The sequence below is a fragment of the Zosterops lateralis genome, assembly GCF_965231275.1.
Source record: "Zosterops lateralis genome assembly, chromosome: 12".
Taxonomy (NCBI): domain Eukaryota; kingdom Metazoa; phylum Chordata; class Aves; order Passeriformes; family Zosteropidae; genus Zosterops; species Zosterops lateralis.
In genome coordinates this window covers 14,349,869-14,473,480 of record NC_139772.1, presented here as the reverse complement: position 1 = coordinate 14,473,480, position 123,612 = coordinate 14,349,869, and the positions used below count along the sequence as shown (strand labels likewise).

At 52.4% G+C, this 123,612-nt stretch overlaps 7 protein-coding genes across 14 annotated transcripts; 3 read left to right on the top strand and 4 right to left on the bottom strand.

Moving 5' to 3' along the window:
* Window positions 1-5,198: 5,198 nt before the first annotated feature.
* CNGB1 (cyclic nucleotide gated channel subunit beta 1) lies at window positions 5,199-32,260 on the top strand (the record flags this gene model as incomplete). Its single annotated transcript, XM_083869952.1, has 32 exons — window positions 5,199-5,288; window positions 5,557-5,614; window positions 5,742-5,799; window positions 5,911-6,037; window positions 6,273-6,315; window positions 6,467-6,533; window positions 6,617-6,698; window positions 6,924-7,110; window positions 7,474-7,621; window positions 7,727-7,802; window positions 8,345-8,381; window positions 11,744-11,909; window positions 12,657-12,776; window positions 14,775-14,904; window positions 15,297-15,507; window positions 18,181-18,304; window positions 20,815-20,910; window positions 21,302-21,459; window positions 21,618-21,797; window positions 22,441-22,649; window positions 23,509-23,559; window positions 23,673-23,759; window positions 24,116-24,180; window positions 24,616-24,738; window positions 25,778-25,919; window positions 26,136-26,295; window positions 26,904-27,001; window positions 27,090-27,173; window positions 27,787-27,905; window positions 28,497-28,643; window positions 29,589-29,784; window positions 31,063-32,260. The coding sequence occupies 32 exons, from the start codon at window positions 5,199-5,201 to the stop codon at window positions 31,273-31,275; spliced, it is 3,852 nt and encodes a 1,283-aa protein (XP_083726078.1). The 3' UTR covers window positions 31,276-32,260.
* A 4,620-nt stretch (window positions 32,261-36,880) lies between these two features.
* Window positions 36,881-61,060, top strand: KIFC3 (kinesin family member C3). Of its 4 annotated transcripts, XM_083870160.1 has the most exons (21): window positions 36,881-37,651; window positions 45,188-45,302; window positions 46,941-47,086; window positions 48,245-48,392; window positions 50,498-50,694; window positions 53,712-53,777; window positions 54,216-54,359; window positions 54,445-54,684; window positions 54,895-55,068; window positions 55,184-55,331; window positions 55,418-55,548; window positions 55,640-55,751; window positions 55,886-56,067; window positions 56,144-56,248; window positions 56,468-56,598; window positions 57,180-57,303; window positions 57,760-57,889; window positions 57,999-58,228; window positions 58,882-59,016; window positions 59,365-59,473; window positions 59,942-61,060. In XM_083870160.1, the coding sequence occupies exons 1-21, from the start codon at window positions 37,415-37,417 to the stop codon at window positions 59,965-59,967; spliced, it is 3,030 nt and encodes a 1,009-aa protein (XP_083726286.1). In that variant the 5' UTR covers window positions 36,881-37,414; the 3' UTR covers window positions 59,968-61,060. The 4 variants fall into 4 exon arrangements, with proteins under 4 accessions (XP_083726286.1, XP_083726283.1, XP_083726284.1 ...); XM_083870157.1 differs by lacking the exon at window positions 36,881-37,651 and having other exon boundaries at window positions 44,801-45,302; XM_083870158.1 differs by lacking the exons at window positions 36,881-37,651; window positions 45,188-45,302 and adding an exon at window positions 45,428-45,679.
* Window positions 61,061-62,173: 1,113 nt separating this feature from the next.
* KATNB1 (katanin regulatory subunit B1) lies at window positions 62,174-79,976 on the bottom strand. Of its 2 annotated transcripts, none has more exons than XM_083870464.1 (19): window positions 79,646-79,976; window positions 76,338-76,468; window positions 74,170-74,287; window positions 72,396-72,496; window positions 71,850-71,891; window positions 71,136-71,219; window positions 70,071-70,186; window positions 69,480-69,551; window positions 69,067-69,217; window positions 68,491-68,678; window positions 68,240-68,373; window positions 67,370-67,417; window positions 67,122-67,198; window positions 66,337-66,456; window positions 65,408-65,557; window positions 65,017-65,093; window positions 64,549-64,623; window positions 63,759-63,875; window positions 62,174-63,171 (listed from the first exon to the last, which is right to left on the bottom strand). In XM_083870464.1, the coding sequence occupies exons 1-19, from the start codon at window positions 79,683-79,685 to the stop codon at window positions 63,039-63,041; spliced, it is 1,974 nt and encodes a 657-aa protein (XP_083726590.1). In that variant the 5' UTR covers window positions 79,686-79,976; the 3' UTR covers window positions 62,174-63,038. The 2 variants fall into 2 exon arrangements, with proteins under 2 accessions (XP_083726590.1, XP_083726591.1); XM_083870465.1 differs by having other exon boundaries at window positions 68,240-68,370.
* A 291-nt stretch (window positions 79,977-80,267) lies between these two features.
* On the bottom strand, window positions 80,268-93,786 carry DRC7 (dynein regulatory complex subunit 7). 2 transcript variants are annotated; one of them, XM_083870131.1, is made up of 16 exons: window positions 93,756-93,786; window positions 92,987-93,122; window positions 92,409-92,583; window positions 91,419-91,544; window positions 90,730-90,924; window positions 90,243-90,395; window positions 89,702-89,920; window positions 88,876-88,986; window positions 88,001-88,076; window positions 87,378-87,506; window positions 86,394-86,522; window positions 85,719-85,945; window positions 84,762-84,977; window positions 83,632-83,742; window positions 82,443-82,544; window positions 80,268-81,739 (listed from the first exon to the last, which is right to left on the bottom strand). In XM_083870131.1, the coding sequence occupies exons 2-16, from the start codon at window positions 93,109-93,111 to the stop codon at window positions 81,626-81,628; spliced, it is 2,208 nt and encodes a 735-aa protein (XP_083726257.1). In that variant the 5' UTR covers window positions 93,112-93,122; window positions 93,756-93,786; the 3' UTR covers window positions 80,268-81,625. The 2 variants fall into 2 exon arrangements, with proteins under 2 accessions (XP_083726257.1, XP_083726258.1); XM_083870132.1 differs by having other exon boundaries at window positions 88,001-88,073.
* A 1,796-nt stretch (window positions 93,787-95,582) lies between these two features.
* On the top strand, window positions 95,583-100,302 carry LOC310914054 (uromodulin-like; the record flags this gene model as incomplete). The annotated part of the gene is made up of 9 exons (XM_083869951.1): window positions 95,583-95,615; window positions 96,453-96,519; window positions 97,033-97,200; window positions 97,794-97,999; window positions 98,521-98,681; window positions 98,876-99,121; window positions 99,302-99,461; window positions 99,723-99,867; window positions 100,202-100,302. The coding sequence occupies 9 exons, from the start codon at window positions 95,583-95,585 to the stop codon at window positions 100,300-100,302; spliced, it is 1,287 nt and encodes a 428-aa protein (XP_083726077.1).
* Window positions 100,303-100,832: 530 nt separating this feature from the next.
* ADGRG3 (adhesion G protein-coupled receptor G3) lies at window positions 100,833-107,032 on the bottom strand (the record flags this gene model as incomplete). Its single annotated transcript, XM_083869950.1, has 14 exons — window positions 100,833-101,628; window positions 102,062-102,348; window positions 102,742-102,835; window positions 103,105-103,388; window positions 103,538-103,650; window positions 104,138-104,238; window positions 104,321-104,360; window positions 104,448-104,570; window positions 104,659-104,799; window positions 105,334-105,442; window positions 105,523-105,682; window positions 105,772-105,801; window positions 106,286-106,384; window positions 107,002-107,032. The coding sequence occupies 14 exons, from the start codon at window positions 107,030-107,032 to the stop codon at window positions 101,513-101,515; spliced, it is 1,728 nt and encodes a 575-aa protein (XP_083726076.1). The 3' UTR covers window positions 100,833-101,512.
* Window positions 107,033-107,162: 130 nt separating this feature from the next.
* On the bottom strand, window positions 107,163-119,351 carry LOC310914259 (adhesion G-protein coupled receptor G1-like). 3 transcript variants are annotated; one of them, XM_083870296.1, is made up of 14 exons: window positions 119,256-119,351; window positions 113,951-114,038; window positions 113,039-113,458; window positions 112,434-112,557; window positions 112,205-112,352; window positions 111,993-112,121; window positions 111,656-111,772; window positions 111,054-111,099; window positions 110,597-110,697; window positions 110,398-110,513; window positions 109,170-109,444; window positions 108,439-108,550; window positions 107,968-108,236; window positions 107,163-107,812 (listed from the first exon to the last, which is right to left on the bottom strand). In XM_083870296.1, exons 2-14 carry the CDS (start codon window positions 113,988-113,990, stop codon window positions 107,706-107,708), a joined length of 2,004 nt encoding a protein of 667 aa, XP_083726422.1. In that variant the 5' UTR covers window positions 113,991-114,038; window positions 119,256-119,351; the 3' UTR covers window positions 107,163-107,705. The 3 variants fall into 3 exon arrangements, with proteins under 3 accessions (XP_083726422.1, XP_083726421.1, XP_083726423.1); XM_083870295.1 differs by lacking the exon at window positions 119,256-119,351 and adding an exon at window positions 115,129-115,280; XM_083870297.1 differs by lacking the exon at window positions 119,256-119,351 and adding an exon at window positions 115,129-115,280 and having other exon boundaries at window positions 111,993-112,118.
* Between the last annotated feature and the right edge of the window lie 4,261 nt (window positions 119,352-123,612).

Here is a 123,612-nt window from a genome sequence, read left to right as displayed (position 1 = left end):
TTGGGCCATGGTTCCTCTGTTCTTGCCCAGCACAGCTGCCAGGGGTTCAGTGGTCACCCTGAGCACTTGGGCACAGCACTGGCAGCCAGGATCAGTGCCCAGGGCTCAGAGCCTGCAGAGAGGCTCATCTTTGCTAGGAGGAGGGTGTGAGACAGAGTCAGCTGCACCTCCATGGGCTTTTGTGGCTCTGTTGTTTCTTTTTGGGGCAGCTGCTGGCTAGAGGAGGGTTTGGAAGAGTCATCAGCTGGCTGTGCCCTGTTCTCTTCCCAGGAGCCCAGAGGAGCTGCCTGGATGACTTCCCGATGCTTGGAGCAGAGGAGGAGGGTGGTGAGCCTCCACACAGCTCCACACTATGAGGGGCCATGGAGCTGCCAGATCCCGTCCCCTTGGTACAGCTGGATATAGGGACTGCTGGGGGTGTTTCTCTTCTGCTGAGCAGCTGGGAAAGCCCTGTATATCTCAATGAGGAGCTATAGCTCTGCCCAGGATGTGGCAATAGCCAAGCAGTGCCCTGGGCAGAAAGACTCATCAGGGCTATGTGCATGGGACTCCATGCCAGGGAGAGAGGGGATGCAGTGGGGAGCTTGGCAGGGTTGAGCCCAGGTCCAGGCCATCAGCTGGTGAATAGGTGCCTCCAGGTTCAAAAACATCGTGATGCAGGATTAGGACATGGTTATTAGGACTTGTTATGAGTCCATGGTGACTCAGTCTCTTGTGTCATTTGCTGCCCTGCAACAGCCCAAATCCAGTAGAAGCCCATGGAGAACATGCAGCTGGAGCTTGGGGGTAAAGGACCTGTGTAGGATGAGCACTGAGTGACCACAGAGAGCTTTGGGCATATTTTTATAGGAGCATTTTCTAGTTGGAAGCAGCAGTGTTGCCTGCAGGGGTAGGGGAAGCAGGTCCATCTCCGTTGCTGTGCCTTTAGGTCATGTTTTGTCCAGTGAGGTGGGACGTGGTGGAAGCAGCAGAGGCACAGGAGTGTCAGGAGTGCTGTGCTGCATGAGGAGGCAGGGGCTGGCCTGAGAGCTGATATTCCTGGGGCATCTCACTGCAGGGCTCTTCCGACTGCTGGTGTTTCCCTTTCAAACCAAAGAGCAGTTGGGGCCAAAGCCCTTTGGGGAGTAAGCCAGGTCTCTACTCTGTACCTGTTGCACTTCACTTCTGGTGTTTATTTCAAGCAACTTTCAGGCTCCTGCCTCTGCTTGGCCTCTTGCATTCCTCACTGCCCTGCAGCACCTAAAAGAGTTGCTGTACTGGAGCTGGTGTGCCATCAGCCCCGTGGCAAGTGCTTGAGCCAGTCCAAGACCTGGTTGCCAGACCAGCTGAGGATGCTGTGTGGGGCTGGGTGGTCCCTCCCAAAGGGTGGTTCTCCTTGGCAGGCAATCTGAGCATAGGATGCTGCTGAGTAGGCAGACAGGAGGGTTTGGTCGGGCAGAGGTTGTGTAGGTGTTGTCCAGGACATAAGTCCTGCCCTTTAGGGCTGCTGTTCCTCTGGTTTCCTGGGTCCAGGTAAAGATAGTTTGTGGCCTGGGGTTTTACTGACCTTCACTTCTCCTGACCCTACCTACAGGATGCCTTTAGCTGTCTCAGCCCCTTCCCTTCCACAGCTTATACTTTTAAAAGACATTCTCAGCTTCTTTTCTCTTTGTTGAGTTCTTTATTTGTAAGCAGAGGTTTGTTTTTTATTCCTTCCTCCATACTGATTGTGAAGTCTCTTCCTTCATTCCCACCTCCCTCTGCTCCCCCCAGCCCCAAATTCCTTTCCCAGGCTGAGGCTGGATCCAGGTGATACCAAACCACTGGTGGTGAGATCAAGTGTTTAAGACCTAAATCTTGCTGGAATGCAGTGGATGTTTCTGGTCCTCCTCCACAGCAGGCCATCCATTTCAGTGGGCAAGGGCAATGCCTGTGACCTGGCAGCTTGGCTTGGCCAGATGCTGCCCATGCTCCAACAAGTGAATCCAAGCCAGGACCAAGAGGCAGAACAGAGCTAGAGGAAATGGGGACTGGGGTGGGAGCAGCCATTTCCATCTCCAAGGCTGGGGATTAAGTCAGTGGAGGACTGTCAGACATTCCTGAGGAGGCGTCATGGCACTGGGGTGGGCTCAGACAGCACAGTCAGATCCCATGGGAGGGCTGTGGAGCAGCTGTGAGCATCAAGCAGGCAGCTGAGCTGAGTTAGCTGTGGCATGGACACCCCTGGGACCATAGGGATGCTCAGGTGGCCATGCCAGCTCTCTGGTGAGCAGATGCTATCTCTGCAATCTGCGTGGGAAGAGGTGCATGCTCTGGTCTTGGGGCCCATGTGCTGGACTGGGAGACATAAGGGAAAGCATCCTCTGGCAGAGTTTTGGGACCATCTCTGGGCACTCAAGCCTGCCCTTGCAGGGAGAAGAGGAGGGAGGAGAACGCTTTCAACATTTCCCTTGGGTATTTACCATCAATTCCAGGCTGCAGCTAAAGCCTGACCATTAAAAAATAGGCAAAACCCTCATGTTATATGTCAGAGTTTGACTCTTTCTCCATTGGGTGGTGAGTTTACCTGTGGGAAGGTTCCTGTGCATGCAGGTGAAATGCTGAGATTCAACAAGGGCAGGCCAGTGAGTTTTGGGGCTGGCAGCTGCCCCCAGGCCTGGTGAGCACCCAGCTTCTCCCCAGCTTCCTCTGCAGCATCTCCTGGCAGCTGCCTCTGACACTTTCTGGATGTGAAGATGCTGCTCTTGCAGCGTGTCTGGGATGCTCAGTGGGGAGAGCAGGACCACAGGTGAGAGCTGGACCATGGGCTTGTTTCTGAGTGCCTCCACGCTGTGGATCTGAAGGACTTCATGGTCAGTGAGATTTTTGGGTGCCTCTTAACCTGTGGTCATGACTCTGGTAGAGTTCCCAGGGCTGTCAGAAGTCGCAGCCAAGGTTGCTGAGGTTTGTGTGGCTTGCAGTGCCTTTAACACTGCTCTCCATGTGTTTCTAAGATGATACTCCATGTATGTGTGTATATATATTGTAATAACACATCCCGCTCTTCTGTGTGAGTGTCAAATGGTTTTGCTTTACTAATAAATTTATAGTTATTTATACCTTCCTGTGGGTGTGTAAGATTTCTGGAGTGGAGGCCATGTGCCAAGCACTGCCTTCTCATCTGTCTTTGTGCTCTGTCTGGCTGTGCTTGGGGTTTTTTTCATGTTTTCTTTCTTGCCCCTGAACTTTTTTGAAGTGGAATTGATGGTTCATCTTCCTGGTGACCAGAAGATGCAGGGTACAAGCAGGCTCCCAGGGGCCAAAAGCAAACACAAGCAGAGTATGCTGAGTGGTTTTGCCCCTTGCTAGAATTGGAATGATCTCTCCCCAGGGCAAAATTCCTCCCTGGGAGCTTCAGGGCAGGAGCAGGCAGGAGTCTCTTCCTGCCAGAAAGGAGCAGCTGTTTAGGGGGCAGAAGCTGCTGCACATTGTGCTCTGAGGATCCCAGCCCCACATACAACTCTTCAGGCTTTTCCTGAGGGTTTGTTTTGCATCCCCCATCCTGTGATAGCAAGAGAGGAGCCTGCTACAGAGGTGCTGTGGCCAGGCAGGATGGGTACGTTTTGCCTACCAGGATGGCGATACCTATGGAGCCAGGAAAGGAGGAATCGGGTCAGAGAGGTCCAGTGCTGCTCCAGGGAGCTCTAGACATACAGAAACAGGCTGGACATGGAGCAGAGAAGCTGTGCAGGTACCTGGATTCCACGGTGTCAGTGTGGCCAGGATTAGGGGCAGTGGGAAAGGCTGGCAGTCGTGCAGAGCTGGAGGTAAACGGATCAAGCAGCAATTGGCAGGCTCAGCAAGGGGAGGCTTAGCTCAGCCCAGCAGAGATTTGCTCTCATTGCTCTGGAGAGGGGCAGAGCTGTGGGTGGAGCACCCTCGGCACATCACCTTGTGTCACCCTACGGGGTTTCAGCAGCTCCTGCACTGCTGCTGCTCTGCACATCTCTGCCCCCGTCTGTGCATGGGTGAGACAACTGCCTTCTCCACAGCGCTGCCGGTGAGTGCCTGGGGTTCCTTTGGTGCTCCAGGGATTTTGAGGATGCTCAAACCTACTTGATTTTGGGTTTTGTTGGGGTTTTTTGCAGCACCCTGCTCCAAAGCCAGACTGGCTGCTGGAAGCCTGGGCACTCAGGACAGCTGAGTACCAGTAATCCCATTTGCAGGCAGCACAGGGCTAATCCTCGCAGAGCCCTGAGCGGATTGAGGTGGGTTTGGGGGAGTCAGTGGCGAGCTGCAGTGGCCAGGGGAGCTCATGCATGCCAGGGGTGGCTTCCCAGGGAGGCAGTGGGGAGCCTGCAGGGGTAAGTGGCCGCAATGGAGGCAAGGGATGCAGCTGGGATTTTTGCAGGGCCACCTCTGCACACCCCAGGGGGGTTTGGTGATCTTAAAGAGTCAGAGGATGAGCTGTGCCCATCCATGGGGAGTGATGCTTTGAGGGCTGGGTAATGTGGAGATTTGATCAGCTGCTGGGGGAGAAGGAATGGCCATGGTGCTCCCTGCTCCAAATGAGGCTGTGGGTCTGTGCTCTTCTTGCTCTTAGAAATGAGACTAAGGCTCTTTGCTGGCTGGCAAAAGGAGCTGCCACAACAGGTGGTGGCACTGCTGGGTGCCTGCAATGCATCAGGATGTATAAGACTGCCAAATCTTTCATGTCCTTGAAGAGCAGAGTTGTTTTGTAGGGGCAGAAAAAGGGGAAATGTGTGTTGGGACATGAACTTTCTCATTTAAAAAAATTCTGTTCAAATTACTGTTCAAATTCCCTCAAGTGAAAAATGATGGGGAGAGCAGAGGATCCTGAGCAGAGCATTATAACTTCTGTGATCTATCTAAAGTGGCTTCCTAGTCACTTCCTAGTTCACCAGGACAGGTTGTGAAAATAAAACATCTGAATGAAGAGCTACCTGTAGGAAAAGCAAGTTTCACTGAGATGGTGAGAATAAAATAGAGCTCACAATAGTGGCGAAGGATGAGGAGTTGAGCCAGGTTTGCTCTGGCTGTGCTGCAGTGCCCTGTTTCCTAAGCAGGACGTGGAAACGGAAGGACACCAAGGACCTTTTGGGGCACCTCAGGAGACAGCGTGAACAGCTGGTACAGCTGGTACTCCCTGGGCACTGTGTACCCCTGCTCCTGGGCTTTTGCCAGCTGGAGAGCCCTCGGCACTGCCCGCAGCCCGCGGGATGATGGGCTGGATTGACCGGGTGGTCCCCCAGCCCCCGGTGCCCCATGTGACAGAGGAGACCCCTGTGCAGGAGCTGGAGCCAGCTAAGGTCAGCAGGGCGCCAGCCTGGGGGGTGATGGGGACACCATGGGCATGATGAGAGGTGCCTGGTGCCTCTGCATCCACCCCCAGCACTGTGGCACCCGGGGATGCTCCACGGCATCCCCAGGAGGAATGGGGGCCAGGATGCATTCCTACTCTGAGCTGCTGGGAAGCAGCAGGAGGGTGGGGAGTCCCTGGGGTTTGCAGCCACCTTTGAACAGGGACAGTGTCCCCTGTGCCTCATTCTTTGACACCTTCTGCCTTTTGCCCTGAAGGCATCAACAGGAAAGGCTGGTGGCCTCAAAGATGCTGCTGACCAGGCACGCACTGAGGGTAAGGCCCACACTGGCTCTGGCTGCACATCACTGTTCCTATACCCACCTGTCTCACTCCTGCCTGGCCTCCTGGGGGCTGCCAGAGTGGTGATAGCTTGCCTTATTTTTCCCTGCTGCCACTGAAGAAAAGGAAAAGAAAGTGACCTTTGTGGTCTCTGAGGACTCAAGTTCTGTATTTGACAGGTATGGTTCCTACACCTTTGTGCAACATGATTTGCCTGGGATTTTGCCTTTTGTTGGGGGCTGGATGCCTTGGATGGCATTCCCAGCTTGACTCACACCCTTCCCTGGCAGTGTGGGGAGTAGTGTGCTCTCCTGGCTCTCCTATGGGCTGGAGAAGGTGATTCCCCAGCCAGCCCCAGCCCCAGGGCTGCAGGCACTCGGGAGGAGCTTCGAGACAAGCGTCGACATTGCTGATGAGGTAGGAGACAGGTCTGGGAAATGGTTTGGTGTATTTGAGCTTCTACCTCTTTTTACCTTTTCTGCTCTTTTCCATCTTACCGCTCTCCCAGTGCTAACTGGGAGCACTAAACCCGCCCTGCATGGGTTTCTACCTTCATCCATCCCTGGGGAAAGGGCAGGTTTCCCTACCCACTCAGAGGGATGATCCCTCCCTTGGGCTCTCTGGTTTTCAGAAAATCTGTTTGGCTTTTCAGACAGAGGTCCAGGTCCTTGGCGATGAGGATGACGATGGTCTGGGTAAGGAGAGCTGGGAGTTTGTAGTTTGCAGCATCCTGGGACTCCCACATCCCACCTCCCCGACTGCTGATGCCGTCCCCTGGCTGATGGGGGGACCTGAAGCTCCCCGCAGTGCCGATTCCCCATGCCCACAGCAGTGCTCTCCTTGCAGAGATAACTCCCTTCGATCCCGAGGAGGACGCCTCCGATGGGGAAGCGGAGCCCTCCCCGCAGCAGTGGTGGGTGCCCAGCGGGGCTGGGGAGGTGCAGGAGGGCAGGAGGGCACAGGATGAGCTCCCCGAGCACGGCACTCTCCCCGCAGGGCAGGAAACGGGGTGCTCAGCTGGCTGTCACAGGGCTTCGAGAGGATTTTGCCGCAGCCAGAGGGGATGAAAAAGCCGGAGGTGAGCGCTGCCCAGCTCGGGAAGACTGGGGGTTAACGGGTAGAGATGAGAGTGGGGTGAGCTCCCTGTATTCCTGCACACCGCAGCTGGGACCTTGGGGAGGAAAACCCCAGGGGAATTCAGCAGAGCAAAAAGAGACCCCTGGGTCCTGTCCCCACGTTCCTCAACCCTAATGCAGGAAGGACCCTTCATTTGGGACTGACCTGCTGGTGTCTGGGTTAAAAGGGTGTCACGGCAGTGGGGCTGAAAGCACAGCGGGTGGTGTGCGGGGCTGAGCATGTGGGTCCTCTTGCGGTGGGGGCATGTCCACCTGGGGTGGCCTGGGGCCGCAGGCAGTGCTTTGCCACGTCCATCCGTCCCTGTGTCCCTCTGCAGACGGAGCCGAAGGAGAAGAGCGAAGGCGCGGTGGAAGGTGAGCGATCCGACCCCCGTCCCGCTGGGAGCCCGGCGGGGGCACCGCTGGCACTGCCCTCCACTCCCTGCCCACCATTCCCACTGCGCCGCGAGGGGTGGGGACACGGTCACAGCGGTGGGGACACGGTCACAGCGGTGGGGACACGGTCACAGGGGTGGGGACAAGATCCCAGGGGTCACGGCACAGCCCGTACCCAGCTCCTGTCCCCAAGCTGCCCATGTCCCCGTCCCAGCCGGCTGCCAGGGAAGCCCCCGGGGCCTGTCCCTCTGCGGGAGCTGACCCTTCCTGGCTTGCTCCACTTGCCAACAAATGATGACTGCTCCATTGTCTATCCTTCTTCTTCCGAATAAACCTGAGCAGGCACTAAAGGGACTAAAACCCAGACGAAGTCGAAATCCAGCCCTTCAGAGAGCACCCCGGCGGCAGAGAAGGCAGCAGCAGCAGCCAAGGGGCAGCCGGAGCCGGTGACCGCCCTCAGCCCTCAGTCCGTGGCTGTGGATGGTGGCAGGTAACCCCAGCGGCACCTTCTGCCGGGCTCTGGCGGCCAGAGGGGCGGCTGATGAGGGAGCAAAGGCTCCGGCTGCCAGTTCTGACTGTGGTCGCTTGTCTCCAGGATATTCAGCTGGTTTGTGCAGGGGCTGGAGAAGGTGATGCCACAGCCGGTGAGCAGGGAGAAGCAGGACACACAGGTATGCTGTCTGATGGATGGGGAAAGAGCATGGGAACTCCATACCCCTGATGAGCAGGGTGTCCCAGACGCCACTAGAACAGTGCTGGGACCTGCCTGGTTTGGGCTGTCACCAAGTTCTGTCAAGAGAACAAGTCCCCATGACCTGCTTAGCTGATGAAAGACAGTGTTTGGCTTTTAAGCAGCAAGAGATCCCATAGCCTGTGCTTTCTTTACTGTTTCCTTGCCTTTCTGTGCAGTGCTGGCTGGTGCCCAGGCTCTGGCAACTCATGCAGGTGTGGTCCCAGCTCTAAGGAGAAGCAGCAGCAGCTTTACACAGCTCTCCTTTCCTTCCCTGGCCCCCAGCCAACCCACTTATGTGCTCCTGCCCTGTACTGTTGGGTGTGGGGATGCTTGTGCCCATGGCCAAGCCATCCAACCTGCCACAAAAATGAGGTTTTTAGGGTAAAAGGGCCACCTTTACTGAAAATGGAGTGTTGAGGGTAAAAATTAAGGGTTACTGAAAATGAGCAATATCTCATGGTTCACTTCTCCTCTTGCCAGGGTGTGGCCACAGCAACCTCGAATCCTGTGGAACAAAGTAAGTGATGGCTCCATTTCTTCATGATGGTTTGACTGCCAAGGTCTTTATTGGCTTGGGTTACTGGGAAGAGGGGTCACTGGCACCTTTTATTCCCTGGTCTGCCCTGAGTGCCAGCTTGGAAGTCCCTGGAATCCCCCAGGGCAGCCATGGGAGGTTGTTAACACTTGAGAAGAGGGAGCTGTTGTGGAGCTGTGGCATGGGCTTGGTAAAACTCCAGCTGAGGGAGTCTCCAAGTGCAGCATCCCACATCCTCTGGCCCTGGGTTTTGAGGTTAGTGCTGATATCAAGGTCTGTCCTGAGCTGTGCTGGAGCTGCAGGGATTTGATTGAAGAATTACAAGATAATTCAAACCTGCTGCTTTCTTTCCCTCCTTTGGTGTTTGCCAAGCCTGGTGTGAGGTGTCTAGGAAGGTACCCCAGGAAAACAAAATGCTGGGATCAGATGTCTTAGAATGGAATCTGCATGGCTGTGGGAAAACCTGCAGGGTTCACACTGCTGGGTGCCTGTGGAAGGGATCAAGCACCAGCTCTGCAGGCAGGGGGCTTGGCTCCCCACTGCAGCCACTTTGGAGGATGCTGGACAAAATGCAGAGCCACAGATGCCTCTGTGGATGGTCTGGGCAGGGTTACACACCCCTGTGCAAGTGCTGTCCCTTGAGTGGCTGGTTGGGCTGTGGGAGCTCCTGATGGGAGCAGGGATCTGTTGAGGCACATGGAAAATGCACACCCCCAGGGATATGCTGGGAAGTTTTTCCCACAGGCCAACAGCCCCTTGGCAGACCCTCAGAGAGGGAAATCCTGGGGGAAGGCATTTCTCCATGTGTTTGTACAAACTGGAGGCCTGTGTGCTGCCATGGACCTCAGAAAGAGGCAAAGCCAGGGATGCTGCTGCATGTGCTGGATGAGCACAGCCTTGGGGCCCAGCTGGCTTTGGTGCCTTGAGGCATCTCCAGGTCACTTCACCTGCCCAAGGAAGGGAATGATTGGATCAAGCAAGAGACCTGCCCTGGCACCAAGCTGCCAGCACACTCATTAATGTTTTCCTTCTCCTTTTGTTTCAGGGGGCAAAGGGGCTTAGCGCCTCTGAAACAAACGGAAAACGAAGACCGTGACAAACCCACCCTTCCCACACCCAAATGAGGCCAGCCTGAGGAGAAAGCACAGCTGGGGAGGAAAAGCAAAGGGGAATCTGCAAATGGTCCTCTAGGTCCTTCCCAGCTGGGGCAGTGGGGACCCAAGGCTGGCACAGGGCCCCAGTCCCAGGGCTGTCCCACTTGGCTTCCTCTTTGCTCTGGGAATTAGAGCTACTGGTTTTGCAGGATGAGGTCTATGAGATGGGAGCTGTAATTTACAAAATGGTAGAAGAGCATCACTGAGGACACCTCGGTGGCAGAAAGCCTCTTGCTGCAGTCTCCCAGCACTCCTGGCCCTCTCAATGCCCCCACAACATCTGACTATTCGCCCCAGCTGAAATCTCCAGGCTTCTTTGAGTCAACTTCTGCCTCTGAGGTGTAATGTTATAAACCTCTTGAAGCTCTTGTCAGCTCCTTGTTGCTTTTCTTCCATGACTGAGTGTTTCCTCCCGGCAAGTGGAAAGGGCTCTGACTTGCAGAAACAAATCAGGTTAATCTCTAGGTGAATAGGTAAGAGTTAATGGTTAAACATATTTGCCCAGGCTCTTCTTCTAAGAGAATTTACCCTAAACTCTCCTTACCTGAAGCTCACAGCTCCATGGATGCAGCACTAACTGCAGCAGCAGGAATGTCCCAGCAGGGAGGGGATTCCAGGGGCTGTCTCCAGCCCAGAGGTTGCAGGCAGGCATGGCCAGTGCAGGCACACTGGGCTCAGGAGGCTGGGAGCCCCTACACCCCACGTTTTAGGTACAGACCTGGGAACGGCAGACTGGTTTGGGTTGTGAGGGACCTTTGAAAATGATCTGGTCCAACTTCCCTGTCCTGGGCAGGGACACCATCCATTAGAGGAGGTATCTCCAGGCCTTGTCCAACCTGGCCTTGAACACTTCTAGGGATGGGGCAACCACAGTACACTATTCCTTCCTAATGTCCAATATGAATGTCCTCTCTTTCAGTTTAAAACTGTTGCCTCTTTTCCTTACAGACCTTGGTAAAAAGCCTTTTTCCATATTTTGGATAAGCCCCCTGATGTACTGACAGGCCAGGTTAAGATCTCCCACTGTTGCATCTCCTTAGGACCATCCAGGCAACTGTAACAATGAGTTGTGAGCCAAGAGACTGTCCTGAGATCCATCCCCTGTGTTTATAATGAATCTTGTTTGTACCAGGACACAGTTTTAGCATTTACCTCATGTTCATATAATGTATCCAAAAGTCATGATATGTTTTAAAAGCCATTTCCCTGATTGCTGTCCCATGTTTAAATTAATGGAGATCCAGAGGGAATGGGCTAAAGGCATTGTGGACACCATGGGGTGGGTAAATGAGCCACAGATATGACTCTGCATGGGTTTCCTGCCTTTCTGTAGTTCAGTTTGCACATTTCCTATTGGCTTTGCTGTGGACATGTAAGTTTTGCTGTCAGGCAGACCTCAAAATAAACTGGTTTTACAGTAAGCGGATGTGCTTCCTCCTCCTGTTTCTCTGGTGTGAGCCTGACGTGGTAGGATGAGAACCCCTGGGACATGGAGAGGGCTCAGCATGGGTCAGACTCCTCACTCTGCAGCTGGCCTACAGCCCCTGGTAACCTGCCCTGGGCTTTGCCCCAGTGATGCTGGGCAGTGACAAGGGCTGTGGGGTGTTCCTTGCCTGGGAGAGTGCTCGGAGTGAAGACAGTGCTCGAGTGTTGGGATGTGGGCTCTGGGTTGGGTCTTGCAGACCCAGGGCCCTTGGGCTGTGCTAGGACAGCAATTCACTGGGGGTTCACAAGGGGAAAGGCTTTGGGTTCTTCCAGATTGCAAGGAGAAAACATGGCCTGGAGGTGGGCCAGGTCACTACATGTGCTGGGAAGCCAGCACTCATCTGTGTGGAGAGGATTATAACCTTCACAGAATCACAGAATGGTTTGGGTTGGAAGGGCCCTTAAAGCAAAACCAGTTCCAAGCCCCCTGCTGTGGGTAGGGACATTTTCCACTAGACCAGGTTGCTCAAGGCCTTCATGGGGTTTTGGCTTGGAGCAAAATGGTGAATTTTCTTCTTTCTTCTGGTAAAGAAGCCCAAGGCATCTGCTCAGCACAGCTCAGGAGCAGCCCTGTGCAGGCTGAGAGCTGCTTCAGCACTGCCCCATCAATCAGAGGAAACCTGGGATCTGCCCTGGCCCTGCCCCTGGCCTCTTTCAATGTGCTTCTGCCACTTCATCACCTCTCTTTCCCCATTCCTGTTTCAGTTTGTGTAGCCCCCGGGGAACAGGAGGAAACACATCTCATCCTGAAAGAGATCGATGATGACCAGATAAATGAAGAGATGACAGTCTGCACTCACAAGGCTGAGCTGGAGGCAGATGCTCACCCCCTTCCCACCATACAGGAGGAACCTCAGGAAGAAGAAAACAGGTAGGGGAAGGGAGATGCTGTTGATGGGCACGTCTGTGTGTTCTTCAGTCCCCAGTGGGGTGGCCATGGGAGGGGACAAGCCTGTCCCTGGGCATCCATCCTAGTGAGTGCTGGCAGCCAAGGTGCCTGTTTCCAAAATAGGGGCATCCCCCAGTAGGGCCCAAAAGGTGCTTGATCAAATGTCTTCTTCTTCTGGTGTCTGGATCTTGGTTAGGGCAGGCAGTGGCAGAGCCATGGGAGCAGTGCTTACAGTGCCCTGCACAGGACAGTGAGGGAGGCTCTGCTTAGGCTCCTGTAAGTAGATTTTGGCCCCAAGGCAAGAGGCCTTGGACCTTGTTCCCAGCAGTGGTGGATGCAGTTGGAATGACATTCAGAAATGGAAGTTGTCTCTGTATAATTCAACCTTAGTTCTGCCAAAAGAAGCCCCTGCTGAGGTTTTCTTCAAGGCTGGGCAGTGTGTTCAGTGCTCAGGAGTGAGCAGAGGGATGAGAGGGGTCCATGCATGCTCACAGGGGGTTGCTGAGCCCCCCAAAATGCTCCCTGAGCCCAGCACAGCTGGATGAGCACAGCAGCTCCCCCCTCCCACACAGGCAGTGCTCAGCTTCGCTCAGACAAGGGATGCCCTGAGCCTCACTGGCCCAGCAGAGCTCTCCCCTGCTCGGCCAGAAAACACAGGACACGCAGAGCTCCTGGTGTGAGGCTCACACGAACTCAGTGGATTTTAGCTAATGAGTTTCTCCTTTCCAGACTATGTTTGTGCTCCCCAAACACTGCCAAGGGGGAAGAGGAAAAAGAGGAGGAGAATGAGGAGGAAGAGAGGAAGGAAGAGGAGATGAAGCAAGAGGAGGACAGGAAAAAGGAGGAAAAGGAGGGGAAGCAAGAGGAGGAGGACAGTAAAAAAGAGGAAGAGGGCAGGAAAAAAGAGGAGGAAGAGGAGAGGAAGCAAGAGGAGGAGGAGGAGGAGGAAAGGAAAAAGGAGGAAGAGGAGAGGAAGCAAGAGGAGGAGGAGGAGGAGGAAAGGAAAAAGGAGGAAGAGGAGAGGAAGCAAGAGGAGGAGGAGGACAGGAAAAAAGAGGAGGAAGAGGAGAGAAAGCAAGAGGAGGAGGAGGAGGAAAGGAAAAAGGAGGAAGAGGAGGAGGAAAGGAAAAAAGAGGAAGAGGAGAGGAAAAAAGAGGAGGAAGAGGAGAAGAAGCAAGAGGAGGAGGAAAGGAAAAAAGAGGAAGAGGAGAGGAAGATAGAGGAGGACAGGAAGAAGGACAAAGAGGAGAGGGAGGAGGACAGGAAGAAAGAGGAAGAGGCGAGGAAGAAGGAGAAGAGGAAGAAGGAAGAGAAGAGGAAGAAAGAGAAGGAGAGGAAAAAAGAGAAGGAGAAGAAAAAAGAAGAAAAGAGGAAAGAGGACAAAGAGAAAAAGGAGGAGCGGGAGGAGAGTGCAGAGTGAGTGGCTCCCGTCGCCTTTATGGCTTTGTTAGAAATGAGAGTGATCGCAGCTTTTGTTTCCATCGCGTTCTCCAGCTGGAGAGGCTGAAACACCCAGGGCAGAGCAGAGCTCCCAGCCTGGCGGGCGGCTGGGGAAGGATGGCTGTGCTGGGGAGGGGTGGGATGAGGGAGGGATGCTGGGGCAAAGCGGCTCAGCCCAGGGCTCGCTGCTGACGCGGCTCCTGGTGACAGGCGAGTGTCTCCTGGTGACACGGGCTCCATCCCCGCCGCCCGTAGCAACCGCAGCTCCTCTTGTGCCTTCACGGGAGACTGGAGAGCCAGCCTCGGGAGATGGGCTGGGATATTTAAACCGTGTCCATTAATTCAGGGCACTCGGGATTGTTTTGAGTGTTACAGAGCTGAATGTAGAGACAGGATTATGTGTTATGTCTGCAAATGCTGCTTCATACAAGTAGGTACAATTTTACATTTTTTTCCTGTTGTAGAAAATAGCTGAATTCTTGTCAGCTGTGGAAGGTAGTGACTTTGGTCTAGATGATAGTGGGAAACATCTTTCTGCTCAGATTAGTAGTTTGCTCTGATTTCACATGAGATAAACATTTAGGGATTTATTACCTACTACCACAATATTGTTCTGTGTTAATTCCTCTAAACTAGCTAGATTTTCAGGAAGAAGCTGAAAACACATGATTACTCAGTGTCAAACCCATATGTTTGTATTTCATCAAAATCTGTTCCTGGAGCTTCACTATAGAAACTCGAGCTTCAGTTGTGGGGCAAATGAGGTGCTACTCCATCCTTCAATGTGTTTGTTTCCTGGGAAAAGAGAGAGAGACCAACAGGTTTTCTAGCTTAGGATGGAAATATTTGTGATCACATTTGAAGAGAGCGTAATTTTAAATATTAAGAGGGGAAATTATTAAAAATAACAAAACAAATATTTTAATGCATTTAGCTGTCTTAAAATTCTTCTCATTATCCCAAATCCCTGTTTTGTGGTTTTTTTGCCAGGAAAGAGCAAATCAAGAGATAAATGCACAGAGCAAACATTTGAGGTGTTTTTATTTCAGTTATGAAGTTATATTAAAGCAATAAAATCAATCTTGAGAGCCACTTTGTCAGAATGGGGGAGCTGAGGTCTGTGCTTGCTGCTGAAGGAAAATGAGAATTATGTGTCCTGGTGGCGTCTTCCACAGGCAAATGTGGGATTTGAATAGTGCTTGTGGGAAAGCCTTGCCTGGAAATTAGGTTTCAGCTTTTTATTTGGCCCATTTTAATTATATGAGGAATGATTATGCACAGGAGGAGAAGCACTCTGCCTGGTTCTTTCTCCCTCTGCAGTTTTTGCTTATGCACACGCAATGCCCTGTTTTATTTATGTGCCTCTCACCTGGTGTCCCAGGCAGTGTTTTTTCCTCTCCCTTCCAGACCCTTGCTGCAGCCACCTTGTGTCCCTGCTGATGAGGGTGTGGATGAAGCTTGCCTTGCTGAGGAGGCCCTCAGGGTTGAGCAGCTGGAAGAAGTTGAGATAAGAGATCTGGAAGGTGCCCCTGTGCAGGTACGGCATCACTCTTGTCCTGGGCTCCGGTCTGCAGTGAGCTCCTGCTGCCCTGCAAGTGTTGGGGGCTCAGAGCTTCTCCAAGGGGATGGATGCAGTGCCCTGGGAGGAGCAGACTGGGCTGGGCACTGGACATGTTCCTCACCAAGACGTCCCCATCCCTGAAGCTGGGGCAGCAGAAGTAGCTGTGGATGGAGGGAGGGCTCCTTTCACCCTACAAAGTGGGCACTGAACAACAAGCTGAGAGTCTGGTGGGTAGGAGGGATATGGGGCATGCAGTCAAGCGTCAAAGTCTGATCTTTTACTGACAGGAGAACAAGCTTTTTTCTTCTTAAAATGTTGGGTTTGTTTTGTTGTTTTGTTTTGTTTTGTTTTGTTTTTTCATTTTGAAGGTAGAAGAGGAGACAGCTGAAGCTGCTGAAACCGATGGTGAAGGTACAACCTGTAGCAGTATGATGCCAAACTGGGATGAAGTGAAGCAGGGGATGCAGTGCCTGGTGGGGGGACAATCAAGCTTCTCCTTTCCTGCTCTCAGGGAACAGGCAGCTGATTTCTCTGCAGCCTGCAGGGGCAGTCAGGGCAGTCAGGGCTTTTCACTGGGGTAAAACATCCTGTGGGCACAGCACAATGGCAATATTGGCATTGTCTGGAGCTGGATCTGAATGTACAATGCTTAGTCCTGTTGATTAAGCAATTCCGATGTGAAATAAGAGTTTCTCCTTCAGCTGGAGAATGCACAGGGATAAAAAGTATTTTCTCTACCACTTTTCTCCATTTGGGAAATAACCAGTGGCATAAAACACATTTTAATATAACGTTTTAGGAAGCAATGGCTGGTAATGAAAATTAGGTGGTGAGTTTCCATTGCAGCCTGACTGAGCAAAGGCACATCCTGGCAGAACTCCACGGACATCAGGAAGCTGCACAGGGAATGGCTTGCCCTCACCCCTGAGATTCTCTGCATGCAGCCCTTGCAGAGGGGCAATGATGCTAGAAAATGGTGATTTGTCAGGAACTGTAGTGATAGGACAAGGAATAATGGGTACAAATTGAAAGAGGGGGAATTTACGTTAGATTATTAGGAAGAAATTCTTCACAGTGAGGGTGGGGAGGTACTGGAACATATTGCCCAGGGACGTTGTGGATGCCCCAACCCAGGCAGTGCTTAAAGCCAGGTTGGATAAGGCCTTGAGCAACCTGGAGTAGTGGGAGATGTCCCTGCCCGTGGGACATGATCTTTAAGATCCCTTCCAACCCTTAACCATCTGTGATTCCATGGAAACCCCGTGGTAGGATGCCCACCACTGCAGCTGTGTGCTGCCATTGTAGGACACGAAAGAAAGATGAGAGACTCCAAATATTTCAGAAGGCAAAGAGCATAGAAAAAAGGCTTTATTGTCTAATTCTTACTACCTTTTATAAGGTGTTTCAATATAGACTTAACATGGTTGGTGAGTAGGAACGACACCTCTCTGATCCCATTGGTTTAACTAGAGAAACAGCAAAACACCCCCTGGAGAAAGATTGTTTTGAGAAAGGATAGCTGTTTGCCAAGATTGTTTGGAGAAGAAGCTTTCTTGAGAAATTTTTCCTTGGGAAAAAGTCAGCAGCTGCCAGCAGGCTGAAATCTCTCAGACCCAGAAATACCAGGCCCACAATGTGCCACCAACACCCGCCAGCAGCCCCAGCCTCCGGCGCATTTCTGCCACGTCTCGTCTCAAACCACTCTGTGTTTTGTTGCAGCTGCAGATGCCTTGTCCTTTGCTTGAAGCACCTAGCAGGCTCCTAGCAGCATGGCCAGGCGGGCCCGGGACGTCGAGCTAGACCGGCTGGTGCACCACAAGGCGCCGGCTGCCTCCCCTCCCGGGGCTCTAGAGCAGCTGCCCAATGTCCCCAGCTACCGAGCCGCCGCCCGCTCCCCCGTCCTTGTCGCGCCAAAGGCTGGAGTTGTCAACCCCAATTTTTGCACTGAGGAGCAATCCCCACTAGGTATTAGAGATGTTGGCTTTGACCACGGCCTTGTGTAGATAGAGCGGCGCAGGGCTGGGGGGGAGGCCTGGAGTAGTTGCTTTTTTTGTTGCTTTCTTGTGGTGGGGGGAGAGTATTAAAAAAAAATAAAAGCACGCTTCATGTTGCAGCACAGAGGCTGGGGAACAAAGTCCACGTGTTTGTCTGCTTCTGCCTCATCACTATGTGCCTTTTTAGCTGAGCCTAGAGAGCGTTTGCAAATGCTGTGTTTAGAGCTGCTCAGAAAAGCTCTCCTGAAAGATCTGCAGGCAGAGGGTGCCATATCACCGCACAGTTTTCTCTCCAGCATTTGCACAGCCTGCTCATAATAAAAGGAGAGGAAGGTGGAGGTTTGCTGTTCATGGCTTTCTGCCTTTTCTGCAGCTTTGCTTTGCTTTGTTTTGAACCAGCAAGCCGAATTCTGCTGCTTTTCCTTACAATGCAACAGGATTTTAACTTTGCAACCCAAACAGGCCTTTTCTCAGACATTTAGACAAGTCACTGCCTTCACATCAGTGTGCAGCAGGAGGAGGTGCATGGGGTCTTTCAGCTGTGTGAAAACCTCCCACAGAAGAAATCCTGCAGGAATTCATTGTATTTTGTTAAATAGCTAAGAAAAGACATCACACTTCACAGCCAGGTTTCTGTGGGATCTGGCCAAGGTAGCCCTCAGTGCCATTTCTCCTTTGCACAACTGGCATCTTTCTTTACCCACTATGAGCATTCAACCTTCCTGCTTCTCACCTTGCCTGTGGCAGGGAGCAGTTATTACCTCTGCAGAAGAAAGAAGCCATAAATGCTCATTTAAACAGTGCCTTATTCTGCATGAAAAGCAAACACTGTGTGGTTCAGAGCTGTCACAATCCATATGTTTGCATTCAGAAGAACCAGGAGAACCTCTACACCCTGGAAATCCTGGGTTCCTGCATAGCACCTGCATCTGGGAATCCAAATCTCCATTGTTTCCCAAACCACAGGAACCCAACACTCAGATGGAGTAGCTGCAGTCACTGCAAGCTGGGCAAGCAGAAGGGGAGCAGATGGCAGTACTTAGAGTGTCAAAAACTAGGAAAAAAAGATATATATGAAGTGCTCCAAATGCTTAGGAGAAAGGAGAGCCAGGCAAGAAGGGAACGGAGGGAGAAGGAGAGTCCTTCCCACACACTGCAGGGCCTGGGGCAGCTCTGCGGCAGCCGCGGGGTCCGGGGAGCTGCAGGCGGGGCCCCGCGCCCCCCTCACCCGCGATTATTGTCCTTCCCCACGGAGCAGGTAACTGCCCCACCGTGGAGATCAAGGCCGTGGACAGCCCGGGCCGTGCTGTGGAGATCCACGGTTCCCACGGAGCGCTGCCCGCTCCCAACCTGCTGGCGGTGCCCGGCGCAGCATCCCCCAGGTATGGATGGCCCTGCCCGGGCGCGGTCCCTGCCTCCCCCGAGCCCGCCAGGGCGGGAACGTGTGTGCAGCCCTGTGGAGACACTCCTTCCCTGCAGATCTGCGATGGGTGTGCAGCCGCTGTCACCCCGGTGCACAGAGAGGAGATGGCCAAAGCCCTGCCTCTTGTCTGCGTTTTTTAACTAAATTTTTACATTTTGTTTAAAGCTTTTGTGGCCAGGGGCAGCCCTGTCTGTGTGTCCTCCTGGAGATGGGCTGGATCCCCAAGCCATGGTCAAATCCAGCTTGTCTGTTGTCCACCTGTCTCTGTTCCCAAATTTAGAGCACAGAGGGTCTATGTGCTGGATAGAGCCTTCATCTTAAAAATAAACAATTTTTTTAATTATATTTTTTGCTACAAGGGTTTGCAGCATGTCCCCCCTGACTTGCTGCTTTCCGAGCAGAGCTGGAAGCCCCATCCCTCAAAGTGTTCAAGGCCAGGCTGGATGGGGCTTGGAGCTGCCTGGTCTATTGGAAGGTGTCCCTGGCCATGGCAGGGAGATGGACTAAATGGTCTTTCAAAGGTCCCTTCCAACAGATCATTCAGTGATTCTTTGCTTAGAGAGAGGGAGGACTAAAACGGAGCTTTAAAATTTAGGCTGGAGGCAGCTGATGGATTTTTTTTTCTGTTGTGGCACTAGGGTTTTTTTTGAGGCTCACTCTTGCAAAGGATTCAAAATGAAAGCTAAAGTGGGAATTTTTTCTGTGCTGAAAACCAGGTGCTGCAGTCATTCTCACTTAATAGTTTGGATCTTTTAATAAACAAGCTCCTGGAGGAGCAAATAAAATGGCAAAAATGCCCACAATCCAGTCTGTTGAACAGCTATTTAAACTGGGACAGCAGCCTTCATGTAAAATACCTGCAGTGAAAAAACGGACAGCATTAGACATATTTGCAGTTACACGTGTGAGCACATAAACCCTTCTGTTGGGTCTCCAGGGAGTGTCTCAAAACAACACTAGGTATTTTTAAAAGCAAGGAACTTCTGTTCTCCTACATAAAGAAATAAAAATTAATTATTGTGGACCAGAAAGAAAATGCTCATGTCCTGCTGGTGTTTCCAGAGGAAGAAGACAAAACTCTGCATTGAGTTATCTCTAAATCCCTTCTACTGGCCACAGTCTTGAGTTATTTCCTACATGGCTCTGTGAAGGGTTTGAGTGAACATGGTTTAGACGGAGTCATAAAAGGCTCATTGCAAATGAGCCACACACCTAACTGGAGCCTGGACAGAAGCTCCTGCAGACAATGCCAGGACACTCTGGCTGATGCCATATGGGAGGGACCCTGTGCACCCCACATGTTCCAGTGCCTCTGGCCTCTGGCTGCAGCATTCCAAGGGCACTGGAGTCACAGCAAGGTCATGGCTGTGGCAGGGCCTTCCATCCCAGCTGGCTGTTCACTGGAGCCTGTGTGTGCATCTGACAGCCTGAGGTGATCTGGCCTTGCTCAGGGGTGAGGAGGGGCTGAGGACAGGCCAGTGGGGCAGCCTGGTGCCCTGAGGAGACAGAGGCAGGGGAAGGGCAGCTGGAGACCAGTGAGGGCCAATGGATGTTGTCCTAACATCAATACAGACCTTAGCACAGACTATTTCTCCAAACCAATGTTTTGGGAACCCCTCCATCCACATTTGAGTGTACATTAAAAGGGGTTTGTGGTTTTCCTCCACCTCTGCACTGGGCACTTGGGAAATGAAGGTTCATCAGTCTTGTTCACCTGCTCCACCTCCCAGCAGGTCACACCTGAGAGCCAGTGGGACTGAGGGTGGTGGGTTCACACCATTTGGCTTTCTTTAGGAGGTTTGTGATGTCAGGATGACCTCCCTCAGCATCCTGCTTTCCCCTGCTCCACACACAGTACTGAGACATTTTGTGCCATGGCCAGTGAGATCAGCAGTTGTGGTGCCAGGAGACAATTTCTTCATCTCAGCTAAAGTTCTGGACTTGGCTGCAGGTTTGCAAACCAGTCTAGATTTTTGCTGGGACAGCTATCTCCATATTCAGCTTCCCTTCTGACACCTTTCTTGCCCACATGTAAGGAAGTCATCTGAGAAACCCACCTGTGCCAAAGGGAGCCCCCAGCTATGTTAGGATACCACGTGTAGGTATTGTTGGCATTGCACTTTCCTTGTGTGCCTCTCAAAGTGCAGTGATGTGAACCTGTTTCATTGGGGGCAAGCACAGGATGATGCCTGCCCCCGTGCATCTTGCAGGTACCCAAACTGAATTGCAAAATGGGCCAGGTGGCTGCATGTCCATGGAGCCAAGGGCTTGTTGGTGCTCAGGGAGAAACAGGGCTTTAGTAGGAAAGGAGCAGGGGGGTTCATTCCCATCTACTCCAGGAAATGTCAAAAATTAGGGGAAAGTGACCCTAGTAGGAGAAGGAGGAAAGGAAAACAGGTCACATCTGGGGGAAGGAGGAGGAGGGAGAGGAGCCAAGCTGATCCTTGGTTGCTGTGTTTGTGTCTGCAGGAGGAAGCAACTGCTCCCACAGGATGGTCTGGACAAGGGGCTGGTGAGCCAATCCCCCAGCCGAGTGCTGGGCTGGGACGAGGAGCAGAGGGAAAGGTGAGTAATGGGCCCAGGGCTCCAGATCAGCCAGGGGTTCACATCCTGGGGCTTGGGTGGAAACAGCAAAGATCTCAGAAGTGGTGGGATACCAAAGAGAGAGGGAGCCACGCCCCTTTGTGTTCTTCTCACCACACAATACCCAAACAAATCCAAGTAAATCCTAGTTCAGATGCTGTAGGTTAAAGAATGGGTCATGACTGGGTCATGATTCAAGGCCAGGTTGGATGGGGCTTGGAGCAACCTGGTCTGGTGGAAGGTGTCCCTGCCAATGGCAGAGAGGTTGGAACGAGAGAAGCTTTAAGGTCCCTTCTAACCCAAACCATGTATGGTGCTGTGAACCTGCCCTGGGCTCTCCCACCTCCATGGAGTGCCCATGGTCTCCCCACAGGCTGCCTGAGCGCATCGGCTCAGCCTCGAGCCTGAGCAGTGCTGTCATCAACACCCGGCTCCAGGAGCTGGTCAGGCTCTTCAAAGAGAGGACTGAGAAGGTGAAGGAGAAGCTGATTGACCCCGATGTCACCTCAGATGATGAGAGCCCTGTGGCATGTGAGTTCAAGTGGGGCTGGGAGTGTTTCCCTGCTGGGTCCCCATACACAGTGTGTTTTCTGGGAGGCAGTTGTTTTATTAACAGTTTAAAGACCTTTTAAAAAACTGCAGTAAGACAATTTTTCTGCCCTTTGAAATAACTGTGTGGCCTCTCCCAGCTCCCAGCAAGCCAGCACCTGCAGCAGCACCAGTGCCTGCCCCAGGAGGGGAGCTGGAGGGGGACAAACCTTTGGGGGATGACCACTACTGTGAGATGCTGTGCTGCACATTCAAGCACCGGCCCTGGCTGGCCCGCCTGAAAAGCTACCAGTTCCCCAGCAGCATCGACCCCCTCACCAGTGAGTGATGGAGCACAGCCTGGGCTGGGGGCAAGCTGGTGGGACTGGGGAGAGAGGATGAGGAGGGGAGGAGAACCAAGCAAGAAGGGACTTAGTTTTCACTAACGCACAGATTTTTAAATTCCTCTGCGAGGCACAGGCTTTCCTAAATACTTCCAGCAGTAACTGGGAATTCTGCTTTCCCTGTGGTGTAGACACCCCCCCAAAAAAAAATTAAAATCACAAAAGAAGATTCCACTGCCTTGTGGCCACCCCACAGAAGCCCAGCTCTTTCCTTAGTCTTTCATATTCCTGAGTCCTTTGGCAGCCTCTGGGCTCAGGCAGCCAGCCACCAGTTCAGCATGGCTGGAGGGGAAAAAGAAAAACAGGAAAGGTGGAATTGTGGGAGCAGAGCAAAAGCAAACATATCTGAATGAGCAAAGTTAGAAGAAGCTTTCTGATAAAGCATGGTGTGTTCTGTGACCGGGGGTGTTCACTCTGTGCTAGAGCCCAGCTGCAATTAAACACTGTCTCCAAGAGACTTCCCGCAGGTTTTCCTGTTGTGCTGAGGGCAGGTCAGGGGATAGAAACTCCTCTGTGTAGTGGATTCACACAGAGGGGGGATGTCTGCCCAGCTGACAGTGGTGCTGTTCCCTGTGTGCAGATCTTATGTATGTGCTGTGGCTGTTCTTCGTTGTCATGGCCTGGAACTGGAATTGCTGGCTGATCCCTGTCCGCTGGGCTTTCCCCTACCAGACTCCAGCAAACATCCACTACTGGCTGCTGGTGGACTACCTCTGTGACCTCATTTATCTTCTGGACATCCTCATCTTTCAGACCCGGCTGCAGTTTGTGCAGGGGGGAGACATCATTGTGAGTAGCAGGGCACTGCATCCCACCTCTGGGGACCAGCTATGGGGACCCTCCATCCCCATCACCCTCAGTGACATGGGGGCTGCTGCTCTCTGAGTTGAACTCTCCAAGCTCTCTCACTATGGCCACAGCCATCAGGGCTCTGTCCACTCTCAGAGACCATGAGCATCTCTCCTGACACAGAGTGGATAAGCCAGCAGTCTTTTTGTCTGCCAAACACACCAATTTTTCCTATAAAATCAATTCCATTCTATCCAGAAACTGTGTAGTCTGTGGTTCCTGTTCCTGGGTAGAGAAGCCTGCAGGGTGCTGCTCCATGGGGTTGTTCTGCCTGTGGTGAGGTGCTCACTGACTTGCCCTGGCACATCTGTGTGGTGCCAACCTTGGGCATGGGCGTAACAAATTCTGGGGTTAATTTTCAGGAACGTGCCAGGCAGGATGCATTAGCAATTGCAATCTGAACACAGATCACAAACCTGAGATAAGAGAAGCCCTTGATTTCATTTCCATATTCAATTAAAGGAACTGTGAAAAATCACACCTTGAGGGTACAGCCTTCTCATGGCCATGCAGATGCTCAGACAGGCAGTTTCCCCTGCAAATGCTGATTTTTGTGGTGCTGACACTGTGGTGTGCTTTTCCTGGGATGCAAAATCAACACATGATGTTGGATGTCCCAAGGTAGGACATGGGAAGATGGCATTCTCTGGTTGCTCTTCTCCCCTTTCCAGGCACAAAGGGATCTTTGTGCATCTTCCCCCTTGTGGTGCAGAAGAGGAAGGCCAGGCATTACCATGTTGGTCCTTTCTCTAAGCAACAATCAGTATTCCTCTCTCTCTCTCCTTCCTGTTCCCATCAGACTGACAAAAAGGCCATGAAAGAGAACTACCTGCGATCACAACGCTTCAAGGTTTGTCAAAATTTTCTTTATTCATCTGAATCTATAATCTGCCCTGTGGGTTGCAGCCCTACCCCAGTGCTCCTGCAGGTCCCCACAAAGGTTTCTCCCTGTGTGGATTTCAGATGGATGTGCTGTGCCTCCTGCCCCTGGATTTCTTCTACTTCAAAGTGGGTGTCAACCCCCTCCTGCGCTTCCCTCGCTGTCTGAAGGTGAGTCAGAGCTCACAAAATCAATCAGAACAGCAGCTGCAGTGGACCTGGAGGAGGCCTGTGCTGGCTGGGGTGAGCTATGGCTTGTCAGACTCATCAATGATGACAGGAGGATTATAAAATGGAGAGAAGTTTTGTCCCAAAGGCTTTGCAGAGCTGTTGGTCAAACACTCCATTTCCATCCTAAACTACTTACATTTTTGACTAGAAGGGCACTTATGGATGGAGACAAATCTGTCTGTGGCAATCCATGCTGCAGAGGGGCTGCAGGAGGGAAATGAGGGCAGAGGGGTTTTATGGGGAGGTGACTCTCCCAACAGGGAGCCTGGAACATGCAGCTCTCCTTCTCCTCCCAGTACATGGCCTTCTTCGAGTTCAACAACCGCCTGGAGGCCATCCTGACCAAGGCATACATCTACAGGTGAGGGGCATGGGGGGAAGGAGGGAGCATGGAATTGATGTTTGTCACTGGGGAGGAAGGTTCACTTCATTCTGCACTTGTTCTGGGTCCCTGATTTATTTCCCTGCTGTGCCTGGGCTGGCTGACATGGACTTTGGCTGATGTGGTGGGACATCAGGGTCCCAAAGCCTGCATGAGTAGGGTCACCTCTCTCCAATGCATGGGGACAGGGGTGCTGGCAGTGAAGGAGAGCCATGAGCAGATAAGCTGCTTTTTCTGGCACTTCTGGAGCTGCAGGAGGCAGCAGCAGAGTTGGGGTGCTCTGTGATTCCTGCATTGGCAGGATCTGCACGGTCACCACTTCAAGGCTCCTGCTGATACCAGGGGGGGACCTGACATCTTTCTCCAGCAGATATCATCATCTCCCTTCCTGCTCTCTCCTGGGTTTTTCTGCAGAGTGATTCGGACCACTGCCTACCTACTGTACAGCCTGCACGTGAACTCTTGCCTCTACTACTGGGCCTCAGCCTACGAAGGACTGGGCTCCACCACCTGGGTCTATGATGGGGAAGGAAACAGGTACAAGCCAGGGCTGGGAGTCTCACGTAGCACAGCCTGCTGTGATGAGCTGGAGCAATAAGAGGTGTTGGGATGCAGCTGAATTCATAAAAACCCCTGAAGCAAAGGGTTGGGAGTGCTAGGAGAAGATGTGGAGCCAGGGAGAGTGACAAGGATGGGAGGGATGGGATGTGCAGTAACACACAGTGCTGCAAGATGAGGCTGCTGCTGGGCAGAGGTGGAAAGCAGTGGCAAGGTCGAAGTGGCTGAAAAAGTGGGATCCTGGTACTGGGAAGCAAAGGAATGCTCCCTGGCCAAACAGAACCGAAGTATGAATCCTGTTTCTGCCTGTGTTGATTGTTGCCAGGTTGGGATGGAGGAGTGACAATGTGTGTCCCTGTGCCCTGTGTCAGGCCCCTCAGACCAGCCTTGGTGTGAGATGGGGACAGCAACCAGCCCTTCCCCTCACCATGGCAACACCTGTGTTAAATGTTCCCTGTGCTGTCAGTGGTTGATGCTACAGGCAGTCCTTGACTCACAAGCTCAATGCCCACACCTGTGTTAATGTTGCTGCTAGAGAGTTATTTTTTATGATACACAAATCTGTGTTCATCTTCAGGTGGAAACAAAACACCCAAGGGAATGCCCAAGACCGGGGAATCAGGAATTCACTTGGCTTCTCCTAAATCCCAACAATTTGCTCACAAACACCTTTTTTCCCCCTGATGATTTCTAGAAGTGTAAATGTTGCTGAAATATGTTGCTGGTTTAAAGCAGAGCTGTGAGGAGCAGAAAACAGGAGTAACCAGAGAAGCTGAGCCTCCCAAGTGGAGGTTCTTGGGGGAACCATTGGTTCCCCTGCTCCTGTAGCAACTCCAGAAGCACCTGCAGGTGTGGTGGGGAGTGTGAAGCCCTTCAATCTTTCCCTTTGTCATCCATAATTACTCTCAGCAGGCTCTGGCTTGCCATGGCCAGAGGCTGTGAGCTCGGTGTTGAGGGATGAAACAGAAATGCCTTCAGAGCTGTCTCCTTTTCTCTTCCTCTCCTCCTCTCCTCCCAGCTACATCCGCTGTTACTACTGGGCAGTGAAAACCCTCATCACCATCGGGGGCCTGCCAGACCCCAAGACACTGTTTGAGATTGTCTTCCAGCTGCTGAACTACTTCACAGGCGTCTTTGCTTTCTCTGTCATGATAGGGCAGGTGAGTTGGAGTCAGGGGGGATTTACAGCCTGGTGCTTTTGCTGGGTTTGATCCACAGGTTTGCTTCTCTGGGTTTGTTTTCTCCATGGGAAGACCTGCTCAGCATTGGTGCAAGACAAACAGGATTTGGCAGATGCTGTTAGGGCTTGGCTTACATGCTTAACCTGCTGATGGATAAATGACAGCAACTTAAAGTTCTCCACCTCTTCCATTTAGATGAGAGACGTGGTTGGTGCTGCTACTGCAGGGCAGACCTACTATCGGAGCTGCATGGACAGCACCATCAAATATATGAACTTCTACAAGATCCCCAGAACTGTTCAGAACCGAGTGAAGACGTGGTATGAGTACACGTGGCACTCCCAAGGCATGCTAGGTGAGACCCAGCCACTCTGAGGGTGAATGCTTGAATCTCGTGTTTTACTGTGATTGCTCTGCAGAGCTGAAATGTTACTGTCAAATAGCACCACAGTTTGGGGCTTATTTTACTCTTCAGTATAGGGGCTTGTTTGCCCACCTACAGAGTTTACAGACTGCCACTGGGTCACAGCACTTTGGTGACTTGGCATCACTCACAGCACACTGAGTCCAGTGTCCCACGTGCCCTGGAGAGAGGACAGTGACTGTCCACCACTGGCCAGAGTGTGTCCAGCAGCAAAGGCACCAGCTCACCCTACCAGTATGGCACCAGGCAGGACCAAAACCTCTGTGCCCACCCTCCTGGACAAGAACAATGCTGACTTGGGCTCTGTGGTGTGTTTCTGAGAGCCATCAGGGCAGGGATAATGTAAAGGGTGATTTTCCATCACACTTCAGATTTAGACCTGCAGGTTGCTGGGTGGGCAGAGGTTGGAGGAGACCCTTCTGTGCAAGCTGTCTCCTCCCCTCTGCCACCAGAACGTGGGCTGCTCTCCCACTGCCACCTGAAGGACACACTCTCAGATCAAGTGTTGGAAGCAGCCACTTTTCTGCTCTGTCTCACAGATGAGTCTGAGCTGCTGGTGCAGCTGCCAGACAAGATGAGGCTGGACATCGCCATCGACGTGAACTACAACATCGTGAGCAAAGTGGCCCTTTTCCAGGTACCTCCTGCAGCACAGCCCCTGGCTGGCACAGCTGCCATGCCAGCACAGACTGATGATGGCATGTGTTGGCTTTCTTTGGGCTCAGGGTTGTGACAGACAGATGATCTTTGACATGCTGAAGCGGCTCAGATCAGTGGTCTACCTGCCCAACGACTACGTGTGCAAGAAGGTAATGAGGTGCTTGGGAGTCATGGCCAGGCTGTGCAGGGCACTGGGGAAAGCCAGGACACCTCACAGGGAGGGAATCTGGAGCAAAACCACCCTTGTTTGCAGCTGGTCTTGTACAAAGACTGACCTCTTCTGCTGCAGCTCTGAACAGCAGGAGAGCAGGAGAAAGCTTGCTGGAGTCTTTGGGATGCTGAGATGAGAATGCTCGGGAGTGAGCACCACCAAGACATTTTGGGAGCAGTATGGTCATGGGCATTTCCAGCAAGATGCTGCTTAGGGCATCCATGAGGTGTCCCTGTTTCTGGGCATCCCAGCCAGCTCCCCTTTGTCGCCCTGATTTTTCAGCCTTCTGATGTTTTCATTCTTGGACTAGAGTTTCTCACTCACTGTAACATAAACAAAGTAAATTTTTTTTGCATTCCTCTCTGTAACAGACTTCTGGCTTGACCAGTGGGATCAGAAAGGTGTTAACCTCATTCCCCAATCGCTGGTCAAAGTCTATACCCTATTTAAACCCTAAACCCAAATAAACTGCTTCTTCTTTTCTCACTTCTCAACCCAATGGGTGAGTGTGGTTTTTTGTGTCTGTCTAGTAACACCCCTTTTCCCTGCAGGGAGAAATAGGCCGTGAGATGTACATCATCCAGGCTGGGCAAGTGCAGGTGCTGGGGGGACCTGATGGCAAATCCGTGCTGGTGACTCTGAAAGCTGGATCTGTCTTTGGGGAAATCAGGTGAGTGAAGCATTTTCAGGGAGCTGGGGAAATACAACTTGTGGGCTTTGGGTGAGGAGGGTGGGACCTGGAAGGATCAGCAGCATCCCAATAAATCTTTGTGCCTGAGAGCCATGAACACTGGGCAGAGGCTGAGACACAAATTGCAGCTTTCCTGCTGTTCTTGTCATCATGCTGTCTTCTGCCTGGGGAGCTGGTGACAGTAAACAGAGGAATATTGATGGAGGAATGGGAAAATTGATCAGAAAAGGTGTTTCGCAAATACAATCTCCCAGTCATTAATCCACCCCTTTTATGGGAATGAAAAGCCCTGTACCAGTTGGTAACAGCAATACTGCTGCCTCCCCACAGCCCAGCAGACTGGTGTAAAACATAGTATTTGACCCTTCAAACCCACAAATAATTTTTTTATTTACTACTCCATGCAAGGTTTCCTTTTATCATTCTTTAAAAATTGTGCATGATAAATGCCATCAGGAGTGAAAATTAAACTCTGAGTCCCCTGAAAGAGAGAGGTGGAGGTGTGTAAAGGCGATTTGACGTTCCGAGCCTGTGAACAGAGGTGTTGATGGCCTGTATTGTCTCTCCCAGCTTGCTGGCGGCAGGAGGGGGAAATCGCCGCACAGCAAACGTCGTGGCCCACGGCTTCGCCAACCTTTTTATTCTGGAGAAGAAGGACTTGAACGAGATTTTGGTGCATTACCCGGAGTCTCAGAAGCTGCTGCGTAAGAAAGCCAAGTGCGTGCTGCTTTCCAACCTGTGAGGGTTTAAATACAGCAGAGCCTGGGCTTCGCAATCTCAGGGGAGTTTTCTCTCTGTGTGAAGCGGCGGGAAAGCTCCGGCTGCAGGCGCTGTGTTCCCACTCCCGGCAGTGGCTCCGGCCCGGACTGGCGCCGCTGTCCCTGGGCAGAGGGCACCCGGCCGGGCTGGAGCCCCTGTCCCTGGGCAGAGGGCACCCGGCCCGGCTGGAGCCCCTGTCCCTGGGCAGAGGGCACCCGGCCGGGCTGGAGCCCCTGTCCCTGGGCAGAGGGCACCCGGCCCGGGCTGGAGCCCCTGTCCCTGGGCAGAGGGCACCCGGCCCGGCTGGAGCCCCTGTCCCTGGGCAGAGGGCACCCGGCCCGGGCTGGAGCCCCTGTCCCTGGGCAGAGGGCACCCGGCCCGGGCTGGAGCCCCTGTCCCTGGGCAGAGGGCACCCGGCCCGGGCTGGAGCCGCTGTCCCTGGGCAGAGGGCACCCGGCCCGGCTGGAGCCCCTGTCCCTGGGCAGAGGGCACCCGGCCCGGCTGGAGCCCCTGTCCCTGGGCAGAGGGCACCCGGCCCGGCTGGAGCCGCTGTCCCTGGGCAGAGGGCACCCGGCCCGGCTGGAGCTGCTGTCCCTGGGCAGAGGGCACCCGGCTGGAGCCGCTGTCCCTGGGCAGAGGGCACCCGGCCCCCGCGCCTCCGGGGAGCCTCCGCCTGCCAAAATTCGCCTCTCAAAGTGGGCGGAGCATGGCCGAAGTGCCTTCGTTTAGAAATCTGTGAAAATATCCGGTTTAATTTTTAGCATTGCTCAGATTTGTTGTTCTGTCCCCCCCAAGGCACATAAAGATCCCCGTCCTTTTAACGCTTGGTTTCTCTGCATTACAAACCCCAGGTAATAGAACACGTACCCGGGCTGACATCACCTCTCCCTTTCCGTGCTGCAGGAAAATGCTGAAAAGCAACAACAAACCCAAAGATGAGAAGGGAGGCCCCGCAGACCCTCTGATCATCCCCCCGAGAGCCGACACCCCGAAGCTGTTCAAGGCTGCCCTGGCTGCCACAGGGAGGATGGGGGGCAAGGGGGCCCTGGGGCGGCTCCGCTGGAGGCTCAAGGAGCTGAAGGCGATGCAGGAGGAACAGGTCAGCACGGGGGAGCCTGGAAATTTGGCTTTGCTGCCTTAGATGCCAAGTGTGCTCTCCCCACCAGCTGTGGAGGGGTTCAGGACTGAGCTCAGGGTGCTGGGGTCTGTCCAAGTGTGGGCAGACAGCAAGGGGTGAGCCAACATCTTGCACAGGCCTGTGGGGGAATGCCAGTGTCCCACAGGAGTTTGTTTTGCTATACAAAAGGAAAATCACATTAGATTTTTGCCTACCTGTGCTAAGCCTGAGTCTAATTTCTAGCTAAGCTATAGCCACAGACAAATGAATGTCTCCTCTATCCTGCAGAGACAGAGCCCCTCATAATTAATCAATGTACTGGCAGGGGCACTCAGCACCCACAGCTTAGATGATGTTTCAAAGCTTTCCCCAGCTGGTTGGGGCAGAGGTCCCCACAGCAGGCAATGCCATCCTGCTACCTCTGCATGAACCCCCTTTGCTTTTGTCATGAGCAGCTGAAAAGGAAAATGGCCCTGTCCTTTTTATTTTTTTCCCCTTTTTTTCTTCTGTCTCGACTAAACTTGTAAGGAAGATTTTGTCTCCATGCAGACCTTGTTAGTAATCTCAGCATGGAACCAGGCACACTTATCACATCTGGATGTGGGGAGGGAGGGGAAAGAGGAGCTGATAGGGAATGCTGTGGCCTTGAGGCTGGGTAAACATCAGGCTGATGCCAAGCATAGCTGCATTTCTGCAGTCCCACAGAGGCACGAGAGGCTCCAAACAATGTGGTGTTTAACCTTAATCCATAACCAGTTAACAGCAGCAGTGAACAGGGGCACTGAGGGCTCTGAATGAGTGAAAACAAGCCCAGTTGCTGAAGGGTGCATGTATGGGGAACTAACCCCACTAATGGGAGAGCAGGACCCTGCTAACATCCCTCTCCACGGCACATCCATGGGGCAGGCTACTAAGGCTCCTCTCTATAGGAGACAGGGCAGCCTGGGACTGCTCCCTCACAACAGCATTAGTGCCATGTTTGGCTGAGATCAGCCCCTCCAGAAGCTTCAGGAGCAAATCCAGAGTTAGTGCAGATGTGAGACAGCTCTGTTGTGCTCCTCTCTCTGTGTTTCTCAGGACATGCAGGATAAGATCCAGTGCCCCCTCTTGCAGGGAGCATCTCTGGCATCAAGCTGACATCCCAATGCAGAGATCCTGAGATGGAACCACAGAACACCTGTCCAGCTTTGCCACGTTAAGGGTGGTGGGCAAGAATCTGCTAAGGTTGCTTTTGCCTCTTTTTTTTACTTTTTATTGCAGGGTTCCAGTGTCAGCCCAACCCCACCAAAATCACCAGTGCACCAGAGATCGCCTGTCACGTCCCACAAAGCACAAACCAGCCTGGGAGAAGAGATATGCTCAGAATCTTCTGATCATTCAGTCATCATTCGTGTGATTCCCACAGCAAAAGAAGATGAGGAAATCCTTGCTGCTGAGATTTCAGAGAAAGATGAAAAAAAAGGAGAGGAATGAAACAGCAGCAGGTCCCGGGGCAGACATAGGAGTCAGGCAAATGCCTGGGCTAGCAGATTTCTGTTGTTAATGATTTCCATGCAGTGGCTGTAGATTTTGCTATGTGCTGTGGGTAGCATCTGTCTCTCTCTTCTGCCCAGACCCTCAATCACTGCTGATAAAACCCTCTGCCATTTAACCCAGAACCATATAAGGTTTCTCTGCTCTGCAGATCTATTGAGCACCTTTATGAATTTCCCACTAAATCTCGGGTCAGCCCTTTTGCTTTGAAATCCAGCCTTGTGGAGGGAGAGCTATGGAAAAATTGCTTTTTATGGCTCTGGATGGTTAATGAGTGTTCAGACAAAACATGAAGAGTTATTCACCTCTGACAGCTGAGTCACCACTTGGCTAGAAACAAGCAAGGGAAAAAAAAACAACAAGGTTTCTCTGTTGGGCTCAAGGTTGACAGCAGCAGTGGGGAGTGATTCATCCGAAAAGGATGTGGACTATGCTAACAGGCCAAGCATGGAGCACATCAAGCTGTCTCGAGAATGCCAAGCTCTGTCCCCAAGTGCACGGACTGCAAGATGCTGGAGGGTCCCTGCCTGGTGCCAAGACCACCTTGGCTTTGCCACTAGGAAGAATTCCTGCCAGCTGTCCACCCTGGGAAGGTGGGGGACTCTCCATTACTGGGGGCTCTTATGGAGAGATCTGATGAGCATCTTTCAAGGATGGAGAAGCCCAATCCTGGATGAGATGTTCCTAGAGTTCTTTTCCAGTCTTGGGATTTTTCTGTGCTGCCACTGCTGGGAGGGATAAACAGAGAGCAGGAAGGGAGAAGCTGAGTTGGGTCCCAGCTGGGAGGGGAAAGAGAAGTGCAGTAAGTGCTCTCCTCTCTCAGATAGTGTTTCAGAGTTAGCTCAGAGCCTGTAATGTGCCAAGTGTGCACCAGCATGCAGGTGCTCTCCTGCACTCGCTGCTGGACCTCAGTGACATTCATATTTCCAGCAGGCAATTTCCAGCCCTTCAGAATGGCCACATTTCCCATGAGGAGAGAAGCCTCTCTGGTACTGCTCACCACTGAAGTCATGAAGTCACTCTCCTAGCCGTGCTGGGACCAGGCACTGGAGGGGAAGGCAAACTTTTGGTCAGCACCCAGCTGGTGGCTCAAGGTGTCTCATCTTCTTCCAACACCACCAGGTCCTTCCTCATCTCCCTCAAAGCTACCACCAAGCAGAGAAAGCTGCTGGTGAGCTGAGAGTGGTGAGAAGCAGTGTGTGAAGCTGTGCTGAATGAGGTTTCGCAGATCCTCCACAAGTTTTTGGCTGTCCATGTTCCCACAGCACCACTGGCTCCAGTGAGAGGAGTCACTTTCCATCCTCTGGAGGAAAAAGCTGGGGCAGGTTTTGCTGCAGGGAGCAGCCCTGTCACTGTGGCCAAAGGACTTGCCAGGTGTTCAGCAAATGCTGTGAGCAGTGCTGCAGGTTCCACAGGTCTGGCTGTGACACAGCCGAGCTCTGTGTGAAGGGTGGCAGCGCTGGCGTCACCCCCTGGGTGATCCCTCTTCCCACCAGCAGCCCGGGGCTCACCCTCACCTCCACTGGCATCTTCTTTTGTTGCTTTTTTTCCCCCTCTCTTGCAAAATGTATGGGTTTCTGTGGAAAAAAAAAATTAAAATTAAAAATAAAAAAATAATTAAAAAATTAAAATAGATGTTAGCATTAGTTAACAACGTCTTGCTTTCTTTTAAACAAATTTCATGAGCTCCACTATACTGCAGGAGGGTCTGAAGGCAACACATTGCAGGGGAGAGCCTGCACTCCCCCAAACCTCCCTGAATATTTCTCATCCTCAGTCATTTGCAAGTGGTTTCCTGCCAGGTAGAAGATTTTGGTGGGGAGTGCAAAGCTGGGGGGTTGTTTGCACTCTTTAAATATTTATATAATCAAACCAGGAAACATGCAAAAATCAAACTGGGGCTCTGATTTGCTGCTATGATTTAATATTCTTTAGAAAAAGTATTTAAATAAATAGTGAGCTGTAATTGCTCTCATAATTCACTGTATCTACAATAAACACCATGTAGATTACCATTCACTTGCTGTGGATTTATTTCAACATTCCAGCTGTTTTTCAACATCTTGCACTGACAGAGCCAGAAAATCCTCATGTGCAGTTCAGATTTCCCAATAAATACTTGAGAGGCTCAGAGGTCACATATAACTGGTAGTAGAACTGCAATTTGCCTTTAATCACAAATAGGAGGGGAAAAAAAGCTTTTTTAAATAGCAAAGATTGCTTGAAGATCTTAGTTTTCAACACATAGCATGAGGTGGTGATGGATACACAACTGGTAATTCTGGAACCATGGGGAGATCTGAAATTATCCTTCTCTGTGATCTGTTTATGGCTTTAATTCTTTGGAGAGATTATTCTCCAGGTAATAATTAAGGTCAAGGTAGGGCTAGACTTGCAGGTTGTGCTGGGGAGTTGAGCTCAGGTCTGTTTGCTCTGCAGGACTATTTAGAGGTGACAGAGGACAGAGATTTTAGTGCCTCTTGTTTTGGGGGTTGCCATGGATTGGCTTTCTTCTGTTGAACTTTTAAATTCCATTCATGTACCAATATTGTTGTATTTGCAATGGGCTTCCTTTGCATTGGTTCCAATAAATATCTTGCAGAGGACACTCTTCACTTGGTGATCCTTCCACTGCCCTTGGAACATTCCTGATGGATTTGGTAACACTCCATGTACCTTTACTGCATTTCTAATTAGCTTTTGCTCATTCCTCTGATGTCCTTAAGTCTTGGGTCGATCTGATATGAGATCCTCTCATGATATTAATGCAGTACTTGGGGAATCTTGACAGGCAGCTGCTTATTGCCATAGAAACCAGGTCTCCTTGCAGTGATATTTTAGCTGTTGCTGCTTTTTAGTTAAATAAGTGGAAGAGTGAAGTGCTGGAGGAAGAGGCAGAGCTTGTCTTTGGAGCTGTAGGAATGTGGTAGGTTTTGCCTCACTGTCACCAGCAGCATCTTTACTGGAGGCTTTATATATACTGTTTATATTTTTATATATGGGTTGGGGTTGTTTTTTTTTTAATATACTGGGGGTGTATTCATATTCCTTGTGGCCTGTGTCTTTCAGAGAACTCATAACGATTCAATGTTCTGTAGGAAGTTAGAGAAGACAAATGTCTCCCATGAGAAAAATCAGCTGACAGAAGGAATAGTATAACCCACCACAGACATCTGAGAGTGGAGGAATTTATTTTCCTCTGGACAAAAACAGGGCAGGTAGCTTCTCTGTATTTATAGGCAGAGAAATCTTTTAAAAAGATTAAGTGCAATTGCAGGTTAATCACTGATAAGGTTGTAACGAAAGTAAAAGCAAATAAGCAGGTTTGGGGATTAGACTCAGGTCCAGAAAGAAATTGCAGGATAAATGAAAGCCCAGTTAAATGGTGTTTAATTAGAAAGCTTGAAATAAATTTAAGCAGTTCAACCTTGAAACCTGCAGACCTTAAACAGCAGGACACACTCCTAGTTCTGGGAACAGTCTGTAACCCACTTTTTCTGTCTATGTTTTTTTTTTTCCTTTTTGTAGCTCTGCTTTGAGTTACACTTGCATATAAATCTGTCTGAATCCCTTTTACCTTTCCCTGAAATGGAGCTAATATAAGTCTGGTCTTCTCTGCTTTGAGCATACAGCTCCTTTTAAGTGCAGTAATGATCCCAGTGGAGCTAACACCCTGAAAAACGCCAGACCACCTTTTGGGAAGGGACCACAGAGAGGTTCACAAACCTATGGATGCCCATGACAGCACTTGTTAGCAGCAGCTTAGGCTGAGCTCAGGCTCAATGACCTTTTCCTTTCTCATTCTTTCCTCTTTACCTGTTCTGGCTTTGGGATGAAACTTGCCCACTGTGGTTCATGCTCCAGGGTGAATGTCTAAGGGAGATCGGTACAGTGTCAGTGAGATGGGTTTGATCATCTGCAGAACTGAAGCTTAGAAACCTGTGCTCTTTCATGCAGTATTCTCTGCTTTTAGAAGCTTGAGATGCATGAGAAGAGCTGGAAGTCAAACAGTTGAAGTCTCAAAATTTTTTTCTTGGATAAACTGGAAGAAATTTGAGAAGAAATGTAAACAACTGGAGAAGTGAGATAAATCAAGTGGGGATGCCAGGAACACCCCTGCCAGCTCTGGGCTATGACATCCTGGGGACAACCAGCGTGGCCCAAATTGCTGCACACGGTTTTACAGACGCTCCTCTTGCAGACCTGAGCTCAGCGGGACGATCACTGCTCCCTCCCCAGCTTTATCTGCCAGCAGCGGAGGGGAGGGTGGCTCTGCCTCCCACGGCGGGGCTGCTGCTGCGGGGCTGGCTGAGCATCCAGGGCATCCTGCAGCCTCCCCGCGGGTGACCTGCACCTGTCCCGGCCTGAGAATCACGTGGACGGTCCCAATTTGCCCCATGGTGAGGTCACATGAGCTGCCCCATGACGCTCTGCCTCGGCAATAACCGGAGGAATGAAGAGCAGCCAGACCAGTTACTCATTGTAGATAAGAGGCTCTTTTGTGCTGCAGCAATGCCGATATCCCGTGCGAACCCCTCGGCTGCCATGGTTACTGCGGCTCTGGCATGGAGAGGGTTCTGCTCTTCCCTGCGCAGGGCAGAGCCCGGAAAACCTGCACCCTGCCCCAAAAGGAGGGGAGGGGCTGCAGGGAGCCCTATCTCACCCGGCATCGCGATGATCAGAGCTTCTTGCCGACGGAGGCTCTGCCCTGCCACTGGGCATTACGCTCTGGGCTTTCTAAATTCCTCACTAGTCGCCTGAGATATTATTTAAAAAAAAAAAAAAAAATAGTGCTGCGGCTTGGGTGGGCAGAGACCAGCTATGCCCCATTTCCTGTTTTTCTGGCATTAGGAGCAGCTTGACCTCTTGGCACTCTTGATTTTTGCACTAATGCTCTTCTCATTAAAGTGCTTTCCTGAGCACTAATTAGGGCGGTTTTCCTTTTGTAAATTAGCCTGATACGATCTGTGTGTCTTGGCAGACACCCTCGGAGCAGGAACCCAGGGCTTTGCGTTTGATCGCTGTTTATTTTGCAAATCTCCCGAGTTTCAATGTTCTTAACTGCCTTCTAGAAAGTGCTGGCAGGTGGAAATTAATGGGAGGGAAATGGGGCTTTCCAGCTGGCCTGCCTTAAGAAACAGGAGACTTTTTGGTGCTACAGGGGCCTTCCAGTTGCTGTGGGTTAATGGGGTGCTGTGGGCACACAGAAGCTCCTTCCCGTCCCATCTTGGCATCCTTGCACAGTGTGCAATGGAGGAGCAGGGCTGCAAGGAGAGGCACTGCCTCAAGCAACCTTTCAACAGGCAATAGGAAAAAGAAAATCAAATTAACACATTCATTTTCTGCAGTTCAAGCACTTCTTGTGACCACAGGAAATGCTCAGACCCAAGCAAACCCATGTAAAACTGGATGTCTGCGGACAGAGGGAAGTCCACCTGTCTGCCACTGCCCCTAAATCGGTGGTGTCAGCAATTTGCTGGGGACCAATGGTGCTCAGGAGGGGATGGACTTTAATCAGCTCTCATTTTCTTAATGCACTGGCAGATGGGAGCAGAGGGGACGGTGCTCTCTCCATCTCTGGCCACGGGTGGGATAGAACCACAAGAGGTGGGCTGAGGAATTCAGTGGTAAAGGCAACACTGGGTGCAGGAAGCCATCCTCTGCCTTGGATTGCTGGGGAGGCTGGTGTGAGTGGAGCATTCCTGGGGAGCCTCACCACCCTGTCTCTGCAGCAGCACTGGGACCCTTCTGGGACCAGGCACTGTTAGGGACCATCTTTATCATAGCATTTATTGGTCCATAATAAGGGAAGGGGTGAACTGCAGGGAAGCTCCACTCAGGGACCCCTGAGGCTGGGACAGAATCCACAAAGCCCCTGATGAAAAGACAACGATTTTCAATGCTGGTGTGCCAGCCCTGGGGCACCACGTGTGGAAGAGCACGGTGAAGGATCCCACCCCAGAGAGCTGCTGCCAGCATCAGCCAGCCTGGCTCGCTCCTGGTGTCTGAGAGGGGCTTGAGGAGGGGTTCCCACGGACAATATCCAGATCTCAGCACCCCTTCCCGGCTGTGTTGAGCCATGCACACTCTGTGGGTGCTGGCAGGACTGTCGGTGCAGGGCTGGAGCTGGGGGAGCAGCGGGAGGAGCAGGATGCAGCCTGTGGAGAGCATCCCTGCCCACGGCAAGGAGTGTGAGCACCACAGCCTCGAGGGCTTTTTCTGCAGACCCATGGGCACCATGAGGAGACTCACCTGTGGAGGAGGATGCTTCCAGAAAAAGTGCCCACGGCCAGGGTTGGCCTGGATGGCTCCGCAGGTGAGAGCAGTGGTGGGGGCTGGGGGAAAGCAGGGCACAGTCTGTGTCAAAATCAAAGGCTGAGGATGAAAACCAGCACAATGCCTTTGGATTGGAGCTGTTTTCATGAAACATCCCTGGATGTTTGCACACAGGCTCTGTGTTTATTTTGCTATTGCTTCCTAGGGGGTTAATTCAGCTGCACATTTTGTCTGGTGGGCTGAAGGTGAGGAAAGCTGAATAGAGATGTCTGAGCCCCAGAGAGCCCTGGTCCCACCTCAGCTGAGATACTGAGTACCTTGGCCACATCTTGCTCCCACCTTGTGTACCATTTCCTTCTCCATCTCATCCTTATTGTTTCACCTGACACCTCTCTTGGATCTGCAAATGGATGTGAAAGCCCAGGAAGGTTTACATGAGGCTCCCAGCAAGCTGGCAGTTATTCCATGTCAGTCTGCATAAACCCTGCCCGCGCTGCCAGCTTTCCCTTAATGTCTCCTTGTTTTTCCAGTTGTGAGCGATTGCTGAAGGGATCTCCTGGCAGAGAAGACTCAGGTTCACCCTTCACATCCCGTTCACCTCTAAGGCATGAAAATCTGGGTGTGGGTCTGCTCCTCTCCATAAAGAGAAATTAAATCTGCTCACGCGGCGCCGGGCGCAGGCAGCAGAGCTGGAGCGTGTGGCTGTTTAATATTCATTGGGCGTAGATGTAAAACTTTCCTGTACTAAAATAGTCTTGCACAGCGCTGTGCTGCTCCTTTTTCCCTAAGCCTTAGCAGGAGGCTGGAATTCAATGTTTCCTTTGCTTGTCTTCCCCAATTTCCCCTGGCTCAGCCAGAAGCAGAAGACCCTTACTGGGTGTAAAGCCTGCTTTGAGGACAGATCCTGGCACTGCGTCTGCAGTTTTTAATTCTGTAGTCTGCTGAGAAAGAATTTTTGAAGCACCAACACAAGAACGAGAAATTTTGCTTTTGTTTGAGTTTCTGCAGTAGTTGCGCATCTATTTTTGTGTTAACAGGAAAACACAGTTTTTCCTGTAAAATTTTGGCAGGTAGATTCATTAATCCCTTTGGTGACTCACCCTTAACTGAGTGCAGTTTTCTTCACCATCTCATTTGCACCTTTGAATTAAGTAAAAAAGAGGATCTGGTCCAAGTTAGGTCCATAATAATTAAATCACCATGAGATATGCTCCAGTAAGTTAAACTAGAAAGACCTTAGTGTTTTTCCTTGGTGAGTGGGAAGCTGTGATAGCATGGGGTGGGCTGGAATGCTCCAGCTCAGTGTAGATAAAAATGGGGAAGAGATCACCCAGCAGTGAATGGAGGCAGTAGGAGCATCCCCGCAGTGCCAGGGAAATGGGGACTGGATGCAAATGGACACCCGGGCGGGGCCGGGCCCAGGCTGTGCTGAAGGATCTGTGCTGATGTCCCGCTGTGAGCAGTGCGGTGTGAGCACTGGGATATCCATTATCCACGGCGGGTGTCAGTGATCCACGGCAGGATAATGTTTCCGTCCCCCTGGTGCCAAAGATGCAGAGCTGCATTGTCCAGCATCCAGCACACCCCGGCCCTGAGGCTGGAGCGGCAGGACCGTCCCTGCTGAGCATTCCCAGGGCACAGAGAGGTGACACGGTGTGAGCCAAGGGCCGGAGGGCCGGAGTGCTGTACCCGTGCCAGGATGGACTCTCAGCGGGATCTCGCAGGTAGCTGGATATCGAGCAGCCAAAGCCGGTTAGCGGGAAAGCTGTTTAATTCCATGGGTGAATATCCCACCTCATTTGCATATTCATCCCTTTGTTGGGCGCAGCTCTCGCGATGCAGCCAGGATGCAGCTGAGCCCATCGCTCAGCACAATAGTTTCCTTCGCATGGGTGCATCCCTTTATGACCACAGGGATATTTCCCTCTTCCCTGCAGAGGCTCTCACTGATTTACCTCTTCCCATGCCTAAATCAGCTGGATGTTATTAGTGAGCCCTGCATTCCTTCAGCCCCTGCCCCAGCATAGCACAGCCATTTACTACAGCTCCAAAACTCTATTCCCTAAATTATTCAGAATTACTGCTTTTGCTTCATCTCTTCTCCAAAGACAAGCACAATTTGGAGGGCACTAAAAATAAATGGGTTTGCTGAGAACTGAATCTATTTCTTAAAGAGATGGCTCCCCTCCTTTCTGCCTGTGCAAAGGGAAACCTGCCTTTGCACACCGTGTCACCAGTGTCACCCAGCCAGGGTAACAGGTTTAGTGGCATTGTGGGGGCTTGGCTTCAAGGAGAAAATGAGCACCAGAAGTAGTAAAATCCTTAAAACATCCCAATTGCCCACCTGCAGCTTCTAGCTTCAGACATTTCTTTGGTTAAAAAGAATTGCAGAAAGCACCCAAGTCCCCAAGCAGAGGGTCCCAAGGATTCCCTGTAAGCACTGGCTGGAGGAGTGCTGGTGGGCTTCTTCCAGATCAGGAGGACCAAGATCTCCTCCTGGCAGTCAGGCATCTCTCCAGTAAAGCTGGAATTTTTATTTGCTGGATGAAATGGCCTGGATGGAATTTACTTGGTGTCAAGCTGCCCCCTCTCTGGGTCTGCTCCAGCCAGGATGGGCATCCCCCAGTCAGCAGAGAGGGTTTAGCCTCAGCAAGGACACCTCGTGCTTATTCTTAGCCTTGTTTCTAAGAAGTGCTTTATAAGCAGGAGCCTGTGTTGATTAATGCCATGAAACATTAATGACTTAGGAGGTGAGCTGCAGTCCTCCCACAGAGCAGCTCCCCACTCCCCAGCAGTCAGAGAGGCACAAGATGAGCCCAGCGCGGTTTTGCTTGGGCAAGGCACAGGCATTAAAGCCAAACACAAGCTGTACCTGAAGCCAGCTGAAAAATATGACAAAGATAAAAGGTAGGTAAAAGGGAGAAGGAGGCTGAGGTTTGGTTAGATGGTGTGCACTGAAGTCCGAGATAAGAAATTTGGAAGGGTGGAAGAGTCACCCACCCCACGGCTGCTACATCTCACATGGCACTGCCCTGGCTGCCAGCACAGCAGAGGTTTTGTCTGCCTGAATGCAGCAGGTTGAAAAAGGTGTTGCTTTTGCCGTTTGCTTGATCTAGAGGAGATTTGCATGGGGGACACAGGCAGAGCTGAGCCAGGCATGCAGCAGCTCCCAGCTGGAGTGGCCAGATCCTTGGCTGTGGACAGGCTCTGGGCTGCCCTGGGCTGCCCAAACCCAGCCTGACTGGCTCGAGGGGCTTGGCCAAAGTGCTGAGCTGCAGAGACACCACCGCCAGCCAAAGCAGCATCCCAGTGTGCTGGATTTTGGCAGCGATCCTTGAAACACCCCTGCCCAGCTCCTGCTCTCCACCCAGTTCCACACAACCCTATCGCAAGGATCAGAGCCTGGGGGTTGAATTAATGCAACTAGGGAACTTTAAAATGGATATTAAACTTCTCAGGAGCATGCTAAGACTTAATTAAGACTCCTGTCATTGTGTGAAATGGCAGTGTAGGAATGTAGGAATGCAGGGGGCTTGTTCCTGCTTTGCGAAGCATTTCATGTCAGCTTGGCAAACCACGTCTCAGCAAAGCTGAGAAATCCCCTCACCTCCTCAAGGTGGAGCAAAATTAGAATAATGAGCTGGTTTATAATTAATTGTGCTCTGGGGACATGTTCTCACGCTGTCTGATGCTTCTGGTGGGAACTTTCTACAGGGAGCATCCCAACATACAATAGGTTTCAGGTATCAGGTGTGCTCCCGCCTGCATTCCTAGACCGGGTTATCAGGTTGCTCGAAGGGAGAGTAGGAGGAGTTACATTTTTTCGAGCATTTGGGGGATTTTTTAGCTGTTTTAGAGATGTAGGTTAAATATTTGCTCAGGGCAGAACAAACACCCCATACAAAGGGCCCCACTGGGTGATGTGTTTCGATCGCTGGAGCTTCCCTGCATCCAAGTGAAAGGCAAATTAACCTGCCTGACTTCACCGCACCACAGCAGCGATGCTTTTCAGCTACAGCACAGGCTGGGCTAAAAGCAGAGCTAAACCCGAGCCAGGGTCAGTGTCCCCGGGCAGTGTGCCCCGTGGCGGGCAAGTTCAGCTTTGTAATGGGAAATATCCGTGCTGTCCACGCAGGGCAGATGTTTTAGCACTGATGGTCATCGATGTATCGAGCCTTCCCATACCTGCTGGGCGCCGGCGGGAGGTGCCCTGGCGGCCAGCCCCGCTCCTCGCTGCCGCTCCTCTGCCTGCCTGCAAAGCCGCATTTCTAAAAATACCTCCAGCGATGTCGTCAGCCGGTGCTCGCTCAGGTCACGGAGACGTGACAGCCAAGAAAAGGAGGATGGGAGCATCGCTGGGGGACCGGGCTGAGATTATCCCAGGCAGTGTAGGTGAATCCCTGCCGGGAGGGGGGCACCAGCAGGACACCTGCAGCCTGCACAGGCTCCCGTCTGTGCCCCCTGCCTGCAGCCCCCCAGGCTGTCCAGCAGCAAGTGGGCATCCCCTGGGATCCACAGTGCTCCCTTGAGCCAAACAGCATTGCAGTGCAGGGAAGGGGAGCTGGTACCTGGCCAGCAGCCTGTATCCAGAGTAACCCCACTTCTGGATCCCTGGAGAGCCTGTTCCTGCTGTGCTGGGGCTGCCAGAGAGCCACGCTGTCCTTGCCAAAAACAGCCCAGAAGCTTGGGGCGGAGGGGGGTGAGTTTTGTAATGCCCACAGGTGACTATTTGAATAGGGCTGTTGGCACAGAACCCTTCCTGCATCTCAGATTTTGCTCCATGCTTATTCATTGAGTTATTCTTCTAAACTGGGGAATTCACGCATCTGCTTGCTTAATGTAGACTTACTTGATGTAATTGATACAACTTATGTGCTTTGCATAATTGCAAAACCATTATAAACCTGAAGCATTCAAAAGCCAGGAAATTACTTACCAGTTAAAGTAATTTACATAAACATTTATTTTACTCTTTACAGCTCATAAATGAAGTCAGCGATGATACGGCTTTACAGTTGCTATCGGAAAGGGGAAAGTAACTTTCTGTGTGTCAATATTATCCTGAAAGCAGCCTCAGGAGCTGCACAGATAATGGGGTACTCATGCAAATTAGACACTCTTTAGGGCCTCTGTGGGTAAATGTGTGTACATATGGGTGTGTGTCTATAGGCACACACACCTATACCCATCCATGCCAGGATCCATGCTGGGAATGCCCATAAACCTCCAATGAAGGGAAGGGGAGGCTGGGAGGTTTTCACTGGCTACAGAGGAATGACAAGTGCAGTGCAGAGCTGGAGGCAGCTCCAGGCCAGGATGGCATTGGCTTCTCAGGGGCAAGTTTCTGTGCCAGGGGCATGGGGACATGGAGGTGACCCTTCACAGCCCCCTTTCTCTGGGGTGAGGGGCTAGAACAGCTTGTCTGCACCCCACCAGTGACTCCCTGTCACCCCCACCCATGTGGCTGGCTCATGACAGGGAGTGGAGCCATGTCTCATGGGGGGTCTCTGAGGATGTCCAAGAGGGACAGGCCAGGATGAAAGGACAAGGCTGAACCCTGCTCCAAACCTGGCCAGGAGTGAGCAAAAGGCTGGGACTGAGTGTGGTGAGATTGGAGGTGGAGGACACGTGGTGTGAGGGGAGTGCAGCACGGGGCTGGCATCAAACCCAGCTTTCCCAAGGGACAGCCACTCCTGCAGGCCCACAGCAGTGTGGGACACAGGTCAGGCTGCCATCAGGCTGCGGATGTGAGCCATCAGCACAGGGCACCCGCTGCCACCACCACGGATGCCAAGTTCAGCTTTGTAATGGGAAATATCCGGTACTGCCAGTTCATTACCCTGAACAAGTCATGAGTGACTTGTGTCACCCAAACCAGCCATTACTGTGAGGGCTGTGTGTGCAATACAGGGAGGCAGATACAAATCACACCCTAAAAATGCGTATATATTATATTCAAAGCAGGATTTTCTGTTGCCTTTCTGACACCAAGGCCTTTGTAGAGGTCTTGGCCTGTCAGGCTGTTTTCTCCATGCCTCTGGGTTAGAAAAAGGTTGTTTTTCATGTGATATTTGTATCCCTGGGCCCGATGAGCCTGGGGTGCCAACTGGCATTGCTGCCAGTGGATGTTTGGGAGCGGAGGGGATGTGGCACTGTGAGGAGGGCATAGTTTGGGTAGGCAGGTCCTTGGTGTGTACGTCATTGGTGCCACTGTCCCCATGGTCCCCCAGGGTCCCTGTGAGGAGTGATGCCAGGAGGGGTGCACAGATGGGATGCAGTTACACTGGGACTCCCTGAAGAGCAGCGGGCTTGGGGTGGGAATGGCAGAGACACACCGGGAGTACCCGGGACACACCGGGAGCCGCCAAGGGAGGGTCAGGGCAGCACGGCGGGGGCGGGCCGCCCTGGGAAGGGCACGGGGAACACCGGGGCTCCCCTGTGCTTCCAGGGCTCTGGCCAGAGGCGCCCCGGGGATGCACCGGGAGCTCTCCGCAGCCGGGCCGGGCCGCCCCTCCGGAGCCCCGCGCCCCCCAAGCCGCCGCCGCTGCCCGGTGCGGGAAGGGGAGCCCCGCCTCCGCCGCCCGTCGGGGGTTTCACGAGTTTCCCTGGCAACGAGTGCGGGGCGGGGCTCGGCGCTTCCGTTACCGAAGTGCCCGAGAAGGCGGGGACGGGCCGGGGCCGGTGCCGGGTGTTCCGCTGCTGCCGCGGCCGCCGCCCCGCGCCCGGTGAGTGGCCCCGCGGGGCGGCACCGGCCCCGCCGGCACAGGGGAGCCGGGCTGCACCGGGGCTCCCTTTGTCTGCGGGCTGGGAGCGCTGGCACGGAGCGCCCGGGGCGCGGCGGGAGCGCGGCCCCCCGTTAGCCCGCGGCGGGCGGTGCCCCGGGAGCGGTACCGGGGTGTGCGGAGCGGGGCTGCGCCTCCTGCTCGCCGGCACCGGCACCGGGACCGCCCCGGAGCTGCGGGCTCGGGAGCCGCCGGTCGGGAGAACAAGGGAGCCCGCGGTGGGCTGGGCGGCTCCGTGCCCTGTTCCCCGCCGAAGCGGCCCCCGGTGAGGTGCGGCGGGAGAGGAGCGGGGCGGGCGGGGCCGAGCGGAGCGGAGCCGTGTGCGGGAGCGGAGAGCAGAGGAGCGGGGCGGGCGGAGCGGTGTGCGGGAGCGGAGCGGTGTGCGGGAGGGAGCGGAGAGCAGCGGAGAGCAGCGGGCGGTGCAGTGCGGTGCATTGTGTGTGCGCGCTGAGATGCGGTGGGTGCGGTGCCGCCCGGGTGCAGGGCTGCCCCTGGTCCCGGAGTTCCTAACTCCCTAAAGTCAGCCCCAGCCCGAGGTTAGGAGGGGCCTGGAGAGGCTTCAGGAATGAGTAAATTAATTACAGACACCGTTTATGTCACATCCGCTGGGAGCACGGAGGGAGCCCGGGGCTGTCGCCTTTTCGAGAGCAAAAAACGGGATTGATGCAACTTCCTGCGGGTTTCGGGAGTCGGAGCCGGTGTTACCGTCGTGTTTTGCTCCAGAACGTCCCACTGGGGATTTACAGCTGGACGCTGGGGCCGGCTGAGATGTCCGTCCTTGCGCTTCTCCGCAGAGCTGCTGCTGTACCCGGGACCCCCGTGCCATGATCACATCCCGCACCGCCTGGGATCTGGGGTCCGGGCCCTCCGCCGGAGCCGCCTGGAACACCAAGGACCTTGCCCCGGCCGGTGAGTACAGCGCGGTGCCTCGTCCTTGCCCCTTGGGGCTCAGCCTGCCGCGCTCACGCCCTGCGCACTGGGAAAGGAGAGGCTGGGAACAGGCCAGCCTGCATTTTTCACATTTCTTTCCGGATGAAGGTCAAGATTTGAGAAACGGGGACTCAGAAGGAGGCACAAAGCTCTGGGCAGCCAGCTGGTGAGAAGAGAGGGCTGCCTCCAGCTCCCTCCTGGCCCTTCCAAGTGGGAAACTTAGGGAGAAATGTTAAAATTTAACATGTAAGATAGAAAACAGAGTGATCTGCGTGGCAGGGCGAATTCCCAGCCTCTTCCCAGCCTTGGTTCCTTGGAAGAGCTCCTTAACCCTCCCTGGCTCACGGACCCCATGGGTGAGTTTAGTGGGAGTTTTCCTCTGTGGAAGCTGAGCTGCTTTGCCGGCGGGCGGGCAGCTGCCTGCCCCAACCTGCCGCCGCTTGTTGGGAAACAGCCCTTCCCACCTCTCTCACCAATGGTGCTGAATGGGTTTTGTCAAAGGGGGAGGCTGAACCCCCCTATTTGGACTGGTTTTGCTCTTGGCTTCAGCATTTGCCATCCCTTTGTGCTGGCAGCCACTTCTCTGGGCACAGCTTCTTCTCTGGCACTCAGGCCAGTCCAGCCAAATGCTGGTTGGCATCAAAGCCTCCAGAACCAGGTTTTCTCAGCACTTTTTCTGCCCAACGGCTGCTCCTGCCTGTGCTGGAGAAGTTATTGCCTGGGATGGGGAAGTCATTGCCTGTTACCCGGGTATTCATCAGTACTTGGGAAACACTCAATTTTCATGGCGCGCGCAAAATGTTATGGATAATTAGAGGATGGAAGGAAGTCCTGAGTGATGGACTCACTTCATAAGGGCACATCTCCCTCCAGACGTTGCTTCCACTCCTGGCCCAACTTCCTCTGGATGGTTTGGGGAAAAACTGCATTATTGAGGTTTGGCTTGTGAGTGATTGATTTTTTTTCCCTGCCAGCTGGAGAAGAGATTTGGCCACCTGCAATGGTGGCAGTGCTTGTGGCAGACAGGTGGGGAGGGGGCACAGGGTCCCCGAGCAGTGGGATGTAGCTCTCGCCAGCTGCTTTTCCTGTAGAAGAGGAGGACACAGCCATGGGAGAAGGCTTTTTGAGTTGTTGTTTCCTTCTGTGTGGCTCAGCAGGACAGGGAAGTGCTGCCCTGGCTGCTTTTGGGTTTGGCTGCTTGACAAATGAAGGAAATATTTGGGGGCAGTGGAGGGAGGTGACGCTGTCAGGGTCCGTCTGTCTGGTTTTGGTGATGCAAGCTGGCTTTGGCAGCTTTTCTGAGATAGGATCACAGGAAGTGGAGCAGCTTGGCAAGGGGTAGAGCTGGGATATCCTTGGTGGGGGGACAGATCTGGTCCTGCAGAGGCCAGACAGAAGCTACACCCTGAATTCTCATTACTAGTCATTGGCAACCAGTCTCCACCCCCCGGAGGGCTAGTTTTTCTAATTAACATAATTAACATTTTTAATAAAAGTCATGCACTGTCGCTGCCACACTAGTGTGGTGGCGGCAGCAGGGGTTTGCTGAGCTGGCCAAAGGCTGTGTCTGTGCTGGGCTGCCAGGTGGATCCAGTGATGCTCTTTGCTCCATCCCAGGCCGTGGGCAGGACAGGCTCAGCACTGGGAGCGGAGCAGGCGCCTCTCCCCGTGTTCCTCTGCTACCAGCACTGCTTCACCAAAAAATCCTCAGCGTGAACTGGCCGGACGCTGCAAACCCCCGTGGGCTCTGCCGGGCTCTCCAGGTGAGGAATGTTGAGCCAGCCATGGCATGTATGGGGAGGGCAGTTTTAGGGTGATGGGGAGGATGCCCTGCACCCATCTGGGCTATCCAGGTGGGAACCAACTGGTTCCCTCCCTCACCAGAACCAGTTTGTGTCTGGACCCCAGCAGCGTGTGCCTCAAGCAGAGCTGCTGCCTGGGTGGGGAGAGAAAAGCATCTCTGGGGAGTCAAAAGCCATCAAAAATGGGGAACAGTATTCATAACAGAATAGTATTTTCTGTCACTTATGGGTCCTGTTGGGAGGAGAGCTCAAGGCAAAAGTGTGATAAGAAAATGCAGTGCTGTGAGGTGGTGTTTGTCAGTGGGATGGAGGAGAAGGAGGTGGAAGGATGCCACGGCCAGGGCCAATGTCAGGACACCATGTACTGGTGTAGCTGCCACTAGTTCATTCCAGGCTTCAGGCAAAACATTCAAATTCGCCTTCTTTGAAAAGAAGGAAAGCATCTTCTTATCACACACCAGCCTCAATGAATTCCCTTTGGCAAAACCCTTCTGGAGTCTCAGATGTAGAGGCACCGCAGACACGCGGCTTCTCCAGGAGGATGCTGCCGCCTCCTTCCAAATTACTCCCAAATTGCTGGCATGTACCAAGTATTTGTCCCTCTGCTGCAGTGAGGTTTCCCTGGCATCATTGGCCTGTGGGGTGATGCCACAAGCTCTGAGATAAGATTTAAGAAAGAAAAGGCATTATTGTGAGGGTGAGCTTGGCTGATCATCCCCTTTTATAGCAGCCTTATGAAAGCTCCTTTCACATTTCTTCTGATTTTCTTTTGGAGCTGGGCTGCATCCACAGGTCACGTGCCATGCCTGCAAGTCAGAGTCTTTATTCTTGAGGCCATAGAGGGAAAAATAGGAGATATTCAGAATAACTCTGTGGCCAAGCTGAGCAAAGTATTTTATGTGGAGAACTAAAAACATAAGTTCATTGTGGCAGCTTCCCAGCACAGACCTCCCTTGGAGGAAGGGTTTCCCCAGGCTCCACTCTTCTGTCTTCTGCACTTCCCGCCCTGCTCACTCCTCCTGGCCAGTCCCGTGAAGTACCAGCTGCTGGCACCGTGTCCAGCGTGGTGTGGGCGGTCGCTGTCTCAGCTCCCTGACCTGTTTCTGCTGCTGGCCGCAGGCGCTGCGGGACACGACGTGCAAGCGGCGGGAGGAGCCGCGGCCCCGAGCCCCGGCCCCGGCCCCAGAGGAGCCGCCTGCATCCCCCCGTGAGCCAGAGGCTGCCGCAGCAGTGCAGGCAGCCTCCACCATGAACCTGGAGAAACCAGGTAAGGGGAGAGCAGGGGTGCAGTGCCGGGCGCTCAGGAGGAGGGATGGGGTGGGATGGAATGAGGGCTTGGGATCTCCAGTGGGTGTCGGGGAAACCTCTCCTCTTTTGGGGTGCACATAGATGTGTGGCTGTGCTCACTGTAGGAACGGGTCACAGTAGAAATCCAACACCAGCCAGCTGCTGGCTGGTGACAGGGACTGATGAATTATTGAGCTGGATGAACAGAGCAGGTGAGCTCCGATGAACTGTTGTTTCCTCCTTCTTAAGGAAAATGTAACTGTGTGGAAACGCTTGCAGGGTGCGTGGCTGTGCCAGGGTAGGGAAATCCCATGGTTTCTTGTCTTTCTCCATCAGGATTGAATTGTGTGAGCTTGTCAGGGCACATCTTGGGAGCTGCTCCTGGCCTGATCCCCAGCTGCATCCCAGAGCAGCTCTTCAGGTGGGGTTATGGCCAGGAAGGGGCAGGGGTGCAGGAGAAAGGGAGACTGATTGACAGTGGTAACAGGCCAGAGCTGATGAACTGATATCTTTCCAAATGGCCTTTTGAATTTTGCAAATTTCTGCATTTATGCCCTGCCTGCCACACTCAGACCATGCATGACCACCAATACACCTGCCCAGGGGGAGATGTAACACAGGGCTGGTTGGCGTCTGCTCTCCCATGGATATTGTCACAGGAAGAAGGTGCTGGAGTGTGGAGGAAGTCATGATCCATGGGGGATTTTCCTGCCTGGCAGTTTGACTTGCAGCTGAGTGTTGTGGCTCTCAACCTGGCTCTGCCTTGGGTGCCAGCCCAGGATTAGTGTGAATGATGTGTGCAGATGTGTAGTGTGTCCACAGGAGCCTGGTCCTTCCTGTAATTTCATCTTATCGCTGCCCAAGGGGTGAAAGCTGGCATTCCTGTCCATTTTGGAGATTTCGGGGTGGGTTTTTTAGGTTTTTGTTTGGGCTTTTGGGTGTTGATTTTAGAGAGAAGACCACGGTCCCCTGCCTGAGCTGGGCTGAGCTTTCAGCATGGAAAGAAAGAAAAGCCAGCACTTTTGTGGTATCCAGGCCATGGCAGGAAGACACAACCTAGTCATCACTTCTGCAGCCGCTGCTGGATAAGTCTCATGGTGTGCAGTCAGCAGCAGAGTTGTGGTTTGGTCCCAGCATTTCATCTTTTTGTGCATTACACTGCCTCCTTAACTCCATTTAGGGGTAGAAAAATCTGACTCACAGACAAAAAAGTCTCTCTTTTTCCCATGAAGCAGGCAGCATCTTCCCACAGGCAGGGTGGTGATTCCCAGCACCAGCTCCTGCCTGTGAAACCTCAGGTTTCTGGTGGCAGTAGATGAAATCCACGGCAGGCAGGGAAGGGCGCCGGGCAGCCGGGATCCTGACCGTCAGTTCTGCCACTGCAGTGCCTCATCCCCACATTGGGAATGAGTCACGCCAGCTCATTGCTTCTTGGGAACTACCAGGTCATTTGGTAGGCTCTGATGTACGGCCAGGTTGGCTTCTGTCAGCACTGGTGGCTCTATTAACATGCAGAAAGTGATGTTTAAAATAATACTAGGAAGGTTAGAAAGCCAAACACACAAGGATTAGGCAATATGGCCATTCAGGGTACCTGTATAATTTTAATTTTGCTTCCATTATGTTTGTGTGTAATGACGCAGACTTTAATGACATGATCACACACTGCTTTTCCACCGGCACCTGCTCATTCAGAAGAAAGGATGCCGGGGTGAATCAGCGTCGTGCTGAAGGCGGTTGTTATCTGACCGAGGCAGCAACATTTCAGCTTGTGATGGGGCTGGGTCATGGTGCAGTGGTGTGGGCAGGTGCTCTGTGTTGCGCCCTGGGATGCTCTGCTGGCGTTGGCAGATCCCTTTGGCTCCCACCCAGCTGGACCCCACTGCTAGCCAGGCCTGCTCTGGTGAGCACCCTGGCACCCAGGATGTGCCTCTGACACGTCACTGCACTCTCTGGGACTTGTGCAAGTCCAATTTCCTGCATTCCCATCTCCAGCTCAGCCCCTGGGGACTCCTCATGGCTGGCATTCTGCTCCCCAGTGAGGTGGCTGTGTCCTGACCAGCTCCATCTTTGCTCACGCTGCAGGAGGGAGGCTCTGCAGTGGGAAACGTGCCAGCCTGCCCACGGCCCGGCCCTTCCCCGTGATCCAGGAGGTGATGGCCTCCATGGCACATCTGCAGAAGGAGAAGCTGCGGCTGCAGGAGGAGCTGCTGGAGCTGCAGGAGAAGCTCACTGCCCAGGAGAACAATGAGCTCTCCCTCTCTCTCCAACTGCAAGGCCAGGTATGGGGGGACAGGGTGATGCAAGGGGTCCATCAGGGTCTTCAGCCACAGGCTGTGGCTTGGCTGGAGCACTGTGGCATGCAGTTAGTGGTTGACTGCCCTTGGAAGGAGTGTAGGATCTCCATCACTGAGCATCTTCTTCGCTGGGTGCTCCTGAGCACTGGCTTTGGCTGTGCCTCCTTTGGGATGCTTGCAGTCCCCAGTCATAGCAATGCGGAGCAAAGCAATACACACCCCCTTGTGCATCCAAAGGAGATCAGTTTATTGTAGAAATCACACCCTTTATATACCTTTTATCTCTACCTGACACAACTGACATCAAACCAAGACCCAACAGAACTTAAGAGAAGGAAGGCACCCATTGGCTGGCCCAGCTGCAGTGCTGCTGTCCGGGCGTTCTACCATCCAGTCACTTTTCTGCTCATACACTGTCCACCTGTCCCTCCAGCCTCCCTTCCAACTGACCCTCTCCTCACTCCTAACTGCCTCTCACCCCTCAACTGACTTCCAACCATCCGGCCTGCAGCTGTGCCTTTCCCATAGGGCCTTCTGGTCAGAGTAAACCTTGAACACTTTTACAATTATAAACCAAATCCTGCATCTCCCCGCTGTTTTAATTAAGCAACAAAAACCTACTAGGAAAACCCCAAACTATTTCTAAGACATTAATAACAGTAATAACAGTTCCAACTATAGCAACTTTTCAAAAACTGTAACATAGGCATATAACATTGTAACTATATACACATAGAATCAGGGTGGTGTGGCCTTGAGGGAATCCACTTAACTTGGTGGCCTGTAGAGACACAAGCATAACCTCTACCCCGTATCAACAAGTCCAGTGGTCCTTTCCATTCTCCAGTCTGTAAGTCCTTTATCATCACAGGAGATTTTGGATGAGCCTTTGTGTCAAAGGAATATTGCCTTTCACGTGCTGTTTGTCCTGTCTCATCACAATTTAAAAAATTGAGGACATATAAGGCCTTGGCTAATCTATTGTGAGGGCACTCCAACTTTCCCTCTTTTTGTTTTTAAATACGAAACCAAACACTACACCCAATGACACCGCAATAGAGCTGACAAGGGTGTGTGGCTCTGTGGACATGACATAGCCACGAGGGCTTTGGGCATCAGGATGCAGCTCTGCACCAGTCATCCATCCACTCAGCACAGGACAGCTGCTGCAGGGTCAGCTTGTTAGACCGACCTAGCAGTTTAATTTTAGTGACTTCCAGCAGGTGGAAAGTGAATGTGAAGGCACAGAGTTGTCTGATGAAGGGACAGGTTTTGGTCACTGTGACACTCCCCCTCAAAACTACCTCCTGCACTGATGCAGGCACATCCTCAGCACGAGTGCTTGGGTTGTTCCAGGGACATGGAAATTTTGGCTGCTCGTAAAGAGATTTGCATGTGGCTGTTGTGGAAGCTGTTACAGTCAGGTTCTGCTTGTTCCACGGGTGTCAGAAAGGAGGAGGTAATTGTCCTGCATTTGGTTGGCATGCTCTGCATGACACAAGCGTGAGCACAGCGGGATCTGGCCCCACGCTGGCCAGTTCGGCAGCAAGCGCAGCCAACACCAGCCGGAGTGAAGAGCTGGCCCAAACTCCCAAAGCTTTGGGATGGCCGGGCCACGGCTCGAGCCAGATCCAGCTGCCAAAGACTCCCTGTCACGTCCAGAGAGCAGGATACAGCTGGAGATGCCCGAGCAGGTAGGGGATGGAGGAACATTGACGTTTTTGGGCGCCACAGCACAGGGAATGGTGGGCAGGCTCCGGCGTGTGCGCCGACTGATTGGGCTGGCGGCTTTCCCGGAACAAGCCGCGACTCTTTTCTTCTCAGTATCTCTCCTCCCTTAAAAATACTTATAAAAATAACTTAATAATTTCCCTCAGTGGATATGGAAATGGGGTTTTCCCACTCAAACGCTCGGCACTCACTTGGCCCCCAGCCAGAGCCAGGGAGACTTGCTGTGGAAGGGGGGGATTCCGATCCTGGCTGGGAGCAGCCTCCTTTCCCCAGCTGTAGCTGGGAGCTCCAGCCATGCTCCAGCTTCCAGCTGTGCCCAGCACAGGGCACACGGAGGGACTGCCCACCCTGCTGCCATCTCTGCAAGGGTGCGGCTGAATAATTTACCAGATTAATTACAGCCCCATGTCAGCACACCTGCATTGGTTATTAATCAGCAGTTCCTAAATTATGGTTCAGGGAGGGCCAGTTGCTTGCTGGTTATTGGGATGGGGCAATATCCAGGTGCGTCCCAGAGTGGGGTTTGGTGGCTTTCTGGAGTGGGGAAACTGGGAGCTGGGCTGAGATCTGGGGAATGGTGATCAAGTGAGGGAGAGAGCAGGTGGGCAAACCCCTCTTCAACACAGCCCATGAGACTGCTGGCTTCACCAAGCACTCACTGCTGCTGTTTATTCCAATAACTGCATATTTTGGGAGAGTCTCACTGGTCTCCACACAAAAAAAGGTTGAGGATTTTTGAAACCCACCTGGTTTTGCAGGGAGGGCAGCCTGGTCCCGTGAGATAGGCTGATGCCCAGATAGGGGTTGATGGAGAGCATCATCCCATGGGACTCAGACAGGTGGCCTTCTTGAAGAGCTCTTGCTCCCTCTTTGCACCAAGATAACTTTCCTAGAAAGAAAAATAGAGAAGGTAGAGCAAAGCTGGTTGTGAGGGCAGGACAAGGCACTTCTGGCTCTTCAAACACAGTTATGGATAGGTTTGTTTTTTCCCTTCTCCAAAGATGATACCTTTTTATTTTTTTTAATAATGGTTTCTGCTGATGCTCAACATGGACAAATTATACCCATGGTTGAACAAGGTCAAAGCAAAGCTTTCATTAATGCTCATTATAATCAGCTCGTGTGAATCAGGTGCTCAGAGCCAGGTTGAAAATTAAAGCATAACGAAAGTGTGAGCCAGCCTGGATGTTGATGGCTGGGGCAGCACTGCAGAGTCTCCTCTGAAAGCTGCTGAGGTGCCTCTTTTTGGTTAACCTGGTCTGTGTTGACAGGTGGAAACTCTGAAGGCAAAGCTCCTGGAGCAGGCGCAGGAGATCAGCCGGCTGCGCTCGGAGCAGGTGAGCTGCCACTGGGATGGGCCTGAGCCACCCTTGCCCTGAGGGACACTGGAGCTCTGGGTCACTGAGGAGGAAGGGGGAACACAGGTTGGGCGGAGATGGATTAAACCTCCCCAGGGTCACAGTTTGGACTGTGCAGGCCAAGAGACACTGAGGAACAAAAGTGTGTGATTTTCTGTCCAATGCAATGTCATACTGGTGACCCTAGGGCTGTCACCCTGTGTGGGAAGTGAAAGCCCCTCTGTGGGTTGGGACTCCCCTGGGGCAGCAGGAGGCTCATCAATGCAGCAGGCTGAGTGATTCCCAATGGGGCAGGCAGGAACTCCCTGAGAAGGGCACACTGAAGGCTACTCCATGCAGTGGGCTGCGGGATCCATGAGGGCAGCAAGCTGGGCTCTGTGGAGATTCCATGTCCTGTCCCATCCCCTCCCGGCACAGGGAGGCACAGATGCAGAGAAGCACCGGGACCTGCTGGCGGCCGAGAACGAGCGCCTGCGGCAGGAGATGAAAGCGTGCGAGGGGGAGCTGCGGGAGCTGCAGCGGCAGCAGCAGGCGCCGTGCCGGGACTGCCCCCACCTGCAGGTGGGTCGCCGGTGGTGGCGATGGTGGTGGCAGGGTGACGGGCCCCTATGGGTGGCATGGCCTTGGCTGTCCTGTCCTTTGCCAGGAGAACACCAAGCTGCAGGAGCAGCTGTCCCAGCTGCAGCAGGAAGCAGAGGAGACGCGGGCCAAGCTGGTGGAGCTGGACCTGGAGGTGCAGCAGAAGACGAACCGCTTGGCTGAGGTGGAGCTGCGGCTCAAGGACTCCCTGGCTGAGAGGGCCGAGGAGGAGGAGCGGCTCAGCCGGCGGCTGCGGGACAGTCAGGAGACCATCGCCAGCCTCAAGTCCCAGCCCCAGCAGATAAAGGTGAGCTCTCCATTTTTCCTGGATGGGCTGGGTGCCTTATGGTGCCCTGTAGGTGCCCTGCAAGTGCTGTCTGTCTCTCTGCCCTGAGCACATTAGCACAGCACCATGATTCCGTAAATTATCTCCTTCTGGGCCAGCAACAGCTCCATCCCAGGCCCTTCAGGTGCTGTTTCCTCAGTACAGCCCATCTGTGGGTGCTTTCCTCTGCAGTACATCATCAAGACGGTGGAGGTGGAGTCAGCCAAGGCAAAACAAGCCCTGTGCGAGACCCAGTCCCGAAACCAGTACCTGCAGGAGCAGGTCGGGATGCAAAAGCAGGTGCTGAAGGAGATGGAGCAGCAGCTGCAGAGGTCCCAGAAGACGGAGGCTCAGCTCCGAGCTCAGGTCTGAGTGCGATAGGTGTAAATCATTCTCTGCATGCCTGGTGCTTGCCAGGTGACACGGTGTGGCAGCAGCTGGGCACACACTCAGTGTCATCCCCCGCTTGCTCCTCTCCCAGATCATGATGTACGAGGCTGAGCTGGAGCGAGCCCATGGGCAGATGCTGGAGGAGATGCAGGCAATGGAGGAGGAGAAGAACCACGCCATTGAAGAGGCATTTTCCCGCGCCCAGGTGGAGATGAAGGCAGTGCATGAGAATCTGGCAGGTGAGGCAGGTGCAGGGGGCTCACAGGGTTCCCTGACTGGTGTTGGGGTGTCATCATCTGCCCCTCACCCTGCCTGGTGCCTGCAGGTGTCCGGACCAACCTGCTGACGCTGCAGCCGGCGCTGCGCACCCTCACCCATGACTACAACAACCTGAAGCGTCAGGTCCGGGACTTCCCCGTGCTTCTCCAGGAGACCCTGCGCAGCGCCAGGGCCGAGGTGAGCCCCCCTGGGAGCACCACCCAGCACCCCTCCATGCGGGGTGGAGGTGCTGGGGTGTCACTGAGCCACTGGTCTCCGCTGTCCCCAGATCAGCCAGGCCATCGAGGAGGTGCACAGCACCAACCGGGAGCTGCTGCGCAAGTACCGTCGGGAGCTGCAGCTTCGCAAGAAATGTCACAACGAGCTGGTGCGGCTCAAAGGTGTGTGGGGTGTGGTGTCCCTGAGTTGGGACAGGAGGGACATGGGAGCATCACCATACGGTGGTTGGGTTGGCTGCAGGATGCTTCAGCCCACCTGGTGTTTGATGGCTGACTCCCTGCTTCTCTCCTCCAAGGAAACATCCGTGTTTTTGGGCGAGTCCGCCCCATCACGAAGGAGGATGGGGATGGCCCTGAGGCAGCCAATGCTGTGACCTTTGATGCTGATGATGACGCTGTCCTGTACCTCCTGCACAAGGGGAAACAGGTGTCATTTGAGCTGGATAAGGTCTTCCCACCACAAGCATCTCAGGAGGAGGTGAGTGCTGCCGTCCACACTGCTGGTGTGAGGGGGGAAGGTAGCTATCTTCTCCTCACTCTCCCATCTCGCCCAGGTGTTTCAGGAGGTTCAAGCCCTGGTCACCTCCTGCATTGATGGCTACAATGTCTGCATCTTTGCCTATGGGCAGACAGGGGCAGGAAAAACCTACACGATGGAGGTGAGTTTGCTTGGCTTCATTTCCATCTTCTTCCTCTGCTTCCCACCCTGCAGTGCCCAGTCTCATCACCCAGGCTGGTGGCCAGCTCCAACCTGGTGTGCACCAGTGATGGTCACTGCTGCTCTACCACATCCCCCTGGGCTTTGCTTCTGCTCAGAAAAAATACAGAATAAAGTGCCAAAGGGTGATTTTTGCCCATTTGTCACCTCAATCCTTCAGGGGACGGCAGCAAACCCAGGGATCAACCAGCGGGCCCTGCAGCTTCTCTTCTCCGAGGTGCGGGGCAAGGCGGCCGACTGGGACTATGCCATCACTGTCAGTGCTGCTGAGATCTACAACGAGGCACTCAGGTACAGGAAGGGGAAGAAGCTTTTTTTGGACATCACCCCATCCTGCTCTCTCCCATGTCCCTCCACCCCTGCCTAGGCCTCAAAGCTTGTCACTGGACCCTGGATGCTGCATTTGTCCCTGCAAGGATTTATTTTTAATTTACTTGGTGCACACTGCCCTTCCCATGAGCTTCATCACTTACACAGACTCCCAGCTGTGCCACCACTCCCACTCTCTGGCCCTGATGCAGTGGTGGGGGCATCCCCTTCTCCTCCCCTCCCCTGCCCACAGACACTATATTTAGGAGTTTGTAACTGGGAGCTGAAACATGAGAAATATTTTCCTTCCTAGTCCAGCCACAGCAGGGGAGGAGTCTGGGAACACATCCATGAGAATAACCAGGAACAGGAATGGGAGCATGGTCTGAGTTGGGTGAGAGGAGGCACATGGGAGCCAAGAGAGTTAAGGTCTATAAATAGGATGTGCAGCTTTCCTGGGAAGAGATGGCTGCTCTGGCAGTGTTGGCACACAGCCCTGAGTCATGGAATGGATGCCAGCACCCCCCTGGGATGGGAATGATAATGGGTTCCATTTTGCCCAGGGACTTGCTGGGGAAGGAGCCGCAGGAGAAGCTGGAGATCAAGCTGTGCCCTGATGGCAGTGGGCAGCTCTACGTGCCTGGTCTCACCGAGTTCAGGGTGCAGAGCGTGGAGGACATCAACAAGGTATGGGGAGATGGGGGTGGCGGGCACAGGAGGGTGGCAGCAGGGGTGCAGTGAACTGGGGAGGGGTCTTTGGGGGGGAGGGTGTGACTCCTGGATTTGGGAGCATTTCTGAGGCCATGGGGAGCAACAGAGACCAAAATAGGTCCCTGGGTGTGATGTGACGGTCACTGTCCCATGGGATGAGCCACAGGGGGTTAAAAATAAAAGCGTGGGGCCCAGAATGTTCCTGAGGGATTAGTGGGATGCGGCTGTCACTGCAGTGCCCTCCCTGTCACCCCCTGCCTTTGGTGCATCACTCAGGCTGAGACCTGACAGCCGTCATTACCCTGATGGTCCAGGCACCCCATGGGGGGCTGATGCTCAGGCTACATCCCTGGCCATCCCTGGATCACAGGAGATTTGTGGTGGGACTGGGGCAGGTTGGCCTCACCCCCTCAACTCCCTGGGCTCCCCCAGGTCTTTGAGTTTGGCCACATCAAGCGGGTGACAGAGTGCACCAACCTGAATGAGCACAGCTCTCGCTCCCACGCGCTCCTCATCGTCACCGTCCGCGGCCTCGACCGCAGCACGGGGCTCCGCACCACAGGTGGGTGTCACACAGCAAACCCTCACTGAGGCACCTGGGCTGTGGCATCCCGGGGCTGTGCAGGGCTGGGCGCTGATGCCAGCCCTGGGGTTTGGCTGTGTGTCCTCAGGGAAGCTGAACCTGGTGGACCTGGCGGGCTCGGAGCGGGTCGGGCGGTCGGGCGCGGAGGGCAGCCGGCTCCGCGAGGCGCAGCACATCAACAAGTCCCTGTCGGCGCTGGGCGATGTCATCTACGCCCTGCGCTCCCGGCAGGGCCACGTGCCCTTCCGCAACTCCAAGCTGACCTACCTGCTGCAGGACTCGCTCAGCGGCGACAGCAAGACCCTCATGATGGTGCAGGTAGGGGCTGGGCACCCGGTGCCTGTATCCCCATAGCCAGGCAATGTGATCTCTCCAGTTGCTTCTTGCCCCAGTGCTGAGGGAGGCTGGAGGCAGGAGTTGGGCTGGAATCAAGGAACAGGGCTTGCCCATGGGACATGTTCCAGTCTGTAATCATGGTGCAGCAGCAGCTCTCTCCCTGTCTCTGCACCCTAGACAAGGCCAAGGAGTGGGAATTAACTCAGAGGTCCACAATCCTGCCCTCCCTGCCTGCATATGGATGCTATCCCTATGGGCACAACCTCTTTGTATATTGTCATCTCCCCATCCCCTCTCTTTCTTGGAGGACTTCAAGCTCTGGCAGCCTTTCCACCCCTGCCCTGTGATCCTCAACTCCCAGCTGCTGGCACTCACTCTGAGTCCCCATGGGGGCTGCTTGAGGCCTGCACCTGCCATGGCTATTCCCGGCTGCTCCTTGCACTGGGGCAGTTGGTGACAGGGAATCCAGCTGGCTCAGACACTGACCCAGGCATGGATGGACAGGGCTAGCCTGGGAGGGGCAGGTTAATAATAGCATCTCACTGGCCAGCAGCAGCGGGTTTTCTAGGGGGGAGCCCCTGGGGTGCACAGGCAGCTGCCAGGGTGACTTTGTGCCTTTTCCTCCCTGACCACAGGTGTCCCCTGCCGAGAAGAACACCAGTGAGACGCTGTGCTCCCTGAAGTTTGCCGAGAGGGTTCGCTCTGTGGAGCTGGGGCCTGTCTCCCGCAAGGCTGAGCTGGGCTCTTGGCCCAGCCAGGAGCACCTGGAGGTACTCAAGACACTGCTGGTGCCCTTTCTTCCTCTTCACCCTCACCCCAGGGATCCTCCCTGTTTTGCCCCCACACATGGTCCCCAGAGCTATTGGATGTTCCCCTAGAGCCGCCTCCACTGGGGACAATCACCTGGTGGGATGCAGGTTGTCCCCAAACTGCAGTGTCCAGCCAATACTGCCACCTTGGCTGTTCCAAGCCCTGTTTTGCAGCAGCCCCATGGTACCCCCGAGAACATTTGAACACCACTACCCAGGCACGCTCTATCTGCCTGTGAACCCATCCCATTTCTTCCCTCTGGGGCCTGGCCTGGGCTGACTCTGAGGCTTTGTCCCCTCTCCTCCCAGGGTGACTCACCGGGTTCCACAGCATCACCTGGCCGGGGCCACGCATCCCCCAGCCCGGGGCAGCTCTCCAGTCGCTCTGCCTCCATCCGTAGGAAGCTCCAGACCTCAGGTGGGTGGTGGGACAGCTTGAGAGCCCAGACAGGGTCCCTCCATCCTGGGAGGCTCCAGCTGCCAGCCCATGGCAAAGCCTGCAGCAGGAAGTGAGCAGCTCTGTAGTCAACTCATTAGCTAATGACTAATTAGCCGTGGTTAGCACTTCCCCAAGAGTGCCCTGGTTCAAAGGCACTGCTGATGGCTTGGGGGACAAGGGGAGGGCAATGCCACCAGGCTGAACCTCTTTCCCCTTTGATTTCAGCCTGACTTAGGGGCAGAGGGCTGACAGGTGAGTGCCTGTGGCTGGTGCTGGTGGAGGGCTCTGCTTTACCCTGCTTCCCTGGCAGGGCAGGGCTGCTGGACTGTGCAGGGATGCTCCTGGGAATGCTTGTGGTGCCACCTCCTGCTACAATGCCCCCTGACAGGGCTGGGGCACTGGTGGCTGTGCCCCTGGCTGCTGTAACCTATGCATGTCTCCCCTTAGGGAAGCTGAGGCCAGTCCCCCTGTGATGAGTGCCAGCCACAGCAGCAAACCTGCTGCAGGACTCAGCCCCTCACAGTGACACAGACTGCTGCTGGAAGACATGAAGGCTTTGGTGCCATTTCCTTGGCCACCAGGACCCATGACCAGAGGGTGATGGCACCTCTCACCATGAGCAGCATGGGGTCAGGGTCTCCCAGCAGCCAGCCTCCCCCTCTCAGGGTAGGGGACAGTGGTGCTGGGCAGAGATCTGCCCTCTCAGATGCTCAGTTCTGTGAGTTTATTTTTGCTGGACAGATGTTTTTAGTCAGAGCAGGGAGCTGCTAGGTGCTCCCTCCATCTCTCCAGCTTTACTTTTACAATGAGATCTGGCTGGAAGGGGTGCACAGACCCAGACCAGCCCCTGGCCCTGCCTCTGCTGCTGCCATAGGGCCAGCCTGGCCACAGCTCCTGCAGGACTGTGTCTGGGCAGCTGCCCAATGTCTTTCAGAGCAGTGCTTCCTCCACTTTAAGCCACAAAAAAATCCCAACAGCTCCTTTCCCTGTCAGTTTCTCAAGCCCTGTTGTTGCATGAAGGCCCCCGGTGCTGTGCATGAGCCGAGCTGCTCTTCCTCGTGGTGCTGGTGCTGCCAGGGCCCCACGCTGGCACCAGGGGGGATGGAGCAGTCTCGAATGAAGCTATTGTAAAGTAATTTACCAGTTGTCTTGTCAAGAGAGATCACAGTGTGGTCAAGATGAAAGTGTTTGAAATATTTATACCTGTTTACATGGTCTTGGAATGGAGAACTAGTGGAAAACAAAAGACCCCAAACCGCCAGCCCAAAAGCCTCTTGGCTTATGTCTGGGGATGGTGGTTGGCAGGGGCATGGGAGGGAATGGCACTGCCCTTGGACCTCTCAACACCCACCTGTGGGTACATTTCCTCCTGCTGCAAACCCCTGCTGGATGCACTGATGGCTCTTTCCACCACAGCCCTCTCCTCTCACACTTCCATGGCATATTCTATTTAAAAACAAAAAAGGGAAAAATAAATTTAGCATTTTGTAAGATTAGATGTTTCTATGTATTTTAATATTAAAAAATATCCTGTTTTGTAACAAAACTTATTTTAAATAAACTCTTAAAGCCAGTCCTCCTGTGCTGCACTGTTCTTGAACCCTGCTTGAGGTGGGGTGGGTGCTTCTTCCCTCCTCCCAGCATTTCCCATAAGTCTGGAAAAGCCCATCATATCCTTCCCCTTGCAGCTGCCCCCGGGGCCAGCCTGGCAGCACAGTCCCCATCCCAGTTTGCAGCTATCAGGCTCCTGCAATAAGCAGGAGAGCAATGGTTAAATCCGAAGTGAGTCCCAATGCGCCCATGTCCTGCTCCACCTTGTCCTGCCCTGCCTCACATCCCAACAATAGGCTGGTGGCTGGCAGAGCCTTTTCACACCTCATGGGGGTCCAGGCATTGGATTATCACCAGATAAAGCAGGAAGCAGCTGCAGAGCAGGAGGACACACACCCTGTGAGTCTCCTGGTACTCGAAGCAGGCAGCACTCACCGTGTCCTGCACAGGCTCAGTGCCAGGGCCTCTTGCTGTACAAGCCTCCTTCAGAGCCACCTCCTCCAGAGCCACGGAGCAGGGCAGGCTTTGTCCCCAAAACTTGACTGTTTGAAACACCAGCAATGTGGGGACTGGCTTTAGCGTTCCTGATGGCCCCACTCCACCTCCCCAGAACAGCCCTCCAAATACCTCCCTGGCTCAGAGGCAGCATTGTCACTCCTCCAGATCTGCTGAAGAGCTGAGGGAGGGAGATCTGTGAGCAGCCAGGGAGAAGGATGAGCCCTAAATGATGACACTGCTCCTTGGCCTGGGAACGACCCAGCAGAGTGAAACCGCCCCCGGGATTTCCACAAGCCACCTGGCAAGTGCTGGCTCTCCTGTTGTTCACCACGGCCTCCCAGCAGGAAGGGTGAGAATGTCCAGCTTCCTCTGGGACAGGCAGGGAACAGAACCCTGCTTTTCCTGGGCACTCCCAGCCAGGAGCCATGCCAAGGTGAAGAGCACTTCAAGAGATTCAGGCATTTAACACAACTTTAAAAAAAAATTACAAATATTTTAATAAAATTCATTTTAAGTTACAGATTCCTGGAGAATAGGCTCCAGTGTATAAAATGGGAGACAGGCTGGGAAGAGCAGGGAAAGCACCAACAGGAACCTCTTTCCCCAGAGGAAAGAAGAAAGAGGGACAGAAAGGTTCTGACAGACATTTATTGGGGGAAAAAAAACCAAAACCAAACTTCTAAGAATGGTCCAGTGGATGTAGAAAGACATAACTCAGTCCATGTCCCTCTGTTCCTCCACCCTTCCAAATCCTCACCCCCAAAGGCAAGCACATATGACAAGTCTTCAAGTCACGTATTTTAACAGGTCCAGGTAGACCTCATATCCAAGGACAGTCTGAAGATACTGATCTTCTGCAGCCCTGGGTGCCAGCAGGGATGCCGGAGAAGCCAAGAGAAAGTCTCTTGGTTCAGGTCCTTGAGATGCACCGGCACAGCGGCACAGTGTCTTTGATGATGTCAGACAAAGCCAAAGGGGCTGGTCCCCCAAGGCAGTTGAAGTCCCTTCTGTGTGGAAAGGGCATCCACCCCACAGCAGGCGTTTGTGGGGCGGTGGCTGCTGTCCTCAGCAGCTGCACAGCGAGAGTGGGGCCCTGGCCCACAGGGCCAAGCAACAAGAACCAACAGCACAAGCGGGAAGGAGGGGTGACAGCAGGCTCAGAGCCCTCCTGCAGGGACAGGCCAACACACAGAGCAGCCCAGAGCTTGATGCTGAGATGAAGAGTTGAAACAAGCAGCTTCCCTACAGGGCTTTGTGGAGCCCTCCACCCGCCAGGGCCTCTCACACAGCACACACGTCTCTCCACTCGGGTCCTCCATCCAGCCCGTAGGGCACCAGGGCTGGGTGGGCGACCAGCCAGGCAGATTCCACTTCCCTGCCATGCTGGAGAGGGGCAGAGGGAAAAGACTGACACACGGAGAGATCTGAAATCCAGCCAGACCACGAGCAGGGGAAGCTTGGCCACCTGTATTTGTACATGAGGAGGTGGTGGCTGTTAGTCCAGGACAGCCATGAGGAGAAGCAGTTCCCGAAAGGCACTACCATGGCGGCCACTGAGCCCAGACTTGTTCTTGACAACGTTACTGATGTTTTTCAGCTGCTTGTAGCACAACTTGCATTTGTGAAGCCTGGAAAAAAATGACAGCAGATACAGCATGAATCCTTAGTTGCCTGAGGTGTGGCTGTTCCTGCAATGCCAGAGAGGCAAATCAAGCAGGAGACAAAAGCCCTGAAAATGGCCTGGAAGAGGCTGAAATATGAGCACAGCTCTCCAAAAACACCAGGAATTCAGCCCACGTCCTGAATGAGACAGGAGAATGGCATCCACATAAGGGCTCTTTCACCCCTCTTCCCCCTTTGGCAGTACAGTCCAGAAAAAAAGGAGGTGGTGTTTTCCAAAAGCCAATTCCTGAGAGAAGCTATCCTGTGAATGAACTCAAAATCCAGGGCCTGGCTACCAAATCATGTTTCTTGTGAGGCAGAGGGAAAAGCCACACGGTGGTTTTACTCCCAATACTTTGTTTAGGTATGACTCAGGGCACAGAGGCAAAGGGAAAAGCAGTCCTTGGCCTTTTCCTCTGAGCAGGAGGGATTGGTGTTTGCAGACAAAGGGAAGGCATGCCCAGTCTGGTATCAGATCCCTGATGGCAAGGACAAAGCTCACCCAAGAGAAAGGCTGGTCCCAGGAGGAAGCAAGTGGAAGTGTGTGCCTCACCTTTCCTCTCTGCTGATGTCCACTCCAACAGAAGGTGGTGCAGCAAGAATGTCTGTGATGAGTGGCAGGAATCTCTGGAGAATGAGTTTCAGGGATGTGCAGCCAGTCTGCACATAACTGAAAAACAGAGAATGGGGTCCCACTTGAATTTCATTCCTGTCCCCCCAATACACAGCCCTCAAACAACTTCACTCTACCACCTGTAACCAGGGAAGGAGAGCAACAGCCAAGTACCAACAACACATCTGAGTTCCAAAGCTTTCACAAAGCGAGCCTGTTTCAAAGATCCTGGCACATACCCCACCTGAACAGGACCTCTCTGCTCAAGGGCAGAGATGTCCTGCCAAGGGAACCTGGCAGGAACCTCTCTCCCAGAAGAAAGAGCAGGAACTCCATCTTAAGAGAGGCTGCAATTTTTTCCTCTAAAGATGAGCCCCCAAGTCTGTTCCAGGACTTCATTCCCCTTGTTCCAAGCTAACAGCTTCATTCCCAGCAGTGTGCAAAGCCCATTTGTTTTACATGACCCCTCCTGGCTGCCAGAGCTGTCTTTAATCCAACACACCTACGACAAATCCCACTATCCTGCTCTTCCTGCCCATGTATACTTTCTGTATCTTTTCCCACACACACCTGGCAACTCCATCATCCTTTTTCAGGCTTCATATCAGCAGGATACTGTATCTGCAGTGATTTCTCAGGATTTTCCTTCAGGTACAAAATACCCAGCACAGCTCCCCTATCACTACCTATACCCTGTCTCCCCAAGCACGCCATGTTCTTGATGCCTCACCTTTCATATTTACTTTGGAGTAGTTTTTCTATCTGTGGCAGGACTATAGTACACAAATCCAGCTTCCAGAGAGACCTGAAAAAAGAAGGACATATCCTGAGACTGGAGACGGAGGCTTTACAAAGCTGAGCTGACACAAATAAGACTTCCTGGCAAATGCCCGGACAGAGACACTCAAGTTCATAGAGCAAGTTCACTGACTCCCCCTCGTGAGAGAAAGTGGCAGGTTCGGACATATTTCTTTGCCTCTCAGCAGAAACACTTTATGAAGCCCCAAGACTTTGATTTTCCTTGGCCTCAAATAACTCCAGCAGTTACTGTCACTGCAGGGTTCAGGATGTGACTACAAGCACATGAATTTCATGCTGCCATGGCCCACTGGACATGGGGCAGGTACAAGGCAGAGCTCCCAACTCCCAGCCAGGTGGCTCTTGCACATCCCAGGGGCTGACCCCATCCAGGACTCACGGTTTTTGGTTGACAATATTCAAGAGATCCACAACAACAGACAGATCGTTGATTGCCACTGCAGAGTCCAGAGAGTTCTGAGAGAGAAGGAGAAGAAAAAGTCATCTTTTGCAGAGGTCAAACTGGTTAGGCTAATGCAAATTAGTATCTACTGCTGCTTTTCCAAAACAAGGTAGAGGAAACATGAAGTTGGCTAGGGAAGACAACTCTCTCATGGGAAAGTTTTCTCCATGTTTCTTTGTGACCATTCAAGCTGCAGCATTCTGTGGTGCACCCCTGGGGACAAAAGCTGTGAGACCCTGTGTTTTGTATGAGGCAGAAGCAGCCCCAGAGAAGCAAAGAGCTGCTCAGCTGTTCCCCTCACGAGCCTCAGGTAACTCCACATGCTTGCCTTGATGTCACTGATGCTCCAAACAGCCCGCACGGCGTCCAGGTTCTTGTGGCGGCTAGTGAGCACCACACACATGGTCTCGTGGCCTTTCCTGATCTGGGACATGGCTTCCTCATCCACCAGCTCCGTCTGGCTTTGGTTTTTCACAGCCTGCAAGTACAGACACCATTAACAGAGCAGGATGGCACAGAAGGCTGGGAGCATTCTCTGGCTTTGGTGAGAGCCAATTTTGCTGCAGAGAATGTCAGCGAATACTGACTTCCCCGCAGATAGTTGTAAAAACCTTTTGAAATGGAAATGCTCAATTTGTTCTGATTTCAGTTACTTATTTCCTGCTTTTTCTACTACGTCAATCACAAACAGGTTCAAAGCTTTGGAAAAACTCTCAAGAAAGGTGAATTTAAAGTAAGTTTTCAAAACTGGTATGTTTTAATGAAGAAATGTTTTCACACAAACCCAATTTTTTATGTGAAACACTTGTCTGGGAACTGCATGTTTTATGACAAAGCATAAATCTTACATAATTCATTAGACTCTCAATGTCTCAATTTACTTCCTGCCCAGGCCATGCTAGAACCACTGCTTCCTTCACTCACATTTAGAGTTTGGGATAATCAGGATGCTCTGGTCTTCCCCCCTTTTAAAACCCTCCCCACGCGAGACCAAGAAGCCTCCAATATGGAAGAGGCAGAGACTCCTGTGAAATTATTATATACATGTAATGGCAGACACCAATTTTTTAAATTAACCACTGTCTGGTACATGGAATAGTTCAGTGACTGTCTCACTCCTTGCTCTCTGCTTTGCTAACAGGTTCTTCATAAGCAGGGCTCAACTCAGCTGTATTCCTACCTATCACAATGGGGCACCCCCTTTTGATGCCACCCAACACAGACATTGGCTGGAAAACATTGTCCAGAGACACTTACTGGGAGAAAGTCAGAAGCCTTCAGGCCAATGGGCTCATTCCTGGCTGCAGGAATCACTGATGGTTCTGTTCTGGTCAAAGAAGTTGAGGAGGCAATTGGTGGCCTCTGGACTGGATCGGGCTGCAGGAGAAATTGGGATAAAAGTTCTAGCAGAACAGTCTAGCCCTAGTTTAATGACCTTTATTTCTGACCTGCTTTCTTCTCATCACAGGGTCCTAACACAGAAGCAGACAGAAGCAGCCTCCAGTTTGCTAGCATAATTTAAGAGGCAATAAAGTGTCTGTCAGGTACACACCACGATGTAATTAAGGTTTGTAAAGAACAAGGAGATGCTGCAGCAGAAGTGCCAAGTGCTGCTATTGTTATCTGAAATTAGGGCAATGGGCTGTGGCCAGCCTGAGGGCTAAGTGAGAATTCTAAAGAAGCCAGTAAAATGAATTCTGGCCCATCAGCTGCTTGCACTTTCGGCAACAAAACAGCCTCTGTTCAAGCACTTGTAGAAACTCGGCACTTGGTTCTCTGGAGTGCCCCAATTCTGAGATGCAAGGAGAAGCACCACTGCAAGCACAAGCAGCAAACTAGTTTTAGAGAGAGGCAGAGCCTGTTGGAGGCTTGCCATTGGTTCCACTGCTAAGGCAAGACACTTGGCAGCACAAAGTCTGGAGCTGCACTTCTACTGCCTTTCACTGAAGGAATCAGCCTGAGTAAGGAATCACAAATTCTCCAGCTCTGCACATGGTTCACAGGGGGAGCAGGAACAGCAATTTACAGATCAGAGTACATACGAGCTCTTGCTTTGGCAATGACGTCTGGACTTCTGCACCTTGGCTGGGCTTCACTGCTTCCTTTGCAGTTCCAGGCTCTATGGAGACGGAGAGAAGTGGGAAAGCAGAAACTGATTGTTACTTTCAAGAGTTGAGAGCAAAGGTTCTGTTTAGCTACACTGCAAGGAGTAATTTCTGCCTTCAGGCAGCTCTCCCTCTTTTGAGTGCCACTAACCCCATCCCCACCAGGGGGCCATTTCCATACTCACCATCCTCAGGAGGGGCTGGAAACGGCTCATTTCGAGGAGGAGTTCGGCCTACGGAAAAGATTTAAATAATAAACAAATGAAGGAGCATCCAAGGCTACAGATAAGTGGCAAGTCAACCTTGGAGCAGAGAAATCTCCAATAACTCCACACATGAGGGTAATCAGTGACACAACAAGCAGAGTCATCTCCTTTGGACCTTGAGACTACTGTTGAGTTTAGCTAAAAGCTTTCAGCCTTCATGGAAGGGACAAAACTGACCCCTGTGTTTCACTGCTGCTGTAAGGGTGTGAAGCATGAGACAAGGCACTATCACAACAAATGATATTAGGAAAAATCCACCTCCTGTTATTGATTTATATAAGTAAATAAAATAATTGATTTATATAAGTAAATAAAAATAACTGCTATGAATTCCTCAGAAAGAGTATCTCATTTTTATCATTTGCATAAAAATGAGATACAGACACTGCACAATGCCTCCTAAACAACAGTCCTTGCTTTAAAAAAACATTTTGCCTTTCCTTCTTTAATGAAGACTGCTGATCTTATACATATCAAAATTCTAAGCTAATAAAATTCCTTTAACACTCAGAATAGGAAGGCAGCACCTTTACAATGAAGCTCTGATTCCGAGCCAGGCTTCAAACAGGCATCACTGTACCCTAGTAAAGGTGCCACTTTTAAGCCATTCACCAACATGATCTGTGCTTCAGTGTCCAAGCACAAAATATTAAAGAAAAGCTTTCTAAACTCTCCAGTCACAGGCGAAGTCTCTGTCACAGTAAGCCAAAGCTCAATTCTACTAAATTAGTTTAGCATCCTGATCTCAAACCCAAGCTACTCAAAAGCACCACAAACCCTGGTACTGACAGATTGCATTCTTGGGCTGGAAGATCTCTTTGTAATCCTCCTGGTTCTGGATCTCAGCCTTTGATTCTTTCTCATCCCGGTCATCTTCACTGCTAGGGCTGTGCCTCTCACTCTCTGAGTTGTGCTTCACTCTGCTGTAGAAAAAGAGTTGTTGTCATGGGAAGCCATACTGACAGAGAGAGAGAGAGCACTGAGTGCCTGGGACATTTCCATAAAATTTTGAAACTCAACAAGCCAGCAGACTCCCTCACCTCTGTGGCTTGCTGCAGCTCGTTGAGGGTCTGTCATAGATGCGGCGAAGGGAGGACCCTGTGGGGGTAGGTGGCACAAGAGGCTGGTCGTCCCTGATCAACCCGTGAGGAATAGAATCCGACTTTGGGACTCTGCTGAGATCCACAACGAAGGAAGAGACTGTGCTTTGTGCAAAGGAAACTCCTATCTGCAGAGGGAAAAGATCAAGATAATTCACCAAGGAGTAGGGTGCACACCAGCCCTTTTGAGAACAGGCATGATGGAGTGACCCTGAGTAACTGTGCTTGAGGACTGCTTCGTTCAGTGCTGCAGATTTTTCAACCTGAAGTTGCCAGTGATTTATGAAAGGCATGGATAAATTTTTTTGCCAAGCACAGCTTCTAAATACTGGTCAAACTAAGCTCCAGTTCTTTCCTCCAGAAGCCAGAGATATAAGTGGAGCACAAGGCACACAGCCTTTGGGCACGCTTCAAGCCCTGACACAAGCTTACAGGTCTGAAAGCCTGCAAGAAGGCAGCAGGATTTTATCTTGTGTTTCACAGCTGCCTACCCCCGCCTCAGGAGCAGTTGCTTACCAGCTGGTTGTTGCTGATAGACAAGTCAGCTACTTTTCCCCAGTTCACCAAGACCACATCAAAACAGCGCTCTGGCTCCCAGCCGTACACACGCAGCGAATCCTGGAAGCCGCTGTACAAGCAGCAGCCATCCGGGTTGAAGAGCACACACCTGGGAGGAAGGCAGCAGATGAATCAGGCACAGCATTCCCACCTTGCTCAGTCCTTGAGGATCTCTGACTACACTGAACACCCTCAGTTCTGTTTTTAACAATGAACCTTGCAATGTGGTGTTCGCCTGTGCAACCTGGTGGGCCTGTGCAACATCTCCAGCAGCCCAAACTGCTCCCCAGTAAAGTCTCTCTCTGAGGAAAACCCCTCTTCACCCCACCTTTAGTTTCTACCTAGCACATTTCTGTAGGAATTTAATGTACCTGACAGGAGTAGCTTCCTCTTCAATACAGCTCACAACTTGAAACTTCTCCAAGTCCCAGAACCGAACAGTCCTGTACACACAACACAACAAAATTCAGTGCTTGTCACCCTAGAAATCACAGTAGGATCCAGATTTTAAACAAAACACTAACAGTCAGAATGACTTTTCCTGTAGTGCACATACAGTAACCCTACACAGAAGGCTGGTCTAGCTAAGATCCATGAATCCAGACAGAGATATTTAGAGACATGGACAGGCATTTAGAGCTGACCCAGAGCTAAGAGAACACCCTGCCAGCTGAGCAGGGCTGCCTGCTGTTCACACAGGATGTCAGCTGGATTAGTGAGAGGCTTGGGGCTACACATTGGTTTCTAGAGTGGCAGAAGGTGCCATCAATTTTGGATGAGAAGGGAAGATCTCCATGTTCTGCCCATCACAGATGTCATGTCCTGCTGTCTAGATGTCTGGCTCTTGCAATGGCAGGTTTGAGTTGCGTGACACTCCTCCTTGTCATGTTCCTACAAGGAAAGGCATCAGGAAATGGAACAGACATTCACCATTTCCCTTCTTTCTCCCTCCCGTTACGTACCTGTCAGAGCTGCCAGAAGCCAAAAGGTATTCATTGGGGTGGAATTCAACAACGTTTACTGGGCCACTGTGTCCCGTAAACTCAAACATTAACTTCCCAGCAGTCAGATCCCACAGCTGAAAGGAGGAAAGAACAGAGACTCTTGAAGAGATTTAATGTTAGAGATTTCCAATACACTTGGGATTTCCTTGTACTGGCTACCTTCTAACACTTCCCCCATCCAAGAACAGACCCAAGTCTGTCAAAGAAGGCAATAATCAGGGAAAAAGTACCATCCAAATAATTTAAGGCTTTGTTTTGGGTTTTTTTGCATTATCTTTTATTTTCCATGTCACTTGTCCCCTAGACGTTTTTGTTTTATATTTAGAGACTGAGACAAAATATAGCTGTTCCATCTGTCCCTACAGACTGTATCTCAAAAGTGAACAAACAAAAATCCAAAAGCTCTGAATCCCTTAGCAATTCCTTCTTCCTGTGCTCTAGTCTCCACTTGAAAATGCAGTGAAATAATTATCAGTTAATTTCATGTGAAACTCAAAAATAAAATCAGTCCTTCTTCCCCATTCCTCCATACTCTCTGTGAAACAACTGAAGTCACTGTTCAGTAAATACTTTCCTGAACTCCTTCTCTTGCTCTGCTCAGCCCTGACAGCAATTTTCAGACTGATAATCACATGTAATGTGTATAACACAAACAGAGCCAGGAGTTAGTCTGGTGAAGCAATGTGCTGTGGACAACTCATTCTACAAGGTTTACTGAAGCCAACATTCAGGTATCACAACTCTACTACCATCAAAACATTGATTTTTCTGTGCATAGTGTCTCTCACGGTGTCTGCTGGATAAGGGCATTTCAACCCATGCAGTTCTTCCATTGGTGCTGTGGACCATCAGACACAAGCCCCATAAGAAAATCAGTCTCTGCAAAGCCACAGGGCTCACTCAGTCAGCTGCCAAATGAACTAAGGGAATTTATGCGCGAGTACTGGCAATGCCTGGCAAAAAGACAATCCCAGCACTCCCATGTGCTCACAAGCACATAAGGAGGGTGTCACAATAAATTACCTTTACAGTGTGATCATCAGCAGCAGAGGCCACCCATTTCCCATCAGGACTAAAGCGGAGACACCGAACTGCTTCTGTGTGACCCTGAAATGAGGAAAACAAACACTATTCTGGCTTTTGTCTTTCAATCCTATACAATATAATAAACCAAAAACAAATAAGTGTTTAAAGAGCTCACAGCTTGCAGAACACAACACTGTACTCAAGACACTACAGCCAGCCACACTAAATGTATGTAATCTCTCTCACTTAGTCATTTACTCCATCAGTTTAAGTATGGTAAATACAGATCTGGCTTCACTAATAAGAATCATTTCTAAATTGCAGATTTACATATGGTCAGATAGAAGTGCTGTGACACTTAGTCCATGGTTTCTACATGAAATTAATATTCAGCAAGTTCTTCAGGTAGAAAAAGGTCTCAAGAGCAGAACCACCCCAGTGCAGTGGTAATACCATTAACAATATAAAGAAATCCTCACGCATGCTCTCCCCACCAAAGCCATCCACACTATATTCCCACTGATATCCCATAATATCCATTTCATATTCCCATGCATTGGTTTGCCAGGCCACTTCACAAATTGTGCAGATCTTATTTTCATGCTGGAAAACCAGGATGCTCACTGTGCATAATCACATTTAGGTTTACCCAAAAGTCCTCAAGAGAAATCTTTCACCCCTCTTTGCCTGAAACCTAATGAAACATTTTACCTTGAATGTGAAGATACAGCCTTTCCTTCTTACATCCCAGAGCTACAAGAAAGAAAAGCAAACAAATTATATGTTTAAAGCAGTATGCTGAGGGCTCAAGGGTCCTGCCAGACCAAGGGATCTCTGTGTCACCAAGCTAACAGATACTGCAGAATGAACAGCCTGCTGAACCCCTGTAGGCCTTAGGGATATTTTCTAACTCCTCAAGGGAGAATCACTCCTGGAAGGCACCTCTTACTACAGCAGCTCAGTTCTGACAGTTAAACACCAGCCTGAGAAAGCAGATACAATCCACACCAACCAGGACATCTGTGCTTGCTGAAACCAGGTCTTGGCTGGCACCTTACTCAGAACCACATTCCACACCAGAGGAGTCACATTCATGAGCTGGCTGTGAAAATACAGCACAGATTTCACAAGCACTCATAAACACACCTGCCCACACATGGAAATGATGATGTGCAGCATCCATCAACAGCTTGGCACTCTTCAAAACAAAGACACTGCAAGTAAAGAGGGAAATCTCTAGTGGAAGCTGGGATTTACCTTAATGTTGGTGTCCAAAGAGCCAGATGCCACAAAGCTTCCAAAAGGATGAAAATGAAGGCTGCAGATATTCGCTTTGTGACCTGGTAGGCTACGAAGAACTGGGAAAATGAGAGGCAGAGCAGAGAGAAGGAATAGGGGAAAAATATTTAATAGTTCATTTCCACCAGACACCATGCAGAAGTGTAGCCATACTATCCCCACCAATATTTTATGGAAAATTACATTATTTTGTGGAAATATCTCTGACTTTACCCCAGCAATGCAAAGAAACAGCGATAGAAAGCCCATGATCAATGAACTTAATGACAGTCCTGTCCTTAGGTATGGAAACTACAGACATAACTCTAAAGACCTCCATTCTAAAAATGAGGCAGCTGGCAGGCAGTGCATCTTTCCATTTGTTACACAGACAGCAAAATGGACCAGAGGAGGAATAGTTTCAACCAGGAAGTGAAGTGAAGTGAAACAGTCTTGACTGCCTGCAGCATTCACCTAAAACAGATCCTTTCCCAGGACTCTGCACCCCATCCAGGCACCACCTCTTAGGTTCCAATATTCACCCTGGACTCCTTCAATTGTCCCTTGCAAGAATCATCATAAATACAGGAAATGGATGCTTAGGAAGCAGGAAACAAAGAAACGATCAGTGTTTCAGCAAGTCATCAAGTAACACCCCCTGTAATTCTGGAAACCAGAAAGGACCAGTAGAACTGGTACATCCTATCTTGGCAAGCAGTGACAAATGCAGAACTCAACTCTAAGAAAAATTGCTCAGATAATAACAAGGGCAATCCCTCTCCCTCATCCATCATCTGGAACAAGCTGATGATTCCCCTGGCAGAAATTAGCTCTTGAGCCAGGGCTGGGGTGGTCATTTGCACAGACACTGGCTCACAGGTCTTCTAATAAAGGCAGCCAGATCAGCTACTCCCCACAGGCAGAGCCAAACTATCCCATAACTGAACTGATTCTAACTGTCTGAATGACAAAAGTGCTTTTCATTACTGATGCTGCCTGTGGTTTGCCTCCTTAGCTCAGCAAGTGTAAGTCTATTTTCATTACACATTCCTTCTATGAACAAGTAGCAACCTATATTCAGTCATTTTCTGGTATTCCTGCTGGAATGCACTCAAGTGATTTATGATACCTTTGCAAACTCATTCTAAGATTTGAGGAAAATGCAATTAATAAGAGTGACTCAACAGTGGCCTTTAAAGGACCAGAGCTTGATGAGTTAATAGCTTTTACAGTTTATTAAAAATTAGGTCTTTGTCTATTTATGTGGCCATGCAAGAGCAGGAGACCAGAAAAACTGCTTGAGGAAAAAAGAAAAGTTAGAACCTAAGAACAAGAAGTCAACAAGCAGAGATTTCCTGCATTTATGCAGAACCTCAGAAATTTAAAACTTCCATTCTGGTTTGGGATGCTTCTACTGAGGTTGACCATTCTAAGCTGAGACTCTGAATACAAATTCTATATGCCTAGTTATCTATACATGCATGGAAACTGGTCTGGAATACAGATTTTGACACACTCAGGTCAAAACCATAAAAACTAGCTCCTTAGATCAGTGTCTTCAATACATGTCCAAATTTCTGCTCAAGCATGAATACACAGCTGTATAGCCTCAGTAGAAGGGCAAAAAAGAGATACAGATGAAAGCAATGCCAGGCTTCTTAAATCAGGAACCTTCTGGGTCAGTACAGGCATTAAACATAACAATTCCCCAAAAGGTGTGCATGAACAGAAGCAAGAACTCATGGACACATACCTTTGGCAGCTTCCAGGTCCCAAACTCGAATGGACCCTGACCGGGACCCTGCGACTATGAGCTTCTCATTGGGGTTCACCTGTAGGCTCTCAATGGGGCTCGTGTGGCCCGTCAAACTCTGCAAAGAAAACCACCAGTGTCAGTGAAGAGCTGCTGGCACAGCTCTGTATGAGCCATGGCACTGCTCATACTCGAGGGGTAACTCCTTAGCCATGAGCTGAGACCACCTGGCTGTGCCACAGTCCTTTTTCCTCAGCAGTCACCAGGATGGCAGAGCACCCTAAAGCCCATCCCTGCACCCAGCACAGCACACCTGGCTTCCCACATTATCCCACTTTCTGGGCCACACTGACTAAGTTTTGAAGGATGCATCAACAGAGACACAGGTAGTTAAACATTAGGCGCGGATCTCAGACAAGGCTGACACATTCTTACATCATAAAAATTATGCTGTGGTAGCACAATGGCAACATGCTTGCTTTAAATGGGTCACGTAAGTGTCATGAACCAGTTACAAAATCAAAGCAAGAGCAAAAGCAGGGCTACTTTGAAACCTTCACACAAGCACTGAGCCATAGGTTGCTGCCAGCAATGGATGTCAGTGATAGCATGGTGCTAACACTGAAATACTGACTTGAGGCATAAGCAGTAATTCACATGTATGAAGTTCCTTTCATCCTTGAGCACCCGAAAGCTTACAAATTACATCAGCATTTTGAAAAGGCCTATATTTTAGTAAAACACAAGAATATTTAAAACTAGCTCTAGAAAACAAATTCCACCACTCCAGACTTTCCGCCTGCCAAATAAGGAGTATTCTCTGCTTTAGTCCATCCTCAAATGTCTTTTTAAATAGCTACACTAGCTCTGTGCCTCCCACACACATACAGAGGCTGGGAATGCCAGTTGGAAGCTGCCTGTTCTCATGGAGCTTTCTTAGGAATCCATGTGCAATTGAAATTCTCTTCAAAATCCACAGACGCAACTGCCATTACTGAGTGAGAACTACAGCTCACACTTAAACCAAGTCACAATGTTACTTGAAAAGTTCCTCTTCTCCCTCTTTCCCAATACAAACATCCATAATCATTATAATATAAACACTAAAAATGAACTTCACAGGACAATACCAAAAATCAAGATTCTTTTGATATATGAGAATGGCACAAGCAGCTTCAGTCAGTCCCTGCCTCTGAGAAACAGCAGCTCTCAGTGTCTGTGTCCCCAGGAACAGCCGGAGAGGTGCAGCTCTGCTACCACCAAAAGGTACAGAGTTAGTCCTTCAGCCTTCTCTAGTAAGGCCATAATCCATTTTCAAACTGGAGTCATGCCACCACCAAGGGCCTGGAAAGACATTGCTCAGCTACACTACCCAAAAAGCACAGCCCTGTCAAAGGTGACCCTTCATACACTTAATGAACGAAAAATAAAGTGGACAAATTCTCCTTTCAGCCTTTTTGACCTGACTTTCCTGATTGCTTTCTCACAAGGTTCACACTGGCTAGAGCAATGCCTTCAATACCACAACATTATTGTGTTGTTAATTAAACAACTGACAAGAGACATGCTAAAGTTGGTTTTATACAACACCCACTCAAAGCGACGCAGGATGGATATCTGTTAAATATATATTTATGGTGCTCTTCAGTGATCACTGCTGAGGTAGCCCTACCCTTGGTAACACACTGCAACCAGAGTTACTCCTCCCCAGCCTACAGCAAACTATCATGGCAACCTTTATGCTGACAGTTAGGGATGGTGGCACAGGTGGGAATGCATCCTGCTGGGGATATCTCCTGCTGTGACTGCAAACTCCGGGGTATAAAACTGGCCCCTGCAGCCTGCACTATAAAACTAGCTGTTCTTGTACAAAACTCTTCCTTTAATTATTTGTAGACTGGTAAAATAATAAACCACAATATTTATTATCTGAGCAAGCACTGGTCCAGCTCAAGCATTCCCACAATGTCTCTAGAGCAGTGGTCTCACCAGGCACCCAATTCCATCCCCATCTTTAGTAAGAATCTGGTTACACAGCCTTGCGTTGGCAAGCTATTCAAAAGTCCCACAGTCTCCACTCCCAACAATCTTTCCCCTCATTCTCTACCCTCCAAACCTCAGAATTAGTATTCCCACACCCCAAAAGCTGAAAACAGGCCTGTTCTTACCATGATGCAGTTGGGCTTGCTAACTGACCATATGTTGACCCGACAGTCGTCTCCTCCAGTGGCCAGCATCCGGCCTGAGCCTTTTCCCAGGACCACTGAGGATACATTGCTGCTGTGGGCCATGATCTCTTCTGCACAAAACAAAGCAAGCACTTATTACACATCAGTTATAAAAATTTTCATCCCATCCCTCCAAAAGGTCTAAAAAAAAGATTTTTTCTCCAGAAACACTTTCCAGTTTCCACTGGACAAGCTGCAGCAGCCCACTGTCCAGATAAGAAGTCACACTATTATCTTACTTCGAGCAGTCCTTCTTGGATCTGCCTGCTGCACTTAAAACATTTGCTGATCAAAGTTTCAAGACTCCAGTGCTCACGTGGTTTACAAAAAGCATCTTCTCTCACTTGCAGCAGCTGAAGAGCTTTTGAAAATTTGCTCAAGTGCAGCACCCTGATCACAGAAGGCACTTTACCTGCAATAATGCACAGCAGCCAGAGTCATCTAGTGAAAGGCCCTCTAATCCTGCTCTAGAGAGCAGCAGCAGACAGTCCAACCTGAGAGGAACTGGCAGAGGAGCAGCAGCACAGTTTGTTACCTTACCCAGAAAAAAAGCCAGACTCAGCAGTGGGGAGAGGTGGAGCTCCCTTCCCTGGGCTTTGGCAGAGGCTTTGCTACATCCCCACCAGGTAGCACAGGCAAAACTGAGCACTGCAGGGCATGCAGCTGTGACAAAGGAGGGTGAATAGCCATCCAAATGGGCAGAAAACAACAAATCTGATTGATGCTTAATGACTGTTTAAAAACTGGGAGCTGAGGGGACGCTCTGAAACTGCAACAACAGAACTCTATGGAAAACTCATCATAAAGAAACCAATTTGGGGGAAAAAAGAAACCAAATGAGCATCAAAGGAGCTTAGATATCTCACAGTGAAATTCTAAATTATTTCAAAATTTTGGCAGGGACAAATACCTTCATCTTACCGTTCTCTTCTTTGAAAGGTCACAGGATTTGCATGCATAATAGTTATGAAACTGTAAAAATAGTTATGAATCTGTAAAAAGGCTAGGTAGCATCAAATCAGCTTTCATTCAGATTGCTTGGCTGGGAGGAGCAATTTGATAATTTTACATGCAACACTAATCCAAAAGGATTTTAGATGGCTGCAATAATAATTACAGGTACTTTGATCTCAAACTCTCCAGAGTGTTTTTTTGAAAGCAAAACTGTGTGACTTTCACTTGGGCTGGAGAAACACCGTTCAAATTACAAAGGCAACTGGACCATAAATTACATGTGAAGGGCAGATCTGAAAATACACCTGCATTGTGTTGAAAGACCAAACTTCCACATTGCCTATGTGGATACACAGACTAGAAGGTAACCAAAAGTACAATTAGTTTTACTAGACCAACTATAGTTAAAATTGCAAGGACAGATGCTCAGCATTGCTGCTGAAACAAGTGTCAGCAGCTCCACTTTTTCCTCTCTTGATTTCCTTCTTAATAATATACTGTAAGTTTAAAAGTCATTGTGGAAGCATGTTCCTAAAAGCTAGGTGATAAATTTAAATTGATGTCTGCCTTGGGCAGAGAGGTTTGTTTGCTCTCTCACAAGTCCCTTAAACCCACAATTTTTTTATTTCATTAAGTTCTTGTCACCAGCTATCACCCACCAGCCCAGTAACACTGAACTTCTAATTAGCATTGCTGAAACATCCCTAACACTCAGAATGTTTTTGCTTCTAAAGAGGATGCTAAGATGGGGCAGAGCCTAGCAAAAATGAAAATTAAGAACCTCTGCCTAGGGTGAATGGAGATGGATAGACTTCCAGCTTTTCCTGCAATTGGCGTTTCAGTGACGGGAAGATAACAGAGCAAACTGGCTTTCTGCTCAAAAAGATACAAAATTCCTAAATCAGAAATCTCAGATGACTTCATGTGTTACCAGTCAAGGACACTATTTCTGACAGCCAGTTTCCAGAGCCCATTCACTGATTAAAGCAAATGATCACATCCTATTGCTTCTAAGCATTCCTCAACATTTCCTCTATGAAATAACTCATCAGTGACCAGCTAGAAACTGATAGTCAGCAACTGTCTACTGCTCCTTCAGAGGAAGAATAATGGACATGAAACCAGCAGGCTCTCACTGTCTCTTGCAAAGCAATTTCAAGAGGGTGGGACACACAGGCCCTGCAAAAATCACCTCATTCCTCCTGCAGCAGAGAGCTCAGTGAACCTTCTGTAACAAGTGAGCACCAAAGAAGGACAACCCCAGAGAGGCTAATTTTGGGGCCTTCCCCCTGACACTGAGGGGATAACCTCATAACCTGCTCTCAAGAGCAGTTTCCATTGAATGACAGAATATTCTGAGTTGGAAGGGGCCCACAAGGATCATCAAGTCCTGTTTGTCCTACACAGGACAATCCCCTCCTTTGCTGACAGTGTTGTCCAAAGGCAGGCCTGGTGCTGTAACTACCTCCCTGGGGAGCCTGCTCCTGTGAAGGTGAACAATCTTTCCCTAATATTGAACCTAATCATCCCCTGGCACAGCTCCAGAGGCTGGTTCAGGTCCTGTCACTGGTCACAGACACAGAGATCGGAGCTGTCCCTCCAATGCACTCATGAAGGAGCTGCAGCTCATGATAAGCTCTGCCCTCAGCCTCCTCTTCTCCAGGCTGAACAAGCCAAGAGACCTCAATCACTCCTTTGCAGGCCTTACCCTCTAGACCCTCCACGATATTCACAGCCCTTCCTTGGATACTCTCCAAAAGCTTTATATCCTTCTTAAACTGTGGTGCCCAAACGTGGCCCAGGACTAGAGGTGAGGCTGCCCCAGAGCAGAGTGAGACCATCACCTTCCTCAATGCACCCCAGGGCACAGCTGGCCCTCTGCGCTACCAGGGCACACTGATGACTCATTTTCAACTTGACATCGACCAGGAAACCCACATCCCTTTTTGTGGGGCTGCTCTCCAGCCTCTCATTACCCAGTCTCTCTGTACATCCAGGGTTGCCCCTTGACAGGAGCCCCATCCCTCACTGCCTCGGTTGTTCTTGTACTACAGCAGAGTTATATGGGGTTAGACAGGCGCTTAGCCTAGCACTGCACCAACTATCCAGAAAAAATAAAGACCGTGACCCTTCGAAAACAGCACTGACAAGGCCAGGCCATTCACTGCGCCGCTACGTTTTTCAGCAGGACTTCCAGGAGTCGAAACCTCCTGCTGAAGGAGGGTGGGGACACCATACCCAGGGCAGGGATGCGGCGGCTCCGATCCCCCCCCGCTCCCAGGCCCGGCACTCACGCAGCTTCCATGCCGTCTTGGTGGTGACGGCCACGGCCATGGCTCAGCGCGGCGCCTCTGGGGCGGGCAGCGCCTTTCTCCTCCCGGCGAGGCTCCGCTCCGCGAGCGCGTCCTACGGCCAGGCCGTGCACCGGGGCTGCCCCGCCCGTCCTGCGGGCGCACACACACGGTCACGGCGAGACCCTCCTGAGAGGCGGTGCAGCGGGGGACGAGGCCTCACCGCTGATGAACATCACGAGACAGAAGCGCTGGGCGGGCCGAGAGCGATCGCCCGGCCGCTGGAGGCAGCGGGGTCCGGCGGAACCGGACCGGGACCCTCCGCCCGCCGCCGCCGCCCCACAACCGGCCCTCCACAACAACCCCGCGCCGCGCCGGGCGGTTGCCCGGGCTCCGCGCGCCGCTCGGCCAATAGGGAGCGAGGGCGGGGCGGTTGCCATGGCGACGGCAGCGCGGCCGCCACTCGCAGAGCGGCTTCTTGGCGGAGCCCCGCGGGCGCGGCCAATGAGGAGGCGGCGGTCCGGATGGGGGCCGCCATTTTGCGGGGCCGCCCTGAGGGGCGGGGGCTGGTCCCGCTCTGCCGCCGGTTCGGGTCCCGCCGCCGCTCCGGAGCTTCTGTGAGGGCGGCCGGGCCTTTCCCGGGCCTCGTAGCTCACGGCCCGCCGACGGCAGAGGCCGTTGTGCCCCATTAGGCGGTTCACGGGTGTCACGGGCACAGCCCGGCGGGAGCGGGACTCGTGCGAGGCTTCTGAGCCTCTCGCCGCCCGCCCGAGGTGCGGCCGCGCTGCTTGTGCGTGTTTCCTACTGTCCTTGAAACCAGTTACTCCATCAGCTGAGGAAAATCCAGTTAATTTGACGCAGCTCCTTGATAATGACCCAAGAATGCGGGGTGCATTTCAAGGATCACGTCCTTCAAGCTCAGGAGCGATGCATGCCCACAAGAGGGAAATCGGGCAGGAATACCGGGAGGCCTTCGTGGATGGATAAGGAGCTGCTGAGCATCAGAGGAAAAAAAAAGACAACTGCAGAAACGAAGACTTTTTTCTTAGAAAGGAAAAAAAACTTTCAGGAAGTGGAAACGAGGACAGGTGGCCTTGAAGGACTACAGGGAAATCCCCTGGCCAGGAGACTTGGGGCTAGAAGACCTTTAAGGGCCATTCCAACCCTGTAATGTTCTGATTCTGTAATGCATTTGCTGATGGTTTGGCAGCTGCTGTGTCCCTAATGCCTGTAAAAGGATTTTTAAATTAATTTATTCTGGTGTCTTCTCTGGTATTGAATTAACACTGATGAGTTCATATCCACAGTGTTATATCGGGGCAATGTTTTGTCATTTCAGGGCTCTATATCAGGTCGAAGAAATGTTACATTTGTGAACTCATTGGTTCAAAACTTTCACTTATGCAAAACGGACTTATAAATTCATTTAAATATTATGTTGGAAAAGAATCAGTATTTCTAAATAATCCTGCTCCTGCTACCAGCAGCTATGGGGCAGATTTGGAAAGTAAAAGCCCTGAAAGACTGTGCATGGTTTGCCTCCCCTTCTGAAGCAGACCTTAGGGCTAAGGTGCCATTCAGACTCACGTCTCAAACATGATGGAATTTCATGAGGAGACAATTGATGGAATTACACATGGGCCTTAGAACAAAATAGGGAAATGGTGCAAGTTCATTGAAATCTCCACAAATCTGATGATAGCGAAAGATTTATTGCAGGCAGCTCCAGAAAAGGAATGAGGGAATCAATCATGCCTGAGGTGCCCACCCAGGTGAGGATTCCTGAGCAGCATCTCTTCAGGAGAATGTTTTTTCCTATTGTGCCAACTGCTTTCCCCTAGAACAAGAAGGAGATACCAGAGGGAAACTGCAGTGGGACATGGACTAAAGTATTTTACAGAGTGGCTTCAGTGCCGAGTTCCTGGGGGCCTGACTTGTAAACCTGCCCTGCTCAGGCAGTCATTGCCAGCCCCTGCAGAGCCTCTACATGGTGGAGTTGGTTGCAGTGTGTTGGGTGACAGATTCAGCCTCCCCTGCCAGGGGCTGACTCTCGTTCTCCAAGGAACCCTGGGGGCTCTTCTGCTCCTCTTCCGGCGCCTGTGAGGGAACGAGCAACCACAGGTCAGGGAAAGAGAGAGAAAAGTGAGGAGCAAAGACACACAAAAGCACAACTCAGAATTCACTGAGTTGGGATAAATGAAACCACAAATTGGAGCTGATTTGTTTTTGAGGGGGACAAAAAGTTTGAGATGAAGTCTTACAAGAAGAAAACAAGGGGAATCAAAACATGGTGCACAAAGAGGCAGCAAATTGAAATGTGTTGCCTCACGAGAGTCAAGAAGCCCTGGAGAACCAAATCATCTGTGATTTGAGATAAGGATTAATTTCACCCTGGAGCTGTTTTGTTCTTTATCTCACATGCTAATTACAAATAAAAATACATGTATCTATGTATATACAGGCATATTTGTGGCTCTTTAAAAATACTTCCCCCATAATCCCTATTATCAACTAATCATTCTTAATTATTTTCTTTATTAACTAAACAAAATAAGACAGTAATCTTTCTTGGTGATGCAAGTTTTTCCAGAAATTTAGGAGGCAACCATAGCCTGACCATATTATATTTTCCTTGGAAGGCAATTGAAACTGTGCTGACTTACACCATACTGTGATTTGTCCCAATATATTTTAATGATAGAAAAAAACTCCTTGGAGATGATTCCTGATAGAGACAAAGCTGACTCTGGATTTCCTTGAGTACAGGTATTCAATGCTGACATTAATGAAGTTTACCTACCGTGGCTTCCTGCTCTTGTCCTCTCTTTGCAGTGCCGTACATGGAAACTGACAGTTTAATATTGGCTTCTTCATCCTTGCGGACCATCAAAATATTTAACATCTTCCAAGAAAGCAGAAGAAAGACCCCTCAGCTTTCCTACAAAATGACTGTACCTTTACAAGCTTGGCCTGCTAACAGAGCAGATGCTGCATACAAGAATTTTAGGGTAAGGTTAAATATAGATCTGTGCAAATATGTTCATGTCCTGCTGATAGAGCAAGCTGATAGAAGTCTTAATTTTAAATTGCAGCTGTGTATGAAATTTCTGAATGCAATTACTGATATTAACTGATGAGAAAGTTTTTCTGGAGTCAGAGTTCTGGCATTACTTTCGAAACTGCACTGATAGCTTTGGCTTTTTCTTTGTCTTATATGCGATATGCAGCACCAGCAATGGGAATATTTTGTCTGTTGATAGATCAGGACTGAGAAATTTGGCAAGGTAGTTCATGAGGTCACAGTGAACTAGCTTCAAATTTCTGAGGAAAAATATATGAATTTTGCAAAGTTGTTTTAATTATTACTAATATTCTGAGTTAATATAGTTGAGCATCCCCTCTGCAGCTCCTTCAGGGATTTCTCTTCCTTAAAAAATTTAAAAGAATTCCAATAGCTGTGCCTCCATCTGCTAGAATGATTATATTTATCATGAAGTAATTACAAAGAATATGGATCTGTTACACCAGTCAGTGTGATTAGCAGTACAAGCAAAGTGTTTTATGAAGTATTTCCCTACAGCTGCTCGTGCAACAGGTCACTTCAATATTTCAGATAGTGTTTCTAGCAATGCCTAGCACCTAGATATAGCATTACATACAATATCCTTTCTTTTTGGCCTCATTCCTGGGCAAATGGCAGGTAGGCTTCCAGATGCCCCAATTCATAGATTGTCATTTCCTCTCTGAAACGTTTCCTCACAGGGAAGGAAGACTAAGAGCAGGAGCAGGAAAGTGTGTGATTCTCCATAAATATAATACAGCCACATCTTCAGTGAACAATGCCTGAGTAACAAGTATAATAATTCAGCATGGAGAGCAGCTTTGTGTTAGTTTTATCACAGTTTATGCTGAGGAGGCTTTGGCAACCAGTCGGCTGAAACTATTTCTACCCCTGATCAGCTGTGACACTGCAGACACCTTCCTGTTACCTCTGCTTCAGAGTCCCGGACTTGTTGCTTCAGCTCCTTCTGTTCTGCTCTCAGCTCCCACAGCAAGTCATACAGATGGAGCATGTTCTTGTGTTTCTCTGAGGACCATGGCTGGAAACAGATAAGTCAGTGAAAAACAGCAGCACTCTCTGTGTGCACAGATCAGGTACTCCGCTGGCAGAAACTAGCACATTCCTGCTACAGCCAATAAAGCAACACTAATTTCCATGATTGAAACATCAAACTCATGGTCAGCATGGGTTTATCAGACTTCATTTTGATTTGGAATCCATCAGTAATGTGAGCCAGATGGCACTGGCTTTGCACTTTGCTGATGCTGCTGTTTTATAGTTGGAATGAAATGAGATTAATAGGAATGTATAGAAATAGAGATGAAAAAAAATATGGGATTCCAGCAATGGTGTTCTGTGTATTCTCCCCAGTGGGAAATAGAAATTAAAAAAAAAACCAAAAACATAACATTAAAAAAATCCCTATTTATAACCTCTGATTGGTTTTCTTAAGTATAATTGTGTAGCATCACTGCAGAATTTACTGGCAGGCTTCTGCCTCTGGTTACAGACTCACTCTGATGCTGTTAGTGGGGTGACCCCTCACCCCTTGATGAGATCATTTGGCTTCATGGCAGCACTCCACTTCTTTTGGAATATCTTTTATTTAAGGCTATCTATCTACCTATCTATCATGTATCTATCTCAGCATCTTGCTGTGCATCTGCAGGGTAAACACTGGGAGATTTAAAGAATGATAGGACCCAAGAAGTCCATGACAGAAACAGAACCCAAGTGTCTGCCTTTGCTGAGGAACTGAGGAAATTTCAGCTTCCCTGCCATGAATCTGCAGAACTGAACCCAAGAGCTGCTGAACCTGCATTTTGCAGGATCCCAGGGGATGTGGAGTCTGCCTGATGACCAAATCTGAGAAGATGACCACAGGCATGACTAGAGCAGACCTGTCATGTCACATTATGTCCTGCACTCCCAGTCATCTCCTGGGCTATTGGTGTTGTCAGCCTGGAGGTGTGCAGGTGGAATAGAGGGGCAGGATGGAATGTTGTGCTTCTAGTTTTTTCACTGACATTTCACCTTTGTGTCTTGTGATCTTCATACCTGGTATTTCACAGTGTTTTCTCTGCTCAGGAAGATTTCATCTTCTCTCTTCTCCCTCCCTATTACTCTGGAGAAAACCACCTGTGAGGCAATGGTGTCATGAAGCTCAAGGTGATATGTCACCTGGATGACATCATCTATGATCATGAAGATACGTTCCTCTATATCTTCATCAGCAGGCTTTTCTGGATTTCTGTGGAAGTACTCTTTGATTTGCTAATGGAGATGAAAAAAAGATAGAGAAGCAACTCAGACAACACAAAACTGGCAAATTTATAGATTTGGGTAAAACCCTAAGGTAAAAATTCTGCTTTTCCACCTGGACTTGCATCTCTTGGCCAATGGTCCTACTGTTCTTGCCTATATCTTAAAAAAACTCACCCACAAATCTGCTTAGGGCAATACAGAAGTTTCCTATTTGTGGAGCAGAGTATGCCTTCCAACCTCCAAGTTAGTTTGGGATGCATCCCTGCCTGAGGAAACTTGCAGAAAGCAAGGTATTTTAAAGAAAAGCAAAGTTTCCCACATTTCCCAACACAGGGGAGAAAAAGATAATCATGTTTGGTGCTGGGCCAAATACAGGCCACTGTATGGCTCTTAAAATGATATTAGTTCGGGCTCAGCACAAAAAATCATTTTCCTAGTTTTGAATCTTGTGAAAATTTTGTTCCAAAATCATAGTCACTTTTTTTTCTTTCTTCTGACACACTATTTCCAAGCCTTAGTTTCCTAGTTTAATTCTAGCTGCTTAATGGGGTGCCTGACAACTGGTCATACTGTAGCTCTCTGTCAGGAAAGCAACTGTGAGACACAGCAGCTGAACAAAGCTTGGATGTCTCATCTGGAGTTTTGCCTCAGCCATGCCCACTGAAAATGAGCTGAAGCCCCAGGCAGTATGTTCTGCATAGTTTAAATATCACAGTGACACATATTTTTCTGTTCCTGCCTTGGCCATACCACTATAGGCCGGAGGTTAGCATCAGCTGTGGCACCAGCCTTTTCCATTTTCTTGTCTCTTTCGTCAAACTCTATGTGCCGCGTGTGCAGGAAGTCCTCCCGCCCCACGAAGTACTCTGTCATCTCAGTAGCACTTTCAAAACGCTTCCAGAGGCCATCAACTCGTGCCGTGTGGTAAAACTCCACTGTGTGCCCAGTCTCTGGTTCCAGTGACATGTAGGAGTGAGCTGGGGACAAACCACACACATTTTCAGAGTTAGTGACTGGAATACACTGAACACACGCATGTCCAGGGCAGGTCTCATTTTCTTCAGCTTTAGCAACAGAGCTGATGCAGGACTTATCCCCAGCTGCACAACACTGAGAGAACAAACAAAATCCTAAAGAGAAAGTTTCAGCTTCTATCAATTCTACTAAAAAAAGTAGAAATGTATCACTCTGATACACATGATAACTATGCATTTCTCTAATACATAGAAAACTCCCCTCTAGGGGAGGACTGCAAGCTGCCAACCCAGTTCTCTACTCTTCACTGGAGACCATTTTATTTATCTAGGCAATTTATCCCACAAGTATCCTGTCCCCCCTGCCTTTCAGCTTTGGGCTTTTGCCACTGCTAGAAGGGAGTTGTGAAACCCCATCAGCTGCAGTGGCTGCCCAGATGAGCTGGAATACCTTTAAGAAGGAGAGGGTGTCCCGGCTCGAAATGGTCTGTGATCAGCTGTGTTTGTTTATCCACTTCTCTCATATACAACAGGTCTTCTCGGTGTTTGAACCATTCCTTCACCTCCAGCTCTTCAGTACCTGTCAAGAGACAAGTCATTTTGCAACCTTAGGTCACCCTGTTGGAGATGTCAAAATTCTGATGAGCTCTCAGTGTCTGTGCCAGCACTCTATGCTCCTGATACAGCCTCAGTGGACATAGTACTGCCACTGGAACTGTCCCTGTGCACAGGGGAATTTTGTGTGTGAATCCTAATCTACGTTAGAGTAGATGAACTATACCCTAAGAGGGTCTGTTCCTCTCCATCAACCAGAACTAGAGTAATGAGCTCAGGAGTAGAACATGGCATGGCAAAGGGCTATGGATAGGTTGGAACAGAACAGAACAGGAATTCCATCCCAAATACTTAATGATGTTGTCAGGAGATTGGAGCATCACACTATCCAAGAAGGCTGAGGGCAGGACACTGTATGTCCAGTTAGAAATCTGCACGGTTTCTTGGACCAGCTGTTTAAGAATAGTTTTCAAGTACACAGGTATCCTCAGGCTGTAGCTGCCCCTTTCTATGGCCCCTTCTGACACCAATGAGGAAATGAGGATAGTGACACTATTGGATCAAATCGAACCAGCCTTCCATTTCTCTGAAGACTGAAAATCCAAGCAGCTGACCTGTGACACCGAACAGTTTCACTGGTGCATAAAACAGATTCAAACCCTTGTGAAACCCCCTAGCAATGCTGGAAAGTTCAGGGGTTCAACAGACTAAGTGTGATGAAGAGTTTGAGGATATGGTAAATAATTCCTCCACAAAGGTGAAAGGAAAATGAGAAAGCATAAGAGAGACTGTGGCAGAAAGGGGGCCACCTGCCCCTTTCCATCGGCATGCCCCAGGCTGTTTGCTCAGTGTGTGCAGTGTGTTCCTTCATCCCCCTTACGGTCTGAGTCTGCGTAGACAGTGAGGCGTTCCACCAGCCCATCTTCATTTGCATACGCCGCCCATTTCTCCTGTTTTGCTTTATCGTACAGGATCACCTTCTTCCCCAGGGAGAAGGGATTCTCATATTCTGCAGTGGGCAAGAGAGATGCCAGACAAATTGACTCCCCTGTACTCACTCCCCCCCAAAAAAGAATTTAAGATTTAAGAAGGAAAAAAAACATGGTCTAAGGGACATTATGGATTTATTTATTATGTTCTGCTGCCAACAAAGCTGTTCAGACCCTGCCTGTTGGCCTTTAATGTTATAATGGTATGATAATTTTTTTCTCTTCCCAAACAGGTATTTGATAATGCAGGGGCAGTTCCTTGTGCATAGCAGTAACAGAAAGACCACCCCAGGGAAAATTCCAGCTAGCAGGAAAACACCATGTAGGGTGTGTGTCTGTGGGGGATGAGACAGTGCAGCACTGAGAGCAGCCACTTGAACCAACAGCTGTGGCCTTCATCTGGTGCTTCACTGTTTGACCATCCTGAAGGGAGAACCCAGTGAGATAGACAAATGTCCCAAATCCAGTGAAAGGTCAGCTAGGGGCAAGCAAAAGGCAAAGGAGGAATACCTACCTCTGCAAGACACGTTAATTCGGGCTACCCATGATAGCGGCATCTCAAAGCTCATGTCTGTTTCCTCCTTTTCCTGCTGAAACAGAAGCAGAGATTTGTGCTTTTGGCAGCATCTCTTATTGTGCCAGGAGACATTTTGGTCCTGGTCAACTGCAGTGATCAGAGCTCAGCTCATGCAAGGCTGTGGTCTGGAGAGCACCATGGCACAGTTATAACAGCACATCCCTACTTGAGCCTGATGAAATTATCTCCTCCTGGCTACTGCTCATGCTGGCAGGGAATAAATGTGGCAATCATCAAAATGACCAGATTATTTTATGTAGACCCTGGAGGACTCTTTGCTCCCTGGTATGGGCACAGGCTGAGAAGAGTAGATAGCAGGAGGGAATTATTATTTGCATTCCTCTGCCCTGCCGTGCAGGTGCAATGCCTGTGTGATCATGCTGTCTTCTATCAAAAGGACATTTTTTGCTTCTGGTACACAGCATTTTTTGTATGTTAGAGGACACACATTATTTCTGCATTTGCTCTGCAGGTCCACCTTGTAGCCAGGAGGGGAAGGTGACCAGCATAGAAAGAATGTCCACAAAAATCTCATTCTGGATTTTATTTTTCAAAATTATTTCCACCCCAAAGGCCAATGCACTGGAGGCTTTCAGAGATCCCTAACCACTTATGACACCTGAAGTACCACTTGGAGTCCTGCTTCAGAAAGCACCAGAACTCTTCGAGATTGAGAAGGAATCTAAACCTGGCCAGAGTAGAAGGGATCTGACCTGGAGAGGGCAGCAGGCAGGCAGATATTCACAGGCCTATGGACACACTGGTTCCATACAGGGTCCCCACTGCTCAAGAGCATTGCTTGGGTCACTCACCATCTCATTTGTGTCTTCCTTGGCTGACTCTGTGGGCAACTGAGAGGACTTGTTGCTCTCTAAAAACATAATTTCCCAGCAGAAAGGATCAGTCAAGTCAAAGCTGAGATCCTAGGGCATACAGGAAAAACTCTTTTAACTACAGGGCATTGTCAAAGGCCTGACACAAAACTTGACCACTGCATCAATGTCTGTAGTGCTCTGGACCTGCCTGGGTGTCACAGACTTTAAGACCACTAGAGATCTGGACTTCAGTGAGGTGAGCTCCTCAAACCCTTGGCAGGCTGGTGGGACACCAAAGACTGTTCCTGTGCCTAGAGGTTGCAGAACCCCTTCCTTGTGGTGCCTCTTTGCCTCTTCTTCAGATGAGAGGAAGTAGCTGGAAATGTTTCTGCCTCCTTTCTTGGGGCAAGTATGGCCACAAGGGCAAGCTGATCTGACTCAGACCCTCACCTCCCAGACTTTGTGTCCACTGGGGAGTAGCTGAAGTATGGGAAGAGCCTAATCAAGACCTTACCTGCCTTGGGCTATTCCTGACAGACCCAAAACATCCTCAGCCTCAAAAGTTTTTGTTTGAGAGAAGGCCTAGCCAGCCTTAAAAGCTGAAACTCTTGCACTGTAGAGATTTAATAGATGTAATCTGTATTTGCTAGCTCAGAGGCCTTGGAGTAGTTCCACAGTCTGTGTAATCAGAGCAACATGACCAAAACCAACACAAGGAATGGTTAAGTGGAAACTGAACTTTGGTCTACTGGTCTTGCACTTTCCCAGGACTCAGGCTAGCCCAGCTGTCCCTCACATACCCAGGGTGCTAAGGGCTCCCCACCTTGCAGCCTTTCCGGCAGTCCTGCATGTTCACCCAGTAGTTCCTGTCATTCCAGATGCTCTCAATCCCAAGGAAACACTCATCCGTGGTGCTGTGGGGGTTTCCCGTGAATGGGTTGATGAAGAAGGTCTCAGGAACCTTCCTCTTCCCAGGCAGAACCAGAACCCAGGCGTGCACCCGTAAGCCATGCAAAGGGTCTTGCTTGGGCTTTACCACCTCCTGTAGCACAGAGGACAGAGCAATAATTATTGCCATTTTATTGACTCTTTGTTCCATGCCAAGGGCAATCTGATCCTTTCCTCTGCCCACTTCTAAAGAAGTCCAGGCTCTTAATGCTCCTTAAGAGTCAGGTAGTACATACCCAGCACATGTTCCTGTGCCAGCACACACTGTGCTCCTGGAGGCCAAGTGCTCATGGCCATGATCAAGGTTGTGTCATACTTCACAGAGGAGGGTATGAGCTCCTCTCTTTGGCCAGCCATTACCTGCATCTCAGCTCTTCTTCCTGGAGCTCACAGGAAGGTGGACCTTGCTAACTCACCATGACCTCCTCCTCCTCCTCCTCTTCTGTTTCCTCCTCTTGTGCAGGTTCAGTTTCTTTCTCCTTCCTGGCCTTCTGCTGAAGCTCAAACTTGCTCTGTGGCTCCAAAGGATACTTAACTCTATACTTGTTGGGATCCTCCTCTTCTGGTACCTGCAAAAGCAGAGTATTACTGTGAAACCCAGAAGACATCAACAGAAGGAAGTAAATGTATGGCTTACAGGTACCTCCCAGTTCCCAGCATTTGGCAGTTTGCAATATTGCACCTGGTGAGCAGAAATTCAGTGATGCCAAAAAGGCCTTGTAAGGAACTGTAGAAAATCACTAAAAGATTCCTTTGGTGAGATCCCTGAGTATGGGCTGAAAGCCAGTGTGGACCCGAAGGTGTTCCCCCTAGCTCAGCTCCGGAGCTCACTGGACATGAACTGGCTGAGCATGTGTGCCATGTGTGCTGGGCTCCTCCCTGCCCACTCACTGCATGTCTCACCTCTGGGGGCTTCCTGAGCCGTGGGCACACCTCCTGAGTCTGGTCCAGGGAGCAAATCTCCAGGGTGGCATATCCATGTACACAGTAGGCATCGTAGCCAGCCCCGATCAGCAGGGAGCACAGCAGCACAGCAAAGTCAAAGCAGTTCCCTCGCTGGTACTTCACAATGGTGGTTGGGGAAAAGAGTGAACTGGGCTTGAAAGAGAGAGATGCATGTTCACAGTGCTTGTCTTGTGGAGCTGAAACATGCACCAGGCAGAGAGCAGGGGAGAGAGGCATTGCCCATATCTCTGGGCTCTGCAGCCTTAGGGCCACTGAGGTCATCACCCCTAGGGTTTATGTGCTCCTCTGTTCCAGGGTGTCTTGGTTTTCAGAGGGGAAGATTCTCAGCCATTGCCTCCCAAAGTGCTCCAGCTGCTCATCTGGGCTGGCTGAAAGCAGGGTCTTGTCTTGAAGAAATGGTGCTTAATTACTTAAAAGGTACCACACTGAACATGCACTGGGACTGTGGGTCCAACAGAATGCACAGGGTCTGGGAAAATCAGGGGGTTGCCTAAATAGTGAGGAGATGATGGAAGTGTCAAAGACCTTTGTGATCCCAGCCACTGGGACTTCCCCACTGTGCCCTGCTGAAAGGCCCTTCTGTCACCTCTGTTATGTCTCTGTGGGGGCTGCAGCCCCTTTCTTACCGGTGTGATTGGGCACTTGAGGGGCTCCATGATGAGGTAATCACAGACAAAGCTGGCACAGCCTGACCAGTAGTACATGTCTGGGTAAGGCAGCAGGGTTGGCCTCACTGTTGTGCTCACAAACTTCTGTAGGGCAACAAGAGGAGTTTGGTTAGCCAACAGGCCCTTGTCAGAGTCTCCTGTTCAAAGCCATCCTCAGACCACCCCTGGATGTTGCAGATCAAATTCAGGATCTTTCTACAGCATATCAACAGCATCAGTATCCTTCTCTCCAGTTCCAAGATGGAAATTGCATGGGGTTGAGAGGCTGTCTGCTTATCTGTGGCTGAAACTTCAAGCTCATCTCAGACACATTCCAGATGTGAGCCAGTTGTTCTCTTCATTTTCAAGCAAGTCAAATAGCTACTGCCTTTTCTGGATTTTGCATCCTCCAGCTTTTTTTTTGCCTTTTTTTTTTTTTTTGCCTTGCATGTTAATGATAAAACAAATTTTGGGGAAAGCTGGTACAAAGTAGCAATTCCAGGTGCTGGGGGTAACATAAGGTCCAGAACTAGACAACACTTGTGCAGCTTGGGCCCAGAGACGACAAAACCAGACCACAAACTTCCACATTTACTCCTTGCCTGTAACTCCTGTGAAGTTCAGAGTAAGACCTAACTCGAGATTCATACTCCCTATCAGTGGCTGAGCCTGAGCCTTATCTATTTCACATGTTTCTTTTCCTTCCCTTTATGTCTCCGTGGTCTCTCCCCTTTCCTAAGCATCAGACTGCAGCCCACATGGCAACACCAACACTTACATGGCTCATGGATTTGGACAGACAGGGTGTTCCTGGGGTTCTGTGTGCCCGCTCAGGGGCTGAGGGTTCAGCCAGCAGGTTCCCATTCCCTTTAGCCAGGAGGGAGGGCAGGAGGGGCTGCTGCTCTTTCACAGCATTGGGCACTGTGGAAGCCCAGTGCTCCCTGTGCCCAGCCCCACAGCACCCCATACCTGCACACCACACTCGTTGACCGGGTAGATGAAGAGCGGCTTGCGGTCAGGGCACAGGTGAGTGTACTGCTGGAAGAAATGGTCAGCGAGCTGCAGCAGTTCCTTTTCCTGCCAGGAATTTGTCTTGTATGAAGATGGTAACTCAGATGTGTCAATGGAGCTCCAGTCAAAATAACTTACGTGGCAGGGGGAGGCAGAGAGACACAAGCAGTAAGCCAGGAGCAATACAGGCAGGATAACCTGATATCAAAACATGGCAGGACTTCCCTGTTTCACAGGTAAAAAATAGGGGCCATATCCCAGGATATGATTTTGACATAGCCAAACATCTCTGGAGCAATGGCAAACTGACACACCCAGAGGGGGATCTTTATACAGTGGTGAATGGATGTACAACCAAATGAGTCAGCTTGCCTTATTGCACATGCACACTCTTGGACAAACTCGATAGGCACAGAAAACTCGCTCACTCCCAACACCGTGCAAGGGGACCACATGTGCCATCCACATGTGTGCAATCACCCTGTGGGGCCCAAAGGGAACATCTCTGCTCATCCCAGCCACAGGCAGAGACTCACACTTCATGACTTGCAACAGAGGCTCCATCCCCAGCTTCATCTATCTCGATGGAATCACTGGCATTCAAAGAGATTGCATCTTCTGATGTTTGCTCCACTTCCTCCGTCTCCTCCACAGCCTCCATTCTGCCTGGCACTACAGGAAGGCACACCAGAGTGAATTCAGGGGTAGGACCCAGCTACACAGGAACAGAGAAACACTCACACTGTGGCCACAACGGTTTGGTACACGAGCATGGCTGGAGCAGCCAGAACCATGAGACTAAAGGGAGAGCACTGACTTTGGGCTGGGTCTGGTAAATGAGCGGTTCATGTTCCTGGACACCCTACGGGAGGGAGAGCAGGCAGAGCCTGGCTCGGGGCAGAGCACGTCCCCACATCCAGACTGCGTGCCCTGTGCCCTCCCTCCTGCCCGGGGTGCTGCTGGCGGGGCAGCAGCTCCATCAATCCGCCTTGCACCGCCGTGCCCAGCCCGCGGCCGCCCGGGGACCTTGGAGGGAGCGGAGCCGGCAGCCCCAAGGGCAGCGCCGGTCCTGTATCACCGCCTGTCCTGTATCACGCCTGTCGTGTGTCACCGCCTGTCGTGTGTCACCGCCTGTCCTGTGTCACCGCCCGCCGAGTGTCACCGCCGGCGCGGGCGGTGTTTGCGCGCCGTCCCCGCGGTCAGGCTGACCCCGAGCGGGGCACACAGCGGGCACAGGGGCGCAGACCTTGCCCGGGGAGCCCCCCCGCCCCCGGCCCTGCCCCGCCCGGCCGCCCCCTCCCTCACCCGCGGCTCCGAGGGCGGCGCGGCCGCTCCGGGCCCGGCTCCGCGGCGCTCACCATGGCAACGCCCCGCCGCGGCTCCGGGGACGGGCCCTGCGGCCCCTCCGCCCCCCAGCCCAGCCGGGACACCCCCGGGGTGCCCCCAGACCTCCCGCCACCGCCCCCGGCCCCGCAGGCTCCTCCCGGGGACCCCTGCGCTGCCCCGGCCCCGGCCCCGCCGCCCGGCGCCTCTCCCGGCCCAGCCCGGCCGCCGGGACAAGGGGACAGCGCGGAGCAGGGGAGGGGACAGCGGCCAGCCCCAGCCCCTGCCCCCGCCACGGCTGAGCCCTCAGCCTCCGAGACCTGCTCCGAAACTCACGAGTTCGGCTCTCTCAAAATAAAGCCACCCCCAGGCATCCTTTGTTGCAGAGGCACTTACCCAAAAGTTGGCACCATGGGATGGCAAGACATGGCCTTTTCTTTTCTTTTCTTTTCTTTTCTTTTCTTTTCTTTTCTTTTCTTTTCTTTTCTTTTCTTTTCTTTTCTTTTCTTTTCTTTTCTTTTCTTTTCTTTTCTTTTCTTTTCTTTTCTTTTCTTTTCTTTTCTCTTCTCTTCTCTTCTCTTCTCTTCTCTTCTCTTCTTCATATTCTTCTCTTCTTCTTCTTCTTCTTCTTCTTCTTCTTCTTCTTCTTCTTCTTCTTCTTCTTTATAATTTCCTTTTTCTTTTCCTTTTTCCTTTCTCTATTTCCTCTCCCTTTTTATATTTTAATTTTCTTTTTTCTTCTTTTTTTTTCCTTTTTTTTTTCTTTTTATTTTTAATTGGCATTTCATTACACTGTAATCAGGGTCAGATGCTAAGCACTTTTTTTTTTTCTGCTTTGTTGTTGTGGTTGAGAAAAAAATATGGATTGATGGATGTTCACATTAGGCACTCTGTTAAGGGAACTGTAGCAGTTAAAGCTCTGAGGACCGCACAGACAGCAGTCAAAATATATCAAGAAGCATCATTTTGAGTGATTAATGTGGTTTGCAGATGGTTACTGTTGCCCAAAAGGCATGAGCCTGTAGCGAGGGCAGGGGGTGTGGGTTTAGGGTTGGCTATTAGGAAAAAGTTCTTCCCAGAGGGTCATTGGGCACTGGGACAGGCTCCCAGGAAAATGGTCACAGGGCGGGCCAAGCTTGCCAGAGTTCAAAGAACATTTGGACAATGCTCTGAGGCACAGGGTGGGACTGCTGGGGTGCTCCTGTGCAAGGGCCAGGAATTGGACTTAGTCCTTGTGTGTGCATTTCACATCTGGATACTCTATGAAACAAACTGGGGTAGGACTCTCCATCTCTCACCAGTACTTCTCAGCAGTTCTTAAATGCCAGAAGTCAATGAAAAAAAACCAAAAATAGATAAGGCAAATACAAGTCGTGTTTCCAAAACTGTGTGTACTCAGCACCCAAAGTTATCTGGCCTTCGCATGTGCCGCTGTGGTATCTGTTGTTGTTGCTGCATCAAAAACATGTACCACAAAGCCAGCTGGATACACAGACCCCAGATTCCCCAGGGACAAGGGTATTTTGCTGATACTCCCTGTTTGGGACCCTATCAGGGCTGTGAATTGTGTCAGCATCCACAAGCTGTCGGCTCATTGGAACGGCCGTCCGTGCCGGAGGATGGACTTCCAGAGTCCTTTCCTCCCCGGCCTCCGAGGGATGCTGAGCAGGCTCTTGTGCAATCCCGAAGACTTTGTTTGCGTGGGGGAGCGGGATGAGCTGCGGGAGGCGATATAAGGCACACAGCAGGAGGCACAGAGCAGCCCCGGCTGTGCCGACCCACCCTTGGGGGGAAGGAACCGGGGCAGTGATGGATGGAGGAGCAGAGAGCAGCCTGGCAATGGTAAGCGGGAACAGAACGGGGTGGTGGGATCTCCCAGGATTGCCGCGGTGAGCAAGGAGCAGTCGGGGAATTAACTCTTCTTGTCCAGCAGTCTGGTGGTCAGGGTCAGTGGAGAGGGGGATGTGTGGGCTGTATGAGGGGGCTTTTGGCACTGGCTTTGCCCTGCTCTCAGAGCACTGACTGAGCATTGCCCAGCCACCAGTCTGGCTGACTTACATCCACATCTCTGATAAGCAGTATCTGGTGTCCAGGGCTAATCCAGCACTGTGCCGATAATTTCCCTAAAGAAATACATTATCTGTACCAACAGAGGAGATTGACTTAATCTGTGTCTTTTTGGCACTAATTTCAGTCATGTTCAAGGCTTTGGGTTTGTTTTATTATCCCATTGTCTCCTTGTTATAGATACAGTTTACTGGGACAGTGAGGTTCCTTTTGCAGATCCTAACTCTTCAAAAGAACAGTAGTGGGAAGAGGTTAACTCCTTTCCTCTTTGGGGAGCCCAGACTGATGTCTCAGCTGTGCAGTTTTACTCAAATTGCCACTGAAATGTGGCTTTATCACTGCCAGCACATCCCTGGGCTGGTTTCTCCCACCTCCTTTCTGAAATAGCTACCTAAATTCAGGATAGTGTTTGACCCTTCCATTAACCTGATGAAAGAAGGCTGATCTGGCCTTTTGGAGTGGAAAAATACTTTAGGCCATGGAATATAAGAAATACAGTCCAGAAATTATTCCACCCATGCTTGAGGATTCAGTCTTTCTGAATGACTGCAAACATCTCCAGTGAGCATGATAACAAATCTCAGTTATCCAGAACCTGCTTGTTTTTTTCAGGAAAGGATTGTGAGATGTTTGCTGCTGCTCTCTGTGCTCTGCCTGGCTGGCTGTGAAGGCAACAAGAGTGAGTCTTCCTATGATCTGTCCCTGCTGGGTCACGGGATGGGTAGTGTGGAAAGGAAAAGTCAAACCTTCATCTGATCCATGTTCAATTTCCTCGTTCAGGGTGCTGCTGAAGGCTGCTAAGAAGAACAATAGAATAGGGCTCAGTGAGGCAGGGACTGGGGTCTAGGAGCCAGCAAAATAGGCAGAAACCACTGCAGGTTATCCACCTCAGCCACGAAGGGTGTGTAACCCACGGAAATGAGCACAGGTGCTGCAATGTGCCACCGTGCTCCTGACAGTGACAGTGACAGGCCCCATAGCTCTGGTCCAGATTACAGCCAGGCTGAGGAGGTCTCACAGCCTCCCAGCAAGCGGAGGCAGCAGGTTCTTCCTCAGATGTGCCTGCTCTGGCTCCAGGCGAGGATCCCTTGAGAGCTGTGCAGAGCTTCCTGCACTAGGGTGAGTTCTCAAAGCTCTCATCAGGGAGATATTCGTGCTGCATGTCATCTCTCTTCCCTTTCCTTTGCTGCAGGTGAGCTGGCAAGCATCCATGGCCTGAAGCCAGAGGTTGCCCTCCGTGTCAAGAGAAGCCCAGACTCCTGCCTGCCAAACCCGTGCCAGCACCAGGGGCAGTGCCAGGTGACTGTGGACAGACCAGTTTGCAGCTGCAAGCCAGGCTTCACAGGGGAATTCTGCCAAGGTAGGGCTGGGAATGCTGGTGAGCCCTCCCCAGGCTGTCCATGGGCACCAGGGGGAAGGGTGATGGGCACAGTGCACTGGTGTTACCATTGCTCCCCACTCCTGGAGCACATCCCAGCTCCTGGTTCAGGTGCATTCTGCACCATTACAACCATATCCTGACTACATGCTGGTACAAGACCGAACCACAGGCCATTTTCTTCTTCCCCAAGAGCCTTAGTTCCTTGGCTGTCCATGGTTTGGCAGGGCATGCTGCAGGGCACAGCTGCCTCACAGTTTCAGAACAAGCACAATCACCCTGGCACAGATACAATGAAGCCCCTTCCAGACACTGGCCAAAAACTGTACCTTCTTCCTCTGGAGGAGAGGGTCCCTATCCCTCTGGTGCCCTAGACAGACTGTGAGCATTGTGTGGACAGCCCTCAAAGTGGACCAGGCTGTCTTTTGCCCAGTGTCTCTGAAGAGCCCTACAGCAGCCTGCACCAAGGCTGGGACGAGGCTGCTGAGCTCAGTGGGACTGTGCCACCCTCCAGCTGGCCTAGGGCTCCTTCAGGCCTCCCCCTTATTGCTATTGCAGATGGCTTTTTTCCCCAGATGTGGCACTGAAGTTGGCCTGCGAGGAAGAGCACATGAAGATGATGGTGAGGAAGGAGGTGTTTGAGCTCTTGAAAATCCCACTGGAGCTTGTCCACTTGAGGAATCAGGAATGCAAGGTCTCAGAGAAGGAAGAAGAGGGTGAGCTGTTTTTTGCAGCCACTCTCACAGGTGAAAACCACACTGCCTGTGGATCAGTAATCCAGGTGAGGATCCATAGCTCTGAAGCCAGGAGAGGAGCAGACATAGTGAGGTGGGACAGCAAAGGGCAATCCCAAAAGCTTTTATATCTGGGTGCTGAAAATTTCTCATTCACCTTGAAAGTCTTCCCTGAGGATGTCAGAAAGCTCTTCTGCCTGTGCCAAACCCCTGCTGGCAGCACATTTTGTCTTATTTAGGAGGCTTGGAAGTCTCTTTGTGAGCTGGTAACAGCCCTCAGCTTTCTGGAGACATCTCTGAACTCTGCAGCCTTATCCCCTTGGTCCCTGACTTGCTTCATGGAGCAGGAAGGGTGCAGATGAAATGGTGCTCCAGGTCTACATTGCACAGAAGTGCTCACCTGTGCACATTGTACTGACTCCTGTGCCAGCAGCCCCCAGACACAAAGCTGAAACCCCAGCAGATATCCAGGCCTGGAGCAGCTATAGCTGAGTTGTGCCTTCTGAACTTGCAGCTCTGTGTGTGGCTTTATTTGTGGTCTGGAGACTTGATTTCTGTGTCGTTCCAGCAAAACAGCTCCCATGTCTCATACTCCAATGTCATCAAGTCAGAGCAGGAGGCCCACAGGGCCATGATCTCCCGGAATTTTCAGCTGGAGGTGCACTTCTCCTGCATCTACGCCTACGAGCAGGTTGTGAGACTGCCCTTCGCTCTCACTCCTGTTGACAAGTGAGTGTCCCATCTCGCCTTGCTGCTGACATGGTGTCTTTGAGCTTGGAGAAAAGTAGATTCAGTGAGACAATTTGCAAAGGCCCTGGGGAGCCCTAGAGGCCTCTGAGAGCCAGACACTGGTGGCTTCACCTGTGCTATGTCCTTCCCACCTCCTTGTTCTATTTGTGAGCTCTCATCATCTCTCCTCTCAGGCTGGTTCAGTTTGTGGTCAGAGAAGGAAACTTCAACGTCAGCATGAGATTGTACAAGTCCCCCTCTTACCTGGAGCCTTACCACCTGCCAAGCATGGCTATCCCTCTCACGGACACACTCTATGTCCTGCTGAAGATAGAAGGGCAGCACCAGCTCAAGTACTTCCTGCTGAGTGTTTTGGACTGCTGGGCCACACCGAGTGTGGATCCACACCAGGACACGCAGCACAAGCTCATTGAGCAGGGGTGAGTGGAGTGTCCCCAGCACATCCAGTCTCCTTGCACCACAGTGTGTCAAGGACTGAGACACAAATTGGCCTGTTCAGTTAAGCCTGTGGGCTGCACCCAGTCCCTGTGGGATGTGGTATCCCAGGCTGGGATGCTCCACCTCGTTTGCCACCCACTGATGCAGTCCTCGTGTCCCAGGTGTCCCCATGACGAGACGGTGGCCTATCTGAATGCCATTGGAGAGAGCACTAGTGCCAAGTTCAGCTTCCAGATGTTCCGGTTTGCTGGCTACCCTGAGGTGTTCCTGCACTGCCGTGTCCAGCTCTGTCTCCCTGATGGCCCAGAGCCCTGTGCCAAGGTGAGCTCCCTTGCTGCTCTGCCCCCTGGCTGGGTGTGGGACCTCCCTTCACCAGCTCTGGTTTTGGCTGCCTCACAAAATAAACACCTCCAGAATCAGCAGCTCAGCCCAGTGCCCTGAACCAAAGGTGCAAGGGCCTGAACTCCCCAGAGATCTCCTTTCCCTCTTCCTAGGGAAAGGAAGGGACATCTACAGGATGGCCCAGGTGCAGGGTGTTTCTCTCCTGCCCTCCCATCACCCTTCCATTGGCTTTGTTGACAGCAATGCCCCAGACACTGGAGGAAGAGGCGGGCTCTGGCAGACGACTACAATAGGATCGTCTCCTACGGGCCCATCCTCCTGCTGGCTGCTCCTTCCTCGGGAGCAGAGACCCGTCGTTCCAGCAGTGCCCAGCAGGACCTGGCGGGTACGTATGTCCTCCTGAGCACTGAGGTCAGCCCAGATCCAGTCAGGTCCAAGCAGCAGCCCAGGAGCAGGGCTGGGGGCAAGCCCACCCACAGCATGGCTCAGAGCAGGCAGGCATGCTGAGCTGCAGGCAACAGGGGTGGGTGGAGGCCATTTGAGGTGACCGAGTCCTGTCAGTGCCCTCAGGATCCCAAAGTACCCCCAGCTCCTGTGGCTCCTGCCTGTCACGGGAGAAGACCTCCCTGAACCTATCCCCAGTCAAGAGATGCCTTGCCAGGGCTCAGAGCTGGCTCAGTGGACCCAGATACATAACCAATCTCTCTCCTCTTCGGCAGGAGCCAGCCCGTGGCTCTCCAGGGCCCTCGTTCCTCTGTGTGTGCTCGCTGTGCTCACTGTGGCTGCGGCGGCCGTCAGCGTGGGGCGCAGAATGGTTTAGGAAACAGCTGTGTCCCAATAAATGTGACAGGAGCAGAGAGGCTCGTGCTGTGTCTTTATGGGTGTTTTGGGGAAGGGGGTAATGGTTGGGTGCAAATAGTTCTTGAAGGATGAGGGGCATCACAGTGTTTATTTCCCAGTAGCATCTCTTGGACCTTCTCCCCTGTGGGCCCACAGTCTCTAAACCCAGAGTATGTGCCCAGGGGTGGGAGAGTCCTTCCTGCTGCTTCCCTCTTCCCCACAGAGTCACCCTGGTGTGTGAGGAGATGGAAGTACCCTAGTCTAGATACCTGCCCTACCAAAGCTGGTCTTTGCATAGTTCTGTGCCACACAAATGAAGTGTTAGCAGAGAAAGGGCTGCTTGTGCATTCACACATGTGTGTGCACCCATACACAGTGATTTCTCCCTTCATTCATGATATTTCTCTCTTCAAATTGCCAGCAAGACTTTTCTCATTGATACATCCCTAACGTAAAGCAAATAACAAACAATATTTTAGGTATTAAAGACTAAACTCACAGTGCTCAGACAGCTGGTAGGGATTTAATACCAAAACACAGATCAGGAGATGACAAAAGTTGCCCTGCAAGGCAGCTGTATGTGCATTTTGGCTAGAGCACAATGTCCATGGGGGAATTGCTGCTGGCCCCAGAGGCTGTTATGCAGGAAGGACATGCAGCAGATCTCTGCCAGAGAGCAAGATGTTTTGCAGAAGCTCATGGGTTTCCTCTTCTTTTTGCTGATTCGAAGATGCAAACCTCTCACATCTGGGCTGGAGCAAGTCAATCCTCCCCCTCCAGTGGCAGGAAACTCACTGTGCCAGCCAGTGCCAGGCTGGTTCAGCACCAAAGGCCACCTCTAGCAAAGAGGGTGATGGCTCCATCTTGGCTGAAGGCAGGTGCTTTGTGGGCTTCCCCCTTGTCCCCTGAGGAATGAGATCAGGGGCAGACCATGGAACTGCAGCCTGGCGGGACTTTGCAGAAGCATCATCACTGGAGCTCCTTGCCCAGGGCAGCCCACTGAAATGAAAGGGACAAAGCAAAGAGCCCACCATGAGGTGGATCATGCCCACTGAAGGGTAAACTGAGGCATGGTTAACTGATCTCTCCCTTTGCGAGGAAGCTGCATCTGCCAGGATCAAAGATTGCTCTCAATGGATGCAGGTGCAGGCAGGAAGAGAGGTCCAGCCAGGAGCTGGTCCAGCCAGGAGCTAGTCCTGGGAGGCTGTGGTGGTTTTGTCATGTCTGATGATGTAGGAGAGGGAACCAGTGGTCTCCTTTGTCTTTGGGTAGTAGAGGATGACCAACCAGATGAATATGAAGATTCCTGCAGGGAAAGGAAGATAAACACTCAGCAGCAGCAGGAGACAGTGGGAAGCATCTTGTCAGGATGCTGATGGCACTTTCCTTCTGCTTCCGCGGGATTCCCTCAGCTCAGCCCTGCCTCTGCCCTTCCTTCACATGAGCCATTTGGCTGGGACATGCCCTGAGTGGATGATGTCCCTAGTCCTCTGCTAAGGAATGTCTTTCTTGGAGGAAAACCACCACAGGTGGAGTGGGTGTAATTGGGAGCCATGAGCAGCTCCATGCTGGTGGTTGGGACCTGCTGCTTGATGTGCTCTGCCAAAAGGAAGGGCATGACAGTGCTGGGAAGACACTGGTGCCTTGGGATCCCTGGTCAACCCACAGCCAGGCTGGCTCCTGCCTCCTCCATCTTCCCCACCGAAGCCCAGGGAACCCAGCTCAGAGTGAGTACTGACCTTGGAGGGAGTTGAGGATGGTGAAGATGTAGAGCACAGGGGTGGAGGAGATGCCATAGGTAAGGAATGCCAGGGCCCAAGTGGCTCCCAGCAGGCAGAAGAGCCCTGCTGCCACCAGAGCCACCTTCCAGGGCTTATGGTACCCCTGCACTGCCCCAGTGCCCTGCAAGCTGCAGCTCTTCTGGGTCACCACCCCGAAGACAGCCATGTTGAAGAGGAAGATGAGGCCAAAGTAGCCACAATTGGTGATGTAGTGGACCAGAAGATGTTTGGAAGTGATCCAGCACCTAAAAAGAGACAACCGTGGTGCCTCCAGCAGTCCTGCAAGCCTCAGCAGCACCCATGGGAGCCTTCCCCTGGGGGGATTTTCTAAGGCCGGGGTGGAGAAGGGGGACAGTGGTGCCCTTGTGTTGCTCAGCTGGGAGGGAGCCTGGACAAGCTCCTGGACCTTGGATGTCCCTCCATGTCCTGGAGGGCAGCAGGCATGACTGAGGAGGCTCAGCCTGAGAGGTGAGGGTGGCTGATGTGTTGCAATGGCAATTAAGAAAGCAGAAGCAGAAGCATGGTGCAAAGCCAAACTAGATGGGTGCAATCCCCGACTGCTGCACTCCTGGCAAGACTGAGCTGCCCCTCCCTGTGCCAAAAAGCCACCTGAGCCCTGTGGGCAGTGGCACACGCACAGGTGGGCTATGACCTGGTGGTCAGTGGTCTGGATGGTGTATTCTCCATAGCTGCCAATACCTCCTGCCACTCCCACCACAAGAACAGGGAAGCCTGGAAGAAGAGACACAATCACAGAATTGTTTAGTTTGAAAAAGACCTCTAAGATCATCAAGTCCAGCCATTAACTCAGCCCTGCTACATGTTCCCAAGTGCCACATCTACACATCTTTTGAACACTTCCAGGGACGGTAACTCCACAGCTGCCCAGGGCACCCTGTTCCAGTACCTAACCACCCTTTCAGTGAAGAAATGTTCCCCAATATCCAACCCAAACCTCCCACTGCCCCTCTCACCCCCCATCTCTCGTTGCTGGTGCTCACCCCAGCCAACCAGGCACAGCTTTCCCAGGTAGTGGGGGATGTAGATGCCAAGGACCTTGACAAAGAGGAGATAGAGCTGACAGCCCTCCAGTGCCGTCCAGGTGAAGCAGCAGAGCAGGCAGTAGTGGGTGAGCCCCCCCAGGACCCTACAGGTGCTTGGGTGGGTCCTGCCAGAGAGCCCACTGTTGAGCAGGAAGGCCAGGTTGAGGAGGAACAGGCTGCCCACGAGGTTCACGTGCAGCCCCAGGTTGATGCGGACGGTCTCCTCAAGCCTGAACCTGCACCTGAGGGTCCCCACAGGGACCAGGAAAGGCAGGGGTTACAGGTGAGCAGGGCCTCGTGCTGTACCACAGCAGGTCCATGCAGAGGCACTGGCATTCCTCACATCTCTCCCAGCCTGACAAGCCCCCATGGAGCTGCTGGCATGTCTCACCTTATGAAGATGCAGAAGGCCATGGTGAAGATGGAGAAAGCCATGGCTACCCCACAGCCAGCGGTGGCAACAGCCATCAAACTTTTTGCTGTGGAGCCATCCAGAACTTGGTTCTGCCAAACATGCAGATGTTGGGTTAGACAGGCTCTGGACCAACCTAGAAAACCTGAGCTGCAGCTCCCAGAGCCATGGGGCTGATAACCCCAGTGGGCTGCTGCAGAGACCCCACACCAGCCCCCAGAAGATCTCCAGGGGAAGCAGATGAGTGGTGGCTCAGAGGAGATGCTCTGAGGTGGGATGAGGTGTGGGTAATGTGGATCACCATGAGCACCCTCCTGGGAGTCTCCACCAGGGTATGGGACCTCAAGCCTTGCTGTGCCAGAGCCTGAACAAGGCTGGGGGCTTTTCCAGCCTGTCCAGCTCAGCTGACCTGCTGCTGCCCTCCTGAGCAGGGGCTGGGCTTGGTTTTGGGACCTTGGCTTTCCTGAGAACAGCTGTAATTGTCCCTGTGTGGCTACTCATGACACCCAAGGGGCCACAAAAGTGGGCAGGCAGCACTGCCAGGGCACAAGCAGGAGCTGCAGGAAGGGGGATTGTCACCAGAAGGAGGGTGAAGAAGGTGAGATGGTCACAGGAGCAGACTGTCCCCTTGTCCCCAGGCTGAGTGTCACATCCAGTGCTGCGCCAGCCTCCTGCCTGCCCTGCAACAGGCACGGGGGAACAGCTGTGAGTGCTGGTACAGCTTCTGTGCCCAGCCCCACACCTGCCCCGAGCAGGGGGTACCTTTGCTGGGATCCCAGAAGACGCACTGAGGGGTGACACTCTGCAGTGGGGGAGAGAAGCATCAGCCGATGCCACGGGGAGGGGCACTGGAGGGGAGGGAGATGGAGGGCAGGCAGGGCTGGCTTACTTGGGGCAGCTCCTTGTGGGCAAACGTGAGCTGCACAGGGTCCTGCAGCCCCGAGATGCTGCTCTCTCCCACTGTGATGCCCACCACGGTGTTATCCAAGATCTGTGCTGTCTGGTTGGCTTCCTGTGGAGGGGAAACGCTGCAAGAGCTGAGCTGGTGGGTAGCGAGTGCTGGTGGCAGCATGAAGGATGCTGGCAATGCCAGCCCATACCTTGAACATGTAAAACTGCTGGATATTGAGGACTGTCACCACCACAGGCACTATTTTGCTTCTCAGGGACCGGAATATCTCCCTGGGGAGGTGGATTTTACCTGTCTTCTCCTTCCCTGTGGTGTTCAGCCTGCTGGGGCCCTGTGGCAGAGAACAGTGAGAGGTTGTTGCTGCTGGGTCACATCTCTGTTCAGAACCCACCAATCTCGCTCCAGGCACGAATTCAGCCCTGTCCAGGTGGGTTTGCTCAGCAACATCAGCAGGAGCCATGAGGGCAGAAGGGAAGAACTTCATCCCCAGCACACAGCATCTATTGGGGCAGAGCTGGGAGTGGGACCAGCAGATTCTCTACCTACCATCACACATAATCCCCTGAGACATCCAGAGCCTGGGGAGAGCCTCTGGATGGGCAGGAGGCACAAGATCACACATGTCTCTCCTCCTTTCCTACCTCATACTCCCCCTGACCACCTGGTCTGCTGGGATGGCTCCTTGGAGAGGGCTCTTTCCTCCCAAGCACCACTTCATGTGACTCCTTTCCAAGGGATGTTGAAGCAACCCCACAAGGGAGGAAGAAGAGCACAGCAGGGCACACCAAGCCCTGGAGAAGGGGCTGAGGGATGCTTGGAAGGTGTGGGACCTTCCAAGCAAGGGAGAGGGAGGGGCACATCTCACCGCTGTGGGGGAGAAAGCAATGAGGACATCATGGGTGACAGCCCTGCTGACATTCAGGAGCAACCTCTTGAGCCCAGCCAGCTGTCGGTGCTGCCCCCGCTGCAGCAGCCTGGAGGACAAGAGGGCTGTAGGACAGGTGGGCGTGGGGACTGAGCCCACAAACCCTGTCATGGCCACCCCTGCCACTACCTGAACCACTGCTCCCTCAGGCAGGCACAAGCGCGTCTCCCAGAGCGCCACAGCTCCCGGCAGCACAGGGGCCACTGGAGGGGGCAGATGCTGTTGCCTGGGTTCTGCTGCTCCACCGTCATATTGCAGCACTCACGTTGCTCATCACCCCGGGCCAGGTCTGGGGAAGGTGGGAACAGGTGACCACTGGGCACCACAGCACTGGCAGGGCACTGGGAGCAAGGGTAGGAATGGGAGGGGACCACTCACCAGAACAGCTGTTCTGTCCTTTGGCAACATCTGGAAGAGGAGGATATGTAGAAAGGGGAAGGGGCAACACCAAAATCTAGGGTCAGCCCTCCCTCTGTCCAAAGGGAAGGGGAAGAGAGAAAGCAAGGAGAGTCTGGCAGCCACCAGGTTTTAAAGAAACAGTCCTGAAGTTATGTGGGCTTCAAAAACACCTAGACAGTGATCAGAACTGGTGAGGGCAAAAAAAAGTGTCCACCCTGCCAGAGGGGCTCACAAAGGAAACCCTGGACTGCTGATCTCAGGTTTTATAAAAGCCCTCAGCAACAAAGCCTCCAACTCTGCTCACTTCTGCAAATCCCAGTGGGGATGCTCCCCTCTGGTCTGTCCACATTTCAGGATGAAATCCCCACATGGTCTTTTGGTGAACACCTTCCCATGGGAAAACCTTCCCACAAAGCCCATGCACCCCCTGTACTAAGGATGCCTTGCACCCCCTGTGCTAAGGATGCCTGTCCCCTCTTCACCTGTCACTCACCAGGCAGCAGGAGAAGCAGCAGGACAGTGCCCAGGAACAAGTTCATGACACTTTGTGGGGTCTCCTGGCTGCCCCCAGCAATCCCACCACACTGCTCCCCTTATGCCAGCAGATCTGCTCCTCCCCAGGCTCCTCCAGGGCTTGTGGCCACTTCTGAGGCAAGAGCTGTTCCTCATTTGTCTTCTGGGAACCCCTCACAGCTTCCTGTGGGCTGGCAAGTGACCTCCTGTACCAGCTCACAGCAACAGCAACAACCGTCAGAGCTGTGTAGTTTCCCCCACGTCTCCTTCCCATGACTGACTCTGGGCTTTGTGCTTTCCCTTTCTTCCCACAGTCCTGTCGAGAGGCTGGTGGCCCTAACCAGCCCAGCAAATGCTGGAGCATCCTCATCCTAAATTGGGTATCATGACAAGCTGCCAGGATGAAACATCCCCTTCCTGGCAAGGTGCCCCTGCCCCAACTGGGTGGAGGGGGATGATCCACAACCAGCTGGAAGTGGAATGGTGGGATGGGAAATGTGGTGCTGTGTTTGCAAGAGGCATAGCCAGGACAGCCAGAATCTGCCTGGCCTCACAGCCACTGAGAGGATGATTCTCACCCTTTGATGTCTCCCTCTTTGGATCCCTGTCCTCCACCAGCCTCCCTTTCTGCTGGGTAGTGACAGTCCCCGGAGATGTCCCAAGCCATAGTATCCCCCTCCATAACCCCAATGGCACCAGGCAGCCAGTGCTCTGCCAGGAGCACCATTATTGGTCCCAGCTCAGCAGGATCCTGTAGGGTGAAATGCTGGGTCCTGCCCCAGAAATGGAATAACCCAGATGAGAGATGGATCCCATCAGAGAGCCCACCAATGCACCAAGCAGAGACCCCAGTGAGCCACAGTCCAAGAGGAACAATTTTAATGGGTGCAAGTCTGGTGTGTAGGCACGTTCACTGAGCTGTTACATCACCCAAAAATAGATAGTTAACAAAATAATAAAAATAGACTATTTCAGCTGCCTGAAGGTGTGGTGGGGGCGGAGTCATTCTGTCTTCCCTGGGGAAGGGCCATCATGGTGACCACCAGCAAGGGCTGAAAATTGGGCTTTTCCCACCCATCATCCCTGACCTCAGGATGTAGGAGGGGACATCCAAAGGCACTGGGGACCCTGTCCCTGCCCCTTCCACTTTTTACAGCCCCCACTGCCCAAGTAAGCATCCTTCCCTCCCTCCTTCCCCAAGGGTGCCAAGCCAGTCAGGATGAAGTGAGTGGGAAAATTGGGGAGGGGGCCAGCAGAGGTGGAGGGTCGCCAGCCCCACTGTGGGTCCCTGGGCTCCTTGTGGCGCTATGCGGCAAGTGCAGTAGCAAAGCAGATGTGTGGTCCTTCTTGTGGCTGTCCTTGGCGTGAGGAGCTCTGGCACAGCATGGCCACCACGAGGCTCAGCTGCTGCTGGGCTGCAGCTTGGCACTGTCAGAGCTGCTCTGAGAGTCAGGGGACTTCCTTGCCTGCAGCACCATGGTCCAGTACCAGAGGAAGATGAGGAAACCTGGCAGAGGGGAGAGGAAGCATGGGTGAGCCCCCTTGAGGGACAAACAGCAGCCACCCAGCCTGCCAGAGCCCCTCTTGCACACCATCACCACCCCGCCAACACCCCGTGAAAATCCTGGTGCCCTTTAGGGGAGCCCAGAGTCACAGGCTCACCTTGGAGGGAGTTGATGATGGTGAAGATGTAGAGGGAGACAAGGCAGAACACACCAGAGGTGAAGGAGAAGAAGATCAGTGCCCAGGGGATGCCCAGCAGGATGCTCAGCCCAAAGAGGGCCAGGGCGTGCTTGAGCTTGTGACCTTTTTTGTTCTGCCGGAGGATCTCCCGTACCATGGCCCCCAGCATGACTGAGTTAAAGAGGAACACCACGCTGAAGAAAGCCAGGTTCACTGTGTTATGGATCAGGGGGTTTGTGATCCAGCATCTGGAGGGAGGAGAAAGGGCAGAGGGTTACACTGTGTCCTCCCACAGGGTCAGGAGGAAGGGCTGGGAGAGCACAGAAGTGTGGTGCCAGCCCAGCACCCAGGGAAGGGGGATCCCCCTGGCACAAAACCCAAGAAAAGCCCCAGGCCATGGTCAAGCTTTAGCCAGCTGACTTTACCTACAACCCATCTCCCATGTCTTACATGGTTGCGTGGGTGGATCTGCCATCCACAGATTCATAGATGGGAATGGAGAAGGGGCCGTAGTTGGTCCAGCTGGCCAGTAAGATCATCATCACGCAGAAGAAGGGCAATCCTGGGTGGAAAGAGCAGAGTGAAGTGGCTGCCCTACTCCCTGGCCTTTGGACCTTCTGGAAGGACTTGTTGCCCCTTTCTCCCTGCATAGAGCACAAGCCAACCTCCTCCCTCCCGCAGGGAAACCAAGGATGGACACACAACAAGAGCACCTGGCATAAGCCCCAGCCTGAGAGGAAGCAGTGCTGTGCTGACCCCAGCTGGGGACCTCCCAGGGATGTGGAGCTTTGGCCATAAAAGATCATAAGATCTTCCTGCCATGCCCTCCAGCCCAGAGCATGGCAGAGAAGCACAGGTGCTCCCTGCATCCAGCCCATCTCTCTGGGCTGTCCTGGATGTTTTTTTCAGAAAGAAAGGATCCTATTACTATTTAAAGATCCCAAGTGGTGGCTGTCACAGGTCTCCATTGCTGAGTGATCCCCCAGGATGGCCCACCCTTGCTTTAGCACCAGTCTCTGCTCTCAGCCTTCAAATCTCCTTCTCCAACAAGGCTCTTGACAGACAGCTGTTCCCTCACTATGTCTCCATTCCCATCCAGGCCTGGTATCCAGTGGGAAAGACCTACCCAGGTGCCCCTCCACCCCATGCCCTCAGGGTGTCTCTGCCTGCCCCGTGCTCACCCCAGCCAGCCAGGTGGAGCTTGAGGAGGAAGTGGTCGTGGTAGGCGTTGAAGACTTCGATCACAAGCCGGTAGAGGTTGTAGCCCTCAATGCCCATCCAGGTGAGGCAGCTCAGGAGTGAAAAGTGCAGAATCAGCCCCCCAGCTCTGCAGATGGCCTCGCTGCTGCTGGCAGCCAAGTGCTCGGAGATGAGGAAGGAGACGTCCAGGAGGAAGATGGCAACCAGCAGGTTCATGTGGATGCGCATGCTCGTGATCTGGTCTCGCTGTTTGCTTCTGGAGAATCAAAGGGAGTAGAACTCACCACCATGCCTGGCCAGCACCAATGGTGCCCACAACACCCCACAGCCCTGCATGGGGCAACTTGAAGAGCAAGGACGCTCTTTGGTAGTGCCAGGGACTGAGAGACCAGCCCCACAGATGGGACCATCTATCCCACATGCAAATCCAGCCCCCTGCAGCTGAACCTGCATTGAAGATGCTCAGAGGGCTGAAGCACTTTTCCTGCGGAGACAGGATAAGTGAGTTGGGTTTGTGCAGCCTGGAGAAGGCTCCACTGAGAGCTTAAAGCACCTTCCAGTGCCTAAAGAGAGCTGGAATGGGACTTTTAACAAGGGCTTGGAGTGGCAGGACAAGGGGGAATGGCTTCAATCTGAGGGAAGGTTTGGATTAGATATACAGAAGAAATTCTCTGTGAGAGTGGCAAGGCCCTGGCACAGGTTGCCAAGAGAAGCTGTGGATGCCCCATCCCCGGAATGGTTCAAGGCCAGGTTGGATGGAGTTCTGAGCAATCTGGTGTAGGGGAAGCTGCCCATGGCAGGGAGGTTGGAAATGAATGATCTTTCAGTCCCTTCCAACCCAAACCATTCTATATTTTTATGATTCAATTATTTCAGGTCTGAATCATCCACTTAGGATCAGTGACATGACTCAGGAGAAGACACTCATGTTCTCCTCCAGGTCCTTGAAAAGATCTTTGCAGATTTCTCCTTGCTGCATCCAAGATTTTCCAAAATCATTGTAAAGAGCTGGTGTTTCTTAGCACCCTGCAGGAGACCTGACCAAGAGGGTGCATCCTGGAAAGAACAACTCTGCTTTCCTCAAACAAGGCTCCTTCATGATGCTTCTATCCAGGCCACCAACTGCTTGGAGGGCTTGTGCCCACTCTGGTGTTCATGGCCAGGGACAGGACACAGACAAGGAGCGTGAGGTGAACCACCAGACTGTACCTGAAGTAGAGGAAGAAAATGGTGCAGATGGATGCCAAAGCTGAGATCAGGCAGCCAGTGTAACTTATGATACTCAGGTAATTCCTGTGCACAGAGGTGATCTCTGGAGAGGATACCTGAGGAAGAGGAGGAATGAGAGATGGTGAGGAAGAACACCACTGGGAATAATGTGAGGGATCTGAAGGAAGGTGCTACCCACCATGAGCACAGCAAAGTAGGTGAGGTGGTTGCACTTGCACTCTGTCTGGCTGCTCCCTGTCACTGTTGTACACCCATAGCTGTCCCAGCTCCCAGAACTGGCTGTGCAAGAGAAAGAGAGAGTGTCTGGTGAGCAACAGGAACATCTGCCATGGGCTAAAGGATCTTCAGGGCAAGGTGTCCATGGAAAGAGGGAGAACAAGATGGAGGGGGTGTCCCAGCTTGTCCCAGGCCAAGCACACACACTCAAATAGCCTCCTCAGCACCAGAACCCATGCCCAGGGAAGGAGAAAGCTCTTAGGTTAGCTGTGGAGGGAAAAAACTGACATCAGCCCTGGGGGAATGGCTTATGGAGGTGGGGCGAGGAAGGAGGTGCAGAGCAACCTTCACCCTGCTGGTGGGGCTGTGGTACCTTGGAAAAAGGGCCCGACTTCACACCCAAGGGCAGGGGCACTCACCAGAGGTGTGCTCCTGCCAGAAGACGCACAGTGGGGTTATGTTCCTCTGCAATGACAAAACCACAGGCCCTCGTCAGGATGGAGCTGTGGGTTTGTTGCCTGCCCAGCACTTCTGATAGGGGACAACATGGGGCAGGAGACAAGATGGTCTCAGGAGACAAACTACAACTTGGATAAACCAGACTCCCTCTATGATGGGAGTGGGCTCCAGGCAGAGACCTCTCTGTTAACAACTGATGGAGCAGATACCTCCTTTCAGATCCTCTTTTCCAAACAAAGTGTTCATCTTTGAGCAGGCACCTGACAGGACCATGAATGAGCCAAGGGTTTGCTAACACAGAGTGTACCCCAGCCCTGGAGACAGTGCTGGATGTGACACATCTGCCATGAGGCATCTCCTGGACAGGGGAAGGCAGTGCCACCACCAGTGCACAGAGTGAAGCCATGATCGTGGTACAGCCCCAGAAGACACAGCAGACCCTGCACAGGCAGGCCATGGACCTGCTGGATTGGGTCCACACCCTAAACTGGCAAGGCCTGAGCCCTCCTTTCCCATCCATTCCTGGTGGGATCAGGTTCTGTCAGGCTGTTTCCCCACCTACCGGCAGCTGCTCGTGGAAGAAAGTGAGGACCACTGGGTCGGAGAGGTTGGCCACCACTGTGTCCACCAGGGAGATGCTGACTACCTTGTCACCCAGGACGTGGCTGCTGTTTTCATCCTTTTGAAGAAGAAGAGGTAGTGGCAGTGTGGGAAAGGAGAGCTACCAGGTGTGAAGCAGAGGAGAGTGCCCGAGAAGAAGGTCCCATGACTTTACCCATCAAGATTTTAGCTCATCTTTGAAGCATCTTCTCCCACTGAGCACCAGCACCCTGGGCTGGTGGCATCCCTGCAGCCCAGTACCATGGGACACCCCACCATGCCATTTACGTGGGCATTACCTGGAACATGGTCTGCCTGTTGATGTCCATGAGGAGCACCCTGTGCTCCACCACCTCCTCCTTCTCCTTCACCATCATGAACAGGCTGCTTGGCAGATCCACTGTGAATCTCTGGACCTCTCCACTCTGCTGCAAAGAAAGACTCATCAGGAAAGAGGTTGAGAGAGGGCATGATGGGCCAAGAGCACTAGGGCAGACTTTCCAGGACCCACCTCTCTCTGGGAAGCAAATGTCAGGTGCTGAGGAGTCTGACTGGGTTGGACCCTCAGGACAGTCGCGTGCACAGTGGCCTCCCCAAAGGTCTGGTTCTGCCCTTCCAGCTCCACCTTGGCCAGCATCTCCTCCAGCTCCCCAAGTTGGCTGTTGGTGAAGGGGCACAGTGAGCAGGGTGCAGTGGGCATGCATTGACAGCAGCAGGAATGGGGTGAGCTGGGAACTCACCGCCGGAGCCTCTGCTGCTCCATGGATCCTGTGGCGGGTGCCAGGGGCTGGGCAATGAGGTTGTCCAAAGCAGTGAGCTTTTCCTTCACATCCTGCTTCCAGACAGGAATGCTCCCTGGAGGGGCTGGTGGAAAGGAAATGCCATGAAATGCATGGGCAGAATTGGCTTCCCCATTCCTCAAACTAACTGGCAGAGCAGTTAGGCTCCACCTTGAAGCCCTCTGCTTTCTGCTCTCTGGTGGGGGGAAAGCTGATAGCGACCCCAACACACAGGGCTTTCCTGCCACCCAGAGCTCAGCTCCCACTGAGGCCATGGGGACCTCATGGGGGAGACTGGACCCTGAGAAACCACTGCAATGACCTCAGTTTTCTGGGATTTTAGGCAGCATTTTCAAAATCTCCACCTTTATGGATGCTGGGCACTAGGCCTGTCTTTGGGCTGCTTCAAGACAACTACATCCCCTTCAATCACCCTTCAGCTATCTTCATATCACCAGGCTAAACTATACACTGGGAAAAAACTAGCTCTGATGATGACTAGGGAACAGGCTGGGGGAATAAAACAACCCTTTAATTTCCTTAAAATAACACTAAATTGCATTTACCATGGAAGGAGTATTCAGCTTTAGCATCCATGGAGGTGTTCTTCCCGCCCTTTATGATATAGGACACATTGAAGATGTAGGCTCCAGTTCCTTCAGTCTTCTGACTCTCCTGTCCCCAGGGGATTCTGCTGGCTGGGTCCCTACCCAGGAGGATGCTCTTCTTCCCATACACCAGCCACAGGGTCCTGTTGGACTCAAACCAGTCGATGCAGAAGCGGTACCTGCCCAAGGCGGGGGCCAGGCTGTACTCGTAGGAAGAGTTCTTTGGCAAAAAGGGACTTTTTATTATCAGCGCCTGGGCCGTGTTCTTGATGGAGATGTTGGCAGGGTTGTGCTGGTAGATGGCAGAGCTCTCCTGGGTCTGGTTTCGGTCCCCACAGAAGCGGAAATCCTCCTCCCTGTGGCCACTGGCTCCCATCCCTGCATTGTACAGGCACACGGAGACAGCGGATCAGCGCAGGGACAGCCAGCCCCGGCACACGCTGCAGCCCTGCAGCAGCTGTCACACGTGGCACTCTCCACCCCAGTTATCCCAAACCTGTCCTACGGGCTGTGGGACACCAGCCACGTCCCCAGTGTCACAGCCATGCTGCAAGGATCTACCAGGGCCCCTCAGGCAAGAGGAGCTCCTGTCTTTCAGGGACACCCTCTCCCATCTGCCACCACCCACATCAGCAGACACTGAAAGAGGACCTTTCCCAGAAGAGATGGATGGAGACCATCTCCTTTCCCTGGAAAGGACACATTCTGCCCAAGAGATCCACCAGAGGCCCATCATCCTATGAGATGTTTTACTTCTGTGGAACCCTTGGTTGCTCACATCTCATGGTGTCCCCCAACCAATGTTTTGGGGCTGCCAGTAACTTCCAGCAGCCCAAACCCAGCTCACCATCCCAAAGCAGGACAGCCTACCTTGGAGGGGGGAGAGAAGGAGCAGGAAGAGGACCTTCATCCTGGGCTGCTCTCTACTTTGGCTTGGCCTTCAAGAAGGCAGCAGAGCCTGAAAGAGTACAAAGGGAAGGGGCCACATGAGTATTTAAGTTTCCCCCATGCCATGAGGGCAGGGATGGAGAGCAAAGGTTGTGCAGGTGGGACACCAACTGGTGTCACAGCCAGCTCCCAGTTGCCTGTCTCCAGGAGGACCCAGGACCACTGGGCATCCAAGCTGGCTGTGGGCTGGAAGGATGGCAGAGGCTAGAAACCCCTGAGCTCTTATCGTGGAGAGGGTGCCCCACCACTCCAGCACAGGCTCCAGTCAGCAAAGAATTCACATAGGAGGGGTCCCCTCTTCCGCTCTCAGCTCTCAGTTAGTTAACACCCTGACTTCTTATCATAAATGATACGAACAGAAGGAAACTGTGGTTTCCTAGTTCCCCAGCCCTAAAATTATTTTCTTGGATGATTTCAACTCCTGCAGATTAGCTGAGGAGCTGGGCACATTGCAAACCACTCCATCATTTCAGCCTGCAGAAACGGGCTCTCCCAGGCACATCTGGCGATGCCAGCACAGCAACCATGGCTGCCCAAACCTGCTGCTCACGACCGGCTGGGCCACATCCTGCACAGCCCCTTTGCCCATCTTTTCATCTATCATTCCGTTCCACCACTCTTTTCTTTATCTTTGCACGAGGATAGGGCTTCTGTGACCTACACCCAGGCCAGCACTGAGCACTCTCAAGTGCTGCCACATCTCTGCACTCACCCAGCCACGGCCTTCACACATACAGCCCTTTTCGTTGTGCTCTCTGCCTGCCCCAGGCCACAAATTGCATCTTCTGCTCTGCTGGCATGCACCAAGTGTCATCTCTTTCTCACCCTGTCACTTCAACCATGTGACACACCCTGACAGGGTCTGGAAACCAGCAGAAGCCCCCCAAGGGTGGGACAGTGTTGGTGGGGGCTGCCGGAGAAGCTGGCCCAGCCCAACACTTGTCAATGCCCAAGTGAAGCCAGCACCGTTTTCCACTGCTTCACTCCACTCCTGCACTGCTCTCAAACACCCCCTCGAAACCCACCAAGCTGTCCAGTCCTGGTTTGTTTGCTGTGAGGAGGTGCCGGGGCACCAACCAGCATCACCTGCAAAGGCTTACCAGCTCTCCCAGATGCTCAAGGGCCATCAGATACTTAAAAACTCATTAGCAAATTTCATCCACCAGCACAGGCTTTGTCTGGAAGTTTCTCTAACCAGCACAGATCCTGCACCGGTGAACAGCCCATTCCCCATTGTTTCCCATCTCTTTCTTGCAGCAATTTATCATCAGCAGGTGGGGTCTTCGGGTTGTTAATTAACCTGCTGCCGTGGCTGTAACTAAGCGACACCAACGAGGTCTTCCAGTGTGAGCCGGGAGGGTATGACACAGGCATGACTTGGCAGGAGTAAATGGAATTGGGTGGGTCTAGCATCACAGTGCTTTGCCACACACTTAGGAATCATGCATATATATCCAAAAACCACGGCCTGGGGTGGCAAAATGCTGGTGGTGATGGGAAACACCTGGATCTCTTAAAAGCAATGGAGTTTCACACGCATGCCAACCACGTTGAGGCAGCACAGAGCTGGCACGCCAATAAAGCATCGCCTCTAGATGGGGAATGCTGAATCCTAACGAGGCTTCAGCCCATCCCACTGTGCTGACATCTTTAAGGTTATATTGGGATGGTTGGAGGAGAGGATCAGCCCCTTTCAGCCGTTACTCAACTGGGACCAGAAATCCCTGTGGGAAAGAGGGTGGGGGAGCCGGTATTTCCCCTCCGAGCCCTGTATGGTCCCGCTCACCCTGACTCTGATTGCCGTTTCCTGAGCCGAACAATAGCAAGAGAAAATCCCCTGAAAATGGTTTTGCAGTGAGAAACCACGGCTTCCATCCAGGCTGGCAATGAGCACAGCAAAGGTAGCCGGATGTGCTGAGTTCTCGTCAGGGCTGAATCCTGCCTCGTCATCTTCCCATACCCGGATGGCAGTGGGCAAAAATTCCTGGCTTTGCCTCAAAATCAACCAGATTATGTACAAAGAGGGGGCAGACACTCTGCCAGGGCTGCACAGCTTGGAGCAGGCTCCCTTACCAGCAGAAAGGAAGGTTTATTCCCAGGCACTGGTTCTCATTCCCCCATCACCATTAACATAACGGTCTTGGAAAGAAAAAACAAAGCATTATATGGAAGTCTCTAAACCTTAGGTGAATGACTAAAAACCCTACAAACAAAAAGCCCGGTGTTTACTACCACCTTGCTGCTTTCTGGGTGACTTGGCAGCAGGTATTTAAGCATTTGGAGGTGGCACGTTGCTTTTGGATATGACGTTTAAACTTCTCAAGGAGAAGAGAAGATGCTCTGATGACTCAAACAAACACCGGAAACAGGGAGATCCAGACGCTTTTATCTGTTTTCCTTCCAGGTCCGTTAGGAAAGTGACGCTCTGTTCCTCGAGATGTTAATGACTCTGAAGCTCCTCATTGCACTGGGTTACTCATGCAGGGACTCAGCAACTTGATAAGGAAATTGTGGCACGGAGAGACAAGCCAGAACGGGCTCCTGGAGATGCAAAACAGCTTTGCACAACCAGCCCTTCATCATAGGAACCAAAGACAATGTGCCCTGGGCCTGGAGCTGTCCAAGGATGAGAGGACCCCATTGGGATCCCCCTGCACAGGGATGCCCCAGTGTCAGTATCTGAGTGCTTCACAAAGTGCCCTTGTCCTTGTGCAGTGGAGCGTGTCTGCAGGGGCCGGCCACACGTTATTCATGGCATTGGCATGTGATTCCCGGCACCGGTGGGCGGCCGGGGCCGACTGGGAGCGTTTGCTAATGCCCAAGGAGTCGAGGGCAGCTGCACTGTGCCAGCAGCCCAGCAGTGCCAAGCTGTGCCACAGGGTGCTTCAGCTTTTCCCGGGCCGTGGCACTGCACAGAACACCCAGCACCTTTAAGATGAGTCTTGCCAACAGGATGAAACTAGATCTGAGAGTGATTCCCACGGGAGCGGCACAACTCCCTGCCAGATCTGTTCTGTTCTTTGCCAGCCACTGGCAGCCGTCCCTTCCCACAAAGGCATGGGGAGAACCAAGGGGAGGCTGGCACAGGAGCTGCCAGTGCCTGGGGCTCCTGAGACGGAGCATTTGCCTAGAGCGGAGTCTTGACATTCAAAACTTTTTTTTAAAATTTCCATTTCCTAAAAAACACCACAAATAGAAATATCACAGTGAAGTAACCCAGCATTTCCTCCAGTGCCAGGGCAACACGGCACCTGGCTTGGTGGCACGCAAAGACTTGTGGCTTCAGCAGCAGCCACACACACTCTGCAAAGGACCAGGTGCACCTGCACTGGCTGACGTGACACAGTAACAAAGCAGTGCAAGGACATCTCTCTCTGGCCATCTCTGCCATAGGGGTACAGACAGTTGTCCCTGCCATGCACTCCCACCACACAGTCTTCTTTGAGAGCAACCCCATTTCTCCTCCTGCACATCCTCCTTCCAAACCACTCCCTTGGATTTCAAATGGCTCCCAAAACACCCTGTCCACTCCCAGGCCTTATCCCCCTTCACATGAGCAAGGTCTTCATCACCTGCCTGTGTTGCAGGTGCCAGGGAAGGGAGATGCAGTGCAAAGTAGCTCAGGACCACCCCAAATCAGCTCCCAGGTATTTGGCACAGAAAGCAAGGTGCTGGAGCCCAGTGCAAAGTCTGCAGCAAAGTCTGCAGCACCCAAGGAGCCAGGTAAGAGACCGTGGGCCTCCCGGCTTCCTGCCAAACCCCAGCTGCTGGATGAGCTGATGGGAAAGGAGCTGGTGAGCCCAAGCGCTGGTGAAAAGCAGGCGCCAGCAGGCTGTGCCCAGCTGGTCCCGTGCAGACATTGGCACGCTGGGAGGGACCAGCCTGCTGTCTGTAAACCACACAGCTCTGACCCTGCACCCACGGGTGCCACTGCAAGGTGCAGGGATGGCCAATCCCAGGGATCCCCGTTCAGGCAGCACACAGTTGCTTGCAAACCTGTTACTCTGTGAATAGCAGCCCCCAGGCCGCAGGATTAAGAGCTGGACTGCAACCAACTATGCAGCATTTTCAGTCCTTGGCTTAATTCACATGGGAGCTGTGAACCCAGCAAGGGACACGGCAAACCCCACTGTGGCTGCAGGCAGAGGCTCAAAGGATTTGCCTCCACCCCCATCTCTGAAACACTCCTGGCTGCCCGCTGGTGGGGGAGCTTGGGGGGGGGGGCGGGGGAGGGGGGGTTACTGCAGCCCTCAGACCATGAAATGGGCTTTGGCTGCCTTCCCTCCACAACAGCCTTTCGGACTGGCTGCCAGGAGGTTATTCCAGGAGACTTCATTTCGATTCTCCAGCTGGTCTCACTGAGTTTTGCTGGTCTCTCTGGAGGCGCAGCACAGACAGTGGGTAGAGACCACCCCAAGCATCCTACATCCCATATCCCACAGTGGCATGCCAGGACTGGCAGCAGTAAACTGGGATGTTGCAGGAGGAATCCCCCCAAAAGGCATTTTAGGGAAGGGAGATCACCCTGTCAAGACATGCCGACATCCCACGGGATGCTGCACCCTCCGCCGGGAGGGGGAGAGGGAGGAATGGGGTGTGCTGGCGGTTCCCATAAAGCGAGAAGCAATGGCCCCACACCGGCCGGACGGCCGGGACTTGGTGGAGCCCAGCTCTGCCGCTGGGGGCAGCCCCAACAGCCGGCCCTGGGCACTCAGAGGGCTCTGTGGCTCCATGGCCCAGGAATCCAGCCCGGCTCCGGGGCAGGGGAGTGCGAGCCCCGAGGAGCGGGGATGAGGGTTGGTTTCACAGGTAACTGGCACCGTGGCCACGAGCAGAGTCCCCGGGCCCTGCCCGGCCGGACGCATCACACCCACCCCAGAGCCCCCGCGCCCACCGGAGCGGGCGCCGCTCACAGCCCCCTGTGGAGACCCCTCCGCTCCATCCATCCGGGCTGCTCCCTGCCCGAGTACGCTGGGGCACTGCCCACCATCCGCACGGAGTCCCGGTGCCCCCCGCCCCGCTGGGCTGCCCCGGCCCCGGCTGACGCCCACCCTATTGACCCCCCTCCCGGCGCTCTGCCCGCGCCCGCAGCGCCGCAGCATCCCCTCGGCTCCGGTGCCGGGCAAACGCCCCCCAGCGCGGCCTCTGGGACCCCCACGGCGGACACCGGGCACCCCGGTCCTCCCTCGTCCGCCCCCGGTTCAGCCGCTCCTGGTTGCTCTGGTACCTGGGCTCGGGGCGGGCACGGCTCGGCACAGCCCGGCACGGCCCGGCTCCGCACGGCTCCGCTCGGCCAGGCTGGCACTGCTGGCAGGTTCGGCTCAGCACGCCCGTCAGTCCGCACCTCGCACACAGCCCGGCTGGCTCAGCGCGGTGCCGGGAGAGCAGCGCCCGCCCCGGCCCGGCCCGGCCCGCCCCTCCGGCGGGCGGTGACAGCGGGGCGGGACCGCGGCTGTCCGCGCCGCACCGACCCCTCCGGGACCCCCGAGATCTGCGGGGTCACCGCCGGCCGTCACGGCACCTGTGCCCGGCTCGGCCCGGCCCGCGCAGCCTGCGAGTACTGCAAGGGCTGGGAGCGCCGGGCTGGGAGTGCCGGGCTGGGAATATCGGGCTGGGAGCGCCGGGATAGGAACACCGGGACGGGAGCACCGGGCTGAAAGTATTGGGCTGTGTCTCCCCTCCCGGCCAGCACCGGCACCACGATGAGCCGGGCTGGGGGAGCCGGCGGGGGACAGGCGGGCCGTGTCCCGCCGCCCTTCAGCTGCGGCTGGCGGGCATCCAGCGGCGGGCCGGGCCCGGAGGAGCTGGAGCCAGGAGGCTGCACGCCTGACTGCCAACGGGATTAAAAAATAACAATTAATGGGAAAACAGCCGGGACGGAGTGTCCCGGTGACCCCTGTCCCGCTCCCCGGAGGGTGTGAGGGAGGAAAGGAGCCGGGCAAGGAGCCCAGATCCCAGGAGAGGATACACAGCCCTCCCCTGGAGCAGGTGGGCTGGGATTTGGGGTGTAGAGCCTGGATGCGACCACAGGGCCCTCAGCACCCACACAAAGGCTGGAGATGGGCACTCTGGCGCTCAGTGGGAGCCGGGGCTGGCAGCGTCGGGGCAGCGCTGTTGGGTAGGTAAAGCTGCTGCCAAGCGGCGCCTTCAGCAGCCCTTTGTGTGCGCCCGGCAAACAGCCGGGCCGGGGAAAGCCGAGACGCGGGAGCGGAGGGAGCGGGGCGGGGGGACGGCTCCGGGAAGTGCCCTGGGTAAATAGTTGCTCTTGCAGATCTTTTCAATGGCTTGAATGAGACTTTTCTTTCTGCAGGGGGAAGGGTGGAAACAACTTCCCGCTCCAGCAGGGACGGTGATGGACCTTGATCCTGAGGATTGTGCCACCACAGGTACCACGGCGCTTTGGGATCCCTGGAGCAGAGGACATCCCGTTTGTATCACCCCGCTGGTGGTTTCATTTCCAGCTCCAAGCCCCCCCTTGTTCCCCGGCTGCCACGGGACAAGGCTCCCACGGGAAGCAGCTCACATGGCCGGAGCGTGGCTAAAGCGGCCGGGCCGTGGCTGACAGAGCCCCTTTGAAGTGCGGCCGTCCCCACGCCCCGGGGAGCGGGGCCGGCTCTGGACCGCACGCTCACAGCCGGCAGAGCCAAGGCTCCCACTGCGGGTCATCCCGACCGCCTCCTCCGGGAAACTCCATAAATCCACCTCACGGGAATAAGGCTGCTAAAGCCAGGATTAGGCTCTCCCGGAGAGGGGACTTAGGTGCAGACCCCCCGGACCAGCGAAGAAAGGACTTTTTGCTGCTGCTCGTGGAACAAAGAGCCTTTTGTTCGCATTTGACTTATCAGGAGTTATTTTTAGGTCAACGCCTGCACTTGCTGGTGTTGTCGGTGTTATCTGTAAGTCGACAGACCTTCAAAGAAGCATTGCCTGAGCATGAAGAGGGAGGAAATCCTTGTGTTGTCTCTTCCAAGGGACATTTGCCCTTGGGCTCGGCCTGATAAGGGTTTATTGCTCAAAGTGGGGAATTCCTATGAAAGCCCTACATCTTCTTAAGAGTCCTAAGAGCTCCTAAATCCATTAAAGCTCCTAAACATGCTTAAAGCTCCTGAAAGTCCTAAAAGATCCTGAAAGCTCCTAAAGCCCCTAAATGTCCCAAAATCCCTACAACATCCTAAATGCCCTAAAACCCCGTAAAGCCTTAAAAGTTCCTGAATATCCTTTAAGTTCCTAAAAGCCCTAAAAATTACTAAAACCTTTAAGAGTTTCTAAACCCCTTAAAAGTTCCTCAAAGCCCAAAAGTTCCCCAAAAGCCCTAAAGTTCCTAAAACCCCTTCAATTTCCTAAAAGCCCTAAAAGCTCCAAAGGAACCGTGAGACCTCCAAAATCCTCTAAAAGCCCTACATGTTCCTAAAAGCTCCTCAAGGCTCCGGCGGCGGGCGGGAGGGAGGAGGGGAGATTGCCAGCAGATCACGGCGGGGTGGCGATGGGATGGGCAGACTCCGGCAGGAGAGGGCACGTCGCACCGGGCTGCTGCCAAAAAAGTGAGACAAGTGTGGGCAGGGGAGCCCTGGCGCCGTCTGCAGCCGAGGGTTGTGCCAGCCCCATTGCCCAGTGCTGCCAGCCCCATTGCCCAGTGCTGCCAGCCCCATTGCCCAGTGCTGCCAGCCCCACTGCCCAGCCGTGCCAGCCCCACTGCCGAGTGCTGCCAGCCCCACTGCCCAGCCGTGCCAGCCCCACTGCTGAGTGCTGCCAGCCCCACTGCCCAGCCGTGCCAGCCCCATTGCCGAGTGCTGCCAGCCCCATTGCCCAGTGCTGCCAGCCCCATTGCTGAGTGCTGCCAGCCCCATTGCCCAGTGCTGCCAGCCCCACTGCCCAGTGCTGCCAGCCCCATTGCTGAGTGCTGCCAGCCCCACTGCCCAGCCGTGCCAGCCCCACTGCCCAGTGCTTTCAGCCCCACTGCCCAGCGGTGCCAGGGTGCCCAGAGCCCCTCAAAGCCTCTTGGGTGCTCCCAGCAAAATGCCACCATGCACAGGGCTCAGCCAAGCTCCGGTGGATGGAGGAGGATGAGGGTGAGGAAGCACATGGGTGCTGGTGGGAGGGGATGCCCCTAGATCTCTCATCCAAATGTGGTGAGCAATGCCAGGCCAGCCTTGGGAATCTCGGAGGGTGGCGATCCTAGGGGAGTGCCTCAGGTGCCTTCGAGCGGCTGAGGGTGCAGGTGCTCCCCCATGGCTGCTGCTCCACCTCCCTCAGCCTTCCTCCTGGAAAAACATCCGGTGGGGAGGTGGGTCCGCCCCACCCCACGTCGGGATCTCTCCTTCCACGATAACAGCGACTCAACAGGTGCCAAGGCAGTAAAACCCGAACCCGTAGACACAGCAACAAACACGGATTATTTGTTTAGGCTCGGCTTTGCAAATAAACCCCCGGTGGTGTCGGGGAAGTCTGGGGGAAAATTGGTCCCTGCGGGTACCTGCACAAGCACCAGGTGAGGATGCTCCCATGGGATAACTGGGTAATCTAGTATCTGTGCTCATCAGCTCCCCAGCAGACAAGTCCCAAAGGCAGATCCCAAATTGGAGCCAAGGTCTTCTCCAAACCTTCCATTTCACAAGTAGATTTAGTGTCTTTCCTGGCTGTTTGTTTCCCCAAAATCTGGACCGTTTGCTACAATTCCACAGCTTTGCTCCTGGAGCCAAGCCTGGCTCTGAAGGCGCCCTGGTGCCACCAACTTTCTCTCCTGGGGAGAAAAGGATGGCAAACCCCTCCAGCAGCCTGGCCCTGGCCTCCTGCCAGGTAAGGTGCACAGAAAGGTAAATGGCCCCATTTCTCCTTGAGAAGGTTATAGAGGCTGGGCCCTCTCCTGCCCGTGCTGCCAAGTGCTGGATGGAGCCGGCCGTAGATGGCTCTGGGGGGTGGGAGGCTCGATCCCAGCCTGTGATCCCTCGGGGAGTGCTTCAACCTGCTCCTGGTGTGGCAGGGTGGGGAAAGGGTGAGCCCTGGGCTCCCGCAGTGGGCTCAGCTACCCAAGAACCAGCATGTCCCAGCAGTCCCCAAAGGCTCAGCTCCCGGGGACCCCCCAGGGGTGCTCTGTTCCCTGCCAGGAGACAACCACCGAGTGATTGTTTTCCAAGGGCCACCGGATACCGGAACGAGGTGGATGTACGCAGGCATCGGCAGCCAGGGTGACTCACACCGCAAACCCCAATCTGGAGATGCGGAGAAGGGGCACGGAAAGTGCTGGGGTGTGCCTCTCCCACGATGGGGCTCATGGGGGATAAGCGGGCACTTGGCACCTCCCCAAACCCGCGGGCCTCTCCGTGAATAGCTGAAGTCAGGGCCGGGGCGGTGAGCCATGCACAGCTCATCCCCACGAGGAGAGATGCGAGCCGGGGGCACCGCGGGGCCCGGCGGCTGCGGGGAGGGGACACAGAGCCCGGGCCTTTGTCCGGGGTGCGGCACTGACGGGAACGCGGCGGCTCTTTGTGCGCCGAACAAAGAACAACAGCCAGAGGCTTTCCCTTCGCTGGCCAGGGGCGGGAAGGAGCCAGAAAGGGAAACGTCACTCGGCAGAGATGGGCAGC

Excerpts from the sequence above, each read along its gene's own strand:
- KATNB1 (XM_083870464.1), bottom strand. The coding sequence starts at position 79,685 with ATGGCCGTGGCCGTCACCACCAAGACGGCATGGAAGCTGC. Across the intron at positions 65,558-66,336 it reads AGGCTTCTGACTTTCTCCCA|GCTGTGAAAAACCAAAGCCA; the intron begins GTAAGTGTCTCT and ends CTGTACTTGCAG. Across the intron at positions 63,172-63,758 it reads GACATCAGCAGAGAGGAAAG|GCTTCACAAATGCAAGTTGT; the intron begins GTGAGGCACACA and ends ATTTTTTTCCAG.
- LOC310914259 (XM_083870296.1), bottom strand. The coding sequence starts at position 113,990 with ATGAAGGTCCTCTTCCTGCTCCTTCTCTCCCCCCTCCAAG. Across the intron at positions 110,698-111,053 it reads CTGGCAGGAGCACACCTCTG|CCAGTTCTGGGAGCTGGGAC; the intron begins GTGAGTGCCCCT and ends TCTCTTGCACAG. Across the intron at positions 108,551-109,169 it reads GCTCCACCTGGCTGGCTGGG|GATTGCCCTTCTTCTGCGTG; the intron begins GTGAGCACGGGG and ends CTTTCCACCCAG.
- DRC7 (XM_083870131.1), bottom strand. The coding sequence starts at position 93,111 with ATGGAGGCTGTGGAGGAGACGGAGGAAGTGGAGCAAACATCAGAAGAT. Across the intron at positions 90,925-91,418 it reads TCAAGTGCCCAATCACACCG|CCCAGTTCACTCTTTTCCCC; the intron begins GTAAGAAAGGGG and ends CTCTCTTTCAAG. Across the intron at positions 82,545-83,631 it reads TCCGGGACTCTGAAGCAGAG|ATGTTAAATATTTTGATGGT; the intron begins GTAACAGGAAGG and ends CTTTCTTGGAAG.
- KIFC3 (XM_083870160.1), top strand. The coding sequence starts at position 37,415 with ATGCACACTCTGTGGGTGCTGGCAGGACTGTCGGTGCAGGGCTGGAGC. Across the intron at positions 48,393-50,497 it reads CATGAACCTGGAGAAACCAG|GAGGGAGGCTCTGCAGTGGG; the intron begins GTAAGGGGAGAG and ends CTCACGCTGCAG. Across the intron at positions 50,695-53,711 it reads CTCTCCAACTGCAAGGCCAG|GTGGAAACTCTGAAGGCAAA; the intron begins GTATGGGGGGAC and ends CTGTGTTGACAG.